General features: G+C 42.9%; 1 protein-coding gene, 2 long non-coding RNA genes and 1 pseudogene across 8 annotated transcripts; 1 reads left to right on the top strand and 3 right to left on the bottom strand.

Annotated features, from left to right (window-relative positions):
* Positions 1-9872: 9872 nt before the first annotated feature.
* LOC131424247 (uncharacterized) lies at positions 9873-23984 on the bottom strand. The gene is made up of 3 exons (XR_009226952.1): positions 23839-23984; positions 23069-23088; positions 9873-11889 (listed from the first exon to the last, which is right to left on the bottom strand). It is a non-coding gene; the product is annotated as an uncharacterized LOC131424247 (long non-coding RNA).
* Positions 23985-34334: 10350 nt separating this feature from the next.
* LOC124093908 (poly(rC)-binding protein 2-like) lies at positions 34335-37970 on the bottom strand (annotated as a pseudogene).
* Positions 37971-58158: 20188 nt separating this feature from the next.
* Positions 58159-121082, bottom strand: LOC124093900 (zinc finger protein 208-like). Of its 5 annotated transcripts, XM_058579924.1 has the most exons (6): positions 120856-121063; positions 116661-116712; positions 107475-107536; positions 88372-88424; positions 63966-64026; positions 58159-63403 (listed from the first exon to the last, which is right to left on the bottom strand). In XM_058579924.1, the coding sequence occupies exons 1-6, from the start codon at positions 120918-120920 to the stop codon at positions 59809-59811; spliced, it is 3888 nt and encodes a 1295-aa protein (XP_058435907.1). In that variant the 5' UTR covers positions 120921-121063; the 3' UTR covers positions 58159-59808. The 5 variants fall into 5 exon arrangements, 1 of the variants encoding a protein (XP_058435907.1); XR_009226948.1 differs by lacking the exons at positions 58159-63403; positions 63966-64026; positions 88372-88424 and having other exon boundaries at positions 101467-107536; positions 120932-121082; XR_009226947.1 differs by lacking the exons at positions 58159-63403; positions 63966-64026; positions 88372-88424; positions 116661-116712 and having other exon boundaries at positions 101467-107536; positions 120856-121082.
* Positions 121083-130437: 9355 nt separating this feature from the next.
* LOC124093914 (uncharacterized) lies at positions 130438-139106 on the top strand. Of its 2 annotated transcripts, none has more exons than XR_006852077.2 (3): positions 130438-130635; positions 138585-138730; positions 138936-139106. It is a non-coding gene; the product is annotated as an uncharacterized LOC124093914 (long non-coding RNA). The 2 variants fall into 2 exon arrangements; XR_009226951.1 differs by lacking the exon at positions 130438-130635 and adding an exon at positions 135806-136007.
* The last annotated feature ends 2460 nt before the right edge of the window (positions 139107-141566 follow it).

The raw sequence follows: 141566 nt of genomic DNA, 5'->3' as shown, positions 1-141566 counted from the left end.
ACCAGGCAGCTCTGTTTCTGGGGGGAACTGGCTGTTGGCTGGGGCACCTTGGTTCTCCTCCCCATGGTATCTCCTTCTCCATCAGCAACACAGTCTTTGCTCTCATGGAAAAAGAGGGTTCTACTAGGAAGACAAGAAGCACTCAAGACCTTTGGATCCAAGATGCACAATGATACACTATCATATTTGTTGTATTCTGTTGGATGCAGTAAATAAGGAATAACATGATCTTAACACTGTTGAGTTTTGTTGTGCTTGAATATTAGCTACTTCCCATTTTAGCTCTTTCTCAATTACTTTCAACTTTCTGTCTTACCTTTCTGGTCAATGGGTCTTAACCTTCTTCTGTTGTAAGATTTATTTCCAAGTATTTTTTTTTCATACAATTTTGAATAGAACTGCTTCTTGTTTTCATTTTGAGATTGTTCATTTCCAGTGTAAAAATCTTCTGTTTCTGTGTGTATTTGTCTAGTCATCTGCAACATTGCTGAGCTAATTGAGTTTGGTGTTGTGTGTGCTCATGTTAATGTGAATGCCTTAGAAATTTTCACATATGCTTCCAATATAGCTTCTCATTAGTTTCTCTTTGTTGTTCAATATCCAAACAGTTAAATGTAAAATACAAATAGCAAACTCAGACACACTTTTTTGGGGGAGGGGGTACCAGGTATTAAACTCTGGGGCACTGGACCACTGAGCCACATTCCCAGCCCTATTTTAAATGCTATTTAGAGACAGGATTTCACTGAGTTGCTTAGTGCCTTGCTTTAGCTGAGGCTGCCTTTGAACTCTTGTATTGTTTGAATTTATATGGCTCCTTTCCACCCTCCTCAGTCTCCTATGCTTTCTTTCCAGAGTGAAATATGGTGTGCCCATTAAGGAATGAATAACATGTGAAGAAATGTCACATATACTTCATTTATATGAATTTATACTAATAAGTATTTTCTTTTTACAGATTTAAAATTTGGAATTTTACTGAAGATTTCTCACTGACTTCCTTTTTTTAATACTTTTTATAGTTGTAGATGGACAGCATGCCTTTATTTTATTAGTGTATTTTTATGTGGTGCTGAGGATTGAACCCAGTGCCTCATGCATGCGAGTCAAGCGCTCTGCCATTGAGCTACAGCCCCAAAGCCCCAAGCCCTGACTTCCTTTTTAATTGTACAATTCCTCAACTACATGACTGCTATTAAAAATAACAAGGACATTATTGTGTTTTTCTTATTAATAATTTTTCTTTAACTAATAGGTCTTGGGTTTACATACTATCAATATGAGCAAAAATTTAAGGGCTTTTTTTTTTTTGGTACCAGGGATTGAACTCAGGGACACTCGACCACTGAACCATATCCTCAGCCCTTCTTGTATTTTCTTTAGAGACAGGGTTTCACTGAGTTGCTTTCCACCTCATTTTTGCTGAAGCTGGCTTTGAACTTGTTATCCTCCTGCCTCAGTCTCCTGAGCCAATGAGATTATTTGCATGTGCCATGCTGCCCAGCCTAGGTTTGTAATATGTGTAAATTAGTAAAAAGCAAATGTATTTATTAATTTGTAACATGGCTTCCCAATAGCTATTATTAAAACAGTGATATTTGGGCTGGGGTTGTAGCTCAGTGGTAGAGCACTTGCCTCACACGTAACACATTAGATTCAATGTGAGTATGACATAAAAATAAATGAACAAGCAGGCTGTGGTTGTGGTTCAGTGGTAGAGCATTGGCCTAGCATGTGTGAGGCACTGGGTTTGATTCTCAGCAATGCATATAAATAAATGAATAAAATAAAGGTTCATCAACATCTAAACAACATATTAAAAAATAAATGAATTAATATGTTGTGTCCATCGACAAGTAAAAATATATTTTAAAAACACAGTGATATTTGTGAATGTAGTTACTTAGCAGTGCTTAAAATTCAATTATTTTGTAAACTCTGGAACATCTGTGTTGTATGATGTATATGACACTCATGAAAAATACAAAGAATAAATATATTTAAAGTTCTGATCATTTGCTTTATATGTCTTACAATTTACAAGAAAAGGATATGTAGGTTAATGATAAAAATGTTTTCATACTCTCCTCAAGGTCCAGGGTTCAATTGAAATGGCTCACACCCCCCTCAAAAAAAAAATCCATATCATGCTATGATTCCCTGAAGGGTCACTCCATGCTGAATGACTACAAATTACCTTTGATTTCTCCCAGAATTTTTGTTCTCCTCATCAATGTTCTGGTATTTGCATTTGCAGCCTAAAAGGCAGACCCAGTAAAATCATTTGAATTACAGTGAGTTACAAAAATTCTACTGTACTTCTATTGTACTGTGTTATAGTCTGATTCAAATCAATACAAGTAATAGGTTATAGGTTATAGATTAGGAAATATAGATTAATGAAAGAGTATGAATAAGAAAATTATAAGATTATAACAGGATTATAAGTTATAAAATTAGTAATGTTAAGTTACCTTAGTTTGCCCTAGTTATAAGATAGAAGAAGTAACAGTAAGATAGAAGAAGTACTACATCTTTATAGTTTCTCTGTGAAACTATTTTATGAGCTATTTTAAAGATGATAAAAACGTGTATTTTTGTACTTTGTGCACCCACTTGCACTTTGTATGCCTGCAACTGTAAAGTCCCCAAGAAGTGGTTCTGCTGTGTTCTCAGCCCCTGTACTCTTGCGTGCTTGCAATTTGCAAAATTCCATATGATGTAGTTGTCTTCTGTAAATATTGGAACCACAGACAGCCTGGCATGTTTCTCTCAGAGAGCTACTTAGGCTATGTCAGAAACAACCCTGGCCAGGATAAGATAGGTCAAATAAAAATTCTTTAATTTGTTTCAAATTCTGACTTTGTGTGTTTTCTTAGTGTTTCCCCATAACATACTATACACTGGATCATGTCTCCTTTGCTTACTATACTATTTTATTTACATATCTCAAATCTAAGACCTCACAATAATTAAAAGCAAAAGCCCACATGTTCTCTACTGGATTAAGTAAAGAAATCATGGAGACTTCTTACATCATATTTCTGTGGAGATTCTTGTTGAATGGATCCAGCAAAGCCCACTTCTCCTGGGTGAAGTTCATAGCCACATTCTCAAAGGCAACTGAGTTATAAAATATCCCACAAATGTGTAGTTGAGGGCTGGTGAGATTAGCAGTACTAGGAATCTGCACTTAACATGACAGTGTTCACATGATTCTGTGCTCTCCAAATACTTATTCTGTGATTTGGTCACCAAAACTCAGAATCCGTCTGGACTCATTTCCTCAAATGCAGACATTCCTACACTAGGATTAAGTTATGCAGAAAAGCAGTAGCAGAGCAAGAATAGCCTTGTCACTGGAGAGTTCTGGGAGAAAGATATTATCCTGGGCCATCGTAATTTCCCTTTGCAGACTGAACCTCAAACACGCATCTAAAAACAAATTCCAACTACCTGCTTGCTAAGAAGGGATTCTTCTCATTAGGACTCCTGAACTCATATATCTTTAGAAATGTCTGCACACAAAGTTGGAACTTTGCTGATACATGGGAAATCTGGATTTGGATAGATTATACCTCCCTAATGGTGAAGCATGGCTCATTATTCCTAATGAATTTATATAAGCCAGATAGTATTTATTGGATTTCTTTTTTCCTTCCCAAACTCTACCATCTTGTCCCACTCTTACACCAGTGCTGAGGACATGAGCAGCTTCCCCGCTAGCCCATGCTCAAGGCAGAGTCTCTATCCAGCTGCCCAGAAGATCATATTTCAGAGAAGCTGTCACTATTTGTAGAAATCATCTCAAACTATTTGATTAGTAATAAACAAAAACATTTCAAAGGTAGCAATTGGTTTACTCCAGATAACATTTTGCCAAGTAGTAAATAAGAGTAATATTCAACAAACAGAACAACATGAAGCTGTCTATATAAACTAAAGTTAAAGCGGTGTGGGATAAGAGAAAACATAGCATGGATTTAGAAACAACTAATATCAACAAGATGACACCTTCCAAGGGACACCCCTAGAAAGTTTCATAAATCTCCAAAACACATTTTGTTAGTCTAGTCTACAGAAACGACTTTTCCAATGCTAATGGGAAAACAAATGTTAACAACTGCCAGTCTTCTGAGCAGACTGCAGTCTGGCTTTGGCTAGGCAAGCACATTACACTGAGCTGCAGCTGTACCTTTCAGTGAGCTACACACTTTTTATATTTTTACTTTGAAATCTCACTACATTGTCCAGGCTGGCCTCAGCCCCTTGAGGAACTGAGATAACAAGTGAGTGCCACCATGCCCAATGGCAAATTATCTACTGAAGAAAAAGAGTAACAAAGAGTAACAAATTCAAATACACTAAAATTAAGGAAACTAATAAATGAACTCAGCAATGATGCAGAGCATAAAACTCAATCTGCAAAACTAAGGTGCATTAATATACACTAATAATGAGTAATCTGAAAAGGAAAGAAAAAAATACTATGAATAGAAGTTGGGAAATAACTTAGCCAAGAAGATTAAAGGCTTATACACCTAGAACTATAAAATGATCCTGAAAGAAATGAAAGCATATACAAATAAACAAAAAGACAGCTAGTATTCACATTTCTAAGGACATAATATAATCAAAACTATCCAAAACTTACCTACAAAGTTAATGAAATCCTATCAAAAATACCAATGATATTTTCATGCAAAATAAAGGAAAAAAGAATCAATCTAAAATTTATATAGGCAATCTCCAATAACTCTGTGCTCTTACCTGCATAGACCTTAATTCAAAAACCAGTGAGGGATGATGGGGGATTAGGAAAGACACATTTAGAGAGAAATCTGGCATCAGGTGAAGCACTCATCTCTAATGGAGAAGAAGTGACCCACAGCAGGCACAACACATGTATTATATAGTGTCTCATAATCAGGAAGTTAAAGACTGTAGAGGCATTGTTCTTTGTGCATTAAAAAGTTACAAGACTAGAAACATTCTTGTAACTATTCTACTGTTGTAAACCTAGGGGCATCCTGTTAACACCCAGGAAGCCCTTTTCCAGAGTTTCTGATAAGTGTGCAGGTGTAGAGGTCACAGCATGGGTGAAACATTGTGGCTTTGTCATACTCAGAATTCTCCATTGCTGGGAAGTGGTGTGTGATCTCAAGGTCAAGACTGATGTGACTCTGTGTCTCTTCACAGAGCCTCTTCAGGCAGGGTGTCACTAGAGCAACTGGGCAACTTGACTTTTACACAGGAATTTCCCAGGGCAAGTGCATCACATCCAAGAGGCAATCAGAGAACCTGATCCATGTCACCTCTTTCCACATCTCCCCATTTTTTATTTTTAAGCACAAATGATTTGTTATTATTTGGAGCTGTCAGATTTCTCCACAGAAGATCCTATTGTTATAACACAAATGAAAATTAGTAGCAAACACACAATTCCAAGAATGTACCATATTGTATGTTTTAACATATTCCAAAGATTAAAACCATTGAAGTCATCAAGTATTCCTTTAACAAGCCATGTGTATTACTAAGATCATTTCGGATCCCCTGAATCTGCTGGATGTGGTGATAGAACAACATAAGGCTGGACTATCATATTTTTTTTTTCTGCCAAATGCCCATTAGATGGCTTTTAAGTTTTTCCTAATCCCCACACTCAAAAAATAAAGTGGACTCATTACATAAAGGACATCCTTGCTATGATTTTTTTAAATAAATTCTGAAAGACACATCAAGTGTCATGACTTGTTTACACCTACAATGTGCATATGCCAGCAGTTTTGACTCTTACTGCCTCCTGCCCATTGAGGAACAATCCAACATTCTACATCCAGAAAAAACTCTTATTGTACCACACAACAGTCTTATTTAAAAAATTGTATTCAACAATTTCAATTTTCCCAACAAAAGCACACTCAAAGTTAATTCCTCTCTACCTCTTGCCTACTTACGGATTCCCTCCTGCTTTCCTTTTCTGTTTTCCTCTCTTATTTTTTAGGTTAAGAATTTTCATCAAACACTGTTAATGTTTAGCTACGTGTCCCCCAAAAGCTCATATGTGAGACAATGTAAGAAAGTTGGGGTGAAACGATTGAGTTATGAGAGCCATAATCCAAGCAGAGCTTCGACCCACTTGAGTGGATGAACTCTTGGTGACTGCATGCATGTGGGTGTGGCTGGGGGAGCTGGGGGGGGGGGCAGTTCCTGCAGGATTTACATTTATTTTTGGTTAGCAGAGCTCTATTTCTGCTTTCTGGTTGCCATGTCTGGAGCTGCTTTCTTCCATCATCCATTCTGCTAGATGTTCTACTTCACCTTGGTCCCAGGGCAATGGACAGGACATCTATAAACTGAGACCTCTGAAACCTGCCTGGGACAAACAGTCCCCCCTCCGCATTGTTTTTGACAGGTCTTTTAGTCACAGCTGACAAAAAACTGACTAAAACAAGGCCCAATCAACCATGCTGGCCCCAGGCCAATGCACCCTATAGCCACCCATAAGCTTCTCATGTCTTAACCTCTTGTGTTTTGCCTTCCTTTTCATCTTTTCCAAGATGCAAGAAGTTCAGCCACTCACTTCTTGGGCTTTGTCTTCAATCTCCATCACACAAATTATATTTGCCCTTTTTTTTTTTTTCTTTTTTTGGTACTGAGGATTGAACTCAGGGGTGCCTAACAATTGAACCACATCCCCAGGCCTTTTTTTCTTTTTCTTTTTCTTTTTTTTAAGTTTTTATTTTGGGACAGGATCTTGTTGAATTGATAGCTGCGCCCCCGGTGTTGGAGTGACCTGAGAGCTGAGGCTGCCCAGCGCCGTCCTGTAGAGCAGTCCTGCTGAATGCAGCAGGCAGGGGCTCCTCTCCTGCTCCCTGCCCAGGTGACTCTGTGCGGAGCCACTGGGCTGGGTGGGAGGGCAATGCTGAAGCTCCGCCCCTTGTCTGCCCGGTGACTTCTGGGGGACCATCACCTCCCCTGTAGCCCAGGGCCCCGGCCAGCTGGGTCCAGCGTCACCACTTCCCCAAACCTCCAGGCCTAACAGGTCACTGGCTCTGGGATCCGGAGCCCTGCCAGATTCTCAGCCTCCCTGGCTGGAGACAGGCTGCCCGCACCAGCGCAGGGGGCCAGCCTGAGTGCAGAGCCTGCTCTTCCTGTGCTCTGGGGAGCAGCAGCCACTTCCACAGGGACACAGCCTGCTGAGTGACACACACACCCTGGCTCAGCCTCGCCCTTTGCTCCTAGGACCCTCCTGCCTTCTTATCAGGGGCTGTGTGTAGCCCCGGGGCTCAGGAGGCTGATCACCACTACCACCTGGGAAGAGGCCAACACCCTACTCCTGAGTTTAGTTTCTTTTTTTTAGGTTTATGCTAAAAATGTGATGTTGAAGTCAGTGCAAAAATATGTCACCAATTGTACAAATTAAAGGACAAGGTGACCACACACACACACACACACAAGTGTGTCTGAATTCATGTCAGCCAGTGGTCAATTGCCACACAAAATATTTGATAAAATAATGATATAAAACCACTATGATTTTATATGAAAATATTAACATAACAGCAAAATTTAAAGAAAACTCAAAGCCCATAGACATCACAGCTCTTATATTACACCACTAGCTGCTAAAGGTGAAAAATCACAATTCTTTTTTCTTTCTGATTTCACAGCCCCTTGCTCTGTCTCCAGCTGAGCAGTTACAACTCAGTGACTCCCAGGAACACCCTTCCCTTGGGTCCTGTCTCAATGTTGGATTCTACCTGGAGTTTCTTCAGGTAGAAATAAAACAATGTTAGAAAGGGGAAATTACATATCTCTTCCATTGACCTTTGAGAAAATTCTGAAACAAAACAGAGCACATAAACATTAAAAAAAAAGTGGCTAAACTATGAAATATGTGTCTGAGGTGAGAACAGCTAAGAAGCTAAGAAGCTCCAGCTCTGGCACACTCTCCAGGACCTGGGGCCACACCAGCTTCAGGGCTCACCTTGCACGTGGCTGAGTTTGCTACAACCTCACCACACTTAGGGGATTCTTCAGGTGACCTGACCATGAGGGCATCAGTGCACCAGGAGTAAACAGCCAGGACACAACCCTGAGGTTGCTGAGCAAGACCTGAAGTCCCTTAGAGAAGAGGGCTCCTTACCACCCTGCACCTGAGCTCTATGGAATAGCAACCCCTCCACATCCAGGGTCTGGGAAGCCATGAGAGATCCAGGTCTATGAGACACCTGCACTGGGGTTCAGCACCAGACCCCACCCAGAGACTTTGTGCTCCATTCTCAACAGGCATTACCCAGGCAACCCCAGGGCTGAGGCATGTCAGAGGCAGATTCAGGAGACAGCTGATCTGGTGGGAAAGACACCTTGACAGCAGAGCAAGATGGCTGGGAGTCAAGCACTCAAAGCCCAAAGACATCACAGCTCTTTTATTGCACCATTAGCTGCTGAAGGTGAAAAGTCACATTTCTTTTTTCTTTCTGATTTCACAGCCTCTTGCTCTGTCTCCAGCTGAGCAGTTATACTTCAGTGACTCCCAGGAATGCCTTTTCCTTGAGTCCTGTCTCATTGTTGGAATCTACCTGGAGTTTTTTCATGGTCACTACTGGAATAATATCTTCTATTGACAGAGGAGCCTTTAGAGACACAGTGGGAAGTCGTTAGCTGTCCACACTGTCCACATCTTGCCCTGCTCCTCCCCTGGCTTCTCAGAATTCACCTGGGCTCTGTGTGGTCAGAGATTCAGCAGTCAAGGCTCACATCTGCAAAACCTCACAACTCAAGGTGACACTCCCACATGCCTAGGATCATTGCAGCCCTCAGAGCCAGTCCTGTAAGCTGCAGCTGCAGCTGCAATGGACACACTGTGTTAAGGACTCCAAGGAAGGGACCCAGGCCAGGCCCAGACCTCTGCCCACCAGACAGTTCTGAGATGGTGGGAGTTTCCTCTGCATGGGAACAGCACTATTTTTGTTCACATTTTGGGACCCTGGACTGAGTTTAGTGTTCCGAAGGACTGGGATGGTTACTTTGCTTCATGGTAATAAATGGAAATTCAGCAGCACATCTGGCTCATGTCCATCACTCAGGGGAGGGCTCCTCTGGAGATGACACTTAAGAAAGAAGGGGCCTCTCCTCCTCTGGTTCCTTACAGGTATTTATCAATAGCCTGCATGTGCAGAATGCTTTCTTTTCCAAGAAGCAATTTAGCTGCAGCCCTGCCTGACCTAAGTGGAGAGGATATGTCACATTCCTTAGCAAACTACCTGTTCACTGCAGGAGAAATGCAGGCCCAAAATAATGTTGATAAGAGGAGCCCAAGTTACCCTGAAGGAGATGAATTCTGTGACCAGATCCCCACACTCCGGGAGATGAGGCTAATTCCTCCCAAACTGCTGACCTGACCTGCATCCCCTGCCTCTGCCAGTGGCCCTGAGGGGAGGAGCAGGAAGCAAGCGCCAGCCTCCAGGCTTCAAGGGAGACTTGCACAAGTGCTCACAGCAGACACAGGGCTGCCCCAGCTCCCTGTGCCTAGGGAGGGACACAGTGTCCAGGCACACTTAGGGCTGGGGCAGGCCATGCTGTGCTCATCTCCTCCTCTTAGCACAGGGAACCCCCCTCCCCTCCCAGGTCAGGTGTCCTGCTGTCTTCCTGCTGCCCCTAGAAATCCTCCCTCTGCAGCCCAAGGCCAGGGGCTGCCTGCAGGTGCCCCCATTTACATGTCAATCCCACACAGCAGGGTCCCCCCCCTCAGTGCCCCTGGGAACCTAGGATCCAGAGGAAAAGGACTTCCAGGGCAGTGTGGCCATGAGAAGGGAGCTGCAGATCTGGGCCAACAGAAGGCATTTCCCAGCCCAGTGGTCTCAGCTTGTGCTGACCCCTGCAGACCATCGGGTGCTAATTACTATAATGTATTCCCCAGGAATTGGCAATGCAAAGGGAAAATCAAACCTGAGTCCATTTATATTTACATTTACCTGAAACACCCACAGTCCTTTGTTCAGTCCTTCAGAAGAGCCCAGGATGTTCTTCCTTAGGGAGGCTGGAAAGGGATACTGGGGAGTGTCCTGTCACAGGCTGAGGTCACCCTCCCTCCTACACAGAGCCTGCCTTTCCTTTCCTCCTCCCAGGCAGGAGGCCATGTCCCACCCTGACCCTCAGCCCCTGAAGGAGGCCTCTCTCCTCTGCTGGCCACAGTGTTTCTGGCACCACACAGACACCACGGTGGGTGCCAGACATGGGAGAAAGATTGTCCACATGTGGTGACATTTATATTTGGGGTGACATGAAGTGAAGAGTCACAGCTCAGGTGGGGAGGCCTGGAGTGAGCCTCCCCAGGCCTCCTCAGGCTCCTCCTCTCTCAGGTTCCCACCAGGGCTGGGGGCAGGTGCTGCCCTGGGTTTAGCTGCAGAAGGAAGGAGCCCTGCCCAGCTCTCCAGGTGTTCAAGACCAGGTCAGGGCATTCTGATCCCTCCTGCTAAAACCACATTCAGGGAAAAAGGGAAGGGACAGGTGTGAAGCCCCAGGGGACCCCACCACTGGATGCCACATTATATGGAAGAGCAAGAACATGGGATCCTGCAGACTCAGTCCTGGTCCATGCCCCACATGGGGGGCCAGGCCACAGGGGTAAACATCCTAATGGGTGCTGAGCCCACAGCAGAGGTTAAAGTATTCCCAGGAAGATGGTTGTGTCAGAGTGTGTGGGTCTTGGAGGTGAGAACCTGCCTGCAGCACAGTTCCTCACCCAGGTCCTGTGGGCAGCAGGGTCCTCCAGCTCTCCTGGCCTATGCTGTACCCTCTGAAGTAAAGCCTGATGTGGTGGCATACAGTGAACTCATGATTTGAGTGTGAACTGTGTGTATTGAAGTATGAAAGTAATCTGAAGTATGAAGTTAATTTGAAGTTTACACACCCACTACACCCACATTGTAATCAGGAAATCAGGATGTGGGATTTGCTTGTTTTACTTCAGGAGTAGAGTCTACCAATTTTGCTGTTATAGGAAATCTGAGCCTAGAGCACGTGCTGCTCAGGAGACACCACACAGATCCATCAGTGGAAATGGCAGGCAAACCCACATGCCTGAGGACTAATGGTCTGTTCAAAGGGGCCCAAGGTTCCTCACCCACAAGGTGAGTTTTGTCCCCACATCTCAAGCCCTCCCCAGCTACAGCAAGCAGGAGGGAGGCTCCCAGGCCAGAGCCAGCAGGAAAGCCCACCTTTCTCCTCACCTAGGGCTTCCCTCAGTGAGGATGGTTCCAGATCCTTCTTGTTTACAGTTGATCCTGAGACCAAGGCAGTTACAGGAAACAATGAGACTTAGGGGAGGCTGGGCACGGTGGGCCTAGGCCTGTGTTCTCCTGTCCAGTGAAAGGCCCCAAGGCAGGTGCAGTGCCCCTAAAGAAAGTCAGGGATGTCACTCTTTCTCATGTGTCTTGATGGAAAATTACAAGCCTCTTGATCCAGGAGGAAGATGGGGGCTCAGGACACGTCCCTCCCACACAGCTGACAGGCTGGTGCTGCCATTGGCATGCCCCCTTGGCCCAGTGTCACATGATGAGAGAGGCAGTCCACCCCACCAAGGAAACCTCCATGTCATCTGTCATGTGTGATGTCAGATTTCCATACGAGTTCATTTGAAAATAAGATAAACCAGCAATTTCCCATCTTACCTAGGCATTAGATGGGCCTCTTCCTATAGCAGGGCCCCAGGAGGCCAGGAGGACACAGAGTACCTGTCAGCAAGCACATTGGTGGGGCTGCTCATGAATTCCTCAAGGAGTTGGCTCCTTGTGGACACAGGACCAGAGTGGACAGAGGAGTTTGCTTCACCAGCCTGGACGGAGCTGCTGCTGGGCCACCGTCCTGGACAGAAGAAGCCTGGAGAGGGAGGAGAGGACAGGAATAGGGCTCAGGTCCTAGCTGTGCAGCTGATGGACACTTGGGTCAGCCTGAAATGTTGAGTCCACAGATGGTGCTGGCCTGTGAGCTGTGCTTTCCTGGATGCTCATGGCTCCCATTCCTCCTGGTGGCCCATACAAAGTTCCTAGTCCAAGGTGGAATTGTTGCTGAGATTGAGAGTTCAAATTCGGATGCCAGTGTTTACTGGTGCCCCATAGAGCCTCCTGAGTCAGAGTGGGGTTTCAGGGAGGTCGTGGAGAGGGCCCTTAGCACACCTGCAGATGGGGTGGGTAGGAACTGTGTTCCTGTAGATGAGCCAGTGCAGAGCCAGAAGAAGAGCAGAGGGCCTGAGCACCTGGGTGCTGGTGCAGAGGGCCTGGGCTCAGACCAGCCTGGAGCTGTGGACCTGGGTAAGTCATGCAATCCTGTGTCCTGGGTCCTCTGCACTGTCATTTGAGCACTGAAATGTGCCTCCTTATTTGTATCATGAGGCTGAATGTAACCAGATGCAGGTGAAGCTTTAGCATAAAATGGCTGGCTCAGCAAAAACATGCATGGCCTTTCAATTTTAAATATCTGGGAGGAAAAGTCACACACTAGCTAGTGGCTGCCTCCAGGAGGGAGTTGGTGGTTAAAGGCAGGGGAGGAGGAAGGGCTCCTCTCCTCCACTGTTGGGTGAGGTGATCTGCAGCTTCTGGGAGCTTTTACATCATGGCTTATGATCCCCAAGTCGACCTGTGACATGGTCTGAGTAGAAATGCTGACACCTGCCTTATAGTTAAGGACAGTGATATTTAGAGGAAAGAAGTGACATGGTAGAGTAACAATATTAATAAGCAATGGATCTGAGACAGTTAAGTTTTTGCTTCTCTGGCGTGAGAGACCCCCAAACCTGAGACTCCTTTTGTCTTGCCATCAGCTCCCCCTACTCACTCAAACATTGTGACCAAAGATTTTTGCAGGGACAACAGCTGACACCTTAGAAGAGAGGGCTAAGCCATTAGGGCTCAGGTCCTTGACCAGCCTCTGTATCTATTTTGAGTCCCTGATCTAAATGGGATGTACTTTTTATCAAAGGAAGCTCCTCTGAGGACAGGATGAAATTTAGATGGGGGTCACTGTTCAGCAAGTTCACAGTGCCAGCAGCATCACGATGGACCTTCCTGGAGATGAGGGCAGCACTAGGGATACCTTTGTCCACTAAGCTCCAAATGAATCAGAACACAGGACATTCCAAACCAACTGTCACTGCCAAGAGTCACTTCCCTTCAACTGACAAGGCTGGGCAAGCAGTTCCTTGTGACCCCTCTATAAGTGTCACTGGGCTGGTGTTTCTGTGGCTACTGAAGTAGGTCTGAGGTCCTCACTGTGTCACTCAACCTGGATTGAGAGATGTCTGTGCAGCCTGGACCAAGTCCTGCTGTTGATGGACACGGGCTGTGGCTGCTCTGAGTGTGCCCTGTTCACTTCTTCCTCACCATGGGTGTGCCTGCACACTCTCATCCCTCCTGAGACCCCTCAGTGGCAGGAGACATAGCCCAATCTTCTCCTGGAGGAACCTCTTAGCAGCCTTAGCCTGAGACCTCACCCCAGGACAGGTTCTGGGGACCACCCTGTTCTTCCCTTCCTTTGTCTCCAAAGGTTCACTTAACTGGGAAGCACTGTCCCTTCTCTCTAATGGAAGCATCCTGGTCTCAAATAGTGGTGATCCTGTCCTTACAAATGTGTGGCGTTCCCATGATAAAAAACATTCCATGTATGTATTATATGTCAAAATTCATTTGGCTGTCATGTATGACTAAAAATAAATAAATAAATAAATAAATAAATAAATAAAACATAGTTTTTAAATTTTAGTCTGTGTTTCATGATCATGCCTGTTTGGAACTGGACTTTGGCTACATCCTTTAGAGGAGTTTAGGTTTCAGTTACCATTTCTTCATCATGTTTGGTACCCAGTGGAGCAGTGCAAATGTGTGTCCTCTATATCAAATCCCTGGAGCATCTACATGCCAGAGAAACATACTTTACATTTACAATATTTGTTGGAATATGAGTGAGGGGTTGGATATCAACATGATTATACTCTGAATATTTGTGTTATTCTCATTTTCTAGTTCATTGCATGAGACTTAGAATACATATTTTAATGAGAGTTTGCTGTCTTCTTATAAATATAAGCTTTGTATATTTCTATGAACGTGTAAGTGAGCACAGACAAGAGAGATGATGGTAGGTTACTTAATTTTCAGTTTAAAAACACTATGAATTTCCTTAATGAGAAGACAGTTATTAGATTTTCTTATTTAAATATTATAATTTATTCATTTTTTAAAAAGTTATAAATTTATCTAAATCCGTATAAAATCAGCATTCAGAATGGCAAAACAAAATAGAACAGTAAAGACATAGACATATATAATATATGGCATTATTGGAAGCCAAATATTTTGACTATTTCAGGTTCTGGTTGGGTCAGTGTACCTAGAGCAGGAAGGTGGGAAGAGGCCACCAGGCTGATGGTGCCTTGTGGTCTCGTGACAGTATGAATGGGGTGGCTCTGCTCTTTTCACAGAAGACTCAGTAGGTTCATTTTGGTTCCCAGGGTCCAGATACTGCCCAGGACAAGAGCCTCTTCTCCCAGCTCAGCACCACACCACTGAGGCTGGCCATAGCAACCACAGTGTCTGGAACTCTGTGGAGGTGTTTTGAGGCACATGTCCAACACTGAGAATGACCCTAGATCATAGGTGACATTATCACAGCCACGTGATAGGTGGAAACTGTGCCCCGGGGGGTTAAGAATCTGCACTGTCTTGGAACTTATTAGATATGGAGACATAATTTAAACCTGTATACTCTGACACCATAATTCATGTAAAAAGAAAAAAAGAGCCTAACTATCACTTACTTCTCTCGCTCTGAGTGAGTGTAAATGAAAGAGTGAGTGAATGAATAGAATTGAAATTAAAAGAAAACTCAGGTCCCACATAAGTTCTCCTTGTACTGCAATTATTTGTGTTATTCTCATTTTCTGGTTCATTACTAGATACCATTTTTCATTACTAGATACCAAACTATTAGATTTCTAAAAATAATAAGAATAAATGTATTGAGATTTTGAAGATGAAACACCAAATGCTACATTATTATTTGTTGACTCTTTAGAGTTGTTTATTTAGATGAGACCACGTCCCAAATTGGGTTCCTTCTCTTTTCTTTAAGATTATAGCTGTTCAACATCTAATTTGTTCTCGACACACAGAAACATTATGTTTAGAATTCAATATCTACTTGTGATAACCCATTCACGTGAGAACTTCAATGATTTGCTCATTTTCAAAGACAATGAAATATACCAATTCTTGGGCATATCCCCTTATGGACAGTAGGTGCTGTTTCTAGCCACTGCCCTCCTTACAGCCAGGCCTGGGTCTCTTTAGTGAGATCACCTGGCCAGCAGGTCACCTGGCTCACCTGACCTCCTCACAGCCTGCCCTGGGTCTCTCCAGCCAGATCACCTCGCTCACCTGCCTTCCTCACAGCCTGTACTGGGTCTCTGCAGCCAGGTCACTTGCCTCACCTATTCTCCTCAAACCCTGCCCTGAGTCTCTGCAGTGAGATCACCTGGCTAACCAGTCCTCCCCAAAGCCTGCCCTGGGACTCTGCAGTGAGATCCCCTGGCTCAACTGTCCTCCCCAAAGCCTTCCTGGGGTTCTGCAGTCAGATCACATGGCTCACCTATCCTCCTCAAAGCCTGCCCAAGGTCTCTGCAGTTAGATCATGTGGCTCACCTGCCTTCCTCACAGTCTGCCATGGGTCTCTGAGCCAGGTAACCTGGGCTCACCAATCCTCCTCACAGCCCACCCTGGGTCTCTGCAGTGAGATCCCCTGGCTCACCTGTCCTCCCCAAAGCCTGCCTGGGCCTCTGCAGCCAGATCACCTGAATCACCTGATCTCCTCACAGCCTGCCCTGGGTCTCTACAGTGAGATCATCTGGCTCACCTGTCACTCTCACATACTGCCCTGGGTCTCTGCAGTCAGAATCCCTTGCTCACCTATCCTCTTCACAGCCTGCACTGGGTTTCTGCAGTTAGGTCACCTGGCTCACCTGACCTCCTCACAGCCTGGTCTGGGTCTCTGCAGTGAAATCCCCTGGCTCACCTATTCTCCTCACAGCCTGCACTGGGTCTCTGTATTCAGGTCACCTGGCTCACCTGTCCTCCTCACAGGCTGCCCTGGGACTGTGCAGCCACATCACCTGGATCAACTGTCCTCCTCACAGCCTATCCTGGGTATCTGCAGTGAGATCCCCTGGCTCAACTGTACTCCTCACATTCAGCCCTGTTTCTCTGCAGTGAGATCACCTAGCTCCCTTGCCTCCTCACAGCCTGCGTTGGTCTCTGAAGTGAGATCCCCTGGCTGACCTGTCCTCCTAACAACTTGCCCTGATACTCAGCAGTCAGATCACATGGCTCATGTGTTCTCCTCACTGTCTGCCCTGGGTCTCTGCAGCCAAATCACCTGGCTCACCTGTCCTCCTCACAGCCTGCCCTGGGTCTCTGAAGCCAGATCACCTAGCTCACCTGTCCTCTTCACAGCCAGCCCTGGGTCTCTGAATTGAGAAGACCAGGCTAACTTGTCCTCCTCACAGCCTGCCCTGGGTCTCTGAAGCCAGATCACCTGGCTCACCTGTCCTCCTCAAAGCATGCCCTGGATCTCTGCAGTAAAGTCACCTGGCTCACCTGTCCTCAAGACTTCCATGGGTCTCTGCAGTGAGATCACCTGGCACACCTGTCCTCCTCTCAGACTGCCCTGGGTCTCTGCAGTCACATCACCTGGATCACCTGTCCTTCTCACAGCCTGGCCTGTGTCTCTGTAGTCAGAACCCCTTGCACACCTATCCTCCTCAGAGCCTACACTGGTCTCTGCAGTAAGGTCACCTGACTCACTTGTCCTCCTCACAGCCTGCCCTGGGTCTCTGAAGTGAGATCACCAGGCTCACCTGTCCTCCTCTCAGACTGCCCTGGGTCTCTGGAGTCAGATCACCTGGATCACCTGTCCTTCTCACAGCCTGCACTGGGTCTCTGCAGACAGGTCACCTGGCTCACCTGTGCTCCTCACAGCCAATCCTGGGTCTCTGCAGTGAGATCCCCTGGCTCAACTGTCCTCCTCACATTCAGCCCTGTTTCTCTGCAGTGAGATCACCTAGCTCACCTGTCCTCCCCACTGTCTGCCCTGGGTTTCTGAAGTGAGATCCCCTGGCTGACCTGTCTTCCCCACAACCTGCCCTGATACTCTGCAGTAAGATCACCTGGTTCACCTGTCCTGCTCACAGTCTGCCCTGGGTCTCTGCAGCCAGATCACCTCACTCACCTGCCATCCTCACAGTCTTCCCTGGGTCACTGTAGCCAGGTCACATGCCTCACCTATTTTCCTCACACCCTGCCCTCGGTCTCTGCAGTGAGATTCCCTGGGTCACATGTCCTCCCCAAGACCTGCCCTGGGTCTCTGCATCAAGATAACCTGGCTCACCTGCCTTCCTCACAGTCTGCCCTGGGTCTTTGCAGCCAGGTCACCTGGCTCACCGATTCTCCTCACAGCCTGCCCTTGCTCTCTGGAGTGAAATCCCCTGGCTCACCTGTCCTCCCCAAAGCCTGCCTGGGGCTCTGCAGCCAGATCACCTGGCTCACCTGTCATCCTCATAGCCTGCCCTAGGTCTCTGCAGTCAGAACCCCTTGCTCACCTATCTTCCTCACAGCCTGCACTGGGTCTCCTCAGTGAGGTCACCTGGCTCATCTGTCCTCCTCACAGCCTGGCCTGGGTCTCTGTATCCTCACAGCCTGCGTTGGTCTCTGAAGTGAGATCCCCTGGCTGACCTTTCCTCCTCACAACCTGCCCTGGTACTCAGCAGTCAGATCACCTGGCTCATCTGTCCTCCTCACAGCCTGCTCTGGGTCTCTGCAGTCAGATAACCTGGATCAGTTATCATACTCACAGCCCGCCAGGGGTCTCTGCAGTGAGTACCCCTTGCTCAGCTGTCCTCCTCACAGCCCGCCCTGGATCTCTGCAGTGAGATCACCTGGCTCACCTGTCCTCCTCACAGTCTGCCCTGGGTCTCTGAAGTGAGATAACCTGGCTCTCCTGTCCTCCTCACAGCCTGCCCTGGGTTTCTGCAGCCAGATCACCTGGCTCACCAGTCCTTCTCACAGCCTGCACTGGGTCTCTGCAGTGAGATCACCTAGGTCACCTGTCCTCCTCACATTCTGCCCAGGGTCTCTTCATTGAGATCAACTAGCCCACCTGTGCTCTTCACAGCCTGCCCTGGGTCTCTGCAATCAGATCACCTGAGTCACCTGTCTTCCAGACAGTTTGCCCTGGGACTCTGCAATGAGATCACCTGTCTCACCTGTCCTCCTCACAGTCTGCCCTGGGTCTCTGCAGTGAGATCACCTGGCTCACCTGTCCTGCTCAGAGTCTGCCCTGGGTTTCTGCAGCCAGATCACCTGGCTCACCTACCTTCCTCACAGTCTTCCTTTGGTCACTGCAGCCAGGTCACCTGCCTCACCTATTCTCCTCAAAGCCTGTCCTGGGTCTCTGCAGTGAGATCCCCTGGCTCACCTGTCCACCCTAAAGCCTGCCTGGAGCTCTGCTGTCAGATCACCTGGCTCATCTGTCTTCCTCACAGCCTGCTCTGGGTCTCTGCAGTCAGATAACCTGGCTCAGTTATCATACTCACAGCCCGCCAGCAGTCTCTGCAGTGAGTACCCCTTGCTCAGCTGTCCTCCTCACAGCCCGCCCTGGGTCTCTGCAGTGAGATAACCTGGCTGACCTGTCATCCTCACAACCTGTCCTGGTACTCTGCAGTGAGATCACCTGGCTCACCAGTCCTTCTCTCAGCCTGCACTGGGTCTCTGCAGTGAGATCACCCAGCTCACCTGTCCTCCTCACATTCTGTCCAGGGTCCCTTCATTGAGATCAACTAGCTCACCTGTGCTCTTCACAGCCTGTCCTGGGTCTCTGCAATCAGATCACCTGAGTCACCTGTCTTCCTGACAGTTTGCCCTGGGACTCTGCAATGAGATCACCTGGCTCACCTGTCTACCTCACAGTCCGCCCTGGGTCTCTGCAGTGAGATAACCTGGCTGACCTCTCATCCTCACAACCTGCCCTGGTACTCTGCAGTCAGATCACCTGGCTCATCTGTTCTCCTCACATTCTGTCCTGTGTCTATTCAGTGAGATTACTGGGCTGACTTCTCCTACTCACATCCGGCCCATGGTCTCTGCAGTGAGTTCACCTGGCTCACCTGTCCTCCTCCCAGCCTGCTCTGGGTCTCTGCAGCCAGATCACTTGGCTCACCTGTGCTCGTAATAGCCTGCCCTGGGTCTCTGCAGTAAGATCTCCTGGATCACCTGTCCTCCTCACAGCCTGCCCTGGGTCACTGCAGGGAGATCATCTGGCTCACCTGTCATTCTCACAACCTGCCCTGGGTCTCTGCAGTCAGAACCCTTTGCTCATCTATCCTCCTCACAGCCTGCACTGGGTCTCTACAGTCAGGTCACCTGGCTCACCTGACCTCCTCATAGCCTGCCCTGGGTTTCTGCTTTCAGATCACCTGGCTCACCTGTCCTTCTCACAGCCTGTCCTGGGTCTCTCCAGCAAATTCACCTGGCGCACCTGTCCTCCTTACAGCCTGCCATGGATCTCTGCAGCCAGGTCACCTGGCTCATCTGTCCTCCTCAAAGTCAGCTCTGAGTCTCTGCAGTGAGATCAGCAGGCTCAGTTGTCCTCCTCACAGCCCACCCTGGTTCTCTGCAGTGAGATCTCCTGGCTCACCTGTCCTCCTCACAGCCTGCCCTGTGTCTCTGCAGCCAGATCACCTGTCTCACCTGTCCTCCTCTCAGCTTGCCCTGGGTCTCTGCAGTGAGATCACCTGGCTCACATTTCCTCCTCACAGCCTGCCCTGGGACTCTGCAGCCAAGTCACCTGGCTCACCTGTCCTCCTCACAGCATGCCCTGGGTCTTGGCATTCATATCCCCTGGCTCACCTGTCCTCCTCTCTGCCTGCCCTGGGTCTCTGCTGTGAGATCACCTGGCTCACCTGTCCTACTCACAGCCCACCGGGGTTTCTGCAGTTAGTACCCCTTGCTCACCTGTCCTCCTCACAGCCCGACCTGGGTCTCTGCATTGAGATCACCTGGCTCACCTGTCCTCCACAGAGCCCACCCTGGGTCTCTGTTGTGAGATAACCTGGCTCATCTGTCCTCTTCACAGCCTGCTCTGGTCTCTGCAGTCAGGTCACATGGCTCACTTGTCCTCCTCAAGCCTTGTCTGGGTTTGTGCAGTGATATCACTATGCTCACCTTTCCTCCTCATATCCTGCCCTGGGTCTCTGAAGTGAGATCAACTAGCTCACCTGTGCTCTTCACAGCCTACCCTGGGTCTCTGCAATCAGATCACCTGAGTCACCTGTGCTCCTGACAGCCTGCCCTGGGACTCTACAATCAGATCACATGACTCATCTGTTCTCCTCACAATCTACCCTGGGTCTCTACAGTGAGATCACCTGGCTCACCTGTCCTCCTCACAGCCTGCCCTGGGTCTGTGCAGGAAGATCACCTTGCTCACCTGTCCTCCTCACAGCCTGCCCTGGATCTGTGCAGTGAGATCACCTGTCTCACCTATCCTACAGCCAGCCCTGGGTCTCTGCAGCCAGATCACCTGGCTCACCTGTCCTCTTCACAGACAGCCCTGGGTCTCTGCAATGAGATGACCTAAGCTCACTTGTCCTCCTCACAGCCTGCCCTGAGTATCTGCAGTCAGATCACCTGGATCACCTGTCCTTCTCACAGACTGCCCTGGGTCTCTGAAGTCAGAAACCCTTGCTCACCTATCCTCCACACAGCCTGCACTGGGTCTCTACAGTGAGATCACCTGGCTCACCTGTCCTCCCCAAAGCCTGCCTGGGGTTCTGTAGCCAGATCACCTGGCTCACCTGTCCTCCTCACAGCCTCCCCTGTGTCTCTGCAGTGAGATCTTCTGGCTTACCTGTCATTCTCACAGCCTGCCCTGGGTCTCTGCAGTCAGAACTCCTGGCTCACCTGTCCTCCTCACAGTCTGCCCTGGGTCTCTGCAGTGAGATCACCTAGCTCACCTGTCCTCCTCACAGCCTGCCCTGGGTCTCTGCAGTGAGATCACCTAGCTCACTTGACCTCCTCACAGCCTGCATAGGTCTCTGAAGTGAGATCCCCTGGCTCACCTGTCCACCCTAAAGCCTGCTTGGAGCTCTGCTGTCAGATCACCTGGCTCATCTGTCTTCCTCACAGCCTGCTCTGGGTCTCGGCAGTCAGATAACCTGGCTCAGTTATCATACTCACAGCCCACCAGGGGTCTTTGCAGTGAGTACCCCTTGCTCAGCTGTCCTCCTCACAGCCTGCCCTGGGTCTCTGAAGTGAGATCCCCTGGCTGACCTGTCCTCCTCACAGTCTGTCCTGGGTCTCTGCAGTGAGATCACCTGGCTCACCTGTCCTCCTCACAGTCTGCCATGGGTCTCTGCAGCAGGATCCCTTGGCCACTTCTGGTCTGCACTGGAAGAATCATGGGCTCTTCCATACCATGCTTCAGTTCATGTGCTATTCCCCTTTCTTGGTCTACACCTAACAAATTTCACCGTCCTACACATGCTTATATGTATTTTGTTGAAATATGGAAGAAAGATATTGTGGTTGTCTTAAGTACTATTTTAGGTCATTTAGTGTGTCTGCACATTTTGGCTTTCTTCCCATAATAAAAAAAAACATCAAGTGTGGAATATTCAAATATTCCACAATTTATGAGTCAAATGGAGCTGTCACCGTTCTCATCTTCTGTTTTCTCTGTACAAAGCAACAAAACACACAAAAACAATGCTATGTTAGAAAGGGTCCTTGGCTCCTATTCTCAGATAATCTACCTCAGCCAGTGGCATGAAGTGCAGGTAAATAGGAGATCAGTGAACATAAAGGAATGATCATGAACCCTGAAGTTCTGTTAAGTTCAGATGTTGTAAGACAGTTTAGCCCTGGACCAAGAAATTTAAAAGAGCTCAAGTCTCCTTGGTATTCTCCTTGGTGTTCTGAAAAATAAAGAGCAAATAAAAGCAAACACAGCACACGCTGCAGAGAAGGCCACTCTTCCTACAGCTGAGGGCTGTGCACCAGGCACCCTGAGCAGGGTGCTCACTGGGACTCACAGGAAGAGGAGAGGCATCCCACCTTCCACAGTTGCAGAGCTGCATGCAGTGGAAGTCCAGTGTCCATACAGCTCAGGGCCTGGAGGACACTCAGACTTAGCTAGAAAGGGCCAGCATTATGGGGGAGCAGAGTACACTTGGAAATGACCACAAAAGGGCATCTCCTGGGAAAGAGGACAAGTAGCAAGTGCAAAGTCCTGGAGGGCACTGGCTCACTAGACAAACATCCCCTGGAAGAACAAGGTTGAGAGACATCAAAAACCAAGCAAAACAAAGGCGAGTGCAAAGAAAAAAAAAAGTCCCTGAATACAGAGAAACTGTCAAAGTTATGCATGTCTTAGTGTCTTAGTACAAGAATTCAACATGTTCTGCCAAGAAATGAGAGATCATTGGAGAAGTGAAATGCTGCCTGGGTATGTGGGTTGACAACTTGTCACGTAACGCAACACCAGTTATGGTTAAATATCATAAAATAGAAATGAAGAGTTAGAAGAGAAATGTGAAAATTAATCAAATTATAGAGTTAGTTTATAAACAGAAGAAATGGTAGAACAAAAACTCATATACAGAATTGTCATTCACTCATGAAAATAAAACAAAAAACATATTAAAATTAATAAGAATTTTGAAAATAAAAACACATTTGCAAACCTGATAAAAGTCAGAACAAATGTGTCTCACTGTAACTAATTTAAAAAGGAAAAAGTTGTACAGTGTATAATTGATTATACTAAATATACAATGTATGCACAGCTCAGGCCCCCAAGGACAAATATGAATTTTAACTGATTAGTAATTATATATAGACTAGTTTAGAATATTAATAGTTTATTCTATGGAAATCAATCAAGAACATAATTTTTAGTAGATCAAATATATTTTTCTATGACATTTGTCACCAAAATGAAAACAAACACCACTCACCTCTTCATTTTTCAACAATTCTATAAAATAAAAACAAAAACAAAAACAAAAAATGATAAATAATATGCAAAAATACATGCATATCTTATAAAATCTGTTTGGAGAAATTATCAAGTAAGCTTTTCTGCCTAATATCTTCCAAGCTGTCTCAGTAAAATACTAGCCACTCATTATAGATAGGGACAAGGGCCCACCCAGGAGTTAGGTGCTGGGGTTGATCCCAGTGTCCCTAAAGCCCACGTGTAGAACTTTTGTTGCCAGCCTGGAACTATGTGGCGCATGGTGGTGGTACCTTAAGAGGTGGGACCAGAGAGGTCCTCAGGCCCCCCGGGGTGTGCCCCAATGTGGAGTGTGTGACAGGTCCATCCCCTCCTCCATCACATGCTGGCCACCAGGTAGGCAGTCTCATTTCCCATGCACTCTTACCATGACGTGCTGCTTTGCCACAGGCCAACACAAAGGCAGATTATTATTATTTCCTTTGCAAGAACACCACTAAGACTATTGCCAGCAGTGTGAGCACACATCTGCTACCTTTAGATGGTTGCTGGATTCTTTCAAAAAGTCTAATTCTGGATCACCACCAACAGGCCCAGCTGCCCAATGGTGAGTGTATTTAAGCAGGGAAACCACACCAATTTCCAGCCCTGTAAGTGCAAAGTTACATAGTATACCACGCAGGTATACCAGTGCAAAAAAGGAGTTGTTAGATGACATACTGGAACACACCCATCTACCCAAGGTAAGAGGAAAGAGAGACCAGAACTTACCTGGTCTGTGGATGGTCCTGCCAGAGGAATGGCTCTGAATTGGATGGCGCTGGTGGTTTTCTACTGCCACCGTGTGGTTAGATTTGAAAAGTGCATGGAGTAATCCCCCTGTGTGTAACAAAGCCAGACAGGAAAGTAAGTCATCCTGGGCAGCTTGTCCAGGCCCTCAGCAATTTGGGATTATTATTATTATTATTATTATTATTACTACTACTATTATTATTATTATTATTTAGAGAACTATAATTATACATATCAGTTGGTTTCATTTTGACAAAATCACACATGCAAGTAATTTTGTTTCAGTCCCCATTTCCTCCCTCTCCACCTCACCTCCCTCCTCTGCTCTACCGATTTCCTTTGGCTCTTTTACTTACTTGTTTTTTACTGGTACTTTCTGCATATGCATAAAGATGAAATTCCACATGATGCGTTTACATATTCATGTAACATGGTTTTATTAAATGCATTCTGTATCCTCCCCTTTCCAATCTCCTCCTACTCCAATCACTTTCCCTACATTTTATATTTGATCCTCTACCATCTTAATTTCTTTATTTTGCTCTAACTTCCACATATGAAAGAAATGATTGGAAGACCAGCAATGAAAGCCAGAGCCCAACCCCAGGCCTACAACTGTAAGAAATCAAAAGAAGACAGAAGCAAAGTACAGAGGCAGAATGATCAAATGGCCAAGCTGCCAGCTTTATTTATATCAACATGTTATATTAGGTCCCTGGCATCAGTAGTACATTATTGTGCACTGCGTCATTAGGCAGGTTACAGATTTAGCAACATTATGCAGCTTCTTCCTTAGTCACACACTATAGTTGCTAGGAGCTCTGTGAAGCTCTCAAGAAAGTTGATTGTTTAAAATTACTGTTATGTAGAGAGGTTCAGGCACAACGGAGCTTGGTAAAACATTGTGGTTGTCTAACAAGGGAGTTTCTTTTCTTTTCTTTCCTGTTATTTGTTTGTTTGTTTTACAAGGGAGTTTCTTTATTTCCAAGAGCTGTGGGCCTGAGATCAAGGTCAAGGCTGATAAAACTCTGATACAGAGCCTCCTCATGCAGGGCATTGCTACAGTAGCCAGGCATTTCATATCTTTGCGCAGAAGTCTTCAGAGCAGACAGGTATTCTGGGCCTTTGTACAGAAACTTCCTAGCCACTAAGCATGCCAAAGTCATGAAGCTATCAGAGACCCCATAACCCTTACATAGAACTGACCCTACCACCCAGAAACCTAGGTCCAGGTCAGGCCCAGAATATGCCCGCCAACCTGCTGACCTATGACAGAGCCTGGGTCCAGGCGTAGGACTGCCCCAGCCACCAATGGGGAGCCCAGGACCAGGCCAATTATAGTACCATCCCTGCTGACATGTGTGAGAACCCAGACCCAGGTCCACCTCTACACAGAGCAGAGGACCATGCTGGGTCTCTCCATTTACCAACACATTGCTCCCCCAGCTTGCCTCCATCTTGGAACACTGCAGCAATTGCTATAGCCTTCCCCATGTAGTACCCTCCACCTTTGGACAAGAAACAGGACCTGTACCAGCTGCCTACTGCAGCACAGCAGGCCAAGTGCTGCATCTCAGAACAGACATCCCAAAGCTATTGTAAGGCCAGCCCTTTTAGCTGCATTTCTGTAAGTGGTTGAATCCATCTTGGGACACCCCTACTGCTATACTGAGTTACCTCTGCTACTGCCACACATTTACTTGTGGTAGTATCCATCTTGGGACACAAGCCTAACACCAAGGTGAGGTAGAGATAATCTTCAGGGACACTACAAGATTATAGGGTGCAATATGAAATACATCAGATCTGCATGTAGGAAAGGAAGACATATTTACAACAGAAAAACAAAGAAAGAAAGTGCCCCAAACAAACCAAAATACTACAATAATAGAATCAATTAACAGCAAAATTGATGAAATGTCAGAGAAGGAGTTCAGAATGTACATAATTAAAATGATCTGTGAATTAAAGAATGATATAAGAGAGCAACTACAGGCAAAAAAAAATGATCACTGAATCAAAGAGATAAGAGAGAAAATATAGGTAGCAAAGGATTACTTCAAGAAGGAGACAGAGATTTTGAAAACAAAACAAAACAAAATAACATCAGAAATCCTTGAAATGAAGGAAAAAATAAACCAAATAAAAAACTCAATAGAAAGTATCACCAACAGACTAGATCACTTGGAAGACAGAACATCAGATAATGAACACAAAATATACAATCTTGAAAATAAAGTTAACCACACAGAGAAGATGGTAGGAAATCCAAGAATTATGGGATAGCATCAAAAGACCAAATCTAAGATTTTTTGAGATAGAGGAAAGCCCAAAGATTAAAACCAAAGAAATGTACAATCACGTTCAATTAAGTAATATCAGAAAATTTTCCACATATGAAGAAAGAATTGGAAAATCAAATACAAGAGGCTTACCGAACACCAAGTATACAAAATTAAACAGATTTACACCAAGGCAAATAATAATGAGAATATCTAGCATTAAGATTTAGGATAGAATCTTAAAGGCCACAGAGAGAAGAATCAGATTATATATAAGGGGAGAGAAATTTGAATCTCGGCAGATTTTTCAAACCAGACCCTCAAAGCCAGGAGATCCTGGAACTATATATAGCAAGCTCTGCAAGAAAATGAATGCCAACAAATAATCTTACATCCAGCAAAATTTAAGCTTCAGATTTGAGAATGAAATTAAAACCTTTCATAATAAACAAAAGTTAAAAGAATTTGTAGTGGAAAGCCCAAACTATAGAGCATTCTTGGCAAAATATCTTAGGAGGAGGAGATAAAAAAAAAAAAAAAAAAAAAAAAAAAAACAATAAACATCAGCAAAAGGAGAAACTACACTAAAGGAAAGGCCAATCAAAGGAGAAACCAAGTCAAGGTAAAAACCAAAAATAAACCAAAATATCCAGGAATACAATTTATATTTCAAATAATAACCCTGAATTCGAATGGCCTAAACTCATCAATTAAAAGACATAGACTGACAGATTATATTTTTTTAAAAAAAGGCCCAATAATATGCCGCCTTCAAGAAACTCATCTCATAGGAAAAGACATCCACAAACTGAAGGTGAAAAGTTAGGAAAAAACATATCACTCACATGGACCATGTAAACAGTAGGTCCTCGTATCAGATAAAGTGGACCCCACACCAAAGCTAGTGAAAAGGGATAAAGAAGGATATTTCATGTTGCTTAAGGAATTTATACACCAATAAGACATAACATTCACAAATATGCCACAAACAATTGGATATCTATGTATATCAAATAAAGCCTTCTCAACTAAAATTAAATAGACCACAACACAATAGTACTGGGTGACTTTAACAAACCTCTCTCACCACTGGACAGATCTTCCAAACTAAAACCAAATAAAGACACTATAGAACTCAACAAAATAATCAATCATTTGGACTTAACAGACATATATAGAATACTCCATCCATCAATGAGCAAATACACTTTCTTTTCAGCAGCACATGGATCCTTCTTCAAACAGACTATATGTTATGCCACAAAGCAAGTCTTAGCAAATACAAAAACTAGAGATACGATCCTGCATTCTATCTGAACAAAATGAAGTAAAATTAGAAATCAATGATAAAATGAAAAATAGAAGCTACTCTAATACCTGGAGATTAAATAATATATTATTGAATGACACATGGATAATGGAAGACATCAGGGAGAAGATAAAAAAAAAATCTAACAGGTAAGTGAGGACTCCAATACAAAATATATAAATGTCTGGGATGCTATGAAGGGAATATGAAGAGGAAAGTTCATAGCATTAAGTTCATTCATTATAAGAATAAAAAGTCAACAAATAAACCACCTGATATTACAACCCAAAGCCCTAGAAAAAGAACAAATACCAATGTAGAAGACAGGAAATAATTAAAATCAGGGTGGAAATCAATAAAATTGAAACAAAAGAAACAATTCAAATAATTGACAAAACTCGTTTTATGAAAAAAAAACAAATAAAATTTATACATCATTAGTCACCCTAATGAAGAAGAGAGAGAAATCTCAAATTACTAAAATTCATCATGAAAAAAGTGTCATGACAGACACTATTGAAATACAGAAGACAACTAGAAACTATTTTGATAGACACCCTGCTGAGTGAAATAAGGCAGGCACTGAAAGACATACTGTCTGGTCTTATTCACAGGGTGAATTCAAAGTTGATTTCACAGAAAGTACAAGAGTAGTCACCAAAGGGAGAAAGAGAGGGGAGAGAGGACAGGGTGGGCCTGAGGGAGGAGGCTGGGAATCAAGTACCAGAATACACTCAGGAGTGGCCAGCAGTACTGCCCTCCAGCACAGGAGGTGACAGGGTGCACAGCATGTCCCTGTGTATTTAATAATGAAGCTGAGAGCAGTCTACAGACACCAAGAAATGATAAATGTTAACAGATGGAAGAGCTAATGCCCTGATCTGATCATGACACACTGGAACAGGTGTGCAACTAGCTCACTGCTCCTCATCAACATGTGCAACTTAAATGTGAATCAACACTAAAAATGAAAATGTTGTCCTTTGTAGGTCACAATCAGAGTGAAGTGGCCCCCAAGGAACTGTAGAAAACACCTGCTCATTGAGCATCTGGAAAGGTGAAAACACATGGAAAGAATGAAAAAAAAAGCAGTTGACAAAGTTCAAGCCATCAGCACAACACAAACATGCACATACCTGGAAAGAATGAAAATCCCTAATGGGCCATAGGTCTACAATACATGAGCCTAACATGATAATTGAGGCTGAAGGAAAAAAGGCTGTCCCTATGACAACAAAACCAAGTCAAGGATGCCTGTTGTCACCACTTCCAGACAACACAGCAAGAGGAGTGCTACCAGGGAAAACAGGAAGAAAATCCCTGTGTTCCAGACTTCAGCCAAGTCATATTGCCCCAGACAGTGGGACAAAATCAAGGACTTCACCAAGCAGATAGAGGTGGGTGCAGGCGACTCAGACTCAGAGTCACCCTCAGAGACAGCATCCACAGGCCCCAAGATGGGGGGAGACAGCGAAGGCTCTGCACCCATCACCACCTCTCCCCATCATCCACAGCGACCACCTCACACAGTGTGCATTTGACCTATTTCTGGCTTCCTGCTCCCTAGAGTCTCTACTGCAAAAGAACAGGGACATTTAATAGTGTTTCTTCACTGCTGCTCCTACCAGAAAGCCTGCTCATAGGGGGAGATCAGAACCTGAGAAGTTGTGGGGCTCCAGTACACCCACACATACACAGAGGCCTCACACAAACCTCCTCACAGGGCCATAACTGCTACACTTTCAAAGGCTGAAGTGATCAACCACATCTCATGTGTCATAGCGGTGGCTCCTGGACCTTAAGCCATTTTTCAAAGTTGAGACAACCAAAATTGGTTCACAATGTGGGACCACATGAAATGCTGTACTATTAAATTTATAGCAACAGGACAAATGATTTTCAGAACCTGGAAGCAAGCAATAGGAAGATGTGTTCCCAAGGGCAACGGTGAAAAAGTAATACACAAAATTCAATAAAAGATCAATTAATAATCAAAAATCAATTTCAATATATATGAAATGAAATACTGAAATGCAATTAAGAGAAAAGTTCACTTATAATTGAACACCAGAAACAAATAGAGAAGAATAAAAAAGAACAAAAATATATAATATATATGCTTAATACATACTATATATATATATATATATACATATATACATGAAAGCAGCTTGAGTGTTATTGCTTGGATGTGAGGTGTCCTTTAAAGCTCAAGTGTGAGACAATGCAAGAAGGTTTGGAGGATAAATTGTGTTATACCTTAACCTAATTGGTGAATTAGTCCCTGATGGGATTAACTGGATGGTAGCTGGGGTGTGGCTGGAGAAAGGGGTTCATTGGGGACGTGGCTATGGGGGGATATATTATATCTGGTGAGTGGAAACCTCTCTCTCTGCTTCCTGATCACCATGTGAGCTGCTTTGCTCTGCCACACTCTCCCCCCATGAGATTCTGCCTCACCTTGAGCTCCGAGAAATGGAGCCAGCCTCCTGTGCACCAAGACCTCTGAAACCATGGTCCTCAAATAAACTTTTCCTCCTCTACAATTGTTCTGGTTGGGTCATTTAGTCACAGTGGCAAAAAAGCTGGCTGAAACACTGAGTGCCTGATGTGGAGCCCTGGTCACAGACTCCAGAAGAAACAGGGAAGGACTCACCTGTGAATTACTGCATTTGCACATCATGGTGGACCTAGTGTGATCTGAGGTCTGAAAACAGCCTCTCACAGCTTTGCCTAATCAGAAAACACCTGGTGTAGAATATTTGTGGGAATGGCTTAAACATGTTATAAGGAAAAAAAAAAATCCTACATCAGGCTGCAGGTTTATACAAAAAATCACAATGTGAAGTATGAGAGAAAAAGGTATAATAAAAACTAACCTCAGAAATTAGAGTATTCAGGCCATGCATGGGGGCACATGGCTCCAATCTCAGTGATTTGGGAGGCTGATATAGGAGAATCACAATTTCAAAGCCAGTTTTAGAACTTAGCTAGGCTCTAAGCAACTTAGCAAAAACCTGTCTCTGAAACAATAAAAAAGAGCTGGGGATATGGCTTAGTGGTTAAGCAAAACCAGGTTCAATCCCTGGTATCAAAAAAGAAAAAGAAGAGAAATGGAGAATTCAGGTGGGCACAGTAGTGAATGGCTCAAGTCCCAGGAAGTTAGGAGGCTGAGGTGGGAGGATCATACTTCTACCCTAGGATATATGGTGAGAACCTGCCTCAAAATAAAAAAAAAATAATAATAATAAATAAAAAGACCTAGGGATGTAGCTCAATGGTGGAGAGCCCCTGGGTTCAATCCCTACTATGGGGGGGGGGGCAAAAAAGGGGACTTCACTAGCACCCTGGTGTACCAAGGAACTGAGGAAACCCACACAGGCCAAGAGAAATCCTTCAAAGAGGACCAAGACCCACATGCTCAGCACTCACTGCCCTAAAGGCTTAGATCTGCAGGGAACTGAGGCTGAAAGAGTTAAACAGCACGACCATGTGTTAAAGCAGCAGCCCCAGCTCCACTATCCACAGGCCCTGGAGGAGCTGAGCTCTTGCTGTTTCTTCTGTTTTCTTTCTAGCTATTTTCTCATGGAACTCCATCAAAACTCAGGCTGAATACAATCTAAGAGACCCTCTGAGTACATTGAGCAACTAAGCTACTGACTCCAAATATACTTTGGAAAGCAACTACATATAAACATGGTGAAATCTGGTGATGGAGGATACAGGAGCAATTGTCTAACAGTGAGTGACAGATGGAGCACTCATGATGACAGTCTGGCTCAATAGCACACCCACCACAGGTATGTCATGTATATGTCTAGGGCATTTCAACCAAGAGCAGTAGAGCACATAACCTTTTTAACATCATAGGAAATTCATCAAGAGCAGCCACATTCAGCCACAGCAGGCTTTAGTGTGGAAGGCTAGCAAATTCCAATGTGGGCACCAGGAATATCGGAATTACCACAGACGTCATTAACAGAAACACAGCTGGGCGACCTCCAGATAACTGCAGGTCAAATCCCAAAGTTCTAAACAGCACATGGGTCAAGGTGTCTCAGGATCAGTCTGAATATTTCAAAGAAAAAGAATTGAAACTGCATCTTAGGGAACTTTGTGGAACAGAGCACAGGCAGGGCTTAGGGGGAATTAGAGGTGCTGAAGGCTTACATTACAAAAGAAGAACTAAAATCAACCTTCATCCTTCCACTTCAGGAACTAAAGAATGAATAGCAATAAGAACCTACATCTGATGCTAGCATATAATTAAAAGCATCAATGAAACTGTGAGGAGGAAATCAATAGAGAATCAACTCAAAAGCAGGTTCATCATGGATAACCTTGTAATGGCACAACACAACTAAGTTAAGAAAAAAGACAAAAATTTACTCAGTAGAAATGAAACACACCATTATCAATCCTACAGACAGCAAAAGAACCATAAAGGAATATTATTAAGAACCATGTGGCCACAATTTGTGAACTCAGATGAACCGGACCAACTCTTGGAGACAAACAATCTACCACAACTGACACACACAAGGAGGAACACACAACATGGACAGGCTAAGGAAGTGATAATGACCATCATCAGAGGAAAGGCCTGGCCCAGTGGTGTCAAGGTAAATTCTGCACCAAACTAAAGAGGAAATGAAAACTACCCTTAATCCCCTCTAAAAGGCAGTAGGTAACACTTCCAATTCATTCCTTGAGGTGTGGCCTATATGATATGCTGTGATGGAAACAGTTTCTGGCAGCCATAGCCAGGGAAACTGCCTGGACCACAGATGGCTGAATTTGGCACCCTGGGTACAAAGGAAATAAGAAACCATGAGAAAAGGAGAAATGAATTGCATGCACTTTGATCAAATTGTGGAGAAGCAGCTCTATTGTTTCTCTAGCTTTTTTTCTTAAATTCTGTGAAATTACATGAGTATTGCTTTGCTGAGAAAATTCAGAAAACTACATCTACAAGTGGAAAGAGTAGACAGATATCTAAGTGTGGCCAAAATGTCCAGGAATCCAGCAGCTTATAGAGAACATCATCAAATAGAATTATAGACTGAAGGGCCATGTAAACCCCACAATTTACAAGGTACAAGGTGAACTCCCAGTGGGATGATATTAGGAGGGGGTATCTGGGGGGTAACTGGAATTAGATGAGATCATGAAAGATGCTCATGAATTTCATAAAAACCTGTCATGTTCAGACAACAGAGATGTTATTTAATAACAACTTACATGATATTGAATCAATTTGTAAAAAAATCATATTTCAGGCAATTGCCATATTTTCCCAATACAATTTATTGTTAATCTTTCAAATTCATAAAGCAGGAATAAAAACAGATTTACCAAGTGTCAGGAGTTCTTCACTGTACGAAGGAACTAATATTCTTATGAATCCTTGTAGTTCAAATTTACCTACCATAACTTTTTTGGATATGTAATCACTTTATTCAACAACAGCAGTTTTTTTTTAACCTCTTTTCTCTAGAAGCATTCTTGAGACTAGAACCTATAATTCCATTTGAGATTCAATTGTAAAAAAGAGTGAGGTCTCAGAAATTTTGTACATAGGCTCAGAGAAAGCAGAAAGGTAAATAAAAATTTGTATCAAATAGAAAAAAAAAACTAGGTATTATCTTGAAATTTTTTTACCTCTTCAGAATATTTTGCTTGGCTCAGTTCTGAATACATACATTTCACATTTTAGGAAAACCTGGGTCTCTAGTAAGTGAGCACATAATTTCAAAGTGAGAAACACAAAAAAGATTAGTGCTGAGGGAACACAGATTTTTCTGCTGAAAGGGCAGAGAACATCCCAGCCAGCTGGACATCTTTCCAATTGGTCTTGCTCAATAAAATATTCCATGATCACCCTCTCAGGAGACCTGGACCATGACTCCAGTCTTTTCAGGATTGAAGAGTACTTCACTGAACTGGGTGCTTCTTATGCTCTGGGAGATTTTTTTTTTTCTCTTGCACAACTGTGACGGAATGCCAGGGGAAGGTATCAGATCTAACCTGACCCCTCAACACCAGCATCTAGAGGCTGCCTATCCACCTGGCTCCAAGAAATGGGGAAAGGGCTTGGGGAGATAATGTTTCAAGAAGGGAGTTGTCTAGATGAGGCCTATTTAAAAATATTCCTCAGGCCCAGGCCTTCCAGCGGCTCTCTTGAGATTTTATGCCCCTCACATCAGGCTGTCCTCTAAGAAGAGCTGCCCCAGGGCCTAAAATCGTTTGCACTCTGCAGGAAACAGGGCAGCTCTAGACACACTTTGGCAGCCCAGGAAAGGACAGGGAAATGGCAGAGGACACAGGACCCTGGGAAGAGAGAAACAGAATTTAAAACCAAAGTTATTACATTATCTGTGCCTGGGGAAGACAAACAAAGAAAGGCACAAAGTATTTTACCGGTGGCATTCCAGGTGGCTGTTCTCTGGTTTTATCACATAGCAAATTCACAAACAGAAAACAAATCTTTGATGCTGTGCCCACTTGAATGCATTGTGAGGAGCAAAAAAAATGATAATACTGTGCACTGGATGGGGAGGTGAAGTCTGGAAATGTGAGGACAGACAAAAATTTTAAGGATCCACTGACTGCCCAGACATGGGCTAGTTTGGGAAAAGCAAGGTGACTCCTGGGTAGAAAAAGGTACACAGACCCCTCAGACTAGCATCTATCACACAGGGGCCCCACACCAGGGACAGGATCCCTTGAGACCCGCAGCCTTCACTTCACACTGAGAGCCTAGGGCTAGGGCCCAGCTATGCAGAGAGGGTTTTGCCAAAATGGCTGCTGACTAAAATAGCTGCCAACCAGCTAGAACACTGGGAAACCCAACCTGGAACAGCCCACACCATGGCCTGAAGGCATCAAGGGCTGAGCTGTAGCAGCATCTGACTCAGATCTGGCTTGGCTGACTCTGGAGCTGACAGTGGGAGGCCAGAGTCCAGCCACAGCTGGTTCACCACTTGTAACAAGCATACTTCCCACCTGACCAGACCTGCCCCACACACTCACCATGTTCCACCTTCTGGGGAGACCTGACATCCTTCTTGTGAACCTCATAGCACCTGTAGGACACAGGGAGACAAATGTGAGCCAGAGCCACTTGGGCCTCACACAGCAGAGAAGACACAGTCCTGGATATGGATTCTGAGCTCCACAGGGTGAGAGATACCGGCCTCTGAGACTGTGGAAGGCCACCCCCTCCCACCAGCTGCCTGCTGACTGGCCAGGGCTCCACAAGACCCCTCTCTCATCCCAACCCAAATATGCACACTCTGGGGCCCTGCCTGACAGGAGATGTATCATGCTCCTGGATACATAGGCCAGGAAGACAAGGTATTGGCAAAAGCCCTTTTCAGGCAGGACTTCCTCCCAGCAAGGGGACCTGCCCCACCAGGGGGACATTTCCACTTATGCAGAGCTGAGCCTGGCTTTCCACAGCAGGCCCTGTTGGCTAGGAAGCTCTTCTGGGCACAGAGTCCCAGGCATATGTGAGGAATTACAGCCTTGGTTCCAAGGCAGCCTACCCTGACTTCAGAGAAGGTGTTGTTGCCTGGTCAGGCCTGACTAGTAAGGAGGGAGCCAGGCATAAATCACTTGGGAAGAGGCCAGGACTTCATGGGAAAGGCCTCCTTACTCTGCCAACTCATTTTCAAACAAACAAAAAAATAAAGAAAAATAAAAAATACAATCAGGAGATATGAATATTAAGTGCATAAAAAACTAATTACATGGCAATAAAAAAAACTCAAAGAAATAAAAAGCAAACATTTGAACCAGCTCAGGTAAGGAGCCTGCTTCACCAGGAATTCAGAATGAAAACCTACTTGTGTAGAGGTAAACACATTCCCAAGTTGGCAGCAAGACTCTTACTGCTGAAATGTGACCCCAGGAGGGCTCATTCCCTGGGTCCAGAGGGGTACACCTAAGGATTTATCTCTCAGAATCCACCATTCCATGACCTATGTGTTTACTTAATAAGAAGATTAAGATTAAAAAAAAAAACTTCTAAAAGAAGAAAGGGATACACTCAAATATATTAAAAATGAGACTCCTTCATGAAACTGCAATAGGGTTCAATAAGACTGCTCTACCTCAGGATAAATGTCTGCAGTTTTTACAAAGGAAAATGAATTCACATACAGGGAATATTAAAAGGAAAAACAAATGACCTCACAAATGAATTAAACATGAGAAAATTACTGAAAACTTTCCCAAGAACATTGAAATACACAGAAAATAATTCATGCAAATGATATTTAGTAAAAAGAAATATATGGTGACATGGAAATAAACCAGGATAGACAGGTGTAAGACATAAACACACATATATGGACAACCAGAGCTGATCCAGACATTGCACTGGAATTTTCTAGTAATTTAAATTTATCCATAGTCTATAACCTGACAATGTTTTTCCAATGTGTACAACATTTATGAAATGTGCTCACTTGAGGGCCAAATTTAAAAAAAAAAATAATGAAATTACCAAGAACAAAAAGTTAAACTGGAAACAAGTGAGGTTTCTGAAACAGGAACATGGAAGGGATCTGGAAAACCCACAGCCTCAGACAGCACTAGGAGTCTAGCCAACTGAGGCAGAGAATCCCTACAATACAAGTTACAGCACCACAGTGGTAGAGCACTAATGGTAACATTCAGTATTGAAAACTCAACTAAGACAAAACCAAGTAAAATTCTGCTTCCTTGTTGATGGTAAACTATAAGGAATGACAGAAAGAATTGGCACTGAACTTATCTCCAGGCAGAGGTAGGGAAGGGCAATGAGAGAAGGCAGCCAGCCCAGGGCCATTCACCTCTATTTAGATGGGGACATATGGGTGTTTAAATTCATACTAAACTGAGCATTTAAAAAATTTATTTAAGTGGGACACAATGGCTCATGCCTGTAATCCCAGAGGCTCAGGAGGTTGAGGTAAGAGTATCAAGGCTTCAAAGCCAGCCTGAGAAACTTAGAGATGCCCTAATTAACTCAAGGAGATCTTGTCTCTAAATAAAATATAAAAAATGGCTGAGGATGTATCTCAGTGGTTAAGAGCCCTTGGGTTCAGACCCCAGATTGGTCAAAGGGGAGGGAGAGGAGGGGAGAGGCTGTGGGGATTGGAAAGAAAGTGGAACAAGATGGGTAGCATTACCTTAGATAGATAATTGCACAAATGTTTTGACTCTACTTCATGTACAACCAGGGAAATGAAAATGTGTGCTCCATTTGTGTACAATAAATTGAAATGCATTCTGCTGTCATGTATAACTAATTAGAACAAATAAAATTAAACAACCATGAGTGGATGATAAAGTGTGTAGAATCTTAACGTTTACAAACTATGTAAAACCTGGAATCATTGACTGTTCAGAAACTACACAGATGGATCATGGGTGGTGGTGAGCAGATGAAAGAGAAAAGAGATAAATCTGCATTGTTCCAGTAGCTCCCCATTCCACCTCTCTCTGAGGAAAGGCTGAGCTTGATGAGATTCTGAGCCAGGCTAGTGCCGGCAGCAGATTCAGTGATGGTGAGCTGCTATCAGTAGATCTTCCACTGGGCTCACAATATTCACCTGTGCTCCAGACATCTGATGGATCTCATTTGTTTTGGCACCTTGACACCTGATTTTGCAGCCATTTAAGTTGTTTGGGACACTGAGTTTATGAGTAGCCTGACCAGGTGCATGCAAACCTGCTGGATGGCCTTTCACATCTGAAGAGCTGGATTCAATGCTGCTGAATCAGGTGGAACATGGGTCATAAGACAATGAAACTGTTGCATTGCCAACTTGTGCAGCTTGGTCAAGGATAGTTAGGGAATGGCAGACTGTCCTTGAGTGGCACAGGTCTCTAGAGGGGTCCCTTTATGTCAAGGTTGAGGCACATGTATGAGGTGCTGTGGGAAAAGCTTGCATTCTCACTGCCTGTGCTGTACCTGTCCTGGCCCCTGCAAAGAAGACTGCAGAAGGTGGCATCTTGGGCAGTATGGGATGAAAAAACGTTTGGGGACTTCAATATGACTATGCACATCTGTTTGACACATTCAGTGATGGATTGCAGAATGCCTGCTATAACAAAGGCCTACTCAGCTGCATTGGGTAGCATGTCCTTGCCACCTAGGCCTGAGCCCTTGTGCTCTCTTGAATCTCCATCCCATAACCACCTTTTCCAATGAGGGAGACACACACTGACTAGTAGGGACCACCAGGCTCAGAGTGACTGAGGTCTTTTAGCAGCTGTGCTGTTGTTCAGAGAGTTGCTGATGTCCTCTTCCAGTTTGTCAATAACAAATTTTAAAGGCAGCATTAGTGGGCCCAGCCAGTGTGACCATTCTCTCAGGACAGTTCCCTCTGCAACATTCATATGTGCAGCACTCTCCTCCCACATCTTCTTAACTGACTCTCCTTTCAGAAAGATACTGCCATCTTCCTTTCCACACATAAGTAGCTGAATGCTGTGACACTGAATCCTCCTTTAATCCCACTGGTGTCCATGTTGAGCAGAGTTCTAGAGAATTGAACTTTGAGTGCTCAAGACTGTGATATTAGTGGGGGGGTGAAAGGCAAAACCTGCAGGTGTGGTGCCACTGACTGGGAAAAAAAGAGATTGGGCAGGAAGAGGAAGGGGGAAAGCTGGGAATGAAGAATAAAGGAGCACAGAAGAGAAAGGGGGTGGAAGAGGAAGAGGGGGTGGGGAAGGAAGGAACTGGATTAAGAAAAGGATGAATAGGAAGGCAGGTAGAAGAAAGAGAGTGGAGGAGGAGGGGATGGATCAGGAGAAACCAGCGGAGAAAGCAGGTAGAGGAAAGAGAAGGGGGGAGGAGGAAGGGGGAGAGGAAGAGGATGTGGAGGAGAAGGAAGAGGAGGGAAAGAGCGTTGGAGGAGAAGGGGTGGAGGGGGAGCGAGGAGAAGGAAGACAGGAGTGAAGGAGGGGAGCAGAAAGGGGTGGAAGAGTAAAAAATGGTGCAGGTGGAAGAGTGAGTATGGTGGAATTAGAGGCATAAATGAGGAAGAGGGGTTAGAGGAGGCTGGCGTGGAGGCAGAGGAGGAAAATGTAGGAGGAAGGTGAAGGAATGAAAGTGGAGGAGGAAAAGAAAAAGGGTGAAGGGGGAGAAAGAGGAGAAGAAAGGTCTTGTAAGAAGTAGAGGAGGGGAGGGGAGGTGGTGGGGGAGGAGTAAGAATGAGAAGTAGAGGAGGAAGAGTGTGGAGGAGGAGGTGGAGAGGGGGAGAAGGAAGTGGGAAGGAGGAGGAAGGAAACAGAGGTAGAGAAAGGGTGGAGAACGAGAAAGACTGTGAACAAGGGATGAGGAGTATAGCAGGAAGGAGAGAGGATGGAGGAAGAAGAGGGAAGGTGGAGTAGAAAAAACTGGAAGGAGGAAGGGATTGGATGAGGGGAGGAGCAGGGGTGCAGATGGAGGAATTAATATGGGGGAGTTAGAGGGGTGAAGGAAGAGGGGGAGGGGTTGGAGGAGGAGGAGTTATAGGAAGAGGGGGTAGAGGCAGAGGAGGAGATAGAGAAGGAGGGGTAGGACAAGGGGAAAAAAACTGGGGCAGCAGAGGTGCTCCTGACTGCTACCTTTGCTGGTCTGGGATAAATATATATTTTTTAAACTGCACCAGGATAGAGATAATTTACATGCAAAGAAATATCCTAGGTAATCTGGGCACAGTAGCACACGCCTGTAATCCCAGTAGCTCAGAAAGCCAAGGCAGAAGTCGAAGCCAGCCTAAGCAAAAAGTGAGGCACTAAGCAATTCAGCAAGACCCTGTCTCAAAATAAAATACAAAAATAGTGATGGGGATGTGGCTCCATGGTCAAGTGTCTCTAAATTCAATCCCTGGTACCAAAAGAAGAAACAAAATATATATATTTGTAATAAACACACACTAGCTAGGACTAATCAATGCCAAGCATCATTATTTATCCTCCCTTTTGATAGGCCCAAATCATGGAAAATATTTGATGGACTGTTTTTTTTTTTCTTTTGTTGTAGTTGTTTTGTTTTGTTTTTACACTCTGGATAATAAATCAATACTTTCTTTACATTCTTATAAAAGACCTTATAAACAGAGGATACTGCCACACACATGTGCCACCAATTTTCACCAGGGAACAAAATTACAGTCATTTTTCTATCCAATTGCATTAAAGAATCTTGTTGAAATTGTTCAAATAAACATGCTGATTAGGATCATAGTGTCATTGTAAGTGGAGTTTTAAAAGTAGTGTTCTAGTTCATAGCCCACTCATCACTCAGGAAGCAGTTTAGCACAGAGGATGTCACTTTGACAGACACAAAGCGAATTGTGGATGCATGCTTATAGGATTTTAGATATCACATTAAAGGATTGAAGTCACTATTTTAGTGTAGGAAAGTGAAAGTGAGTGGCACTGGACAAAGGTCACAACAAATAGTTTCAAATCTGAGAACATAGAAGGATGAATACATTGAGGTGAGGTTTGAAGTGTCATAGGGCAAGTCGTGGTGAGCCAACTCTTGTTTTCAAAAGCAGACTGATGGCTCAGATACAAAAAAAATGTGTCACCAGGAAAACAGTTAACTGAGTTTTCTCAATCAAATTGTGAAAATAGTTTTTCTTTTTTCAGTTAACTTCATCAGCACAAATTTATTAGGAGAAATGATAATTTTGAGGCACATATTCTCAAGACTGTGTATTGGCTATTGTCCATCCTAAGTTGAAGCATGGACCATTTCTGACAATAAACAGATTGACTCAGACCCACACCAAGGCTGGCTGTGTCACTACTGCTTCTCAGCCTTCCCTTCCTCATCAATTGACCCCACCAGTGTGAAGTGGTACAGCCCTATTAGTAACAGCACAGGAGACTGAAGGAGGAAAACAAAGACTTCCACAATTAAAGAAGGTATTGGGAGTTGCCCCAGCTCCAAAGACTAACTTCCCCATCCCCCAAGAAGAGCCACCCATGGTGAGCCCTGCTGACTCACATGATCCTTACCCCCAATCAGAAAGCACCCTGTGCCAACTGTCAAACTGTTAAACCATTAAACTCTCATAACTGTCAAACCACCCCTGGCTCTATAAATATGCAGAGCTGTTCCTCAATAAACGGGCATTTTCTCCGATAACAAGCCTGAGCCTTGTTTGACTTTCATTGGTGCCAAAACCCGGGAGGGGGAATGCCTCGATGCTCAAGGGCCCCCTCTCTCAAGGCTTGCCATCCTTGTCCACTCTTTTGAGCGCTGCTACTACTCACACAACACTGGCTCTTCAGTAGGTGAGTTCCCCTATCAGGTATCCAACTTCAGACGGGCTACACAGGGGCTTTGACCATGATCATCTATCTGGCAAACCTCTGACACCCAATCTGGAGGAGAGAACACACCCCACTATGACCTTCAGGGTCATGGTGGACTCTATAAAGCCCGGTTCATGAGCAGGAGATCCTGAGGGGTGGAAGAACAGGCACTCCCTTCTCTCTTTCTTTCTTTCTCTCTTAACCACCCTTGTCCCTCTCCTGACCTATGGGAGCCTCTTCTCTCCCTGTAGACTCGCCCTTATTAAATTCTGCACACAAGATTGGCCTTACTATCAATTATACAATCAAAGTCAATGGCCCCCAGGAGGATCCCTAGATCCTGTAATTCTCAGAGATCTGAGAGAGCTCGAAAAAGTGGAAGGAGATCCCCTATGTTGAGGCTTTTCCTCTTCTTCATTCTCACCCCGACCTATCCGTAGATGAACCCCCTCCCTACCGACCTCCCCCTTCAAATTCATCCTGCCCCTCAGGTGCTCCTCCTGACTCGGCTGATACCTTTAGTCCCCCCAAATCTAGGTCCCACTGTCTAGTCCCACAAACCATGGCCCCCTTAAGAGAGGTTGCTGGACCTGAGGGCATTATCCGGGTACATGTCCCATTCTCTATGAATGACCTCACACAACTCGAGTGAAGGTTGGGCTCATTCACAACAGATCCAACCACTTATACTTACATAAGAGAGTTTCAATGGGTCCTCCAGGCTGATAGCCTCACTCACCATTACATATATATATATATATATATATATATATATATATATATATATATATATATATATATATATATTACATAATATATTGGCTAATACTCTCCTTCTTGAGGAATGTACCAGAGTCTGGGAACTTGCCAGAGCCCATGCAGATGAAACTCACTGAATTAATCCCAATCACTCTCCGGGGCCACTTGCTGCCCCAGATCAAACTCCCAACTGGGATTATACACAAGCTGGCATACAGAGTAGGGACTGATTCTCCGCATGAATTATTGCTGGGCTCAAAAAAGCAGCACATAAGGTCATCAATTTCCAAAAATTACAAGAGATTATTCAAAAGTGAGAGGAGACCCCATCAGAATTTCTGGATCGGCTTACGAAAGCCCTTCAGCAGTATACTAACCTAGATCCCGAAACCCCAGATGGCCGTCATATCCTTATGACATATTTCCTCTCACAGAGCTACTCCGACATCCGGGCCAAACTAAAAAAGCTTGAACAAGGCCCTGCCACCCCCCCAGACTGAGATCTTAGCAGTAGCCTTTAAGGTTTTTCACAACTGGGATGAGGAAATTGAGCGCCGCAAGCACAAGGCCGAACACAATAAATTTCAGATGCTTGCCCAGGCCCTGAAGGGTGCTTCCTAGGGTGGCCACCTATCACCGCAGGTCAAAACCCCCTGCTTCAAGTGTGGCAAGGAGAGACATTGCGCACCACGCACTCCGCATACCCCATGCTCTAAATATCAACAAGAAGGTCTTTGGGGCTCTGACTGTCCTAGATCCCATAGGAGGCCTATGGCCAAGGAACCCTCCAAACTTCTGGGCATGGCAATCAATTGATGGAGTCTTGGGTCCTTGTCCCAAGCCATAACAAGACAGGAACCCAGGGTGCGGATTCAGGTGAGTGGGCACAAGGTTGACTTTCTCCTTGACATCGGGGCTACCTTCTCAGTCCTGACAGAATTCTAGGGGCAAACAGTGCTGTCCACCTCTCCTATTGTCAGGGTAGAGGAAAGACCATCTATCCAAAAAAGACTCCCCTATTACTCTGTTCCATAGACAACTTCCCATTCTCTCAGACGTTCCTAGTTATGTCCCAATGTCCAGTTCCTTTGCTCGGCGGAGATATTCTCTCTAAATTCAATACAACAATCAACATCCAGGCTTCTGGCATCAGTAAGACCCCAGAATCGGCCTGTTCATCTTTTCTGGCCCTTTTGGCAGAAGACTGGCCATTCTGCTCCACTTGTGAGACTGATATGAAACACCATACTAAAAAGGACCCCTTACCTATGAACCTGGTCCACCCAATTGTATGGGATACCCACACCCCCTCCACCATTTCCTGCCCACCAGTTAACATTCATCTCAAAGATCCCAACACCTTCCCCAATCAGGGTCAATACACCCTGTCCACAAAGGCTCTTCTGGGCCTACAACCTATTATTCAGGACCTTCTTACCAAGGGTTACCTCCGTCTTCTTCATTCCCCTTAAAATATTCCCATACTAGCAGTAAAAAAGTCCAATGGGTCCTATCGCTTAGTTCAGGACCTACGACTCATCAACACCTCCATTAGGCCCATACATCCTTTGGTTCCCAACCCATACACCCTGCTGTCTCAGATCCCCCACACTGCCACCCACTTCTCAGTCATAGATTTAAAGGATGCTTTCTTCTCCATTCCCCTTGCCCCCGAATCACAAGATCTGTTGCCTTTACCTGGACAGATCTCACCACCAGACATTCTCGACAACTAACCTGAACTGTCCTTCCTCAAGGATTTCGAGATAGTCCACACCTCTTTAGACAAACCTTGGCCTCCGACCTCCAATCTTTTCACCCCCAGTGCCGCGAATCCACCCTCTTGCAATATATTGATTATCGTCTGGCAAATCTCTTTGCCCACCTGCGGGGAGAAAAGCACCCCACCACAGCCTTTAAGGCTATGGTGGCCCTCAGGGACAACAGCCCTAGTCCTCTCACCTTTAAGACTCTGCAGATAGAGAGACGCTTACCCTCCCCATTAGCTCCCGTTCCTCTCTCTTGCCCTGCCTCTCTCTCTCCCCTCTTTCTGGCCCTAGAAATATCTGGCCTCCCCAGGAGGGGTCCCGAAAAGCCTTGGCCATGGCTCCAGCTCCATCCAGGATGAGAGCTTCAACTGTCAGGATTCGGTGACAACCAATCTCTGCAGTTCGAACCTGCCACTTAGGCACTCCTGACTTTTGGCTCCAGTGAGGACGCCCCTTTTGCCAATAAATCAGTTTCCTCCTTCTCTCTTACCATGTTTGCATTCTCTTCCTTCCTCCTTACATGGATAATATATCCTCTTTCCTGGTCAACTCTGCCCTACAATACTCTTGGATCAAATACAGCACCCAGGCCTGGTCCACTTACATACTTTCCTTCTTGGGTTTGGCTAGTTACTTCAGGGCCTGGATTCCTAATTTCTCCCTCCTCACCAGGCTGCTATCTGGCCTAGGGCCCCCAAGATGAACCCCTACCCTCAGCAGCAGGGAAGCCCTTTATAATCCTTAAAAAGGCCTTCCTCCAGGCACCCACCCTGCATCTCCCGACCTCTCCCGACCCTTCACACTCTACGTACATGAGAAACAGGGACAAAGTCTGGGTGTTCTGGATCAGGAATATTTGCACCAGTGACCTACCTATCCAAACAGCTTGACCCCACCTTAAGGGGCTGGCCCCCATGCCTCAGAGCCCTAGCAGTAGCCCATGACCTCCAGAAAGAAGCACACAAGCTTACCTTTGGCTCCCCACTAATCATCTCATCCCTCACCATCTAAAGGATTTCCTCACTTACAAGGGGCTACAGTCACTTCCTCCTTCCAGGGTCCTATCCCTCCTTGTCTCATTTCTTGAAAATCCCTCCATCTCATTTCAGTCCTGCTCTTCATTAAACCTTGCCTCCCTCCTCCCATCTTCTCCCTCACAAGATCTTGTCCACAAATGCCTGGAGGTATTAGAGATGATTTTACCCTTCCCTACCACCATTTCTGAGGGACCCCTGACCTCTTTGGACCTCGTCTGGTTCTCGGATGGTAGCTCCTTTATACACGGAGGGGTTAGAGTGGTGGGGTATGCTGTCATTTCCCTCTCATCCATCATAGAGGCAAAACTTCTCCCACCCAATACCACAACCAACAAGCTGAACTCATAGCTGCCACAAGGGCATGCGAGCTATCGGAGGGAAAAACCCTCTCCCTATATACAGATTACTAATACGTCTTCCATATCCTGATCTCCCACACAGCCATTTGGAAAGAAAGGGGCCTATTGAACACCAGAGGGACGGCAGTCATTAATTCCACACTTATTTCAGGCCTACTACGAGCCTCCAGGCTGCCTTCCAAACTGGGAATAATCCATTGCAAGGCCCACCAAACTGACTCCTCCCTTAATACTATGGGGAATTCCAAGGCCGATCAAGCAGCTCCATCAGCCGCCCTACAGAGCTTTACCTCCTCTCTGCTACTCTTCATTACAGTTACCACCAGGGATCGGCCCAAAGATCCCCAACAACTCTTCCAGTTTCTTCACTCTATTCCATTCTAGTCCACAGAGTCTCACTACTTTCCTTCACTCCTTTTTCACCCTTTCCCCATGCGATAAGACCCTCCTACAACAGATCACTTCCGCTTGTCAGATCTGCCAGAGAACCAATACCAATATTCCATTAAAACCTAAACTTTTCCCTTCTCATCAGGCCCACAGTCATACCCCGGCTGCAGATTGGCAGATTGATTTCACCAACATTTTACCCAAGTGAAAAACATATTGGTAGATACTTTTGTGGGGGATGGGTTGAAGCCTTTCCCACTTCTAACAAGCGGGCCTCTATGATAGCTGATCTTTTGCTTACTCACATAATCCCCCTTTGGGATGCCCACTTCTATTCTATCAGACAATGGCCCAGAATTCACCTCGCAGATAATTCAGGGACTGGCTCACGCGCTATCACTCCCTTCAAATTTCCATTGCCCTTACCACCCCCAGGCTTCCGGAAAGGTTGAAAGGACCCTCACCAAGCTCACCATGGAATTAAGCCTAGTCTGGGTAAAGGTGCTCCCATTGGCTTTATTGCACATTAGGACCTTGCCAAAGAAGCCTTCTAATCTCTCACCTTTCGAAGTCATGTATCCCCTAGTTCCTCCCGGATTGCCTACAGAACCCCTACCCATCTCTGAAAACTATGCCCTGCCCCTCCTCTTCCATCTATGCTCTGAACTCTGGCGCTATCAAGACTGGCTCCTTCCTGGCCCCAGTCTCTCTCAAAACCCTACCTCCTTAACACCTGATCAACTTATTTACTGTTGCCCATGGGAGGAAAAGCCCCCTCTAAAACCAAAATGGGAGGGTCCTGCTCAGGTGATTATGTGCACTCCCTTGGCGGCTAAATTCAAATTACCTAATAACCAACTTACCCCATGGATTCATATTTCCAGGCTTAAGCCCAGCGCTCCTACACCTTCATCAGAAGAGCCAACGATTATCACCTGCCATTAAGTACTCTTGTCAATGCTCCCCCTCATTTCTGGCCCCTCTTGGGTCCTCTCTTCACCCTACATCTGGAGATTCAAGGCAAGTGACTGTAAGGGCCTCCTCCAGCCAGACCCCCCCATCAGTATTTAAAGTTGAGGTGTTTCACATAAAACCTGGAGAGATCTGACTGCTCTCAAAGGGAAATCTGGTAACAATGGGTCACCGTCCTCCTTTGGCCGCCTTCGTTCAGAGCGTGGGAGAAGCTGCCCTCTTTATTACAAAGCCTGTGCTTTCTTGGTGTGACTAGGGAAAGCTGGGAACAGTGATAAGTGAGAGAAGCAAGCTGGTTTGGAAAGTTGGGATATTTCAGAAAGGTAATGAGAGAAGCAAGCTGGTTTCAGAGACCCAGGTAGGAGAGAGTTTGAAGAGCAGCCTTAATAGAGAAGGGAGGGAGCTAGATTGGACTAGGAATGAAGAGTGGAATTGAGGGTGTTAGGTGCAGGACAGGCTGGTCTGCAGGGCATGCGAAGCAAAGTTAGCTGCAGAATGACCAGGCTTCTCAAACCCTCTGTCTGGTTCTTTATCACCTGTTTACGCCCAAGCCTCCACTCAAGGCTGAACATTTAACCCCCCTTATGCCAACAAGGCAGCTTGCAGAGCCAGATACCCCTTTAGATTTGGGCTATAAAAACTCCCTGTGCCTGTTCCTTCCCTTTATCATAAAGTTCATTCAGACTCAGGTGGGTAAAATTTCTAATCAAGCATTTAACCAGCTTCTCCTCAGGAATTACCAACTCCTGGCTACTGATGATACCTCCAGTCAAGACCTATGCTGAATGAACTGACATCATCATGGATCTGTGGTGGCAAGGAACCTTCCTTGATCTAATTCCTGAAGTTATACTGGTCTTCCCTGCCCTCCTGTGGGGGTTCCTTACTTCCCTCCTCTCTGATCCTCCCACACCACCCCAAATCAGCAGGAAACAGCCAGAATGAGTCGATGCCCACTCTCATTTAATAACAAAGAGGGGGAAATGTTGGAAGTCGCCCAGGCTCCAAAGACTAACCCCCCCCCCCCAGAGGAGCCGTCCAATGGTGAGCCCTGCTGACTCACATGATCCTTACCCATCAATCAGGAAGCACCCCGTGCCAACTGTCAATCTGTAAAACTGTCATAACTGTCAAACCACCCCTAGCTCTATAAATATGCAGAGCTGTTCCTCAATAAATGAGCATTTTCTCCGACAAGCCTTGTTCGTTCTTTCAGAAGGTATCTCAGGAAGGCATGTGCACATCCTAATCCTCAGTGGTCCAGGGAAAGGAGTGGTCATTTCCACCCTCCATCAATGCTCCTGTCTCACCAGATGAGGCCTAGAAGGAAATGCCACCTGCATTCTTCTTCCAAGGCAGGGCCTGTCTCAAGGCTGCATCTTCTCACGGAAAGTTCTGTCAAACTGAAACACAATCTCACACAATCATGTAAGACAAGCAAGTCATTTGAGCCACTATGGAGGATGAAAACATGGAAAACAGGTGCTTCTGTTGCCCAGAATCAGTGTCCTGAGATGGTCTCCACAAGGTCTCTCCCTCTTTTTCACAGGAGCAGCCTCCTGAACTCAGCCTTATAGGAAGAAGATGTGGCATGACTGTCATTGCTTCCCCACCTACCATCCAGGTGGCAACCCACGCTTCCATGTAGACACAAGGCCTTCTTTCAGTTCCAAAGTCAGCTTATGTTTAAGTGAACCCTGGAATCTTCCATCTTGGTACGATGGAAAAGGAGGCTTCCCTACCCAGGGGAGGCCATGAGGGCAGATAATACAATATCCTGTGGAGATTACCAGCTTTTGTGTCTACTAGGCTGTGTTCTCATTTCTACATTAGAAAGCCAAAATTAAAACCAGACTACCTTAATTCCAAACCCTAATTAACCACCAAGGACTCCCTATAAACTTAAACAGTGTACCTATACAGTTAAGTATTGTTCTTTCTGTAAAACTCCTTGTTTGAGCACTGAATCACTAGCAGGTTGGTTCTGTCTGATTTGTGAATTTCTATTAGCTCAAATAACCAGGCATGGGAAACCTGGGAAGTCCCTAAATTCACTGATTTCTCATTACATATTGATGTGCCCCAAGGGTGTCTCTCAGATCTCAGTTACAAATCGTTTTGTGAATTCTGAATTTACATGAATATTTCAAAATTCAGATTATGCTCAGAAGTTGGTTTGATCTCAATGTCAGAATGGACCTGAGAGAAACTGGACTTTGCACAGCAGCAGATCTCAGGTATGTAACATCTAGGAATACAGGAAACTTATACACACATATGCACACAAATAAATATATATTCATATATATGTATACATGCACACACATCTATATGAATGCATGAATGCAAGAATTCTAAGACTTCTCCACTGTGAACCTGTGCATTTCAAGAGAAAAAATTTGTCCTACTAAAGATCAAATATAATTATAGTGACAAGATTGGAGATGTTTTAACCTAAAAAAGGTTCTAAATCTGAAGAATACAATGGAGAAAATAATGCCTCCAAATCAATGAGGTGCATTTTGGGGGGGCTAATAAAACACTAAACAAATAAAATATCATCTCTTTAAAAAAATTCTGGCCAAGTTGAGAAGACTACTCCTACACACACACACACACACACACACACACACACACACACACACCTTCTTGGGGATTTAGAGGGCCCCTTCATACATTTTTGGAGGCTACAAACTAAAGAATTCTGTTTTGAGAAACTGTCTGTATTGTAAATCACCAGAGCATTGGAAGATAAACCCTCCATTTTAATGCTAGTCTTCTGAAGGATCCACTTCTCAACTGGACTGCTCCCCTAATAAAAAAAGAGATCCTGAACCTTAGGACAATACACAAAACTCTGAGTTAAGAGTATGTCTCTGGTTGGAGTTTCTAAAAAGCTCCAAATTCCCCTTTCCAAATTAATAAAATAGCTAATAATTTGCTACTTTTCCTATTCCACCAGAGCCCCCCTTCTCAAACCCCTGGTGACTGTGTTCTCTACTAACACTGTTGACCTCTTTCTTATTCTATTTCTGCTACACTACAAACTTCTTTTTAGGAACAACACAGTATAAAAGGAATCACTATCTGTCTAGAAGGCAATCTTATAAGTACCCATGTTGAGTCCAGGCATACAAAGTACTCAGTGAATACCATGGTACTCACCATGATTTTATAAATGGAGTTGAAACTGAGGGAAAACAGAATAAATCTTTATTCTTACCAATATTATTATTGCCTGTTCCAGAAGTCATCAGGCTGAGTGTATAATCTCATTGACTTTGCTATACATAATACCTCTGACCTACAAGTCACAATGGCAGTAGTTGACTAAGTTGTTTTCATGAACTTATGTTATGGGAGTCGTAGGTCAAATGCCTCATTCTGGGGATAACAACTAATCATATCTGGCCACTCACCACCAAAACCAAACAGAAAATGTAACTGTGCTGGGCAGGAAAGACAACTAATAAACATGGTCACAATGGGAAATCAAAAGGAAACCAGCATCTCAGCTCTGTCCTCCAGTTGCTGACATGAGCTTCAGGTGTGGAGGAAGGACAGGGGCATGGCTGAGAGGTCCCCATGGTTAAGGAGTCACAGATCACCTCTCAGTCCTGCTTCTGTAAGGAGACTGCCTCTAGATTTTTTTTTTTTTTTTTTTTTTTAATGCTTAGGGGCAATTTTCCCTTGGTGCTCAGGATGCTTGTGTACCAGATCTGTGATCCTGGAAGAGGCAATTCAGTCCCCATGAGAGGACAGCTCCTGCTTAGGAAAGCAGTCCCACTGTGGGTGATCTGCCTGCCTCACATCATTCTTGGAAGCTGTATGACAAATCTCTAGATGCCTCTCCAGGGGTCTGAAATGGAATACCCCAATTTTGCCCATCTTGAGAGGAAAGAGAGATTAGGTAAATCTGGGGCTGATAAAAACTTATATAGATAGTTTTTAGGTGAATACTCTTTAAATGATTAGCATGCAAAGGAACAGAGAAAGCCGTGAGCAAGTATTTAACCCAACACTTATAGTAACAAAGGACAAAGAAGCAAAATGAAGGCAGACATGCCAAGCTTTATTCTGCCTGGTTACCACAGAACATCTTCAGGCAGAAGTAAAGGGTCATGGCTTTAGAAAAGCACTCCCTGTTAGCTTGTCCATCTCAAACTAAAAGTAAAAATCAATGAATTCTTCACTTGAGATTGTATATGTGTCTAGTGGTGAACTTTTGACATCAGAGATTCAAAAGCTCCCCCCACCTCATGCTAATGATGCCATTTGTTAAACACACTCCTATAAAAGGACAGGATAACAAAACACAAATGATCATAACTTCCCCATCCTTCAGAGGCAGAGTTAAGGCTACTCCTATCTCCTCACATCTGAACTCTGCTTGAATTGAGTTCTCTCTCATTTACATTAGTCACCTTCCAGGGATTGGTCTACTGTGTGGCAGGCAAAATGGGCCTCATTGCTTAACACAGTTCAACAAAAGAAAAGAAAATATAGCTGGGCGTGGAGCCCCATGCTTGAAATCCTGGAGGCTCATGAGGCTGAGGCAGGAGGATCATGGGTTCAAAACCAGCCTCAGCCTAAGCAAGGTGCTAAGCAACTCAGTGAGAACCTGTCTCTAAATAAAATAAAAAAACAGGACAGGAGATTTGGCTCAGTGGCCAAGTTCCCCTGAGTTTAATTCTCAAAGGCGGGAGGGGGGGAAGCTTGGAAAACTAATGACCTATACAAATGTGATTTCAAAAAGTACTAGTTTCAGCATATTTTAACATACTTTGGTTTAAAAAATGATGTCTATAAGGGAAATTTCCATTTATACAGTATGTATCTATGGGAGGGAAAGTGGACTGAATCACTAAAAAAATGGAAAAGGCATCTATTTGGATGTACATAAAAATATATTTTAAAAATTATGTCTGCTTAAGGAAATTTTCCTTGACATCCTGTCCTTGTTTTTCTATATATTATATATATTTAGTTGTAGATGGACACAGAATGTTTATCTTAGTTATTTTTTTCTATGTGGTGCTGAGAATGGAATTCAGGGCCTCATATGCTAGGCAAGTTCTACCATGGAGCCACAACCTTATCTCCCTCATTTTGTCTTAGTAAGTCTGTACCTATATTCATCTTTATTTGCTTGGAGAAACAATGGTATTGACACAATGCTTAACCCGAAGCACAACCTCTGAGCTTTTAGAAATCAATTTCCTACCTAGCCTTGCTAGAATCTGATAGCTGTCATTCCTGTAGTGTAAACCTGGGGGAGTTGACTCAGAAGGGAAAGAGGAGGAAGAGGAAGAAGAGGAGAAGGAGGAAGAGGAAGAAGAGGAGGAGGAGGAGAAAGAAGAGTGGATAACATTAAATTGCTTTTGTGCAAATTGTTCACAGAAAATGTTACTCTCTTGTTTATTGTTGTCTTACCATACATAACATCTGCTGTGAGCTCACGCACACAGTTAAGTTTTGCTGTGCTTAGCAAAACAAGGAGTTCTGTGAGAAAGTATGAACTCTTTGAACTGTGTCCTTGTTGCTGTCTTAAGAAGACAGGAGAAAAGAATGTTCTGCCAAGTGTAAAATTTATATATATATCTGGAAATAACTAACCACAAGTTAATTGATAAGAAATATGGAGCACTGTGACCTTAAACAAAGTTTTCCTGAGAATGTTTATCCATGCTTATAAGGATTAAGCTGAGGAAAGGATGTTTTTTCTTTCCCCTTGTTTTAATTAACAATGCTTTATAAAAGAAGGAGAGAAAAAAGTAAAGACTTGTGTGTGCGTGTCTTTCTTAAGCATCTCTGCTGTACCAGGAATTACAGATTGTCAGCGGGTCTGACAATCTGCCCTATGCATGATCCAGTGAGAAGATTTTTCTTGACATATTTTTTTAAATGTTAAGAATAATGCTATTAACTCAAGAGTTTCATTTAAATACAAATTATGACATTGTCCTCACATTAATCATGTTTTGTTACAAATACATTTTTTTTCACTCACATCTTCTAACTTACTGGAACCAAAATTTAAACTTTGAAAGATTCAAATTTTACATTAATAATTCTCTTATTATTTCACTACATTTAACAAAAAATTCCAGGTTTTATTTGGGTAAAACCACATTTTAAATCTACCATTTTAATCAGCTTTTTTGCTGCCATGACTGAAAGACCAGATGGCAATTTTACAGCAGGTAGTTTAATTGGTGCTCATGGTTTCAAAGGTGTCAGACCATAGACAGCTAACTCCACTGCTCTGGGCCCAAGGTGAGGCTGAACACCAAGGCAGAAGGGCCTAGAGGAGGAAAGCAGCTCTGGATATAGCAATCAGGAAAGAGAAAGAGAATCACCAAGGACAAAACATTAAACAGAATCACATTTCCAACTATTTATCTCCTCCAGCCACACCCTACATTCTTCATTGCCACCAAGCTAAACTATTAAAGTGGATTAATGAGCTGATCAGGTTAAAATGCTCATCTTCCACCATTTCAACTCTAAACTTTCTTCCGATGTCTCACACATGAACTTTTGTGGAACAACACAAGTCAAAACCACATCTATTAAAGAGGAAGTATATTTTGGTCAGTTTTTGCATAATTTCAATGAAAATACACAATGAAACAATGTAGAGAAGGAAAAGTTGATTTGGGGCTCTTGATTTCAGTCTACACATGGTTGACTGTGTCTTTCTGGGCTCAAGGTGAGAAAGTAGGATTTGGTGAAAGAGCCAACCTGATGGAATCTGCTTGGGTCATGGTGGGTCAAAAAGCAGGGGAGCTGTTTGCATGTCCTGGGGACATGCTCCCAGTGACTCATTCCTCACCTACCTTTTACAACCCAGTCAATCCATCCAAACTAGAATAGACCGATGAGATCATCACTCATAATCTAATCATTCCACATCTGGATATTCCTGCATTAAAAGAAAATTTAGGGGCATGCCACAGATCCAAACCATAATAATTCCCCTTTGGGAATCTATTTATTTCATATACCAAAGCTTTCCAGCCAAAATTAACCTTCTTCCTATGCAAAGAAAAAAGAAAGCATGCTAATGTGAATCTAGTCAACCGCATAACAGTTTTATCATTATTCCTGGAGACAGTAAGTTATGACAAATTTCATATGACAAGTATAATGGTCAACTTATTGCAGCTGAACCTGTTTCCTAGTGCAACAAATCTGTGTGGACATCCACTCCTTGTCATTGTGGTACAATATTATTTATAAACTACATTTATAGGAACAATATGATGGACTCAAAATTCCAGATAATGTAAATACTATCACTAGATGCAGAAAATTCTTGGGAGCACTATGACATATTGACTTCTAGCTACCTCACAGTTACTATTACTCTGTTGACTGTCATATGGGATTTCCCAATATTTTGAATCTTATGAAAATAATACATAGAGAGAATAAGAGTTACAAAAATTTGGACATTAAAGATGAACCTTTCTTAGACCCAGCCCCTGAACATGACTTCATGGCCATAGACTCAAATTGGCCAGGAGACAAAATTAGAATGAATAGATAATTATTTTAAATACTCCAAACATCAAATAAAATAATTCATCAAGTATAGGTGAGTGTACTTACATGAAAACCATTGTCAGTCTCATTAGAGTATAATACATGAGGGATTTGGGGGTTGGTTTGGATGCCTAACCACTCATTCACTACATTTTCTTCACAATATACTCTTGATCATTGGCACTTTAGATACATTAGACCTATTTCATGTTGCAGGGAAATGCTGTCAGATGCAGAGGATGGAAATGACTAAAGCTGAGAACAAGCTCACAATGGCTAGTACCACTAACATCATGCAGGGATTGCTTCCTTTATGGTTTTAAAACTATTTCCTTTTCCTGAAGACTACATTCCTCTCTCTCAGACTCTCTATCTAATGCTATGATGGAGACTTTCAACTCTGCATGCACACTGTGGTACTTAGCCCAAAGGGTCCACTGTGAAGCTGTACTTCTCTAAAGCTGCATATGTATTGGAGATCCTGCACAGTGTAAGGCCTTCATTGAGCAGACCCTCATGACTGAGAAGGGAAGAATACTGCATGTCAAGAACCATAATTATTTTGTACTATATGAGTGCCTTTAAAATATGTTTTCACATTTTATATCTGATCTGACATCCTTGTGCTATTAAAAATGTATCATTAAACTTAGCCAACCTCTTCTCTACAGCAATCTTAAAGCTAAAAACTCTACAAGATAATTTCTGAATCTATATAGCACTTCTCCTTGCTTGCCTACATAAAGACCCCAAGGAAGAATTTAATAAACCTACTGATGCATAATTTTTGTTCCATAGGTATAAAAGCTCCCCAAAACTCTTCCATGGTGGGAAAAAACAAACAAACAAACAAAAAAAAAACAAAACAAAAAACTCATGAAGGTTAACATGAAACTGTGCCAAGGCCATGGTAATTCCCATATGCCTCAGCAGAATAAAGTAAGTTCTCACTTTACATCGCCACTTCCTGAGGGGGGGGGGCGGAAATTACATACACATATCAATATCATATCATGTGCCCTACATATGGAGGACTGGCTTGGAGTACCTGCTTAGATGCTAATAGCACATTCATGAGTTGCTAGAGCCAAGTAGAGGAAGTAGATAGACAACAAAACCCAGCATAGGTCAGGAGAGACAGGTAGGGAGTAACTCTCCTGGAACTGGCTGGTGTTTGCAAATATGGGGATGAAGGTACCCCAGAGGGAATGTGCAACCTTCATTCTCTACCTGCCTTCCCATTCACTCCTTGAATCCCAGATAGCACTGGGCATGAGAGGAAAAACTCCTCCTTACGGGTGTCTACAACAGGAGAAAAGAATGGGGATGAAGAGAACTTCAGACACTGAGACTGCAGATTAGATATGGACCTTTTCTTTTTTCCCGTATGTTCATTAGTGCATCAGAATTAATATATACAGGTGGGGTATGTTATTAGGTTATCATACATGCACAAAATACAACAATATAACTTTTGTCATGATTATTTCCCAGCATTTATTCTTTTTCCTTATCCTTCCCTCCTCCCTGTGCCTGATTCTTTTTCTCTACTAATCTCCCCGTGATTGTTGTGATATCTGCCAGTACATATCTCTTTTCTTTCCCAACTCCCACATGAGAGAAAACATGAGCCTTGACTTTCTGAGTTTGACCATTTTCAACTTAACATATATTTCCATCTTCCATACACTGTCCAGCAAATGACAATTTCATTCTTCTTTGTGACTGAATAAGATTCTACTGTGCATTTATCCACTGGTACACATTGAGGCCACTTGCATATTTGTAATCACATTGCTATAAGCCTGGGTATGAATGCATCACTATAATATCCTAACAACTTATTTTACAATAAATATCAAAGAGCAGTATGGCTGGGTCATAGGGTTTTCCATTCATAGTGTTTTGAGGAATTTCCTAATGACATCACAGTGAGTGTACTAATGTACAATCCCACGAATAGTTGAAAGTATCAGTTTTCTTCCACAATTTCTCCAGTATGTTTTGTATTCAGATGACTGTCATTCTAAGCAGAGTGAGATAAAACGTCAATTTTAATTTCCCTAATTCTTAAAGATGGTAAACTTTTTTCATAAATATATACATATAGAGCATATAAAATATACAATTCTTTCTTCTTTTAAAAGTAATTAATTTGTTCATTTATTCACTGGGGTTTTTTATTATAAAATTTTAGAGATCTTTATGCATACTATTACTCCTCTCTCAAAGAGGAACTTACCTAAGACTTTCTCCCCTCCTATGGGTTTTCCATATTTTATTTGCCTTGCAGAAGACTTAGAATTTGATAAAATCACATTTATTAACTCTTCATATTATTTCTTCAAGTTCTTGATCTTCACGGATTCTACTGAAAAAAAAAATTGTTGCTTGCAGCTACATTGGAGTGTTAACTATTTTCTCCTAGGCATTGCAGTTTATTCTCTAATTCATAGCCCATTGATCCATATTGAATTGACTTTTATGCAAGGTGAGAGAGATCTAGTCTCAATCTTTTACAAGATAGCCTTTGTAAAAAATGTTGCTGGAAAACAGGTTATCTCTTCTCCAATGTTTTGTCATACTTGTCAAGGACTAAATCTGTGTGGGATTTTGTCTTTGAATTCTAGTCTGCTCCACTGATTTGTCTCATTTCTCCGGTTGAACATATTTCGATTTTAAGAACATTTTATCCTGAAATTTCTGAGTCTTATTTTACAAATTTTTCTTACCTTGTTAGTGCTTTCAAATTAATGATTCATTTTACTATTAATAAATTACTGAAATGTGGATTCAATGAATCATCTGATCATAAAGCATATTTAGTCAAAATTAATTTGTAATTATTCACCCACTAATGTAATTTCTGATTAAAAATTTGCCTCTGAATATACCAGAATGAAGTTAGTATATGATGCAGATTCCATGGAACAAGGAGGTGGCATTCAGGATTTAGATGTGGGTCCTTCCTTCTGGGACACTCTTCCCCATTACCCTGGGCTCAGTGGCCACAAAAGGAAACTGAAACACCAGGTCAAATGTATTAATAATATTTATATCATCACTCCACCTACCATCCAGATTTGAGAATGTCAATAACTTTGCTCCAATACCCATCCCAATATCGTTCTCACTTATCCCTAGGAAATTGGATTCATTGAAAATAAGAACAGAGACATCTGATGCTGACATATAAGACCAAACCTTTAAAGACTCCAGTTCATTGTTCTGACCCCTGAGCCAGGGAAGGGTATGATCTGTTAGCTCTCTCCCCATCTCCTTCCACTTTCCATGGCTGTCCTCTCTTACCTTTTGCCTTCCATCTCTTCACCTTCTCCTTGACACAGAAAGTCTGGCCAGTGGTGCACGGGACTGCTCTTTATTCTTCTATGTCCACACTTCATATTTATTCTTGACACTTACAAACAACAAAGAGGGGTGGGGAAGAACCATCCTGTACCTTGATACCAAGGGATCAGCATAATTGTTGAGATACTGGCATAGCAAGTAGCATTCAAGGGTGTTGTTAAGCCAAGTCATTTGTTATAATTAAGTTTTTAAAACCGCGCTCTACACATAACTACTCTTCTCTCTACAAAAATTGCTTCTGAAAATTTTAGGGTATTCATGCAAACTTTCAGATTGAACAGGTAATATATTCCCCTTATCCCCAGTAGTGCTCATGTTTTGTGTGGTTAGGTGAAAGAGTTTTGCTGCCCAATAACCTACAATGGAAGTCACCATCTCAATCTTCAGGAAATGTGATTCATTGCTATTAAGCTTTGTACAAAATGCAAAGTGATTTTTGTCTAAGGCCATCAATCCTTCTCATAAGACCTTTGGAATGCTGTTAAACAGTTTGCTAAAAAAAAAAAAAAAAAAAAAAAAAAAAGCCCACACACTGACTAGGGATTTTGCCCTCAGAAGAGCCTCTCCCATGCTTTATCAGAAGCTAGCACCATTGCTTCATCTTCCTTTCAAAATCAGTACCTGGAACATTAGGCACAAATGATGTGAACCCTATCACAAGTGCACACTACACTATCAAGTGAAGTAGAAGCACTGAAAATAGAAAGGCCACAACTACAGTCTGCACAATAAAAACTTGTTAGGCAACTAGTGATGTACTTAATTCATTCATATCTCTCTCCCTCTCTCTCTCTTCCTTCCCAGCTGTCATGAGGTAAGAAGTCCTTCTCTACTACGCCATCACATATTATGTTCTGTTTCACCTCAGGCCTAAAGCAAGGTGTTCAGTCGATGATAGACTGAAATTTATATGACCATGAGCCAAAATAAATCTTCCCTCTATTAGGTTGAATTTTCTCTGGTATTTTTGTGAGTGAAATGGAAATCTGAAACATAAATAAAACTGGAATGTGTGAAGGCTCTATCAGATTTCTGGTTCAGAGTTTCTCAACCTGTGCAACAGTTTTATGTTCTTCAAAGGAACCATAAAATTGGACATTTTCACACCTTCCTTTGCTCCACTACCTTCTATGTATAAGAAGTAAATATCACACATTTAGAGGGTTTCTCTTCCACTATGAGTAAAATGGCATTAAAAGCAACAGGAAAAAATGATTGACCACTTCGTTAATGTTCAGAGTTTTTGTAGTGTGAATCCTCCACTTGAAGATGATGAGGAAAATTGGATCATTTGCCAGAATTTTTGAATTCAAATAGCATTGCTACATTACCATTTCTTTAACGATTATTAGAGGAACTGCACCAAAGGGGTTTACATTAATATATGTTTGTTCTGATTGTTTACATCAATATAGCTTTGTTCCAATACAAGTTATTTCATGTTTTTTGAATGCCACTGCAACAAATAAAGAATTTGCTTTTTATATACAATGTTCGTTCTTATATTTGAAAATAGCAAGATTAATTGAAGGCTTTTTCACATTGTTGACTCTCATTAGGCTTCTATCCAGTATGAATCTATTTATAATTTGAAGCTGATAATAAAGGAGGGCAGGAGTTATGGCTCAACAGTAGAGCATTCACTTAGAACATGTGAAGCCCTGGGTTCTATCTTAGCACCACATAAAAATAAGTAAATAACATAAAGACATTGTGTCCAACTACAACTAAAACAAACATATATAGAGAGAGAGAGAGAAAAAAAGAATAAGGAAACATTTTTTACATTGCTTCCATTTACATGTTTTCTCTGCAGTATGAGTGTGTCTACACCCTTGAAAGAGAGTGACAATCCTGATAGTTTTTCCAGACTGTTTTCATACAGTCTCTCTCTGGTATGAGTTTTCAAACTGAATTAGAATGAGCAAAAGTTGTACCACATTGTTTACATGAGGTAAAAGTACTTATTGGAGGTCTCTCTCCAATAAGTTCATTCATGTACATGAAGATATACACAACTAATAAATGCTTTACCACATCATTACATTCACAGAGCTCTTCTCCAATATATTTTTGTGTGTCTAAAGCCCACTGTAATAAGTGAAGGTTTTCCCACATTGTTTACATTCACAAGGTTTTACCCCAGCATGAGTTTTGTCATGTATTCGAAGATAATTCAAACCACTGAAGGCTTTACAACACCATTTATTCTCATGGGGCCCTTCTCCATTGAGATTGTTCATGTATTTGAAGGGAAAGGGGGAAAAAAAACATGAAGATTTTTCCTTTTATTTTTAAAAATTCTTTAGATGTTGATGAACCTTCATTTTATTCATTTATTTATAGGTGGTGAGGAGACTCAAACCCAGTGCCTCACATGCCAGGCAAATGCTCTACCACTGAACCACGACCCCACCATGATGGTTTAACACATTATTTACATTCATAGATTCTCTCCATTGTGAGTCTGCTCAGGAACATGAAGATAAACAGAACATCTAAAGCTTTTACCACAATGTTTACATACCCATGTAAACATTCTTTCCAGTATGAGTTTTTTCATGGGAGTGAAGTTCAACGGGTGAAGCAAAGTCTTTCATGCAGTGTTTACATTCATAAGACTTCTTTCCTATGAGTTGGTTCATGTGAGCAAAGTTAACTGGATGAACAAAAGGCTTTCCCACAGTGTTCACACGGATCATGATTTTCTCCAGTATGATTTTGTTTAAGTATTTGAAGGGTAGTTAAAGTAGTGAAGGCTTTTGAACATTGTTTACATTTATACGGATTCTCTCTACCATGAATTCCTTCATGTGTACAAAACTCAATGTACTTAGTGAAGGCTTTGTTTCACTGCTTAGAGTCATAGGGCTTCCCTCCCATATGAATTTGTTCATGTGCCTGAAGAATAGAGGACTGAGTGAAGGCTTTCCCACAGTGCTTACATTCATAGGGCTTCTCTCTAGCATGAGTTCTTTCATGTGAGTGAAGGTTAGATAACCAAGTGAAGGCTTTGCCACACTTCTTACATTTATAGGGCTTCTCTCCAGTATGAGATCGTTTATGTATTTGAAGGCTAGACAAAGTAGTAAAGGCTTTACCACATTGTGTACACTCATACGGCTTCTCTCCAGTATGAGATCGTTTATGTATTTGAAGGTTAAACAACCTAGTGAAGGCTTTACCACATTTTGTACATCCATAGGGTTTCTCTCCAGTATGAGTTTGCTTATGTTTATAAAGGTAAGAGAAGGCAGTGAAGGCTTTTCCACATTCTTTGCACTCATAGGGCTTCTCCCCAGTATGAGTTCTTTCATGTGTGCGAAGGGTACCAGATGAGCTAAAGGCTTTGCCACATTGCTTACATTCATAGGGCTTCTCTCCAGTATGAGAGCGTTTATGTATTTGAAGGTTAAACAAACTAGTGAAGACTTTATCACATTTTGTACATCCATAGGGCTTCTCTCCAGTATGAGAGCGTTTATGTGTTTGAAGGTAAGAGAAGGCAGTGAAGGCTTTTCCACATTCTTGGCACTCATAGGGCTTCTCCCCAGTATGAGTTCTTTCATGTATGCGAAGGGTACCAGATGCACTAAAGGCTTTGCCACACTGCTTACATTCATAGGGCTTCTCCCCAGTATGAGTTCTTTCATGTCTGTGAAGGGTACTAGATAAACTAAAGGCTTTGCCACATTCCTTACATTCATAGGGTTTCTCTCCAGTATGAGTTTGTTTATGTTTTTGAAGGTAAGAAAATGCAGAGAAGGCTTTTCCACATTCTTTGCATTCAAAGGGCTTCTCCCTAGTATGAGTTCTTTCATGTCTGTGAAGTTTAGTAGATGAAATAAAGGCTTTGCCACATTGCTTACATTTATAGGGCTTATTTGCAGTGTGAATTTGTTTATGTTTTCGAAGGTAACATAAGGCAGTGAAGGCTTTTCCACATTCTTTGCATTCATAGGGCTTCTCCCCAGTATGATTTCTTTCATGAGCTTGAAGTGTACCAGTTGAACTAAAGGCTTTCCCACATTGCTTACATTCATAAGGCTTCCTTCCTGTATGAATTTGTTTATGTTTTCGAAGGGAAGAGAAGGCAGTGAAGGATTTGCCACATTCTTTGCATTCATAGGGCTTCTCTCCAGTATGAATTTGTACATGGGCGTGAAGGGTAGAGGACTGAGAGAAAGATTTCCCACATTGTTTACATCCATAGGGCTTCTCTCCAGTATGAGTTCTCTTGTGTGAGTGAAGGATGGAGGACTGGGTAAAGGCTTTACCACACTGCTTACATTCATAGGGCCTCTCTCCGGTATGAATTCGTTTATGTTGCTGAAGAGAAGAGGAAGAAGTGAAGGCTTTTGTACATTGTTTACACTCATAGGGCTTCTCTCCAGTATGAGTTCTTTCATGTATTTGAAGTTTGGAGGACGTAGTGAAGGCTTTTCCACACTGTTTACATTCTGCCATATGAGTTTGTTTATGTACTTGATGTTCAGAGGAACAAGTGAAGACTTTACTACATTGTTTACATTCATAGAGTTTCTTCCCAGTGTGGATTTGCTCATGCTTGTGAAGTTTACTAGATGAAGAAAAGGCTTTACCACACTGTTTACATCCATAGGGCCTCTCTCCAGTATGAGTTCGTTCATGTGAGTGACAGTTAAATAACCGAGCGAAGGCTTTCCCACATTGTTTACATTCATAGGGCTTCTCTCCAGTATGAGTTCTTTCATGTATTCGAAGGGTACCAGATGAGCTAAAGGCTTTGCCACACTGCTTACATTCATAGGGCTTCTCTCCGGTATGAGTTCGTTTATGTGTACGAAGGGAAGAAGAACAAGTGAAGGCTTTTGTACATTGTTCACATTCATAGGGCCTCTCTCCAGTATGAGTTCTTTCATGCATTTGAAGTTTAGAGGGTGTAGTGAAGGATTTTGCACATTGTTTACATTCATAGGGCTTCTCTCCAGTGTGAGTTTTTTCATGTGAGTGAAGGCAAGATGACCGAATGAAGGCTTTGCCACACTGCTTACATTTATATGGCTTCTCTCCAGTATGAGTTCTTTTATGTACTTGAAGTTCATAGGAAAAAGTGAAGACTTTACCACATTCTTTACATTCATGGGGCTTCTCTCCAGTATGAATTCGTTCATGTGAGTGACAGTAAGATAACCGAGTGAAGGCTTTCCCACATTGTTTACATTCATAGGGCTTCTCTCCAGTATGTGTTCTTTTATGTATGCGAAGGGTACCAGGTGAGCTAAAGGCTTTGCCGCACTGCTTACATTCATAGGGCTTCTCTCCGGTATGAGTTCGTTTATGTATCCGAAGGGAAGAAGAACAAGTGAAGGCTTTTGTACATTGTTCACATTCATAGGGCCTCTCTCCAGTATGAATTCTTTCATGTAATTGAAGTTTAGAGGATGTAGTGAAGGCTTTTGCACATTGTTTACATTTATAGGGCTTCTCTCCAGTATGAGTTTTTTCATGTGAATGAAGGCAAGATGACCGAATGAAGGCTTTGCCACACTGCTTACATTTATATGGCTTCTCTCCTGTATGAGTTCTTATATGTACTTGAAGTTCATAAGAAGAAGTGAAGACTTTACCACATTCTTTACATTCATGGGGCTTCTTTCCAGTGTGAATCTGTTCATGCTTCCAAAGTGTACTGTAAGAAAGAAAGGCTTTCCCACACTGCTTACATTCATAGGGCTTCTCTCTTGTATGAATCCGTATATGTATATGAAGAGAAGAGGACGTACAGAAGGCTTTTGCACAGTGTATACATTCATAAGGCTTCTCTCCGGTATGAGTTCTTTCATGTGAATGAAAGTGAAAAGCCCGAGTGAAGGCTTTACCACACTGCTTACATTCATATGGCTTCTCTCCTGTATGAATTCGTTCATGTACTTGAAGTTCAGAGGAACATGTGCAGACTTTACCATACTGTTTACATTCACAGGGCTTCTCTCCAGTGTGAGTTTGTTTATGTATTCGAAAGTAGGAGAATTTACTGAAGGCTTTACCACATTCTTTACATTCATAGTGCTTTCCTCTTGTATGAGTTTGTTTATGTATTTGAAGAGAATATGAATGAGTGAAGGCTTTCCCACATTGTTTACATCTGTAAGTCATCTCTCCAGTAGGAGTTTGTACATGCATTTGAAGGTTATTTGAAATAGTAATGGCGCCTCCACATTGCTTACATCCAGGTGGCTGCTCTCCAGTATGAGATGGTTGATATTTTTGAAAACACCTGGAACAACTGAACTCTCTTCCAAATGTCAGACCTCCATTAGGTCCATTTACACTGTGCTCTGACACGTGGCATGGAACACTTGTGAAAGAAATGGAGGATTTTCTCTTCTCTTTATATTCATATAGCTTTCTTCCACACTCCTCATTCTCATATGGTTTGTTTGCAGAGTGAGATAAGATGGGCCTATTAAGGAAAACGTGACATGTGAAGACCTGGCCACACATATTGCTTTCACATGAACTGACTAGCAGAAATGTTCCTTTAAGACTAAGATTTGGAATCTCACTGAAGGTTTTTACACAGAGTACCTTTTCAAAGTTTTCCAGAGCCTACCATATGACTTCTGTAAAAAAAAAAAAAAATTATAAGCACAATTTATGGTTGGGTAATTAATACTTTTACATTTATTAATAGGCTTTGGACTTATATTACCAATATCAGGGAAAGTATGGGATTTCTGTCATGTCTACACTATATGCTCTTTGAAAGTCAATGTAACAATTACTTTATAAGACTGCTTCACCACAACTGCTACTAAAGCAGTGCTATCATAAATGAAGTTTTTTGAGATTGTCAATAAGTCAATAATTTTTTAAAACAGTAAACAATTACCTTACATTAAAGTTCATTTTGGTGTAAAAAGAATAATTCATCTCATGCTTGTTTTTCTTGCTTATTTGTAGAATTATAGGATGTGCTAGAATTCCCTCAAAGCACTTGGTTTCCTCATATGAGTACAAATTACCTTATGTCTCTCTCAGTATTTGTATTCTGATATTCCATGTTCTGGTCCTCCCATGTGTCTCCTGAAATGTAGTCCCAGAAAAGTCATTAGAATCATCATGATTTCAGAATGCATTATGGGATTTACAATTTGGACAACTATACTGCACCCATTTAAAAAGATTTAAAAAGAGGGAAAAAAGGATTTTATTTATGCTGCAGAGGGCAATGTCATTAGACCCAATTTATTCCCCTAAGTACACCCTTTCCCACATTCCAAATTCATGAAGGAAAAAAAAAAAAAAAAACACCTCCCAGGTGCTCTATCCTTGATTATGTAATGAAACATCATCCTTACCTATAGAAGCCAGGTTTCTAAGGACTTCCTGCATCACATCTCTATGGAGACTTTTCTGGGAAGGTTCCAGCAAAGCCCACTCCTCCTGGGTGAACTTCACAGCCACATCCTCGAAGACCACTGAATTCTAAAATACCCCACAAAAATGTAGTGCAGGCCAGGACAGAAAGTCAGCATGAGGGCTCTATTCTTAATATGTGACATGCTCTCACAATTGTGATCTCCAAATATTCAGTCTATGATATGGTTGTTAAACTTGTACTATGTCTGCACTCAATTCCCCAATCAGGCATTCCAATATAAGAACTGAACTATCAGGAAAGCATCAGCAGAGGAAAATTCCTTCTCAATTTTAGTTCAGGCATGCTACTGAGTCACCCCTAAGATCTTTTTAGGATGAATGTCTAATACATGGAATAATGAAGCCTTACTATATCATGTGCAGAAGAGACCTAAGATTAGTTCTCCTGTCAGTACCTATCCTGAGAAAGGCCTACTGACAAAGTTGTACTTTAGCTGATAGAAGGAGGTAAAGATTTGGACAGGATCTCACCAAACTAAGCATTTACACAGAGTCGCAGTGATGAATGATTGCTTTACTCTGGAAATTGTATTATTTTGTCCCACTCATACAATATAGAACCTCCACGATCAATGATCACCAATCCATTAAAAAAAAGAAAAAGAACCCTCTGAAAACAAAGTCTAAGAGCTTTCATGATAGGCAACATTTCATTGAGGTGGTCACAACATGGCAATGGGGGATTGAGCTCAACCTGTGTGATTACAACCAAGACAACCAATTAGAATATATTGGTGCTTTATTCCAGATCAAATGTAACCTACTAATTACAAGAACAATCATCAATAAACAACTTGTAATCTCTTCAAATTAATATCAAAATATAATGGGAAAAGTGCCAAATACTTTTCTGACATTTCACAAACCAAACTCCTAGTCATCAATGGAAGGTACTTGTCCAAGCCCAATAAGAATAAGAAATGTGTAACACCTGTCAATATGTTCTAGATAGCAGATTGTTGTCTTACATCATATACAGTCATGTGCCACATGATGTTTTGGTCAATGATATTTTTGGATAATAATGGGCTACATATAAATGGTTATCAATAGAAAAGGGATTATTGCAGTGTTTGTAGTGACGGTGGTGCAAACAAACCTAATGCATGATCAATTTTGGTAGCTTGTTAAGTGAAATGCTGTGTGGGGCTGGACCCTAGGAAGCACTTACATGAGACAGCCTAGTATGTAACAGCCATTCCTTCTAGGACCCTGTGAATACACTGTGGTGTATGTGCAATGGTGAGGCCGCCTAAATATAAACTACCAGAATGTTTAAGTGACACCTGAGTATAAATAAAGAACTTTAAATAATACTATTGGACACAGCTAGCATAGAGTTACCTGTAGGTATTCTGACCGTGGAAATGTACAGGGAAGCATTCTTCTGGTGAGCAAACTCCTGGGGGCTGGGGGGGGGGGCGGTTACAGGAGCTCTGTTTCCTGTGTTTGGAATGTCCAGCAATTTCTCTTTGAAGCTATTAAGATAACTATACAGGCTCACTATCTAATTTCTATGGTGATGTCCTTAGAGAAAAGGGGTTCTGTGTTTATATGAACCTGGACCTTATGTCAGTTAGTTAGCACTTGGGATTAAAGTAAGACTAAATCATAATGTAGTCATGGTAACAACAAGCTATGTAACTTGGGAGATAAATAAACATGGTGCTAGGAGGAGCAGCCACTTCTTTCTTGCCTCTGCATTATATGGGTAAGTCTCTGTTGTATTCCATGACTAAAACACCCAGTCCAGTGAACTGGGCTGCACAAAATAATCAGAGACAGAAATACCTTTTCCTTTCAGTCCTGTCATGGCTCCTCTGACCTTAGAGGTCCATGGAAAGAGAGAGAAGCAGGTGCTAAACCCTTTTAATGGGAAGAAGCCATTCAAATGAGGCAAGAAGTAGGATTACAAGGGAACAGTGCACCCTCTGGGTGCACCCTATTCCTAGGGCCACTCCCAGTGCCATACGTTATTATCTGAAAGAGGGAAAAGACCGAGTCACCAGTCATGCCACTATTACACCAGACTACAGTGATCTTTCGGATCCTCTTGGTGCATCAGGATTTAAAGGTGTGTGTGTGTGTGTGTGTGTTTGGAGTGGCTCCCCACAAGCCTTCTTTGTTCCTTTCTTTATAGTTAGCAAAGAGATGAACCATAAGAGGGACCAAGAGAAAAGAAAGCTTTCAGTGGTTTGAAATTCATATAAAAAATTGACTCATGACAGAATGCATTTTTGAGAAGTGGAAACATTCACACGCAATTTTAAAGATGAGTCAACACAAAATGGTATTAAACTGAAAAAATGCATTATTTTCCTCATTACTTGCACACATGTTAACTCATTAGACATTCTGGTGTGAAATACAAAACTAAAACAGTTTCAAAATGTTTTTTTCTAGAGAAATAGAAAAAAAAGATTTTTATATAAGAAGAGTAAGCAATAACAAAGAATGAGAAATTCAAATGCATTTAAAAGATGAAAATGTATCAAAAAGTAGCCTGAAATAGATGGGACATTAGAGGGTGTGGGTGCATAGTGATATGAATAAATGCACAACTGAAATGGAAAAGAGCCAGGACATGCAGCAGGAGCAGGAAACCACGTTAACCAAAAAAAAAAAAAAAAAAAAGGTTAAGAAATTATCAACAAAATCTGACACAACTAAAACTACAAACTACTTCAGGGAAATGATACATGTAAAGATATTTGGTATTTGCAAGCAAAAGGAATTGTAATCTACACAAAAATTAACCATGAAGTCAGTTCAATCACTTTCTAAATAACAATGACATTTTTTACATAAAAGTAAGAAGTATCATTCTAATGTTCACATGGAAACACAAGAAAATTAACAACAGAAGAAAAAAAATAAACTGCAGAGCACCACATTTCCAGCTTTCAAAACCTCCTCCAAGTATACTAACAAAGACAGAGTAGCACTGGTTTAAAGGCAGACATATAAAACAATAGGGGAAAATGGGGGACCAGGACACTGCTGACCCATGCAGAAAAAGAAGAAAAAAATGTTGCACAGCAAACAAAAAATTCAAGAAAATGAATGGCTGGGAAACTGTGTGTTCATGTCAATGCGTGAAGTCAGACCCTCCCCTCACGGCACATGCCTACATGAAATCTACATGGACCAAAGCCCTGAAGAGGTGAACCTCACCCATTCTTAGAAGACAATGCAGAGCACAATCTCACAACACTAGAGCACAATCTCACAACAATGGATTTGGGAATGGTTTGGGGGATATTGTTCCATCCATGTGATTCATGAAAGAATAGATGAACTTGATTTCACCAAATGGCTTTCAGTCCTATGGTTTGCAGCAATGAGACTGAAACTATGGACACCACACTGAGTGGAACAATCCAGGCACAGAGAGACATCTGTGTGTACAAACTCACTCAGAGAAGCTACAAGTTGAGTTCACAGAAAGTACAAGAGTAGTCACCAGAAGCAAGGAAGAGAGAGGAGAAGGGACAGGGCAGGACTGGAAGAGCAGACTGTGTATCAGGTACTAAAATACTCTCAGGAGGGGCCAGCAGGACTGCTCTCCAGAACAGTAGAGTGTCCAGAGCATGTAGTGCAAAACATGTCACTGTGCATTTCATAATAAAGCATGGGGAGTAGTCCACAGACACCCAGAAATGATAAATCTAAGGGTCAGAAGGGCTAAAGCCCTAATCTTATCATGACACACTGGAACACTGAAGAACAAAACCCTGTCTCCATGACAGAAAAACAAGTCAAGGATTCCTGCTCTCACTACTTCTAGACAACACAGCAAGAGGGGGGCTCCCAGGGAAGCCAGGAACAAAATCACAGCATTCCAAACCTCAGGGCTGACTAACACAGCACCAGATACTGAGGCAAAACCAAGGACTCCACCATATAAAGGTGGGAAAGGTAAAAACTCAGACCCACTCATGGGCTGAGACAGCTGCCACAGGCACCAAGACAGGAGGAGAGAGGGACACCTCTGCACGCTTCACCACCTTCACCACCTCTCACCCCATCAACAGTGACTGCCTGACACAGTGCCCATTTGCCTTGTATTTCTGGCTTCCTGCTCCCTACAGTCTCTACTACAAGTGGAAAAGGACATCTGACAGGGTTTCTTCACTGCTGAACCTACCAGAAAGCCTTCGACATGGGGGAGATCGATACCTGAGAAGTCCCAGGGCTCTAACACAAAGAGGCCTCACACAAACCTCCTCACAGGCCCACAGCCACTCAACTGTCACAGGCTGAAGTGATCAACCCTATCTCACGTGTCAGAGCGGTGGCTCCTGGACCCTAAGCCATTTCGCAAAGTTGGGGAAACCCAAATGAGTTCACAATGTAGGTCCACATGACATCCTGCCCTACAAAGTTCAGCGCACCAGCATTCATGATTTTCAAAACCTGGAAGCACCCAAGAGGAAGACGTGTTCCCAAGGTCAGGAGTGAAAAAATTAATAAACAAAACTCATAAATTTAATAATCAAAAAAAATCAACTTTTTACTCATAAAATTCTGAAATGGAACTTAAAAAGTTCATTTACAATGACACTCAAAAAATAAATATAGAAGAATAAACAATATAATAATAATATATAATACATACATAATAAATAGCAAATAGAAAATTATAAAACTTATTTTCTAAACTGTAATGCTTGGTGGAAGTAGCTCAACATCCAAATAAATACCATTCTATGCTCATGGACCAAAGGTTTAATGTTATTAAGGTGGTGATACTCCCAAAGAAACTACCAATTATATTTAAACCCATCAGAATCCCGGGTGATGATTCCTTTTTAGAAATTGAAAATGTCATTCAACATTACGAGGGACCCAGAATACCACAGGACTTTGAAAACGAGAACAGCAGTCTGACTAGCACTTCATGAGTACAAAGCTCACTTCAAGTCGGGTGTAATCAAGGGTGCAGTAATGGTACCTGGAACACCATGTAGAAGAGAAATGACAGCAGCCTCAGGGAGAAGAAGGTCAGCCAAATAGTAGTGGAGCTGCTCTACATGGAAACAGGGAAAATGAAGCAGAACAAACGTGACCCTGGAACAGCCTCAAATTTCACATAACTTCATGATGCACCTCAGTCCTTACTGCAAACCCTGGGACTCAGCACCATCCTGCAGGGAGCAGCCTGAGCGCCCTGTGCAACATCAACATGCTACAGTGATAAAGTCACACCACAGTTCCCGGAATCCAAGGCCAGCCCAGGATGCCATCAAGAGAAAAAAGAATAAAGAAAATGAGGTACACATACACAATGGGATTTTGCTCAGTCATAAAAAATGAAAGTATGTCATTAGCATGAAAATGCGTAGAACTGGAAGACAACATACTAAGTGAAATAAGTGAGAGCCAGAAACTCAGATGCTGAATGTTTTCTTTCCCATATGTGGAAGCTAGAGCAAAATCAGGACAAAAAGTGGGGTAGGCAGGATCCCGTGAAAATAGAAGAGAGGGAGGTGAAGAAGAGGACAGAGACTGAGATAAGGGAAGAAACAGGAAATGAGAGAACACTGGAGTGGAGTTGAACAGATCATCCTACGCACATAGATGACATATCATGAAGAATTCCACCATTATGTTGATCCACAAAGCATAAATTTGAAAAAAAAAAAATAATAGTAGGAAGTCTAGTGAATAGAGGTAAGGAAACAGAAAGAAAGTAGGAGAGAAAGGAAAATTACTGGGGACTGAAGTGGAGTAACTTACACCAACCTAATGCTTGCACATTATGTAAAAAATAAAACCCAACATTAGCCAGGCAAGGAGGTACACACCTGTAACAGTAGCAACCGAGGAGTCTGAGGCCGAGGATGCAAGTTTGAGGCCAGCCTCAGCAATGTAGTGAGGCCCTAAACAAGTTAGGGAGATGGTCTAAAAATAAAATATAAAAAGGGCCCAGGATGTGGCTCAGTGGTAAAGTTCCTCTGAGTACAATCCCTGACAGCAAAAAGATAAATAAATAAAACAAACCCTAATATCACATATAACTAATATACTAATACAAATGGGGGGGGGGACAATTTGAGAATATATGAGAACTACTGCCCTGGGTTAGACACTCAGCACAACAAAGGAAATGAGAATAACAAAACATAACCTATTAGGAGCTTTTTTTCTTAAAGTCCTAAAACAAGTCCAATGAAAACAATGATCAAATAGAAGATTTTTTTTCTTTTTCTTTCTTTTTTTCTTTCTTTTTTAAGAATTTCAGTCTTCCAACTGGCTCTCATATGAGCTAAAGGTACAATCTGATGTAATAAAGAAGTTAGTATTTTGTAGAGTAAGTTTTAAAATATTCTATATGTTAATGTATTTTTTCTTATCAGTCTTGCTTTATCTAACTATGAAGGTTTTCACATTCTGTCTTTGTCCAAAGGCCAAATTCTCCAGACTTAACTCTCAAATACATTCAAAAACTTCTTTTAATAAAATCTTAGAAGGATATAAACATGGTTTTGTTTGGAATATGTCAATAACCATCAAGGACAAAAACAGGACTATCTGAAACCTTAATTTCAGTGTTCATCGTGGTTACTGGATTTTATACCTGACATTTCCAATTAAACAGGCCTCTCTTACATCTACATATTGTATACTTGGTATTAAATTGGCATTTAAACAAATGAGTGTTCATCAATTGAAAATTAAAGAATTAAATGGATCTAAATAATTCAAATCAAACAAACAAATATATAGATGTCTCTAAAGTTATGGCTCACAAGTTTTTCTATGTAACCAAAGAATAAAGTCTTAATTCCTAAAAAGTATCTAAACTATAATATACATTACTTCTAAAATGTCTCTTCAACAGAAAAAGGATGATTAATAATGTTAATCATGTTTTTATGTTACAATTAAAATAGATATATTCAATTTAACACAAATGCAATTAATCTTCATAAGTATGGTTTCTTGAGAATGAAGAAGATGGCGGCGAATAGAGTGCATCACCCCCGTGTACCACGTCACTGCGCAGGTGAATAACGAGTTAGAACGACCAAAAGCTATCTTGTTAGGAATTTCCAGCAAAATTGGGGTGCACCGAAACCTAGAGGAAGGATTTCCATCACCGAGGACCGGTTACTGGGTCTCAACTGTGAGTGAACTGTGCACCCGGAGATCCAGGCTGATTGATCCACGGCCCACCCCGCGGCTAGAGACGGCGGGGCACCAAGAAGCGGCCAGCAACACACAGAAACGGCGCTGTGGATTCTGTGGAGTCCTGCCGGCTGTGCCCTCACTGAGCTCCCGGCTGAGTTCGGGGTTTGAGACGGGGAAGGAAGCGGTCCAGTTCTGTCCCCCAATCCGGACAGTCCACCATGGAAGCCAGCGGCCACCATCATGGAGAGCTGATGTCACCATCGCCAGTTTCCGAAAGATCGCAGCAATAGAACAGGTGTGTGTTATTCAGCCCATCTCCCATACAGCGGGGAATTCGCATAAAATCTCTCCCCGGCTTTCTGGGGGAAGGATTATCAGAGTGAGCGTGAATAGAGGCGAAAGGTAAAGGCACCTGACCTCCAACTCCCCATCCCCTCAGCGGGGAAAACAAAACCTGTCTTGCCAGCTCTGGGGGAGGGGCAAGCGGAAGGAATCAAACAATAAGGTGCCGGTTCCCAATAGCCACGCTCCACACCCAGCAAACTGCAGGCCCAGAGTATAGTTTGAACTGCCGAGAGGCATCACAGTGGGGAAGGCCTGGCTAGCAGGAGAAGCCAGGGGACTAGAGGCCAGGAATAAACCTAAGCTAACAGGTTTTTGAGAGACACCAGGGGCGGGAGGAGGGAGCGGCCTCACACAGATTGTATCCTACAGCCAGAGGGCAAAATCTCAGCCCGGAAGGCACAGCACCACCTACTGGAAGCGAAGAAAATAGAAACCTAACAGTGCCTTTTTTTTTCTTGTTTCATTTTTTAAATTCTTAATTTTTTTAATTTTAAATTTTATTTTTTTAATTGTATTTTTTCAATTGTAATTTTTATTTTACTGCATTTTATTAATTTTTTGATCATTTCTTTTCTTTTCTATTCTTTTCTCTTTCTTTCTTCTCTCCCTCTCACTTTCTTGGTTTGTGTCCTTACCTTTTCCCCATATTTCCTGTTAAGCATGAACACCCAGATTACGTATACCTTACTAAATGCAAATAGATGAATACTAGGAATAGGTCTATAGTATGCCTAAGCCCTTTACTACCCCCAAGTACTCCTGTCTATTCTCTTGTTAATATCCACCTGCATTTGAGCAACCCTCCAAAGAAGCTAACATATACTAACCTCCATACCTTCAAATCGCCCGACCTTAACATAAAATCCTAAGTCCAAACCTCAATTCTCTATACGCCATCAAAATCTGAAGGCCTTTAATGAAACTAATGAATTTGCCTTAAATCACAATTAAATCCAACATCTCTAAACATTGTCTCCTAACACAAAGGAGAGATAGTGGAACTATAAAAGCCAAAATGAATTTAAAGGAGAAAACAGAAACACAGCAGTCAAACAGAGTTGGAAAGTAACTTGAGCACCATGAAAAAACAAGGGAAAAAAGGATTACAAACAATGCAGGACAACTTAAAGACATAGGAGAACCTAGATGCATCAGAAAAATGGACAGAGAAAGAACTCAAGGCATACCTAACACAGATGGAACGGAACCTTAGAGAAGACATTAGACAGCAAGTCCAAATAATGAAAGTATATTTTGAAAACAAATTAAATAAGCAAATTCAAATGGCAAAGAATGAGCTCTACCAGGAGACAGAGATTAAAAAAAAAATCAAACAGTATCCTAGAAATGCAGGAAACCATAAACCAAATTAAAAACTCAAACAAGAATATTACAAACAGACTAGATCAAGTAGAAATCAGAACATCAGGTAATGAAAACAAAGTTTATCAACTTGAAAAGAATATAGTCAACACAGAAAGAATGCTTAAAATTCACAAGCAATCTATCCAAGAGATATGGGATGTCATAAAAAAAACAAACCTGAGAGTCATTGGGATAGAAGAAGGTATAGAGCTTCAAACCAAAGGAATGAACAATCTATTGAATGAAATAATCCTAGAAAACTTCCCAGATATGAAAGATGGAATGGATTGCGAAATCCTGGAAGCCTACAGGACCCCAAACATTCAAAACCGTAATAGACCAACTCCAAGACACATAATTATGAAGATATCCAACATACAGAACAAGGAGAGAATATTAAAAGCTACAAGAGAAAGGAGGCAGATTACATTCAGGGGTAAACCAATTAGGTTCATGGCTGATTTTTCATCACAGACGTTGAAAGCGAGAAGATCCTGGAACAACGTATTTCAAACGCTGAAAAATAATGGATTCCAACCAAGAATACGGTATCCAGCAAAATTAAGCTTCAGATTTGACAATGAAATTAAAATATTTCATGATAAACAAAAGTTAAAAGAATTCACAGCCAGAAAACCAGCACTGCAAGGCATTCTCAGCAAAACACTACAAGAGGAGGAATTGAGAAACAGCACCCAAAACTAACAGTGGGAGGTAACTCAGTAAAGGGAAGGAAAAAAAAGTAACCAAAAGGAAAAACTAGCCATATTAAAATAAATAAATAAACAAGCATGACGGGACGTACAAACCATATATCACTAGTAACCTTAAACGTTAATGGCTTAAACTCACCAATCAAGAGACACAGGCTAGTAACCTGGATTAAAAAAACAAATCCAACAATATGCTGCATTGAGGAGACTCATATGATAGGAAAAGACATACACAGGCTGAAGGTGAAAGGTTGGGAAAAATCACACCACTCACATGGTCCTCGGACGCAAACAGGAGTGGCCATACTCATATCGAATAAAATCAACTTCAAACCTAAGTTAATCAAAAGGAATAAAGAAGGACACTATATACTGTTAAAAGGAACCATCCACCAACAATACATAACAATTATCAATATGTATGCACCAAACAATGGTGCTGCAACATTCATAAAACAAACTCTCCTCAAGTTCAAGAGTCAAATAGACCACAACACAATAATTATGGGTGAATTCAACACTCCGCTCTCTCCATTGGACAGATCCTCCAGACAAAAGCTGAATAAAGAAACTATAGAACTCAATAAGACAATCAATAACCTAGACTTAACTGACATATATAGAATATATCAACCATCATCAAGTGGATACATGTTCTTCTCAGCAGCACATGGATCCTTCTCAAAGATAGACCATATATTATGCCATAGGGCAACTCTTAGTAAATATAAAGGTGTGGAGATAATACCATGCATCTTATCTGATCATAATGGAATGAAACTGGAAATCAATGATAAAAGAAGGAAGGAAAAATCCTGCATCACCTGGAAAAAGAACAATATGTTACTGAATGATCAATGGGTTACAGAAGACATAAAGGAAGAAATCAAAAAATTCTTGGAGATAAATGAAAATACAGACACAACATATCAGAATTTACGGGACACAATGAAAGCAGTTTTAAGAGGGAAATTCATTTCCTGGAGTTCATTCCTCAAAAAAAGAAAAAACCAACAAATAAATGAACTCACACTTCATCTCAAAACCCTAGAAAAGGAAGAGCAAAACAACAGCAAATGTAGTAGAAGGCAATAAATAATTAAAATCAGAGCAGAAATCAATGAAATTGAAACAAACAAACAAAAAAAATTGAAAAAAATTGATAAAACTAAAAGTTGGTTCTTTGAAAAAATAAATAAGATCAACAGACCCTTAGCCATGCTAACGAAGAGAAGAAGAGAGAGAGCTCAAATTACTAACATACGGGATTAAAAAGGCAGTATCACAATGGACACTACAGAAATACAGAAGATAATTAGAAATTATTTTGAAATCCTATATTTCAATAAAATAGAAGATAGTGAAGATATCGATAAATTTCTTAAGTCATATGATTTGCCCAGATTGAGTCAGGAAGATACACACAATTTAAACAGACCAATAACAAAGGAGGAAATAAAAGAAGCCATCAAAAGACTACCAACCAAGAAAAGCCCAGGACCGGATGGATATACAGCAGAGAGAATTAATACCAATACTTTTCAAGTTATTTCAAGAAATAGAAAAAGAAGGAGCTCTTCCAAATTCATTCTATGAGGCCAACATCATCCTGATCCCGAAATCTGACAAAGACACTTCAAAGAAAGAAAACTACAGACCAATATCTCTAATGAACTTAGATGCAAAAATCCTCAATAAAATCCTGGCGAATCGAATACAAAAGCATATCAAAAAAATTGTGCACCATGATCAAGTAGGATTCATCCCTGGGATGCAAGGCTGGTTCAGTATACGGAAATCAATAAATGTTATTCACCACATCAATAGACTTAACCATAAGAACCACATGATCATCTCGATAGATGCAGAAAAAGCATTTGACAAAGTTCAGCTTCCGTTTATGTTCAGAACACTAGAAAAACTAGGGATAACAGGAACTTACCTCAACATTATAAAAGCTATATATGCTAAGCCTCAGGCTAGCATCATCCTAAATGGAGAAAAACTGAAGGCATTCCCTCTAAAATCTGGAACAAGACAGGGATGCCCTCTCTCACCACTTCTATTCAATTTAGTCCTCGAAATACTAGCCAGAGCAATTAGACAGACAAAAGAAATTAAAGGCATAAAAATAGGAAAAGAAGAACTTAAATTATCACTATTTGCGGATGATATGATACTATATCTAACAGACCCAAAAGGGTCTACAAAGAAACTACTAGAGCTAATAAGTGAATTCAGCAAAGTGGCAGGTTATAAAATCAACACGCATAAATAAAAGGCATTCCTGTATATCAGCAACAAATCTTCTGAAATGGAAATGAGGACATCCACCCCATGCACAATATCCTCAAAAAAAAAAAAAAAAAAAAAAAACTTGGGAATCAACCTAACAAAAGAGGTGAAAAATTTATACAATGAAAACTACAGAACCCTAAAGAGAGAAATAGAAGAAAACCTTAGAAGATAGAAAAATATACCCTGTTCATGGATAGGCAGAACTAACATCATCAAAATGGCGATATTACCCAAAGTTCTCTATAGGCTTAATGCAATGCCAATCAAAATCCCAAAGGCATTTCTTGTAGAAATAGAGAAAGCAATCATGAAATTCATATGGAAAAACAAAAGACCCAGAATAGCAAAAGCAATTCTAAGCAGGAAGTGTGAATCAGGAGGTATAGCGATACCAGATTTCAAACTGTACTACAGAGCAATAGTAACAAAAACAGCATGGTACTGGTACCAAAACAGGCGGGTGGACCAATGGTACAGAATAGAGGACACAGAGACCAATCCACAAAATTACAACTTTCTTATATTTGATAAAGGGGCTAAAAGCATGCAATGGAGGAAGGATAGCATCTTCAACAAATGGTGCTGGGAAAACTGGAAATCCATATGCAACAAAATGAAACTGAATCCCTTCCTCTCGCCATGCACAAAAGTTAACTCAAAATGGATCAAAGAGCTTGATATCAAATCAGAGACTCTGTGCCTGATAGAAGAAAAAGTTGGCTCCGAGCTACATATTGTGGGGTCGGGCTCCAAAATCTTTAATAGGACACCCATAGCACAAGAGTTAATAACTAGAATCAACAAATGGGACTTACTCAAACTAAAAAGTTTTTTCTCAGCAAGAGAAACAATAAGAGAGGTAAATAGGGAGCCTACATCCTGGGAACAAATTTTTACTCCTCACACTTCAGATAGAGCCCTAATATCCAGAGTATACAAAGAACTCAAAAAATTAAACAATAAGATAACAAATTACCCAATCAACAAATGGGCCAAAGACCTGAACAGACACTTCTCAGAGGATGACATACAATCAATCAACAAATACATGAAAAAATGCTCACCATCTCCAGTAGTCAGAGAAATGCAAATAAAAACCACCCTAAGATACCATCTCACTCCAGTAAGATTAGCAGCCATTATGAAATCAAACAACAACAAGTGCTGGAGAGGATGTGGGGAAAAGGGTACTCTTGTACATTGCTGGTGGGACTGCAAATTGGTGCGGCCAATTTGGAAAGCAGTATGGAGATTCCTGGGAAAGCTGGGAATGGAACCACCATTTGACCCAGCTATTGCCCTTCTCGGACTATTCCCTGAAGACCTTAAAAGAGCGTACTACAGGGATACTGCCACATCGATGTTCATAGCAGCACAATTCACAATAGCTAGACTGTGGAACCAACCCAGATGCCCTTCAATAGATGAATGGATAAAAAAAAAAATGTGGCATTTATACACAATGGAGTATTACGCAGCACTAAAAAATGACAAAATTATGGAATTTGCAGGGAAATGGATGGCATTAGAGCAGATTATGCTAAGTGAAGCTAGCCAATACCTAAAAAACAAATGCCAAGTGTCTTCTTTGATATAATGAGAGCAACTAAGAACAGAGCAGGAAGGAAGAGCAGGAGGAAAAGATTAACATTAAACAGAGACATGAGGTGGGAGGGAAAGGGAGAGAAAAGGGAAATTGCATGGAAATGGAAGGAGACCCTCATTGTTATACAAAATTACATATAAGAGGTTGTGAGGGGGAAGGGAAAAAAAAACAAGGGAAAGAATTAAATTACAACAGATGGGGTAGAGAGAAGATGGGAGGGGAGGGGAGGGGGGATAGTAGAGAATAGGAAAGGTAGCAGAATACAACAGTTACTAATATGGCATTATGTAAAAATGTGGATGTGTAATTGATGTGATTCTGCAATCTGTATTTGGGGTAAAAATGGGAGTTCATAACCCACTTGAATCGAATGTATGAAATATGATATGTCAAGAGTTTTGTAATGTTTTGAATAACCAATAAAAAAATAAGTATGGTTTCTTAAATAAATTAATTAAAAATTACAGATGATACCAAACTGATCTCTCTTTTTTTTCCAGTTGTTCAACAAACAGAACGCTGCCTCCTTTCTTTGACTCCTTCTTTAAAATGGGTTTTAAAAAGAATTGATAAAAGTTATCAACAGTCATGGTGAATCAACATCCTGTATCTAATGTGTCATTGTCATTAATAATTTTTGTTAAAACACCTTATGCTTTTACAGCAGTATTTACTATTTTAATCAGAAACTTTATACATATCATTGTCTTTTTTCAGGCTGTAATATTTTGCCTTTTGCTGATATGTACACTAAATTAATTTCTGATGGTTATACTAAAATTTTATCATTAACAGGCATGGACACTCATGTTTTATGCCTCACTTTTAATTAATGATAAATGGACTAAACCTCAAATCATTCCACAGCAAGCCAAATTAGCTGTCATTATCTCAGCAGTAAGATTGTTATTTACTACTTTAAATATTATCACAGATTCTCAATATTTAGCTAAGCTCGTGCCTCATATTTCCATGTCTTTGTTATCCCCTTATTTGGATTCCAACTTAGTATCTCTTTTTTTAGTCCTTCCAACTCTTTTACAATGTCATACTCTCCCGTCTTCCTTGCTCATATACGCAGCCATACCAAGATTCCTGGACCTCTGACGAAGGGTAACGCACTCGCAGATGAACTGTGAAATCCCTTTGTCCTTTGTTTTCAGACACTATGGAATCCCATGGATTCTTTCATGAAAATGCTCAATCACTAATGAAAATGTTTCTATCTTTCTCAACAGGCTTGTGCTAGAGCCAACCACTGTTCTCACTGTGCACCCTTGTGGAAAATTTGTAAATCTATAAATCCTTATACACTTTGGCAAATGGATGTTATCCATTTCCCTCCTTTTCATCCTTGTACCTTTCTTCACATTTCCACTGATATCCATACTGGGCTCATTTGTGCTAGTGCCCACAGATCTGAAAAGGTATCTGCTTGCATTTCTCATTCATTGCTTTGCCTTGCCACTATGGGCAAGCCTATTCATTTAAAGACAGATAATGTCCCTGTATATACATCTCATGCTTTTGCACAATTATGTAATCAATGTAAATTTAAATCATGGAATTCTCAAAATCCTACTGAACAAGCTTTGGTTCAACAAGTGCATCATATGTTTAAAGCTTGCCTTTTAAAACAAAAACAAAAATAGGGACCTAGCCGCTCTCATATTAATAATGCATAAATGTTGTTTTAATTACAGATAATGAACAACATACAATACAAAGTTATTACTCATAATTGGCCATCTGCTTTGGATACACATTTTATTCCCAAACAGCCATTACCAAAAAATTTATGTAAAATATAGGGTCCCACCTTACCCAGGATGACAAGACCCCATGCCTCTGATCACATGGGAAAAGGGATAGACTGCTATGCTTACACCAATACATCCTGTTCATATTCCATCTCAGTGTGTGAGACCTGCCAATCATGAGCTGGCATCAAAACCTGATCATCAAGTCTGTTTGATCCTGGATGAGAAAAGTCCCACCAAACAAAAGGACAATGATGAGTCTCCTCAAAAGAGAGGAAATATTAAAAGGTACATCAAAAGAGGATCCCAAGATACTAGACTTCCAGTGACTTGGGGGTACATAAAATCATTAACAGCCTTAGCTCAATAGCTGCTGGCTCAAATGGGGTGAGAATGCACTCCAGAAAACTTAGTTACTGCTTTGATTGCTAAACTCACACAAAACTCTGTAAATGCTTTGGTCTTAATAATAATGCTGTTCTGTTGTACTCAAGCAGTGGGAAATCCAATACAATCCAGACTCCCTAACTTCTAGAACCCATTATAATATCTGAATCACTTGGCTGAAATTATTAATTCATCTGAGATTTGTATCCTCCAAGATATTGGTATGGGAAATGTACTGGGCTCCTGTATTCTTCCTGTGTACCGACCTGCACATGAAATTTTGAGTATGACAATGTTCTCCAACGGGGTATCCAAAAACCAATATACCATAAAGATCCTTAAAATTGGGGAAATCCTCAAAATGTTAAGCCTTCTAATGCTATGATGTTACTTACCCTCACTATGGCTATAAATGCAACCAACACTTATGCTGAAATTCAAGGCTCTATGCATAAACGTGTTTCTTTGGGACGACTCTCATTTAATTGTACCAAGTTGGAGCCCATTATGTATGGAAATGGTCATGTCCCTTTACCACCAGGATGGTTCTTTTCTTGTGGAACATACATTTTTAATTATATACCTGCTAGAATGTTGCACAGTACCCATAGTTGTCTTAGCAGACTAACTGTGTTCTTACCATCCCCAAACAATTTAATAGGCCACCATCTTGCAGAATGTATTCTTAAAAGGTCTATTCCCTGTGATAAAAACTGTGAAGATTCAGTAAACCTTCTCTCTAATGCAAAATATGATGCTTTGGCATTATCCTTTGTGAGTATCCCTGGACTAATTGTCAGGGCTTATAAAACCATTATGAAACTGGCCTGTACTATGGTTAAAAAAAAAAAAAAAATATATATATATATATATATATATATATATATATATATATATATTAATCATACTTCTATGGCCATTAATATGCTTAATGAGTTCTTTATATAAAGAACTCAAAAAACTTACACCAAAAAAACAAACAACCCAATCAATAAACGGGCTGAGAACTGAGTAGAACTGAGAAATACAATTGATCAACAAATATTAAAAAAAAAAAAAAGTGTTCAGCATCTCTAGAAAATAGAGAAATGCAAATCAAAACTATTCTAAGATTTCATCTCACTCCTGTCAGAATGGCAATCATCAAGAATAAAGACAACAATAAATATTGGTGAGGATGTGGTGAAAAAGGTGCACTCTTACATTGCTGGTGGAACTGCAAATTGGTGCAACCACTATGGAAAGCAGTATGCAGATTCCTCAGAAAACTGGGCATGCAACCACCATTTGACCCAACTATCCCACTCCTTGGTTTATACCCAAAGAACAAGATCTTAAAATCAGCATACTACAGTGATGGAGCCACATCAATGTTTATAGCAGCTCAATTCACAATAGCTATACTATCGAGCCAACCTAGGTGTCCCTCAGTAGATAAATGGATAAAGAAAATGTGGTATATATACTCAGTGGAATATTACTCAGCTTTAAAGAAGAGTGAAACTATGGCATTCACCAGTAAATGGATGGAGTTGAAGAATATCATGTTAAGCAAAATAAGCTAATCCCACAAAACCAAAGGATGAATGTTCTCTGCAATATACAGATATAATTTTTCAATAAGGCAGGGGGCACTAGGAAAGAATAGCATTACCTTAGATAAAGTGGAGGAAAGTGATGGGAGGGAAGTAGAGGGAATGTGGGGATAGGAAAGACAGTAGAATGAAACAGACATTATTACTGTATGTATATAAATGACTACATGACAAATATGATTCTGCAACATGTACACTCAGAAAAATGAGAATTATATCCATGTATGATATATCAAAGTGCATAAATGCATTCTATTGTCCTATATAACTAAAAAAAATTTTTAAATAACAGCAAAAAAATACTTAATGAAGAACAAAAACTATATCAAGCCTTTCTCGACAATAGGGCTGCAACTGATTAACTGTTATTGTTACATCATAAAGGATGTCAGGAGCTTAATAATATGTATTGCTTCAATTTAAGTGATAATGATAATTCTATTTCAAAGGAGTTAGATTACCTTAAAGATACCAACAATATTATGGAGGTTTAGACTTGTTGGATTGGCTCATTTTGTGGTTACCCAATTTCATCTGGATCAAACAATTACTCATAGGTGGATGTTTACTAGGATTCATAGGTGGATGTTTACTGGGATTGTTACGTTGCACTTACTGTTTTCAATACCTACCCTATTTTTTGCCCCCACCAGCATTAAGAAAAAAGAACAGATATTATTCATGCAAAAGGCCTTAAAGGGGGCGGGGGTAACTGTAGGTATTCTGACCTTGGAAATGTACAGGAAAGCATTCTTCTCTTGAGCAAACTCCCAGGGAGTAACAGCACTCTGTTTCCCATGCTTGTAATGCCCAGCAGTTTCTCCTTGAAGCCATTAAGATAACTATAATGGCACACTATCTAGTTTCTATGGTTACATCCTTGGAGAAAAGGGGCTCTGTGTTTATATTAACCTGGACCTTATCTCAGTTAGCTAGCATTGGGATTAAAGGAAGACTAAGTCATAACTAGTTATGGTAACAATGAGCTATGTAACTGTTGAGATAATAAACAGGGCTGATGGAGAGAGCAGCCACTTTTTTTCCTCTGCATTGTATGTCTACATTTCCTTTGTTCACTTCTTTACAGTTAGCAGAGAGATGAACCATGAGATGGACCAAGAGAAAAGTTTTCAGTGGTTTAATATTCATATGGAAAATTGACTAATGACATAGTAGTTATTGTGCAGAAGTGGAAACATTCACATTCAATTACAAAGATGAGTCAAGAAAAAATGTTATCTGATTGAAAACAATGCATTAGTTTCCTCATTCCATGCACAAATATTAATTCATTACAGATTCTTGTGTGAAAACAAAACTAAAACAATCTCAAAAATTTTTTTCTAGAGAAACAGAAAACATTTTTACATGAGAATAAGCAATAATTAAACATGAGAAATTCAAATGCATTAAAATTAGAGGAATTAAAAGATGAAAACAAATCAAGAAGCAGCCTGAAATACATGGGATGTGTATTAGAGGGCATGGGGGCATAGTCAGATGAATAAATGCACAACTGAAATGGAAAAGAGCCAGGACACGGAACAGAAGGTAAAAACCACATTAAAAAATGATCAAGTTTGACAATTAAAACTACAAACCACATGAGGGAAATGACACATATAAAGATATCTGGCATTTGCAAGAATAAGGGATTGTAAATCTACCCAAATATTATCCATGAAGTCACTTCAATCACTTTCAAAATACCAATGACATTTTTATATAAAAATAAAAAGTATCATTATAAGTTGACATGGAATTACAAGAAAACAAACAATGGAAGAAGAAAAATAAACTGGAAAGCACCACATTTCTAGCTTTCAAAACCTCCTCAAAGTACACTAACAAAGACCCAGTGGCACTGGTTTAAAGGCAGACACACACAGGAGTCGAGAAAAATGCGGGATCAGGACACTGATGACCCACACAGAAGGAAATGATGCTGCACAACCAGGGTCATTCAAGGAAAAAAGGACATGCAGGCAAATGAATGGCCAGGAAACTGTGTGTTCATGTCAACGCGTGAAGTCAGACCCTCCCCTCACAGCACATGCCTACATGAAATCCACATGGACCAAACCCTGAAGATGTGAACCTCATCCATTCTTAGAAGACAATGCAGAGCACAATCTCACAACACTAGAGCACAATCTCACAACAATGGATTTGGGAATGGTTTCTGGGATGTTTTTCCATCCATGTGATTCATGAAAGAATAGATGAACTTGATTTCACCAAATGGCTTTCAGTTGTGTCATTTGCAGCAATGAGAGTAAAACTTTGGACACCACACTGAGTGAAACAAGCCAGGCACAGAGAGAGACATCTGTGTGTACAAACTCACTCAGAGAAGTAGCAAGTTGAAGTCACAGAAAGTACAATAGTCACCAGAGGCAAGGAAGAGAGAGGAGAAGGGACAGGGCAGGACTGGAAGAGCAGACTGTGTATCAGGTACTAAAATACTCTCAGGAGGGGCCAGCAGGACTGCTCTCCAGAACAGTAGAGTGTCCAGAGCATGTAGTGCAAAACATGTCACTGTGCATTTCATAACAAAGCAGAGGGAGTAGTCCACAGACACCCAGAAATGATAAATGTAATGGCCAGAAGGGCTAAAGCCCTAATCTTATCATGACACACTGGAACAGGCGTGCAACTAGCTCACTGCACCTCATTCACATGTGCAATTTAAAAGCGAATCAACACGAAACTGAAAATTTTATCCTTTATCAGATACCACCAACAGAGTGAAATGGCACCCCAAAGAAATGTGGAAAACACTGGCGCATCATGATTCTGGAGAAGGTTTGATACCTAGAAAAAGCAGCTGACAAAAATCAAACCCATCTTCATGACATCAACATGCACATACCAGGAAAAGAATGAAAAACCCTAAAAAGCCACAGGGATCTATAAAACCTAAGGCTACACTGAAGAACAAAACCCTGTCTCCATGACAGAAAAACAAGTCAAGGATTCCTGCTCTCACTACTTCTAGACAACACAGCAAGAGGGGGGCTCCCAGGGAAGCCAGGAACAAAATCACAGCATTCCAAACCTCAGGGCTGACTCACACAGCACCAGATACTGAGGCAAAACCAAGGACTCCACCATATAAAGGTGGGAAAGGTAAAAACTCAGACCCACTCATGGGCTGAGACAGCTGCCACAGGCACCAAGACAGGAGGAGAGAGGGACACCTCTGCACCCTTCACCACCTCTCACCCCATCAACAGTGACTGCCTGACACAGTGCCCATTTGCCTTGTATTTCTGGCTTCCTGCTCCCTACAGTCTCTACTACAAGTGGAAAAGGACATCTGACAGGGTTTCTTCACTGCTGAACCTACCAGAAAGCCTTCGACATGGGGGAGATCGATACCTGAGAAGTCCCAGGGCTCTAACACAAAGAGGCCTCACACAAACCTCCTCACAGGCCCACAGCCACTCAACTGTCACAGGCTGAAGTGATCAACCCTATCTCACGTGTCAGAGCGGTGGCTCCTGGACCCTAAGCCATTTCGCAAAGTTGGGGAAACCCAAATGAGTTCACAATGTAGGTCCACATGACATCCTGCCCTACAAAGTTCAGCGCACCAGCATTCATGATTTTCAAAACCTGGAAGCACCCAAGAGGAAGACGTGTTCCCAAGGTCAGGAGTGAAAAAAATTAATAAACAAAACTCATAAATTTAATAATCAAAAAAAATCAACTTTTTACTCATAAAATTCTGAAATGGAACTTAAAAAGTTCATTTACAATGACACTCAAAAAATAAATATAGAAGAATAAACAATATAATAATAATATATAATACATACATAATAAATAGCAAATAGAAAATTATAAAACTTATTTTCTAAACTGTAATGCTTGGTGGAAGTAGCTCAACATCCAAATAAATACCATTCTATGCTCATGGACCAAAGGTTTAATGTTATTAAGGTGGTGATACTCCCAAAGAAACTACCAATTATATTTAAACCCATCAGAATCCCGGGTGATGATTCCTTTTTAGAAATTGAAAATGTCATTCAACATTACGAGGGACCCAGAATACCACAGGACTTTGAAAACGAGAACAGCAGTCTGACTAGCACTTCATGAGTACAAAGCTCACTTCAAGTCGGGTGTAATCAAGGGTGCAGTAATGGTACCTGGAACACCATGTAGAAGAGAAATGACAGCAGCCTCAGGGAGAAGAAGGTCAGCCAAATAGTAGTGGAGCTGCTCTACATGGAAACAGGGAAAATGAAGCAGAACAAACGTGACCCTGGAACAGCCTCAAATTTCACATAACTTCATGATGCACCTCAGTCCTTACTGCAAACCCTGGGACTCAGCACCATCCTGCAGGGAGCAGCCTGAGCGCCCTGTGCAACATCAACATGCTACAGTGATAAAGTCACACCACAGTTCCCGGAATCCAAGGCCAGCCCAGGATGCCATCAAGAGAAAAAAGAATAAAGAAAATGAGGTACACATACACAATGGGATTTTGCTCAGTCATAAAAAATGAAAGTATGTCATTAGCATGAAAATGCGTAGAACTGGAAGACAACATACTAAGTGAAATAAGTGAGAGCCAGAAACTCAGATGCTGAATGTTTTCTTTCCCATATGTGGAAGCTAGAGCAAAATCAGGACAAAAAGTGGGGTAGGCAGGATCCCGTGAAAATAGAAGAGAGGGAGGTGAAGAAGAGGACAGAGACTGAGATAAGGGAAGAAACAGGAAATGAGAGAACACTGGAGTGGAGTTGAACAGATCATCCTACGCACATAGATGACATATCATGAAGAATTCCACCATTATGTTGATCCACAAAGCATAAATTTGAAATATATATATGTATATATATATGTATATATATGTATGTATGTATGTATGTGTGTGTGTATATATATATATAATACTAGGAAGTCCAGTGAGTAGAGGTAAGGAAACAGAAAGAAAGTAGGAGAGAAAGGAAAATTACTGGGGACTGAAGTGGAGTAACTTACACCAACCTAATGCTTGCACATTATGTAAAAAATAAAACCCAACATTAGCCAGGCAAGGAGGTACACACCTGTAACAGTAGCAACCGAGGAGTCTGAGGCCGAGGATGCAAGTTTGAGGCCAGCCTCAGCAATGTAGTGAGGCCCTAAACAAGTTAGGGAGATGGTCTAAAAATAAAATATAAAATGGGCCCGGGATGTGGCTCAGTGGTAAAGTTCCTCTGAGTACAATCCCTGACAGCAAAAAGATAAATAAATAAAACAAACCCTAATATCACGTATAACTAATATACTAATACAAATGGGGGAGGGGGACAATTTGAGAATATATGAGAACTACTGCCCTGGGTTAGACACTCAGCACAACAAAGGAAATGAGAATAACAAAACATAACCTATTAGGAGCTTTTTTTCTTAAAGTCCTAAAACAAGTTCAATGAAAATATGATCAAATAGAAGATTTTTTTTTCTTTTTCTTTCTTTCTTTTTTTACCTCACCCCTGAATAAATACATTTGACATTTAAGGAATACCTAGGTCTCTGATAAGTAAGAAGACAAATTTGAAGTGACAGAAAGGGCTGGTGCTAAGGGAGCACAGTTGTGTCAGGCTCAAGGGGCAGGTAAGGTCCCTGCCAGCTGGACATCTCACACCTGGTCTTGCTCACTGAAACACTCCATGATCACCCTCCCAGGAGACCTGACCATGACTCCAGGCTACAAGTCTTATCAGGTTTGCACAGCACTGCACTGGGGTTGGTGGTCCTTATGCTCTGGGAGAGTTTTCCTCCTTCACAACTGTGAGAGAATGCAAGGGCAGGAATCACTGCTGACCTGGCCCCTCAGCACCAGCATCCACAGGCTAACTGTCTACCTGTCTCCAAGGAATGGGAACAGGGCTTGGGGGAGACAGTGTCCCTAGGAGGCAGCTGTCTAGATGAGGCCTATTCCAAGAGACTCCTCAGCATAAGGGCCTCCAGCTACTCCCCTCACAAGCTGAATGACACACTTCACAATGTCCTCTAGAAGGAGCTGACCCAGGGACTAAAATTGCCTGCTTCCTGTAGGACACAGGGCGCCTACAGGACTTGACACAGCCACAAGCGGGGCAATACAGTGGTTGAAAACATGGAACCCTGTCAGGGGTCCAAAGGAAACCTCTCCACAATTTGATAAGGTATCAATTCCTGGGGAAGGAAAAAAAAAAAGAGAGAGAGAGAGAGAGAGAGAGAGAGAGAGAGGCACAAGTTCTCTTAACAGTGAAGTTCCAGGTGACTGTTCTCTCCTTTCATCATATGGGAAATTCACAAAAAGAGATGAAAATGCTGTGAACTTGGAGGGAGAGTCAGATCTGTAAATATGAGAAAAGGACAGGAATATTAAGAATGTACCAAAAGCCCTGGTAGGGCATAGGAGGGGGAAAGGAGGGTGACTGCTTGAGAGAAGAAACACAGATCCCTCAGACCAGCATCTTCTACCCAGGAGCCCCACACCTAAGGCAGGATCCCCTGAGACCCGCTGCCTTCACTTCACACTGAGTACTTAGGGCTGGGGTCTAGCTGGGCAGAGAGGGTTCTGCCAAAGTGGCTGCAGACCAGGCAGCACACTGGGAACCCACCTGCACCAGCCCATACCATGGCCATCAAGGGCTGAGCTAAAGCAGCATCTGACTCAGGTACTCTTGGCTGACTATAGAGATGACAGTGGGAGGCCAGAGGCCAGCCACAGTTGGTTCACCACTTGTAACAAGCCTACTTCCCACCTGACCAGACCTGCCCCACACACTCACCATTTTCCGCCTTCTGGGGAGACCTGACATCCTTCTTATGGACCTCATAGCACCTGCAGGTCACAGGGAGACAAATGTGAGCCAGAGCCACTTGGGCCTCACACAGCAGAGAAGACACAGTCCTGGAGATGGATTCTGAGCTCCACAGGGTGAGAGATACCGGCCTCTGAGACTGTGGAAGGCCACCCCCTCCCACCAGCTGTCTGCTAAGTAGCCAAGGCTCCACAAGACCCCTCTCTCTCCCCAACACAAATATGCACACTCTGCGGCCCTGACTGACAGGAGATGCATCACACTCCTGATACATAGGCCAGGAAGACAAGGTACTGGCAAAAGCCCTTTTCAGGCAGGACTTCCTCCCTGCAAGGGGACCTGCCCCACCAGGGGGACATTTCCACTTATGCAGAGCTGAGCCTGGCTTTCCAAAGCAGGTCCTGTTGGCTAGGAAGCTCTTCTGGGCACAGAGTCCCAGGCATATGTGAGGAATTACAGCCTTGGTTCCAAGGCAGCCTACCATGACCTCAGAGAAGGTGTGTGCCCGGTCAGGCCTGACTGGGAAGGAGGGAGCCAGGCATAAATCACTTGGGAAAAGGCCGGGGCTTCTTGGGCAAAGCCTCTTCACACTTTTCCTCTGTCAACTCATTTTCAGACAATAATAATAATAATAATAAGAAGAAGAAGAAGAAGAAGACGACGACGACGACGACGATGACAATCAGGAAGTACATGTATTAAGTGCATAAAAAACGAATTACATGACAATTACAAAAAAACTCAGTGAAAGAACAAGCAAACATTTGAACCAGCTCAGGTTAGAGCCTGCCTCACTCACAGTTTAGAATAAATACCCACTTGCACAGGGGTAATCACATTCCCATATTGGGAGCCAATATGGGAATATTGACTGCTGAAATGTGGCCCCAGAAAGGCTCATTCCCTGTGTCCAGGAGGGGACACCTAAGAATTTATCTCTCAAAATCCACCATGCTTCCTGTTCTATAGACATACTTAATAAGTTAAATTCAAAGGAAAAAAAGAATGATACATCTATAAAAAGGGGGCTCTTCCATCAAACTGCAATAGGGGGCAAGAAGGCTACCCTACCTCAGGGCAGATGTCTGCAGTCTTTACAAAGAGAAATGAATTCATTTGAAGGGAAAATTAAAAGATAAAAATATAACCTAAAAATAAATTCCATGAGAAAATGACTGAAAACCATTTCAAAGACCATGGAAATACACAGAAAAATGCTCATACTAATGGTATTCAGTGAAAAGCAATATATAGCCACATGGAAGTAAAAAAGGATAGACAGGTAGGAGGGTAAATGGATGAATGGTGAGACAGCTGCTCCTCACACTGCAGCAGTTTACCCATAATCAATAACCTGAGAATTTCCCTATGTGTACAAAATTATAAAGGGTACACACTTGGGGACCAAATTTAAAAATAGAATGACATTGTCAAAAATGTAAAAATGAAACTGGAAACAAGTGAAGTTCCTGAAGCAGGAACGGGGAAGGAAACTGGGAGACCCAAAGACTCAGACAGCACAGGAGTCTAACCAACTGAGGCAGAGAAACCACACATTGCACACTATAGAACTCCACTGATAGAGCACTAATGGTAACATTAAAGTATTGAAAACTCAATAAGACAGAACTAAGAAAAATTCTGCTTCCTCACAGCTGGTTAAACTGGAAGGAATGACAGAATTGGCACTGCACTCACCTCCAGGCAGAGGGTGGAGAGAGCAGGGAGAGAGGGCAGCCTGCCCAGGGCCAACCCATCCCTATTTGGACAGGAATATATGGGTGTATAGATTTTTACTAAACTGAGCATTAAAATAATATTTCAACATCAAATTTCTGCACCCAAATAAATATTAATCCATAATATAAAAATCTTCCATTCAGTGAAGGAATAAAATTCTTGACCAGGTGACATGGCTATGACTTTTATCCCACTGGATTAGGATGCTGAGACTGAAGGACCATGAGTTCAAAGCCAGGCTCAGCAACAGGGAGGCATAAGCAACTCAGTGAGACCCTGTCTATACATTTAAATAACAACAATAATACAAAAAAAGGGCCAGGGATATCTCAGTGGTTGAGTGTCCCTGAGTTCAATCCCCAGTACCTAAGAGGGGGGAAAAATAAAAAAGAACTTCCTACATTCTTGGAACAAAGTGGAATTTTATGGCACCAAGATTTGATAAAGAAAACAACAGGAACCAGCTCAGGGAAGCACCCTCTCACCCACAGTACACCAGGAATCTCCACTTTGTGACTAACTCTTCCCTAAGCTTGGGGACCATCCTCACAGTAGATGCAGCTCAGGTGGATTTTCCTAGGAAATGAGGAAAACATGAGCAGCTGGGACATTTGGTTCTGGAAGGTCACTGTGTTCTCTTTTCCCTAGAGTGGAATGTTCCCTCCTGCAGGACCTCAGTTCTCACTGATACCCAAGCACCCACCAGCAGGCACATGGAGGTTCTGGCCTGTGAGACCTTTTCCAAGAAACCACTTCTGACACCTACAACGTGAGTTTGATGAACATCAATCCATTCTCCAAAACTACTGGTCACTCAAAAGTTCAATTCTGACACCACCAGTCAGCACAAACCCTAGTTCAGGGTCTGCTCCATAACACTGGCCCATTGTAGATGCCAGCTGCAGGGCAGGAGGGCCAGTCCTGCTGAGAGCAAAGAACTACAAACTGGGGACTCCTATCACCCCCTATTCAACTTCAATGATTTGATTTTAACAAAGCACATCATTTATGTTCAATTTAAAAGACTCAACTTAGGATTGGCCAAAATGGAAAAGATATGTAAGAAAAAGAAAGTGCCAAAGGGACTCCTGTGAAAAATCTATGATTGAATAAATCCCCCTCCTCTGCATTCTGCTAGAGCAGTTCCTGCACAGACACCCCCTTCCCATTATGACTCAAACGATGCTCCCTTTTTAGCCCATGGCAGAAACACACTGATCCTGAAAATCCCTCCCCTCTTCTTTTTTCTCATAAGCGATTAGGAATTTCGTTTTCAGGGATCAGAAAAATACTTTTTAAGCAAAACTGACTCAAGTTTCTCTCCTTAATCCAGGACCCTGAACTCTGACCCACTGGCAGCTAGAGCCAGTATACACACTTCTTCCTGACCCCTCCTGAGATCAGGCTGACTTGTGGTGAAACATTCTCTGCCCTGGGATCTGATCCTTCCCTGTCCTTGCTGCCCTCCCCTCCAAAATACAAGGGCGGATGTTTTGGTGAATCTTTGTAATGAATGAATCAACTTTTCTACCATAGGTACTGGGAAAATGTACTCACTTTCTGCAACCATACTGAAACAAGATCTTTCCTATTTCTTTTCCAGGTAGCATTTCCAAAGCCAAGTCCTGGAATTCTATTTTAAACCACTCTTCCACCCCCAAAACCCCAGTAAAAAACACATCTGAAAAGAGAAAAAGATATATAAGAAATTTTAACTAGAGAGGTGCAGTGGTGGAGGCCCGTAATCCCAGTGACTCTGGAGGATGACAGAGAAGGAACACCAGTTAAAATCCAACCTCAGCAAGTTAGCAAAGCCCTTGTGAGGTTGAATTTTGTAAAAAAGAAACCAACTTCTGGGCTAGGGATATAACTCATTTGGTAGAGTGCCTGCCTCGAATGCACAAAGACATGGGTTCAATCCCCAGCACCACCAAAAAAAAAAACAAAAAAAAACAAAAGGAAAGAAAGAAACCAAGTTCTCTACCACACTTTCATCTGGGAATGCATTCATATCTACTGCAGGCACACTGCAACATAGGATTTCCCTTTTTTCTATTCCCACATAACATTCCAAAAGCAAAGCCCTGGAATTCTATTTTAAATTGGTAGAACACGCCCCCCACATAAATGAATAAATAAATAAATAAAAGAAGGCATCTGAGAAACTCAGTAAACTCACTCTGGTGAAGAGAAACAGTCCTAAGAATGTTTAACTAAAATAATATAGGACCAAGTGTTTGCTTGTTTTCTGTTTCTAACCTTCTTTCTTCCCCTTGAGTTATCTCTCTCTCTTACCCTTTAGGAATATTTCCTAATCAACCCTACTAATAAATTACATTTTACAATTAATAGAAAAACTGACACTAAAATACCTGAGCCAGTCTTTCCAAGGCAAAAACCCGGGGAGCTGCAGCATCACTGGACACTGACCAGCTTCAGGTCAGGCTTCTGTCACCAGGCACATCCTCCCACCTCCCTCCTGCTGCTGAAGAGCTTTGTAGGGCTTTGCTCCACCTTGCTGGGGTCAGTTTTCCCTGCTCTTTAGGATAACTGTTCTTCCTTCACAGTTCTGAGCCCATCCAAAGGGTAGGAACCATATATGTCATGTTCCCTCAACACCAGCATCTCACTGCCTAACCTGGGTGTCTCCAGCTGCTCCCCTGAGAGGCTGCACTCCACATCTCAGGCTGTCCTCTAGGAGGAGCTGATGCAGAGCTTAAAATTGCCTGCACCTTTCAGAACACAGGACACCTGTGTGCTGCAGGCACACTGAAACATAGGATTGCAGCAGCCCCAGGAAAAGACAAGACACAGGACCCTGTGTGGTATCCAAAGGACACCTCTGCTCAAAGACTCTGCACAGGTGTTTGTACCTGGGCAAGATGAAGAGATGCATAAGTGCTTTATAAACACAAAAACTCAAGTTCCAGGTAATTCCTCTTTGCTTTCCACTCGTGGGAAATCTTGGCCCACATTAAAAAGAAAAGAAAAGAAAAGAAAATCTTTAAAAGTGCTATTCATTAAAAGGTGAAACTACCACAATTAAAACACTATCTGGTCAGGTTTAGTGGCACATGCCTGCAATCCCAGTGCCTGGGGAGATGGAGGCAGGAGGATCCCGAATTCAAAGCCAGCCTCAGCAACCACAAGACACTAAGCAACTCAATGTGATCCTGTATATAAATAAAATACAAAATAGAGCTGGGGATGGGGCTCAGTGGCCAAGTGCCCAAGAGTTCAATCCCGGGAACCAAAAGAAAAAAGAAAAGGAAAAAGATAGCACTGTCTACTTGAACAGTAGGCTGTGGAGCAAATCCATGATAAAGTGCGCCCTGGAGAGTGCTGCCATCTGGGAATGCGGGCAGGGAACTGGAATTGTAGGGGTCTGCTGCCAACTCTAGCAGGAGCAAAGTTCCCAATGGAAAATGGATTTCATACCCAGCTTCTTGCACATTTAGGAGTATGTGTTGAAGGGTGCACAGGTTAATTCTGTGGAGAAAACAGGGACAGACCGGGACCCCCAAAGGCCAACTTCTCACTGACAGAACACACCTGAGTCCAGATTCCCTGTTACCGTCCCCTGCTCACCTCACACTCTGGGAGCGTCAGGCTGCGTGCTGCCTAGATATGACCCAGGGAGGTCACCAACAGGGAAAAGAAGAGGGCAGGGACCAGCCCTGAGAGAGAGAGAGACCCAGGACGATTAGCCAGAGAGGACTGGGTCACCCTCTGCAGCTGAACTCGGGGACCTGCCACCCAACCCACTCCGCGGGACCACGGGGACAAGGTCCACCCGCCACCAGGGTGACCTCGGGGACCTGCCACCAAGCACTTCCCACCCCGTGGGACTAGGGATAGGGCCCAGGGTCATCCACCAGTGGCACTCTGGTCGCCAAAGCAAGTGCTCACCGGATCCCGCCAGTCCTGGCCACACTCACCGTTTGGGGACTCCAGGGTGACCTGCCGTCCTTTCTAGGGACGTCTGGTTTCCGAACTCCTCCGGGCCCCAGGTTACGCAGAGTCCCCGGGGATCCGGAGAAGAGGACAAAGGAGCAATGGAGGAAGGAGCTCGGCAAGGGAGAGGGAAAGCCTCGAGATTGCGAGAGCCCGCCCTTCACCTTCCTCTGCGCACCTGATTGGACAGTTCCTCTCCTGCTCCGCCTCCAGGTACTGTAGCAGCCTTGAGTGACAGCTATTCTAACCCAATCGTTGGCTGATACAGTCCAGATGACAGGCTCTTGGCCCAGCCCTTTTCAGGCAGGGCTTCCTTGGCGAGCTGGGACCTGAGCCTGGCGGGAAACGTTTATATTCATCCTGGTGTAGAAGGCAACAGGGGAAGAGGACTAAAGAATGTCAGCGATATGTACAAATAACTGTGCTGTTCACGATTGGGAGTAACTTGAGAATTTTATTACAATTTAAAATTGCATGACCTTCCTCACCTGTGTTCTTTTAGATGGCTCAGCCCCAGCTATGGAAAGGAAGGCCCTGTTTAATTGAAATGAAATGTGTTATGTATTTTTAAACTTTCTGAAAGCCACATAAAAACAAAAAAGAAACATGTAAAGTAGCTCAGGCATAACTCAGTGGTAGAGTGTTTTTGTAGCAAAGGCAAAGCCCTGTGTTCCATCCCCAGCAAAAAAATAAATAAATAAATAAAGATTCAAAACGCGAGAGAGTCACAGGTGAAATGGTTGATTTCTTTAATGCAATATATGTAAAATATAATTATTTTTCTATGCAACCAATGCAATGAGGTATTACTGTAAGTACATGGCCCACAAATGACTGAGGCAGGAGACAGCAACTCTTTAATGTCAGCAACTTTCCTTTATTCTGCAGGGAAGTCAATCCATCAGGCATAGGAGGGCTCATTTTCTGGGTATGGAAATGCCTCCCCAAGGTTACAGGAGTTTGGGTTTCATAGTTTACAATGAGGATGAATTAATCATTGGAGATTGTAGACATGCAGTTTGGCTGCTCAGGGACCTAGTAGTGCAAGCTAAAATTTTAACTCAGGAATGCAGTTGTAAAAAGTTTAAAACTTATTGTCATTGGGAAAAGCTCACAACCAGGTGTTCCCTGCTTATCTCTGGGACCCATTGTTACTAGAGCATGACTATTTGCTTTTCTCCTTCCGGGACTCATCTGCAATGGGAAAGGATAAAAAGTCCAGACCCCAGTATTTTAGTATTTGCTTCCTTCCTTCAGGGCCAATTATGGTTGAGCAGGGGTAATGTCTGCTTTTGGTGGAAATGCTGGGGAAGAACCCAAGAAGGGATGAATTTTTGGTTTTTTCCCTCAGTGTCCATTGTAAATGTTTACTAATTTCCTCTCCCTCCTCCCAAGCCACACTCTTTTCATTTTTCTTGGTGAGCTCTCATAGGAATGTTAATTTCCATAACCCTCAATTACTATTAATTAACTACTTGTCTTTATGGTACTATTTCTTTAAAATATACTGTATTCTCTCAGTAGCTCAATGCAAACCAGCCACATTCCATGTGCTCAGGAGTCCAACCTAATCTTTGTGGCTGCCACATAGGTGCATCTGTGAGGTTTGTGACCCCCTGATGTCTGTCAGCAGAAAAGGACCTATAACATCCACCTACTTTTATGCGATAATGAGGGAACATCCCTTCCCTGCCAGTAGCTTGGCTCTAATCTGCAGGCTGTGGTTGTGTGTTTCCTCTTCACAGGAGGAGTGCCCTGTGACTACCAATCACATGTACAGATGTTCATATGCATAACCTGTGTAACTCAACACCATCTAATAGGAAACCCAACCTTAAACAAGGGGAAGATAACTCAGTTCCTGTTGGCTTCCTGTTGTTGGCCAGTAACTCCCAGTGAATGTGTTGTTGAACCCTGGCCTCCCATCTGCACTGAGTCTATGTGTCACGTGGCTCTGACTGCAGAACAAATCACTCCATAAGGTACCAGCTCAAGAGTGACTGGTCAGCAATCTGGGCACAGTGGGGCCCACCCGGCCTGTGTTCTACGTGTTGACCAGGAAACTCTGCTTCTGGGGAGAACTGGCTGTTGGCTGGGGCACCTTGGTTCTCCTCCCCATGGTATCTCCTCCTCCATCAGCAACACAGTCTTTGCGCTCATGGAGAAAGAGGGTTCTACTAGGAAGACAAGAAGCACTCAAGACCTTTGGATCCAAGATGCACAATGATATACTGTCATATTTGTTTTATTCTGTTGGATGCAGTAAATAAGGAATAACATGATCTTAACACTATTGAGTTTTGTTGTGCTTGAATATTAGCTACTTCCCATTTATTTAGCTCTTTCTTGATTACTTTCAACTTTCTGTCTTACCTTTCTGGTCAATGGGTCTTAACCTTCTTCTGTTGTAAGATTTATTTCCAAGTATTTTTGTTTCATACAATTTTGAATAGAACTGCTTCTTGTTTTCATTTTGAGATTGTTCATTTCCAGTGTAAAAATCTTCTGTTTCTGTGTGTATTCCTCTTGTCATCTGCAACATTGCTGAGCTAATTGAGTTTGTGTTGTGTGTGCTCAAGTTTATGTGAATGCCTTAGAAATTTTCACATATGCTTCCAATATAGCTTCCTGTTAGTTTCTCTTTGTTGTTCAATATCCAAACAGTTAAATGTGAAATACAAATAGCAAACTCAGACACACTTTTTGCGGGGAGGGGGTACCAGGTATTAAACTCAGGGGCACTGGACCACTGAGCCATATCCCCAGCCCTATTTTATATGCTATTTAGAGACAGGGTTTCACTGGGTTGCTTAGCACCTCACTTTTGCTGAGGTTAAGATCCTCCTGCCTCAGGCCCCTGAGCCACTGGGATTATAGACATGTGCCAGGCTGCCCAGCCTAGGTTTTGTATCATGTATACATTAATAAAAAGTGAATGAATTTATTACTTTGTAACATGGCTTCCCAATAGCTATTATCAAAACAATGATATTTGGGCTGGGGCTGTAGCTCTGTGGTAGAGCACTTGCCTCACATGTGAGACATTAGATTCAATACTGAGCACTACATAAAAATAAATGAATAAGCAGGCTGGGGTTGTGTCTCAGTTGTAGAACACAGTCCTAGCATGTGTGAGGTACTGGGTTTGATTCTCAGCAATGCATATAAATAAATGAATAAAATAAAGGTCCTCCAGGCTGAGGTTGTGGCTCAGAGGTAGAATGCTCCCTACCATGTGTGAAGCAATGGGTTTGATCCTCAGCATCATGTAAAAATAAAATATTCTGCCCACCAATAGCTAAAAATAAATATTTTTTAAATAAAGGTCCACCAGCATATAAACAAAATATTAAAAATATAAATGAATAAATATATTGTGTCTACCTACAAATAAAAATATATTTTAAAAACAGTGATATTTGTGAATGTAGTTACATAGCAATGCTTGCAATTCAATTATAATGTAAACTCTGGAACATCTGAGTTGTATTGATGTATATAACAATAGTGAAAAAATAAAAAGAATAAATATATTTAAAGTTCTGATTATTTGTTCTATGTTTCTAATAATTTACATGAAAAGGGTATGTAGGTTAATGATAGAATGCTTGACTACTGTGCTCAAGGTCCACCACGGTTCAATTGAAATGGCTCACACCCCCCAAAAATTCCATATCATGCTATGATTCCCTGAAGGGTCACTCCATGCTGAATGACTACAAATTACCTTTGATTTCTCCCAGAATTTTTGTTCTCCTCATCAATGTTCTGGTATTTGTATTTGCAGCCTAAAAGGCAGATCCAGTAAAATCATTTGAAATGCAATGAGCTACAAAAATTTTAGTGTACTTCTGCTGTATTGTGTTATGCTCTGAGTTAAATCAATACAAGTAATAGGTTATAGATTATAGATTATGAAATATACATTAATGAAATAGCATGGATAATAGGATTATATGAGAAATGTTATAAAATTAGGGATGTTAAGTTACCTTGGTTTGCCCTAGTTATAAGATAGAAGAAGTAACAGTAAGATAAAAGAAGTACTCCGACTTTATGGTTCCTGTGTGAAACTATTATATGAGATATTTCTAAGATGATAAAAATGTGTATTTCTGCACTTTGTGCACCCCCCTGCACTTTTTGTGCCTGCAACTATAAAGTCCCCTGGATGTGGTTGTCTGGACTTGCTCTGCTAACTGCATTTTCAGCCCCTGTACTCTACTTGCTTGCAATTTGCAAAATTCATAGGATGTGATTTTCTTTCTCAAACACTGCAGCCACAGAGAGCCTAGCATGCTTCTTTCAGAGAGCTACTAGGGCTCTGTCAGAAGTGTGCCTAGGGCACTGGGGTTGTGGCTCAGTGGTAGAGCACTTGCCTAGCACAGGTGAGACCCTGGGTTTGATTCTCAGCACCACATAAATAAACAAATAAAGGTATGGTGTCCACCTACAAATAAAAATATTTTTTAAAAAGTGTGCCTGGCCAGGATCAGATAGGTAAAATAAAAATTCTTTAATTAGCTTCAAATTCAGACTTTGTGTGTTTTCTGAGTGGTCTCCCACAGAATCATGACTCCTTTGTTTACTATACTATTACCTTTACATATTTCAAATTGAAGACATCAAAATAATTAAAAGCAAAGGCCCACATGTTCTCTATTGGACTGAGTAAAGAAATATCATGGAGACTTCTTACATCACATTTCTGTGGACATTCTTGTTCAATGGATCCAGCAAAACCCACTTCTCCTGGGTGAAAGAAGTTCATAGCCACATCCCCAAAGGCAACTGAGTTAAATATATCCCACAAATGTGTCGTTGAGGGCTGTGAGGTTGGCAGCTACTAAGAATCTATACTTGGGGGCTGGGGATGTGGCTCAAGCGGTAGCGCGCTCACCTGGCATGCGAGCGGCCCGGGTTCGATCCTCAACACCACATACAAAACAAAGATGTTGTGTCCGCCGAAAACTAAAAAATAAATATTCTTAACATGATGGTGTTCACATGACACTGTGCTCTCCAAATACTTATTCTGTGATTTGGTCACCAAAACTCAGAACTCATCACACTCATTTCCTCAAATGCAGGTGTTCCTACACTAGAATTAAATTACACAAAAAAGCAGTACTAGAGCAAGAATACCCTTGTCACTGGAGAGTCCTGGGAGAAAGATATTACCCTGGGCCACCAAAATTTCCCTTTGCAGATTGTGCCTCAAATGCATCTAAAAACAAATTCCAACCATCTGCTTGCTAAGAAGAAAGGACTTCTTCCTATTAGCACTTGTGAACTCATATATCCTCAGAAAAGCCTGCACACAAACTTGAACCTTGCTGTCATATGGGAAATCAGGATTTGGATAGATTATACCACTCTAATGGTGAAGCGTGGCTCATTATTCCTAATGAATTTATACAAGCCAGACAGTATTTATTGGATTTCTTTTTTCCTTCTCAAACTCTACCATCTTGTCCCACTCTTACACCAGTTCTGAGGACATGAGCAGCTTCCCCGCTAGCCCATGCTCCAGGCAGAGTCTCTAACCAGCTGCCCAGAAGATCATATTTCAGATCATATTTCTACAAACAGTGATTTGTAGAAATCATCTCAAACTATTTGATTAGTAATAAACAAAAACATTTTGAAGGTAACAAGTGGCTTACTCCAGATAACATTTTGCCAAGTAGTAAATAAGAGTAATGATCAACAAACAGAACAACATGAAGCTGTCTATTAACTAAAGTTAAAACAGTGTGGGATAAGAGAAAATATAGCATGGATTTAGAAACAACTAATGTCAACAAGATGACACCTTCCAAGGGACACCCCTAGAAAGTTTCCTAAATCTCCAAATCACATTCTGTTAGTGCAGCTTTACCTTTCAGTGAGCTACACACTTTTTATATTTTTATTTTTAAATCTCACTACATTGTCCAGGCTGGCCTCAGCCCCTTGAGGAACTGAGATAACAAGTGAGTGCCACCATACCCAATGGCAAATTATCTACTGAAGAAAAAAGAGTAACAAAGAGCAACAAATTCAAATACACTAAAATTAAGGAAACTAATAAATGAACTCAGCAATGATGCAGAGCATAAAACTCAATCTGCAAAACTAAGGTACATTAACATACACTAATAATGAGTAATCTGAAAAGGAAAGAAAAAAAATACTATGAATAGAAGTTGGGAAATAACTTAGCCAAGAAGATTAAAGGCTTATACACTGAGAACTATAAAATGATCCTGAAAGAAATGAAAATATATACAAATAAAGGGAAAGACAGCTAGTATTCACATTTCCAAGGTCATAATATAATCAAAACTATCCAAAACTTACCTACAAAGTCAATGAAATCCTATCAAAAATCCCAATGGTATTTCTATGCAAAATAAAGGAAAAAAGAATCAACCTAAAATTGATATAGGCAATCTCCAATAACTCTGTGCTCTGACCTGCATAGACCTTAATTCAAAAACCAGTGAGGGGGGATTAGGAAAGACACACATTTAGAGAGAAATCTGGCATCAGGTGAAGCACTCATCTCTAATGGAGAAGAAGTGACCCACAGCAGGCACAACACATGTATTATATAGTGTCTCATAATCAGGAAGTTAAAGACTGTAGAGGCATTGTTCTTTGTGCATTAAAAAGTTACAAGACTAGAAACATTCTTGTAGCTATTCTACTGTTGTAAACTTAGGGGCATCATGTTAACACCCAGGAAGCCCATGGCCAGAGTTTCTGCTAAGTGGGCAGGCGTAGAAGTCACAGCATGGGTGAAACATTGTGGCTTTGTCATATTCAGAATTCTCTATTCCTGGGAGGTGGTGTGTGATCTCAAGGTCAAGACTGATGTGACTCTGTGTCTCTTCACAGAGCCTCTTCAGGCAGGGTGTCACCAGAGCAACTGGGCAAATCTTGATCTGGACTTTTACACAGGAATTTCCCAGGGCAAGTGCACCACAACCACAATGCAATCAGAGAACGTTACCTCTCTCCACAACTCCTCCTTTTTCATTTTTTGACCACAAATGTTTTGTTATTATTTGGAGCTGTCAGATTTCTTATCTGAAGATGTGGCATCTTATCGTTATAACACAAATGAGAACTAGTAGCAAACACAAAATTCTAGAATTTACCATATTGTATGTTTTAAAATATTCCAAGGATTAAAACCATTGAAGTCATCAAGAATTTCTTTAACAAGCCATGTGGCATCCCCTGAATATCCTGGATGTAGTGAAGGAATTCCATAAGGTCTGGACTATCATAATTTTTCTGCCAAATGCCCATTAGATGACTTTTAACTTTTTCCTAATCCCCCACATTCAAAAAATAAAGTGAACCCATTACATAAAAGAGAACTTTGCTTCAAAATTTTTAATGAATTCTGAAGGACACATCAAGTGTCATAACATTTTTACACCTACAATGTGCATACGTCAGCAGTTTTGACTCTTACTGCTTCCTGCCCATTGAGGAACAATCCGACATTCTACTTCAAGAGAAAGAGTCTTATTTCACCACACAACAGTCTTCTGTATTCATCAATTTCAATTTTCCTTACAAAAATCTGCTCACACTTAATTCCTCTCCACCTCTTTCCTACTTATGGCTTCCTTCCTGCTTTCCTTTTCCACTTCCCTCTCTTATTTTTTAGGCTAAGAATTGTCATCAAGAGGCTGGGGCTGGGGCTCAGTGATAGTGCACTTGCCTAGCATGTGTGTAACCCAAGCAGAGCATCGACCCACTTGAGTGGATGAACTCTTGGTGACTGCAAGCATGTGAGGTGTGGCTGGGGGAGCTGGCTCACTGGGGGCTTTCCTGCAGGATTTACGTTTATTTTTGGTAAGCAGAGCTCTATTTCTGCTTTCTGTTGCCATGTCTGGAGCTGCTTTCTTCGGTCATCCATTCTGTTAGATGTCCTACTTCACCTTGGTCCCAGGGCAATGGACAGGAATGTCTATGAACTGAGACCTCTGAAACTGTGCCTGGGACAAACAATCCCCCCTCAGCATTGTTCTTGACAGGTCTTTTAGTCACAGCTGACAAAAAACTGACTAAAACAAGGCCCAATCAACCAGGCTGACCCCAGGCCAATGCCCCCTATAGCCACCCATAAGCTTCTCATGTCCTTAACCTCTTGTGTTTTGCCTTCCTTTTCATCTTTTCCAAGATGCAAGAAGTTCGGCCACTGACTTTATGGGATTGGTCTTCATTCTCCATCACACATTTTATAGTTGCTTATTTTATTTGCTTGGTTTTTTTTTTTGTGTGTGTGTGTGTGTGTGTATATGTATGTGAGTGTGTGTATGTGTGTGTGTGTAAGTGTGTGTGTGTGTTTTCCTTTGGTACTGGGGATTGAACCCAGGGGTGTCTAATAACTGAACCACATCCCCAGTCCTTTTTTTTTTTTTAACTTTTTGAGAAAGGGTCTTGCTGAATTGCTTAGGGTCTAACTAATTTGCTGACGCTGGCTTTCTACTCGCTATCCTCCTGCCTCGGGGTCACTATCTGCTGACATGTAGGTGTGTGTCACTACACTCAGCTACAGTTGCTCTTTTATTGTTGTTTTGCTGTTGTGCAGTACTGGGGATTGAACACAGGTTCCTCTCCCATGTAAAGCAAGGGATCCATTGTGGAGTTACATACTCATCACCTCTATGTTTTCTCTTAAGAACTACAAGGGACAACTGCATTGGTCCAAGATATCTAAATAGCCATCTACACCCTTCACACAGGAACTAGGACACTTGTTGAGACAGAGGCACAGGCAGTAGTGACTGTGGCAGTACAACTGCTGGGTCTTGGGGAGCCAAGCCATCAGGTGCTGGGTTCCTAGATCTGATCACTGCACATGACACTTTTCCCTTCCCTACCCACAGGGATTTATGACGTTTTGGATTTCCACTGATGCAAACTTGCAGGTTTCCCCAGTACTGACTCCATCTGATCACTGCTAGTGCTCATGTGTGGCTAAGGTGAAGAGTTCAGAAGCCCAGTAACCCACACTGGAAGACACCACTTCAGCCTTCGGGTAATGAGACTTATTTCTGTGTGGGTTAATACCCACTTGCAGTAAGTCATTTTTCTAAGGCCAGAAAACCTTCTTCCATGAGACTTTAGCATGCTGACAAGCATTAGTGCTAAGGAAAACTCACACACTGGTGAGGGGTTTTCCGAAGCATGAATGGTTGAGATACTCCTCCCAGGTTTCACGAGGAGCTAATGCCTCATGCATTACCTATCAGCACTTGGACCATCAAGCATCATGGATGTGCCCCTCAACAGAAGGGTGCACAGGGCTGTAAGGTAATTAGCACACGAGAGACAAGCAAGGCCCCTACTCTTGCCTGCTCCATGAAAACAACTTTGAGAAACTAGGTGATGTACTTAATTGTTCTCAAGGTGAGTATCCCCTTCTTTCTCGAATTTCACAAAAGACCATCCCTGAGTCTCTCCCAGGAGTATCCCAAGCAATTAGTGATGGTTCCCAAATTAAATGCAGGGTCCACAGAGCTTTAGCCTGTTTCTTGTTAATCAGGACTAAAGCACTTGTTGGGTAGCTATTCTTTCACTGCCTTGAGGGAGGAAGGCATTCAGTGGGTAAAGCCAGTGAACCATTATGTGTAGGGGATGTGAGTACTCATGTGAGGGGAGAAATGGCAACACCAGGTACAAATCAGTAACTGTGGGCAGACCAAGGTCAAACCCATCAAAAAGTGCAGGTGCTACTCAGGTGGTTTCATTGTGCCGTGGAACCAGTCACCAAGAGCAATTAGTAAAAGCTGAGCAGCTGTTTTTATTCATGTTCACTCCATTCTGTTTATGCTGTAAAGGTTTCTAACAGCCTCCCATTCACACCACTACCTACAAATGAATTAGCACCCAGGGTGACTTCGACAAACATGTAACACCCCCACTGGACACATAAGAAAAATGGAAACACAGAGTTAAGCAGAGGAGGGCACAGGAAGCCATCCAGGCCCACAGAGGGATTGCACTTGATTGCTGATGTAATAAGGGGCAAGGGGCAAAGCTTTGTAGTATCATCAAAGTGAGGTGCTCTTGGTTCCCTCAAAATTATGTGGTTTGGGATAGGGCTGGTAGGAGGAAACTGAAATACCTGATACTATGGATCAATAAGAATTTAATACTATACTATGATGCCATAAAATCCTAGATAATGCACATGGTGCTTAATTACATTATCTTATAAAATAGTATATATAATACACACTATTTACTTACAAAACTGTACTGATCCTATATAGCATACACACAGATATATGCACATACATATATTCTATGTACTAGATACTTCTATGCTACATATTAGTGTACAAATTTTTTTTTGCCTATAGATACAAAAATTCTCAACAAAACGATAGAAAACTATAAATAGAAAGACCTACAATGCAAGATGAGAGATTTAACCCAGAAAATCGATGTGTTTTCACACCTTAAAGTCGAGCTAACACGCACATCTTTTGGATGCATCATCCTGCACCTCTGAATGTCACAGGGAGATGAAGGCATTCCCACTTTCCATGCACTCCTCGTCTTTCTCTCACTAATGAATTCTGTGTGTCTGAATGGACCTAGAACAACTGAAGGCCTGGAGGCATTTCTTCATTCATTTACCACATTTCATTACCACACGTGAATCCTTCCTTCTTTTCAAAGAAAACTGGAAAATTGAAAGCATTACCAGATTTCTTAGTCATCAGGCATTTCTCTAATGTGAGTCCTGATTTGTCTTTGAAGGAAACTGAAAAGATGGGATACTCTTCACATTCTGTACTCCTAGGCACTGCCCTGCATGAGTTCTTTCATGTAACTCAAGTGCTGTAGCATGGATGGACCTGGAATGTCCCCCAAAGCCACATGTGCTGGAGGCTGGGTCCCCAGCTGGTGGTGCTGTGGGAGGAGGACACTAGGAGGGGATGTCTACTTGCAGCAGGTGGACTACTCAGACATGACTTTGAAGGCTATATGTGGTTGGTGGCCCATTACTCCCTCTCTCTTTCCCCTTCTGGGTGCCATGAGCTCTGCTCTGCGCTTCCACCATGATGGTCCATTTCCCAGAGCAATGGGGCCACTCAATTATGGACAGAAACCTATGATCAAGTGAGCCAAAATAAATCTTTCCTTCCTTAAGTTGATTTTTCTCATGTATTTTGTCACAGGGGTAGAAAGTGAACAAATGAGGAGAATTGGAACATTGGACACCTGCACCAGATATCATAACAAAAACCTGGGAAAACTGGACACTTCCCATATTCCTCACATTCTCAGGGCTTCTTTCCATAATAAGAAATCCGTGCAGAGGAAGGAAAAGGAACCAACACACATTCAGTTTTGTTTACCAGAGTTAATGAAATGGCTTTGAAGGCGACTGAGAACACTCAATGACTTACCAACTATTGTTTACACTCAAAGAGGTTTTCTCTCATGTGAGCCCTTTCATGACTCTGAAGGTGATTGGAAGTATCAGATCATTTGCCACATTTTTTTTTCTACATTCAATGGCTTTTTTCAAGCACAATGTCTTTCATATTTAAAAGGAAGCTCCAGTAATGGGAGGCATTTCCCATTGTTTTCATCCACAGTGCTTCTCTCCAGTATGAGTTGTTTGATGTTTTCTGAGCATGACTTTAAGTGAAGGCTGTGCCACTCTGTTCACAATCATATGAGTTGTTTCTGCTTTTGAAGGTGAGAGGGCCAACTCCAGGCTTTTCCACGTTCTTTGCATTCATAGGCCTTCTTTCCGTCTGAGTTTGTTCATGTGCATGAAGGTGACCACACTGTTTACATTCATAGGGCTTCTCAGTTATTCGATGTACTGTCAGGTAAGAACTGTAAATGATTTATCCCACTGTTTACCTTCGTAAGGTTTCTCTCCAATATGAGTACTTTTATGTGAGTGAAGATGAACAGAAACAGGGAAGGCTTCCCACAATCTTGACAATCTTGCTTCTCTCTGGTATGAATTGATCCAACTGTTGGAAGGGAACTGGATGTACCACACTGGTTGCATTGCAGTTGGGGATAATCAGAAATAGTGAGGGCTTTCCCAACACTGTTAACATTCATAGGGATTTTCTCCAGTAGGTGTTTTCAAATGGAACTGAAGTAAGCAAAGGCTTTTCCACATAGCTTACATTCCTAGGACTCTAATCCAGTGTGAGATGGTTCATGTTTTGAAAACTCTGGGAACAACTGAACCCTTTCCTACATACACATTCATAAGGTCCATTTCTAGTGTGCTTCATCACTTCCTTTGAATACTTGGGAGAGAAATGAGGGTTTTCTGTACTGCTGAGGTTCATATGTCTTCCCACCACACTTCTCATGTTCATCTGGTTTATAAGCAGACTGAAATATGATGTGCCTATTAAGAAATAATAGAGCCTGGTGCGGTGGCCCAAGCCTGTAATCCCAGCAGCTCAGGAGGCTGAGACATGATTATCTCAAGTTCAAATCCAGTCTCAACAAAAAGTGAGGCACTAAGCAACTCCCCAAGACCCTGTCTCTAAATAAAATACAAAATAGGGCTGAGGATGTAGCTTAGTGTGAGTGCCCGAGTAAAATTTCTAGCACCCCCACCTCCAAAAAAAAGAATGGAAAATATGAAGACATTTCCAAATACACTGCACTCACACTGATTTACTCAAGCAGATATGTCTTTTTTTAGGTTAAGATTTCGGATCTCACTAAAGGGTTTTCCACAATGAATATCTGTTTTAATTTTGGTAGAGTCTGTCATATGACTTCTGGAAAAATTAAAAGCACATATTTATTTTTGTTTTTCTAATTGTTTTTTTTTCTTTAATAGATCTTAGACTCTCATTATTATAATACCAAAGAAAGCACAGATTTTGTCACGTCCAAATCATTTCAGAGTAAATGAATTGATTATGTTGAAAAATTGCTTGCATAGCTATTAAAAAAACAGTGATGCATGCCTGTAATTCCAAAGGCTCTGGAGGCTAAAGCAAGAGGATCACAAGGTCAAAGCCAGCCTCAGCAAAAGCAAGGGGCCAAGCAATTCAATAAGACCTTGTCTCTAAATCAAATAAAAAGAAGTAGGGCTGGGGATGTGGCTCAGTGGTCAAGTGCCCCTGAGTTCAATCCCTGTTACCCCCTCAAAACAAAACCAGTGGTATCAAGAATGTGGTATCAGTACTGTCAGAAAATCAATTATTCTTTATACACTAAATATATATCTTCATTAAGCTTATATTTCTGGTGAAAAATTGCTAAGAATTCTATACTGTGCCTATTTCTTTTGTTTCCTTGCATGTAAACTTATAGGATGTGCTAGAATTCCCTCAAGGGACCCTGCTTCCTCTTTTGAGTAAAATTACCTTAGATTCCTCCATGGAGTTTTTGCTCTGATCTTCAATGTTCTGATCGTACTGTTTACTTCCTGAAAGGAAACCATAAAATCAATAGGAATTATGTATCATCAAAAATATCTAAATATTCTAAAATATCACACAAATGTGTGTTGGAGACCAGAAGAGATTGAAAACATGAGGGATCTCTTCTCTACACACAAGATATTCACATGATTTTGAGGTCTCCAATATTTACTCCATGATTTGTCCAGAAAAACTCAAACTGTCAGAACTTACTTCCGCAAACATATGCATTCCAATATTAGAAAGGAACTACTTAGAAAAGCAATAGAAAAACACCCTTCTCATGGAGTCTTTGTAGGGTGCATGTCTAATACATGGACTAATGAAGCCCTACTACCTCATGTGAAGAAGAGAACTAATATTAGTCCTCCTGACAGTGCACACCCTTAGAACGGCCTACTGACAAAGTTGAAAGTTTGCAGATAGGGAGACCTAAGGATTTGGGAGGGATCCTACCAAACTGAGCATTAACACTGAGTTATAGTATAGTTATAGTTATAGCAGGGAAACAACATGCTATATACTAGATGTCTGCTTTCCTTCAGAAAGCCTATTATTTAGTTCTTTTCTTAGGATAAGACCTTAAAGGATCAGGTCCCTGTCCCTCAACTCCTGCCACCCCCTCAAAAAATAAATAAATAAATAAATAAATAAATAAAAATAATCCCTTTGGACAGGCACAGACTCTCTGATAGACAATATTTCATCCAGGTGGTCACAATGTGTTAACTGGGGATTGAGCTCATCCTGTCGGACTACACCAAGAGAACCACTGGTTGTTTGAAACAGATTTACTGAAGGCCTAATGATCAACACACAGAACAAGTTGATACTTTCTTTAAGTTGATGTCAAAACAGAATGGGATAAGTAGAAAGCTACCATGAATAAAAAAAAAAAAAAATCAATATCCCTAAGATGTCATTCTTCCATGTGATATCCATATATAATTTGATATAATCTCAATAACACTTAGGAGTAGTCAATGGATGCTACTTTTCCAAGCATAATAAGAATAATTAATGTGTAAATGCAGCAGACTGTTGGCTTATATAGTCTACAGTCATGTGCCTCATAATAACGTTTTGCTCAAAGGTGTTTTGGGTTAATAATAGGTCATTATTATTATATTATTAATATATACTAAAGTTGTCTGTAGTAAAGGGACTCCTTGTGTGTGCACAGTGCTGCTGGTATAAACAAACCTAATGTACTGTTAACTACAGTATTTCATAAAGCAAAATGCTGTGGAGATTTTTATCCCAGGAAACATTGAGACCATAAAGCCTAGGTGTGCAAGAGGCTGTGCCATCCAGGATTTGGGGAATACAGAAAGATGTTTGTGCAACGGTGAGGCAGCCTAAAAATGCTCCTCCAGAATGTATCCCTGTATTTATGTGACATATGAATGTACATAAAGGACTTTCTATTATGATACTCAGAATTATTGTTTCATTCTTACTCTATCTGCTGATTCTGTGCTATCAGACAGAGTAAGAATGAAGCAAGACAGAAAAAAATTTTCAGGGGGCTGACAATTATAGGAAGAGCTTAATAATGACATAAAAGGTATTTGAGAGGGAAAAATAAATCACAAACAATGTGAAATGGGACCAAAACTAACTGGTATCTAATTGCAAACATGCACTGTTTTCCTCTCTAATCCATAGACTATTGTTCATTAGAGATTCTGATGTGAAAAACAAAACTAAACACTTTCAGATGTGTATAAGAAATGTCTTACAGAATCCAAAACTCTTTTTCACAAAGAGTAAACATTGAAAGAGTAAATATTGAAAAAAATGAGAAATTCAAATACATTAAATAAAGGGAATTAAAAGATAAAAATGGAGGAGAAACCTGCAATACGTGCAACACCACAGAGCAAGATCACAGAGTGAGAGGAATAAATGCACAACTGAAATGGAACACCAGGACGTGGAGCAGAAGGTGAAAGCCACGTGTGGAGAGAGGACCACCTCAGTGAAGAGGAAGGCCCAGGAGAATGGCAAGCACATGGCATTGACACCCACTGCAGGCCCAGGACCCCTGGGTCAGGACGGAGGACTGGGGAGAGCAGGAGGCTGCCCCTGCAGCAGTATTGTCTCTTGTGAAATTTACCACGACCTGCAGCCCATGGGTTTTCCTGACTATTCCTACAAATTTATAATGTTTTTTCCCCAGAGACACTGACAGTATATCACAGTGAAGATTCTCTCCCTCTCTCCCTCCTTCACTAGCTCCCTATGACCTTGTACACATGCATGCTTACATCTTGCCCCACCTCAAGCTCACTGGTTAAGGCATGGGGACAAGAAAGAGGACATTTTCTACTATTCCCAGAGAACCCATCCTTCCTGAGCCCTACATTCTGAAGAAGCTCTTTCCAAAGGCTCATTCACCTGAGACGTTCTCAGCCAACACGTCTGGGGAAGGAGAACCCCCAGCCCATCTTCCCCTACTCTTCCTGCATAGATCAGGAGGAGGAAGGGCTGAGAAGTGCTCATGAAGAATGGCCCTGGGAGGTCTGAGTGTCCTGAAGACCAGGGCAAGGCCCAGTCAAGAGAATGCCCCCGAAAAGACACTGCACCACCAGCAGAATACCTCCATCACAACAGCATGGCTGAAGGAACCGTAGGTCACACCTCAGTTAACAAGTCCCCAGGTACAACAGATGGAGTGACACAGAGGAAGTGGACAGAAGTCGAGAAACACACCATATACAGAAGAAAGAGAAAATATGAACAGTTCTAGACATGGACAGAGTGAATTAGCCTCAGTGAATGAAAACCCAGGAGCAGCCGTTCACTGCTGAAATCTCCCCCAAATTCACCACAATTAATACATATCTTCTTCAAATTCTTTCTGAAAACTGAAAAGGGGAAAGCACTTCCACAATCACTCCTTGAGGCCAAAATTGTGCTGATTATGTATAAAAAATTGCACATAACTGTCTTTCATGAATACCTATGCAAAAATCTTCAAATAAATACCAATAAACCGTCTGAGGAGATTCATTTAAGGAATACACATACAGACCAAGGAACTGTATTCTTGAACTGCAAGATGGTCTCACACTTGAAAATCAATTGGTGTGACACAGGATTTGCAACATGACTGAAACACAGAGCCATCTCACTTGGTGCAGAAAAAAAACATTTGAAAAAGACAACACACTTGTACAATAAACAGCACAACAAATGAGGTCTAGAAGGGGATACTTCAACTTAATTAAGTAATACCTGGAAAGCAGAGAGGACCATCATGACCTATGGTGAAAAAAAAAAATGCTTTCCCCTAGGATTAGAACATAAGATGTAAATCTCATCAATTCCCACAAGAACATGCAGAGCACAAGTCTCACAACACTAGATTTGGAAATGGTTTCTGGGATGTTGTACCATCCATGAGATTAATGAAAGCATAACAGATCAATTTGATTTCACCAAAAACACCTTTCAGTCCTGTCATTTGCAGCACTGAGGCTGGGACTATGGCACCAAGTTCAGAGAAAGAAAGCAGCACACAAGGCCCTTGTGTGTCCCCCTCACAGGGTGAGCTACAGAGTGATTTCACAGAAAGTACAAGATTGTCACCAGAGGGAGGACAGGGTGGGAAGACAGGTGGGACTCACCCACAGAGACAGCATCCACAGGCCCCAAGATGGGAGGAGTCAGAGCAGCCTCTGCACCCATCACCTCTCTCCATCATCCACAGCAACCAGCTCACACAATGTGCATTTGACTTATTTCTGGCTTCCCGCTCCCTAGAGTCTCTACTGCAAAAGAACAGGGACATTTGAGGTTGCTCCTTCACTGCTGCTCCTACCAGAAAGCCTGCTCACAGCGGGAGATCAGAACCTAGAGAATTTGTGGGGCTCCAGCACACCCACACATACACAGAGGCCTCACACAAACCTCCTCACAGGGCCATGACCGCTCAACTTTCAAAGGCTGAAGTGATCATCTGCATGTCATATGTCACAGTGGTGGTTCCTGGACCCCAAGCCATTTCCCAAAGTTGATGTATCCCAAATGAGTCCACATGTAGGTCCTCGTGCACGCCGCACTGCAAAACTTACAGCAACAGGACAAGTGGTGCTTAAAACCTGGAAGCACCCAATAAATAGGAAGATGTGTGCTCAAGGCCAGCAGTGAAAAAGTAAGACACAAAACTCAATAAAAATCAATTAAAAGGGGCTGGGGTGTGTAGCTCAGTTGGTAGAAAAAGAAAAGAAAAAAATTCCTCAATAAAAATGAATTCATAATAAAAAATCAACTTCTATATATGAAATAAAATACTGAAATGAAATTAAGACAAAATTTCATTTATAAAAGAATCCCAAAAACAAATATGGAACAATAATAAAAGCAATAATATATAGTACATAATATATATGCTTAATGCATGCATGATAATATAGAAGACAGCAGTCTGAGTATTACAGCTTGGATGTGAGGTGTCCCCCAAAAGTTCATGTGTGAGACAATGCAAGAAGGTTTGAAGGAAAAATGATTGTGTTATATACTTTAACCTAATTGGTGAATTAGTCCCTGATGGGATTAACTGGGTGGTGACTGGAGGCAGCTGGGGTGTAGCTGGAGGAAGAGGTTCACTGGGTGTGGCTATGGGGGATATATTGTATCTGGTGAGTGGAAACCTCTATCTCTGCTTCCTGATCACCACACAATCTTCCCCCATGATGTTCTGCCTCACCTTGAGCCCCAAGACCCAATGCTGAGCACTGGCTGCCCTCCAGGCTCAGTTCTGCAGAGAACTGAGGCTGGAGGGGTACGAACAGCATGACCATGTGTTAAAGCAGCAGCCCCAGCACAAATGTCCACAGGCCCTGGAGGAGCTGAGCTCTTGATGTTTCTTCTGTTTTCTTTCCAGCTATTTCCTCACGGAATTCTGTCAAAACTCAGGCTCAAAAAAAGCTGAGAGAGACCCTCTGAGTACACTGAGCAACTAAACTACTGTCTCCAAAAATACTCTGGAAAGTCACTACACATAATAGCAAACAAGAGCAAACTCTGAATAGAGGGAAAAACTAATTTCAGAGGAACCATTATAATATTCATATACCCACTTTTTGAAAGCAACAAAATAAAAAAACACACAATAGGAAAATACATCTCATCAGTGGAAAAAATGCTTGAATTAAACCACTATTGAGGGCTGGGGATATAGATCAGTTGGTGAAGTGCTTGCCTTGCATGCACAAGGCCCAGGGTTCAGTCCCCAGCACCAAAAAAAAAAAAAAAAAAAACATTACTGACACTAGACTCACTAAAAAGACTTAAAACCCACTACCTTGATCATTTAGATGCATGACCTACAACAGTTCAAAACACCTGATAAACAAGTGAGAGACTCACAAGGAAACATGGCGATAGCAATCATATAACAGTGAGTGACAGATGGAGCACACAGGAGAGCACTCAAGATGACAGTCTGACTCAACATCACACCCACTACAGTGTTTTCATGGACACATCTAGGGCACTTCAACCAAGAGCAGCAGAGCACACATCCTTCTCAACATCACAGGACAGTCGCTAAGACCAGACACTCTAAGCCCCAACAGGCGTTAGTGCAGAAGGCTACCAAATCCCAACATGGCACCAGGAACACTGGAATTACCATGGCATCAGTAACAGAAACACAGCTGGGGGACCACCAGATATCTGCAGGTCAAATCCCAAAGTTCTAAACAGCACATGGGTCAAGGGTGTCTCAGGATCAGTCTGAATATTTCAATGGAAAAGAACTGAAACTGCATCTTAGGAAACTTTGTGGAACAGAGCACAGGCAGGGCTTAGGGGGGATTAAAGATGCTGAAGGCTTACATTAGAAAAGAAGAACTAAAATCAACTATTCAAACTTCCACTTTAGGAACTAAAGAACAAAGAACAAGGTGAACATACATCTGATGCTAGCATATAAGACACCAAAGAAACTGCAATCTTGAAATCAATAGAATAAAAATCAAAAGCGGGTTCATCATGAATATCCTTGTAATGACACACAACAGCAAAGTAAAGAAAAAGACAAAAACTAACTCAGTAGAAAAGAAACTCAGTAGACTATTATTAATCCTACAGAGAGCAAAAGAACCATAAAGGAATATTATTAAGAACTGTGTGGCCACAATTTGTGAACTCCAATATACTGGACTGATGGAGTGCTTTAAGTCTCAAGACATGTGGAAGGTTAACATCCTCCGAACTCTTGGCACACCAGAGCAAGCAAGAACAGCACACTATTCTCAGGACACACTCTGCTGACGTGATCAGACTTGCCACAAGTTCCTCTTAAGACTGAGTCTTGCTTTATGCGTACTCTGTGGTTAAAATTATTTTGGGGAACATTCATGTTAACTTGTTCCCCTTAAGTTGTGATTAATCATTGGACTTAGATCTAAGACAGAGATTAAAGAAGTAGCTTGTGAACATTGCATTATTTTAATGTTATTCTTGGTATCTTGCTTATGTTAACCTCAAACAACTTGCTTAACTCAAACACAAGGGATATATAATGTCTGGGTTGCTTAAAATAAACATCCTTAGCTTTCCACAGCTCTGGGTCCCCTGTGTACTGTTTCTGGTCTCGCTCAATTCCTGATCTTCATCACTGGACCAATTCTTGGAGAGAAACAATCTACCACAAGTCACACAGAAGGAGGAACACACAACATGGACAGGCTAATGAAGTGATAACTAACCATCATCAGAGGAAAGGCCTGGCCCAGTAATGTCATGGTGGATTCTGCACCACACTAAGGAGGAAATGAAAACTACCCTTAATTCCCTCTAAAAGGAAGCAGGTAACACTTCCAACTCATTCCTCAAGGCGTTGTAGCCTATGTGATATGCCATGATGTGAACAGTTTCTGGCAGCCAACCTGCCTGGACCACAGATGGCTGGATTCGGCAGACACAGGAAATAAGAAACAAGAGAAACGAAGAAATGAATTGCATGCATTTTGATCAAAGTGTGGAGAAGCAGCTTTTTTGTTTCTCTAGCTTCATTTCTTAAATTCTGTGAAATCCAAGACCAGGATGGCTTTGTTGAGGAAATTCAGAAAACTACTTCTACAAGTGGAAAGAGTAGATGAATATCTAAGAGTAGCCAAATGTCCAGAAGTCTCCAACACCTTGTAGAGAACACCATCAGGTAGTATTATAGTCAGAAGGTCCATGCAAACCCCAAAATTCACAAGGTGCAAGGTGAACTCCAAGTGGAATGGTATTAGGAAGGGGCATCTGGGAGGGACATGGAATTAGATGAAATCATGAAGGATGCTCATGAATTATTAGTGTTCTCATGTAAACATGTTCTGTGCACGCAGCAGAGATGTCATTTAATAACAATTTTCATGATACTGAATCAATTTGTAAACAATGATCATATTTTGATATTTCAGGCAACTGCCATGTTTGTCTCATAAAATTTATTGTTAATCTTCCAAGTTCAGAAAACAGGAAACAAAACAGACTCTCCACCATCAGGAATTCTTAACTGTACAAAGGAACCAATATTCTCATGGATCCTTGTAGTCTGAATTTACCTACTAAGGTTTTGTGAATATCTAATCACTTTCTTCAGCAAAAATGACAGATGGATTTTTTTTTTTCTAGTACTATTCCTGAGTCCAGGACCTGTAATTCCATTTGAAATCAAATTATTTAAAAATTGAGGTCTCTAGATATTTCTATACATGCTCAGAAGAAGCAGAAAGATAAGAAAGAATTTGTATCAAATAAAACATTAGGTTTTTTTTTTTTTTTAAATCTACTTCTTCTTACCTCTTTAGAATATTTTACCATGCTCAGCTCTGAATACATACATTTCACGTTTAAGGGAAACCTAGGTCTCTAATAGGTGAGCAAATTATTTCAAAGTGATAAACACAGAAAGGGCTGGTGCTGAGGGAGCACAGATGTGTCAGGCTGAAGGGGCAACGAAGGTTCCCTGAGAACTGGACATCCTCCTACCTGGTCTCGATCACAAAACACTCCATGATCACCCTCCCAAGAGACCTGGACCATGACTCCAGTCTTTTGAGATTTTTCAGGTTTGCACAGCACTGCACTGGGGTTTTCCTCCTACACAACTGTGAGAGAATGCAAGGGCAGGAATCACTCCTGACCTGGCCCCTCAGCACCACCATCCACAGGCTCACTGTCCACCTGTCTCCAAAGAATGGGGATAGGGCTTGGGAGACAAAGTCAGAAGGAGGAAGCTCTTTAGTTGGGGCCTGTTCAAGGAGATTCCTCAGCCCCAGGGGTTTCAGCTGCTCCCCTGAGAGTCGACACCCCACACCTCAGGCTGTCCTCTAGGAAGGCTGACCCAGGGCCTGAATTTGCCTGCTTCCTGCAGGACACAAGGTAGCTGTGGGCACCTTTGGGCAGCCCCAAGAAAGGACAGGAAAGTAGTTGAGGACACAGGACCCTGTGAAGAGTCAAAGGAAATTTCTACCCAAAGATTTTACATTGTCTGTGCTTGGGGAAGATAAAGGAAGACAGGAACAAAGTCTTTTAACAGTGGAGTTCCAGCTGACTGTCCTCTGCTCTCACCACATGGCAAATTCAGAAACAGAAAACAAATCTTTCATGCTGTGCCGCTGGAATGCAGTATGAGGAGCAAGGAATTGATAATGCTGTGAAGAGGAGGGGGAGATACATTCTGGAAATGTGAGGAGAGGTTAGGAATATTAAGGTTGTGCCAACAACCCTAGCAGGGGCTGGGTGGGGAAAGCAAGGTGACTCCTGGGGAGAAGGAGCACAAATCCTCAGATCAGCATCCTCCACACAGGAGCCCTACACCTGAAGCAGGATCCATGAGGCCCTCTGCTTTCACTACACACTGAGGGCCTCGGGCTGGGGTCCAGCTGGGCAGAGAGGGTTCTGCCAAAGTGGCTGCAGACCAGGCAGCATACTGAGAACCCACCTGCACCAGCCCACACCATGTCCTGAAGGCATCAAGGGCTGAGCTGTAGCAGCATCTGACTCAGGTCTGGGCTGGCTGACTCTGGGGCTGACAGTGGGAGGCCAGAGTCCAGCCACAGCTGGTTCCCACCAGTTCTAACCATCCCACTTCCCTGAGCAGTCCAGGCCCCACACACTCACCATTTCCTGCCTTCTGGGGAGTCCTGACATCCTCCCTGGAATCTCATAGCACCTGCAGGTCACAGGGAGATAAATCTAAGCCAGAGTCACTTGGGCCTCACACAGCAGAGAAGATACAGTCCTGGAGATGAATTCTGAGCTGCACAGGGTGAGAGATGAAGGCCTCTGACTGTGGAAGGCCACCTCCTCCCACCAGCTGCCTCTGACTGCCCAGGGTGCCACAAGACCCCTGCATACTCCAGCCCACATACATACCCTTTGGGACCCTAAGTGACAGGAGATGTATTAGACTCCTGGATAAATGAGGCCAGAAAGACACTGTCTTGGCAAAAGCACTTTTCAGGCAGGGTGTCCTTCCTGCAAGGGGACCTGCCCCACCAGGAGAACATTTCTACTTAGGCAGAACTGTCTTCCTGCCTTTCTGGGTACAGAGTCACAAGCCTATATGAGGAATTACAGCCTTGGTGTCCAATGCAGCCAACCCTGACCTCAGAGATGGTAAGTGCCAGGTCCGGCCTTACTGAAAAGGAGGGGACAGGCATCCATCACTTTAGAAGAGGCTGGTGCTACATGACCAAGGCCTCCAAATATTTTACCTCTCAGTCAACTCATTTTCAGTCAAAAAAATAAAAATATAATCAGGAAATACAATTATTAAATGCATGAAAAACTAATTATATGGTAATAATAGAAAGAATTCAATAAAAGGAAAAGCAAACACTTTAAGGCACCTGCTTCTCCCACAGTTCAGAATGAAAACCAACTTGTAGAAGGGTAAACACATTCCCAAGTTGGGAGCCACAGTCTGACTGCTGAAATGTGGCCCCAGGAGGGCTCATTCCCTGCTGGCCAGGAGGGGACATGTAAGCATTTACCTCTGGAACCTCCTATACCCCTTGTCCTTTAGGTTTTCTTAATAAGATAAATTCAAAAGAAAGAGAATGATATAGTCACATCTATTAAAAGGGGGTCTCTCCATCAAACTGCAAGAGGAGGCAAAAAGGCTGCCCTACCTCAGGGCAGATGTCTGCGGTCTTTACAAAGAGAAATAAATTCATGTACAGAAAATATTAAAAGAAAAAAGAAACAACCTCACAAATGAACTAAACATGAGAAAATGAGTGAAAACCATTTACAAGAACATGGAAATACACAGAAAAATGTTCATGCAAATGGTATTCAGTGAAAAACTATATCTAGTCACACAAAGTAAACACAGACAGACAGGTAAGAGGGATAAACACACATGGATGAATGGCCAGAGAGCTGTTCCACACACTGCACTGCAATTTATCCATAACCACGATTTTCCAAAGTGCACGTACTTATAAAGTGGGCCAACTTGGGGACCAAATTTAAAAATAGAATGAAATTGCAAAGAACATAAAAGTTACACTGGAAACAGGTGAGGTTCTGGAAGAAGGAACTTGGGAGGGACCTAGGAGACCCACGGCCTCAGACAGCAAAAGGAGTCTAGCCAACTGAGGCAGAGAACCCACACAATGCACGTTACAGCACCACAGTGGTAGAGCACTAATAGTTAACATTCAGTTACTGAAAACTCAAATAAGACAAAAACAAATAAAATTCTGCTTCCTCACAGCTGGTTAAAATACAAGGAATGACAGAAGGAACTGGCACTGTACCACCTCTCTGCACAGGTAGGGGGAGCAGGGAGAGAGAGAGAGGGAGCCTGCCCAGGGCCACCTTGTCCCTATTTAGACAGGGATATATGGGTTTACAGATTCTTACTAAACTAAGCATTAAAAAATTATTTCAAGACTTCTCTGTTCCTCTTTACATCAAATTACTCTATGCAAATAGTTGTTAACCGATGCCATAAAAATCTTTGATTCAATGAAGGAATGAAATTCTTTGCTGGGTACAGTGGAGCATTCCTGTTATCCATTTAAATTTAATATTTCAACAGGAAAATCTAGGTACTCCTTTTCAGACAATAAACATGTTATTTAATTGCTATATCCCAGATAATATTTGGTAACCATTCATCATATGTGACTTCTATTAGGAATTCCAAGTTCTGTCAATGTTATCAGTGTTAAACATTCACCTGCAGTTCACAGGGTACAGAACAGACCCATCCACTTCCAAAGCCCTGCAAACTACAGAGCTGATGTTTTGGTGAATTTTTGTAATGAACCAATTCATCTATCACAATGAATTGGGTTAATATACTCACTTTTTGCAACCATATTGGAAGAAATCTTCCCTGTTTCTTTTCCTAGGTAGCATTCCCAAAGCCAAGCCCTGGAATTCTATTTCAAACCACTCTCCCACCCCCACTTTCCCATAAAGAACACATCTGAAAGGAGAAAAGGGTACTGTGCAGGCCTGTAATCCCAGTGACTCCGGAGGATGATACAGAAGGAACATAACTTCAAAACCAGCCTCAGCAACTTAACAAGGCCCTCTTCAACTTAGTGAGGTTGAATCTTTGTAATAAAGAAACCGACCTCTCTACCACACTTTCTTCTGGGGCATTCATATCTGCAGCCAAACTGAAACATAAGTTTTCCCTTTTTCTATTCCCAGGTAGCATTCCCAAAGCAAAGTCCTGGAATTCTATTTTAAATTATCAACATCCACTCCTCTCCAAAAAAGAAGGCATCTGAGAAAGATGGTAAATTCACTCTTGGGAACAAAAACATTCATAAGTATTTTTAACTAAGGGAATATAAGGCCAAGTGTTTCTTTCTTTTCTGTTTCTAGCCTTCTTTTTTTCCCCCTGAATTGTATCTCTATCTTACCCTTTAGGGATACTTTCTAATCAGCTCTACTAATAAACTACATTTTACAGTTCATGAAAAACTGATACTAAAATAAGTGAGCCAGTCTTTCCAAGGCAACAAACCTGGGGAACTGTAGCACCACTGGACACTGACCTGTCAGACTCCAGCTTCAGGTAAGGCTTCTGTCACCAGGCACATCCTCCCACCCCCTCCTGCTGCTGAAAAGCTTTGTAGGGCTTTGCTCCACCTTGCTGGGGTCAGTTTCCCCTGCTCTTTAGGATAATTGTTCTTCCTTCAAAGCTATGAGCACATCCAGAGGGCAGGAACCATGTGTGTCATGTTCCCTCAACACCAGCATCTCACTGCCTGACCTGGGTATCTCCGACTGCTCCCCTGGGAGGCTGCTCCCCACAAATCAGGCTGTCCTCTAGGAGGAGCTGATGCAGAGCTTAAAATTGCCTGCACCCTGCAGGGCACAGGGAAGCTTAGGGCAACTTGCAGCAGCCCCAGGAAAAGACAGAACAATGACTGAGGACACAGGACCCTGTTCAATATCCAAAGAACTCCTCTGCCCAAAGGCACCGCACAGGTGTCTGGGTCTGGGCAAGATGAAGAGAGGAATAAGTACTTTTTAAACTCAACTTCCAGGTCATTCCTCTCTGCATTCCACTCCTGGGAAATGTTTGTGCATGTTAAAAAATAAATAAAATAAAATGTTTTTTTTTGTTGTTGTTGTTGTTGTTTTTTAATATCATTCATTAATAAGTGAAACTACCACAATTAAAACACTGTCTATTTGAATGTAGACTGGAACAAATGGTTGGCAAAGTGTGAACTGGAGGGTGCAGCTGGCATCTGGGAATTCGGGAGGGAACTAGAATTTCAGGTGTCTGCTGCCAGCCTTAGGAGGAGCCAGGTTCCAGAATGGAAAATGGATTTGATACCGTTTCCTGCACATTTAGCAGTATGTGTCCGTAGGACTCATAATCCTGGGGAGAAAAGAGGGACAGACGGGGACCCCTAAGGCCAAATGTCACAGTCAGAACACACCTTAGTCCAGAACCCTGATCCTCCCCTGCTCACCACGCACTCTGGGAGCATCAGGCCACATAAACTGCCCAGAGTTGAACCAGGGAGGTCGCCAATAGGGAGCAGAAAAGGGGGCAGGGACCTGCTGCCCAGCTCACCCATGGGACAGGAGCCCAGGGCGACCCGCCAGAGAGGACTCAGCCATGCTCTGCAGCTGACCTGGGGAACCTGCCTCCCAACGCACCCAGCGGGAGGGACCAAGGGCCAAAGTCAAGGGCCACCCGCCAACAGAGACTCGGTAATACACTGAGTAGCTGACCTCGGAGACCCGGCATCTACCACCCCCGCCGCGGGACAGAGGGATAGGGCCCAGGGCCACCCGCCGGTGGGGACTCGCCCCAAGCTCCGCAGCTCACATGCACTCGGGTCCCCAAGGCAGATGGTGACCGGGTCCCGCCAGTCCTGGCCACACGCTCAGCATGACTCGCTGACCTCCTGAGGATCTCCCGGTACCCGAGCTGGTGAGGACTCCGGCTATGCAGGGTCACCTGGGGATCCCGTAAGAAGACTCAGGAGCAGTGGAGGACGAGTTCAGCAAGGGAGAAAAAAAAAAGATGCGAGATTGTGAGAGCCCGCCCTTCCCCTCCGCCTACGCACCTGATTGGACAGTTCCTCCCCAGCGTCCCTGATTGTCCGCCTCCAGGCACAGACCCAGTCTTGAGTGACAGCTACCCTAGCCAATCAGTGGCTGAAACAGGCCAGAGTGACAGATCCAGGCTTTTAGGCTGGGCTTTCTTGGGACCTGACCTCGGCGGGAAACGTTTGTATTTAGCCTGGTGTAGAAGGCAACATCTAAAGAGGAGGACTTAGGAAGGTCAGCGATATCTAGAAACCGTGCTGTCCACGATTGGGAGCAACTTGAGAATTTTATTAAGGTTTCAAATTACATGACCTTCCTCACCTGTGTTCCTTTCAGTAGATGGCCCGAGCTATGGAAAGCAAGGCCCTGTTTAATTGAAAAGAAATTTGTGTCATGTATTTTTAAATTTTTCGCAAGCCGCACAAAAACGTTAAAGAAACAGGTAAAGGGGCTGGGGATGTGGCTCAACTGGTAGCATGCTTGCCTAGCATGCGTGAGGCACTAGGTTCGATTCTCAGCACCACATAAAAATAAAATGGAGATATTGTGTCCACCTAAAACTAAAAAATAAATGTTTAAAAAAACCTACAAATTCAAAAAAATTTTTTTTAAAAAAAGAAATAGGTAAAATAACTCAGGCATAGCTCAGTGGTAGAGTGTTTTTGTAGCAAATGCAAGTCCCTGTGTTCCATCCCCTTCAAAAACACAAGATGATTCAAAAAGTGAGAGAAAGTCACAGATAAAATTGGTTGTGATTTCTTTAGTGCAATATTATGTAAAATAACATTGCTTTTCTATGCAATTGATGCAATGAGGTATTACTGTAAGCACAGAGCCCACAAATGACAGAGGTTGGAGAAGGGAAGCAAATCTCTTTATTCTGCAGGGAAGTCAATCCATCAGGCCTGGGTGGGTTCATTTTCTAGGTAGAGCAAATGGTCCCCGGGTTACAGAAGGAGTTTGGGTTTTGTAGTTTACAATGAGGGTGAATATTAATTCATTAGAGACTGAGGTTGTGCACTTTGGACAGTCAGGGACCTAGTTATGCAAGTTAAAATTTTATCTCAGGAAGGCAGTTGTAAAAAGTTTAAAACTTGTTGTCACTGGGAAAAGCCCACAACTAGGTGTTCCCTGCTTACCTCTGGGACCCATTGTTACCTAGAGCCTCACTATTTGCTTTTCTCCTTCCAGAAGTCATCTGCAGTGGGAAGGGGTAAAAGTCCAGAACCCAGCATTTCAGTATTTGCCTCCTTCCTTCAGGACCCTTTTGGTTGGTGTTAGGGTAGCTGCACAAATATCAAGGCTCTGAGTTTTAGCAAAGCTTTATCGACAGAGAATATCGGCCAGGGGAAGTGTGTTTACAAAAGCAGAGTGCAGGAAGGGAGACTGGGGCCTCTAAGGAGCCTCTAGCCCTGGGCCCAGAGCCTTCCCTAGGTGTTTACACTCCAAAGGAAAAAAGTCAGATCCCAGGGAAAGTCCTTTACAATCCAAAGATAAGAGTGAAAGGTGCTAATTAGGTTCCCTGAAAGCCAGCTGGTGGGGACTGGGGAGGGGAGCCTCCCTTCCCCAACACTAATGTTCACAGTGTCTTTGGGGCATTTTGTATTCAAGCCTGAGTTAGTTACTCACCGTGAGATCACAGGAAGTAGGCCCTGCACCTTTTTCAGGCAAGATAAAAGTAACCTCAAATGTGAAAAGAAGATCCTGACATTTTTAAAAAATTCAAATTCCCTATGGAAGAGGGTTAACTCATTATTATTCAATACCATACAGTGAAATTAAATGTCATCTATGTGCTGCCCCCACTCATCTATCCACTCATTAATTTTAGGTTATTATTTTCTCAATACTTCTCTTCCCAGTCAAAAACCTAAACTGGCTGAAGCTGGAAGAAGTTGCACAGCTTGCAGGACAAGACTGAGTGGGCGGGTGCACAGCAGCACTCCAGGCGAAGCTGCTGGATTGCATCTGCCTCTGAGTGATCAGGCCAGTGAGCTTCCTCAAGTCCCCCATCCCCATCTGCCTGGGCAAAAGGAAGCCTGCCATTGAAGCCACGGCCTCGGGGTATTAAACAGGCCTTCGAAATGGACACTTGCCACAGGGCCACTGTGACAGTGAAGAAAGGGACCAGGGAGGGCACTTTGGGGCTCCCTAGAGCACTCCTATATGTGAATTTTAGCTGACCATGTTCTGTTAACATTTGTGTTTTATCTTGTTATTGGCCTGGGGCTGAGACCTGTGAGGTCCCCGATTGGGGGTCCTCTTCCATAATGCAGGAGTGAGCTGAGTTCCAGGTAAGCATGAGTGTGCCCTCTAGGCTGCCCTCTCCCCTTGCTTCAACTGACTTTGACACACCATTTCCAGAGGTCAGGAAGCTAAGAGCCCCCTAAATTTGCAATAGAGGATGCCTGGGCATGTGGGTGATGTTGGTCACAGTGGCCTAAGTTGGAAACCACTCTTGTCTAAAACCAATGGAAACCACTGACCTTGGGCCTACTGAGCTTCCAACACCTGATGTCTTTGACATTGGAGAGCAAGCCTCTGCATGACCAGACTAAAGCTGCCATTTTTCTAAACATGTGTCCTATGAAGAACTGAGATGTTTGGCTCCTTGTGACCATCAGTGGCTCCTCTTTCCCTGGCCTATAGTCACCTTTTCCCATTCCTTCAACTACCTGCTACTGTATCACACAAGGATCCATAAACCTTGTGCTTGGGAAATGGACATGAGGCTTCCTCCTACAAGTCTTGGGCTGCTTCATAAATAGACCCCAAATTCTGCCAAGTTCATCTTTGCAGTGACTGGCACCTGCACAAGGGGCACAGTGGGCCTGGCTGGGTAGCAGAGGCACTGATTCATGTGGCTTTCATTCTTCTCAGCATCTCTCTGTCTGCTTTGACCTTTAAATGAGTTGGCCATTCAATGTTGTTATGAGAAAATGGTAAGTTTAAATTATTACTGTGGATCTCACCATTTATCTGAAAAGTGGGCAGCACCATTTTAAGTGCAAATCTTTATGCTGATCCAACAAGTCACACAACTCACAGTTCACATCTGTAAATACGTACGCGGAAACTGCACAAAACTAACTTCATTTGTTTTTATTTCACTTCTCGGTATTTACATATGCTGCTGAAGCTCCCATCTGAAGGTTGCTGGCAAGTTGGGCTAAAAGCAGAGGCCACCTTTCCCATTAGCAGCATCATTCTCCCTCCACCCACATCCTCACTTTCAGGAAAGAATTGCTAAGACAGAGAAAGAGGCAAGGAAGCACCGTGGGATTCCTAGGTGCTGCTTCTTTCCCACCTTCTGTTCCAGAGCAAGTTAGGTGGGAGTGAGAGTAGATCTCATGACTCAGCCCACTCCAAGGCCAGATGCTCACCTTCTCCTGTTGGCCTTGAGTCTTGCTGAAATCCCACCCTTGTGGGTTCACCTGAATGCCCTGCTCAGGGGCAAAGTGAATGCTGTATGCAAATTGGGCAGCAAGAAAAGTCAGATGTACATGCTCCTTTGTTTCCAATTCCATCAGAATTCACTTAAAAATAAATAAATTAATTAAAAAAAAAACATGTTCAGGGACTAAAATATTAAGAGTTTTAAGAAAGCTGGGTTGGGGATGCAGCTCAGTAGTAGAGGCTGGCCTAGCACATGTGAGGCCCTGAGTTCAATCATCAGTATTGCAAAGAAAAGAAAAAAAAAAAAAAAAAAGAATTCTAAGATGGCAACAATAGCAATAAATCTAGCACAAGGCCCTACTGAGCAAGGTCAAAGGCCCACAAAGATGGTCTGATTCAAGGTTTTTGGGTGGAAGATTTGGATCTCTAGAGTCCCCAGTGCACCATCTAGGGTTTGTGGTCAGTGACTGGATGCATGTAGGAGTCACTCAATTTGAATGCTGAAGTTTGAATTATATAAACAGAGTTTGGAAAAAAAAAGCACTGTCAAGAAGCAAACTTGGAGATTCAGCTGAGATTTCCAAGCAGAATATCAAGTGTAACCTCATTCTTTAAATAGTGGCATGATTCTTCATAGGAAAACTGTGAGGAAAGACACACTAAAGGAAGAACTCCTAAACAGAAAGAAGCCGCCAGTGGTGATCTAAGAAATTACCAGCACATTCCCTGCTCGTTCACTCTCTGGCTGGGAACTGCAAGGGTTACCTTCACCCCTACTTTAGCTGCCTGCCTGCTGATCTAGGACATGGCCCAGGTTTCCCACAGGAGGAGAGGAACAGTGAGAGGGAGGGACTTGTGCCCTGTAGGGACCCAGGTGACCACTGCTCTCACAGAAATCTCCAGAGAGTAAGCAAGAGATGCTGGCTCACATGATGCATGGGGGGAAGGCCAGAATCACTATGACCTCAGGGTCTGCTGCCCAGCTGCTGCTTCTGTACAAACCCCCAAACTCCTCAGGGCTGGGGTGTGGGTGCCTGCATCTGCTGATGGGCTTTCACCTGCTGTGCTCCCCTGGACTGGATCACCTGCTGCTCACAGTTGTGTAAGGTCCCAGCAGCTTCTCCTCCTTGGCCTTCCCATGGCCAACCTCTGAACTAACCCATCAGCACCCTGTGTATAGACACTCAGTCTCAGCATGGAGCAGAGATTGCCAAGAGTGGAAATCAGTTGGCATGCACAGCCCCTCTTCTTTCAGGCCACTGGGGAAGATAAGAGAGACTTCAGCCAAGCAGCCCTGGTCTGGGGCTCCAAGGGGATGATTGCACTATGGCCTGGACTCCCTCCTCCTGTGCTCCTCTTGCATTGACAGATAGGGACAGGCCTCAGAGACAGGGACAGCCTTAGCCTGTGTCAGTCCCTCTGCCTCAAACCACCAAGCAGTTTACCCCTGGCCTCTGGCCCATCACTCTTGAGTGTCTGTCTGCAGGTCCCTCCCCAGTCTCTGCTGGCCCATCATACCTGAGTGTCTGTCTGCAAGTGCCCCCCCCAAAAAAAAACAAAAGCCTGTGCTAGCCCATCACCCCTGAGGTCTGCAGGTCCCTCCCCAGCCTGTGCTGGCTCAGCCCTCCTCCTCCTCTGCATCCCCTGGAGCATGGGCCAGACTCTCCTGCACCCAAGCAGTGGCCTCAGTCCTGGTGACTGAAGGACATTCAGGTTCCAGCAGAAGCCAGGGAGTCCTCCCAGGTACCTCTTCACCTACACAGATGCAGACAAGGCACTTCTCTGGAAGAGAAGTGCCTTGTCTGCATCTGTGTAGTTGAGCAGGTGAGCTCAGGTGTTATGTAGACCTCTGGGCTCTAGATGGAGGATGAGGCCACTGTTCCTGTAGCCCTCCAAGCTGTGCTCCTAGGACGTCATGGTGCTCCAGAGCCATGGGGGAGTGGGACCAGCTGCCCTGCACTCTCCTGGTCTGTTGCAGGCAGCTCTCAGCAGGCTCTAAGGAGGTGATTTCTGTGTCACATTAGACCTTGGTTTCCTTGGCAGAGTAGATCCAATGACGTCACAGACCTTTAGCTCAAAATGTGGACTGTTCTATCACCAGCACCTGCCTGATTCCAAACTTCACAGGCAGGAATTTCATCCTTGGAGATCAAAATCTCCTAATGGACACTTTGGAGTAAAACAAAAAGAGGTGATTCCACCTACTCCACAGTCAGCCTCGAGGAATGACTCCAAAAGTCCTCTAAATGCTTCAAGTGGTTTTAGGGGAAAAAAAATAACATGAAGAAAGAAACTGTTTCCTAGAAATAAGCCACCAGCTAGTCAAAAATAAGGCTGTGTTCTCTCCAGCATATGTCCTTGGCACCTCTACTGGGAGCCACTTGGATGTCCATGTGGGGTTAGTTCTGGAACTCAGTTCTGTTCCACTGGTCTGTGTCTGTTTTTATGGTGGTACTATGCTGTTCTGTGACATCTGGAAATCAGAGATTGTGATGACTCCCACTTTCTGATTTTTGTTCAAGATTGCTTTGGTTATTTGGAGTTGTGTGTGTGTGTGTGTGTGTGTGTGTGTATGTGTGCTAGCTTTTGAATTTCAGTATTACTTTCTTTTATCTATGTGAAGAATATCATTGCAATTGGTAATTGCATACAATATGAAATACTTGAGGAAAAACTGACAAAAGTGGAAAGTTGAATGCTCTGGAAACTAATAAAACCTCACTGAGGACAATGCAAGAAGTGTTGAGCGAATGCAGAGGGACACTGAGTGTGGTCATGTTGGCAGTCTACAAAGTCAAAGGCTCTACATTTCCAGCAGAGACCCTTCCCCAGCTCTGCCAGCTCCTCTAATGCAGCCCCAGAGCTGTGTTGCTCCCTGTGGTCTCAGAACCTTCCTGCTCCTGGTCCTTCTGCACAGGTAGCATCAATGGTGGCTGGGCTGAAGGGTGCACTGACCCTGACCAACTGCATGGTGGAGAGAGAGAGGCGTGGGCTCCTCTATAAGGCCAGTGGGGTGGTAATAAGACAGTCCTAAGGAAGCCTGGGTGCACCCTGGACCCTGAAGGCGATGTCCAATGGGCCCTGGACTGCCCCTCCTGATGTTCTCTCACTGCATGGGCGGGGACTGGTCTCTTCCACCATAGCTAACTCCCTAACATGTGCCAGAAGTCGTTTCAGATCTCACCAGCAGCTCTCAACCGGTAGGTGCCCGGAACCCACGTCTCCTGTGTCTGCAGGTTCCCTCTCTGCACCCATGAGGTTCAGCAGCTGCCCTCTCTGTGTCACCTGGGGGCATCTCCAGACTCCCCTGCACCCTGAGCAGTGGCCTCAGTGTTGGTGACTGGCATATCCCCGTTCCAGCAGCAGCTGGGCGCCCTCCCAGGTAGCCCTGGTACCACCCTCAGCCTCAAGCACCGGGTCTCCAGCGCCCCCTGCTGCTTCTCTGGATCCCAGGAGGCCCCGCTGATGCACAGGTCTTGCTCCTGGCTGGGCTGCCGCCAGAGGTGAGGCCAATGACTACTGTGCTGCCCCCCCACCCCCCACCCCCGCGGTGGCAGCAGCTATCTTCTTCACAGGCAGCTGTGACTGGTAGGGAGACAAGGAAACCCTGGCCCGCAGACCTTGCTCTGAGCTCCTTTCCACTGATACATTTCTGGGAGGCACCAGTAGGCGAATTGCCCTGCAGCAGGGCAAATCCAGGCTTGAGGGGAAGGAAACACACGGCGGTGCCCGAAAGCTGAGCCACCGCGGGGAGGAGCCGTTAGGGAACCAGCCGGGCGCATCCCACAGCGCCTGGGGCGAATCAGAGTGGCGCGGCTGCCAGGTACCAGCAAGGAGGCACCTAACAGTGCAGCCACCTACACCTGCGAAGCGACTTCGTCGTCCTGGTCTGTAAACTGCGAACCCCGTGTTCCTAGTGACCCGTTCATCGCCGACTAGGGGCCTCACCGTCCTCCCCTTGAGCCAGCCCACGTGTCCAGTGGACGCCTGCAGACTCACTGATGACATCCTCAGGCGTCCCCTGACGTCTCCCTCCACGCACCTCTGCTCTGAGCTGCATAGGGACCGGCGGACGCGCCCTGGCTGCCCCTTCCCTTCTCCAGGAAGCACGTGGGGGAGGGCGCCCACTCAGACCTGCTTGGCCGCCGCTCCTCCTCTCATCCCCATCCCTAGATTTCTGGTCACCTCACCCTCATTCAGTCTTTTAATGTGACAATACTACTAATCATATTTTGTGAAGTTGACACATTTGTACTACTGGTGTTTGCACACGGAGGCCACCGATTTCTTTCTTCTTTCTTTTCTCCCTCAAGGGGACTGAGACCCTCCCTGCACCAGGCGAGTCTTGCGTGGCCTTTGCCACCTCAGTTACCTAGGGCTTTCCTACCGCAGGACCAGATCCACGATGTGAAACCCGTGAAAGCAGCGGTGTCTTAGGGAAATATCACTTTATCTGTAACTAAGGACAGAGGCATGAGTATTCAACTATTTTTCCATCTTTTAAGTTTTCTTTTTCCCACCAATAATATTCTCTTTAAAGGAGCACAATTTTTTGAAAAGTAGCTCGTAAAAGTGTTTGTAATTTCATCTCAAAGTACTGTGATCATTGTTTTAAACTAAAGGTGGAATTCATACGAAATAATATGTATCCATTTAAGCCGTTTGGTGAGTATTGAAAAAAATATATATTTCAGATGTATTGTGTTTATAATTATTTAAGAAATACACATTTATATATATATATATATATATATATATACATATATATATATATATTTTTTTTTTTTGAGAGAGAGAGAGAGAGAATTTTAATATTTATTTTTAGTCTTCGGCGGACACACATCTTTTTTTGTATGTGGTGGTGAGGATCGAACCTGGGCCGCACGCATGCCAGGAGAGCGCGCTACCGCTTGAGCCACATCCCCAGTCATCATGTTGATATATTAATATTTTTCATGAATTCAAAATGAAGATCAAAATTTTTCTATCAACCATGATTTTATGGTAATTTTCAGTCAACATTCCATTGACCTTGGCCCCCAGGACCCTTTTACCTTGTCTGTGTCACTAGAGATTTTTCTTTCACAGAATTTCATCTGCACAAGACATGTCACCTACACTCTGTCCTGTGGGTCTTCTAATGTAAGCAGAATGATTTTGAAATTCTATCTGTTGGCTTTCTATCAGATGTTTAGGCTGTGTGATGAACAATCCTGTGATGCATTTTCATTTATGAATTACTGTGTAATTCTCTTGGACAATTCACTAAGGATACCTCACTCAAGAAAGTTTGTTAATTTTGTATGCTAACAGGATGGCAAATCTTCTTTCAAAGTGGCTGCCTTCTTCCAGGACTGTGTCAGAGTCCACCTACTTTATATGCTGCCAGTAGGTGGTAGGTCACCCCATGCACTCAGTTTTTTTTTTTTTTTTTTTTTTTGGCATAGGATAATATGACGATCTAATTTTGCATTTTTTAGAGTCATATTAAATATATCAGTGTGTTTATTGGCTATTTACATATTTTCTTTGATGATGTAATGAATTTTTTGAAGTGATAAAGTATAAAGCATTTTTCTTCTTTAATTCAATAATCCTGGGCCACTTTAATTGCCTTGCTTCTCATTTTTTTCTTAAATTTTTTAATTTTCCTTTGTGACACTGCAGAATGAGCCCAGGGGCACACATACCACTGAGCTACATCTCCAAACTATTCTTTTACTTTTTATCTTGGGACAAGGTCTAATTTAAGTTGCTGAGGCTGGCCTCAAACTTGCAATCCTCCTGCCTCAGCTTCCGTGTTGCCTGGATGGCCAACGAGCATAACCTGCCTGGTTTCTTTAATCTTATACTGGCCTGGTTTTGACCTTGTCTCCCAGGTGCGAATAGAGAAAGTAGCTGGAGTGAAACTTGGAAAGACGATATCACTCTAGGACACTAGAGGGCGGTCGGGCTCCGGGAGAGAAGATCTGCCGGGAAGCACAGCTTGGGCCCTGGGTCCCCTTAATCCATGGTCGCCTCATCAGGTGGCAGCTCACCTGCATGAGAGCCGCGCCCCCGGTGATGGAGTGACCGGAGAGCTGAGGCTGCCCAGCGCCGTCCTGTAGAGCAGCCCGGCTGAATGCAGCAGGCCGGGGATCCTCTCTTGCTCTCTGCCCAGGTGACTGTGTGGGGAATGGCTGGGCTGGGTGGGGAGGGCAACGCTGAAGCTCCGCCCCTCGCCCGTTTGGAGGGCCACTTCTCTGCCCAGTGACTTCTGGGGGACCATCACCCTCCCCTGTAGCCCAGGGCCCCGGCCAGCTGGGTCCAGCGTCACCACTTCCCCAAACCTCCAGGCCTAACAGGTCACTGGCTCTGGGATCCAGATCCCTGCCAGATTCTCAGCCTCCCTGGCTGGAGACAGGCTGCTCGAACCAGTGCAGGGGGCCAGCCTGAGCGCAGAGCCTGCTCTTCCTGTGCTCTGGGGAGCAGCAGCCACTTCCACAGGGAAACAGCCTGCTGAGTGACACACACACCCTGGCTCAGCCTCGCCCTTTGCTCCTGGACCCTCTGATAGACCCAACCTGATTTTCTCTCAAAATTGGGAGCCATCTCCCCACAAAGCCATGAAAAGACAATTTTGGCTTTACTATAAATTACTGCAAATTCGGAACCTGCTTGGAATGCCTGCCCATGCCTTGAACTCACCCATGCCTGGCTCTCTGACCAGATAGCAGCCCTCTCTGAAACTTTATTGACACCTCATAAATATTGGCCTTCCCTGGCCAGACAATGACCCTCTCTGAGGCTCTAATGGTCCTCATAAATTCTGATGTTGGGGCCAGCAAAAAATGTAAACTACCATTAGTGTGATGCTTGTCAGAGTTCTGTTATCTGTAACCCCCCTTTGTGTAACTTTCTGGGCTATAAAGCTGGACTGCTGTCTTGTTCCCATGGTTTTGGGAGGGAGAGGCAGCCCGGCCAGTCGAAATAATAAGCTTGCTTTAATTTGATTTTAATTGGAGTCAGTGGTCTTTTCTTGCATCCTAGTCTAACAAGACCAGACACAGGTACATCCGTGGGGAGGGCTGTTACAGCACTGGCATGGTGTGCTTCTCTACTGTGCACTGAAGACCTATCAGACATCACAGAGGGCACAGCTAAGAGGCTCCTCCTGTACCACTCACCCAAACATGCCTGTTTTCATTTGCTTGATTATCTAGGTTCTGTACTTACAAATAAAACTCTAGTTTCCTTTTGTTTCTTGAAATTTTATTCTCATTTGGACCAGGGACCTATCAGTCCTATTCAAATTTGCCATCTGAAGATTTTTCTTTGGTGCCTTTCTTAGTTGGGACAGAGATACTCTTTAAACCATTCCAAATTCTTCTTACAAAGCAGTTCTGGAAGCTTCTGAGCCACATCATCAGATACAGAATTTTTCAAAAACAATTTACTGTTAGTCAACTTTTTGTCACTGTGAAAAGTACCTGGGAAAACCAGCTTAAAGGAGCAAAGATCCCCTCATGGTTCTGTTGTAGGGACAAATGAGGCAAGGCACCGAAGACAGCAGGAAACAGTTTTATTTGGCTGCAGTCAGGTTCAGAGGGTACAGGCTTTGCTGTAATCAATCAATCCCCTGAACCCTGAGTTCAGGGAGTTTCAGTGTTTTATACCCAGCATGTAAGGGGAGGGGCTCAGAAGCTCACTTAAAAGCAGCTTTTTCTTTCACTGTTCTAGGCAAGTTAACTCTTCAAGGACAACACCTGAGAAGGGGAGAGCTTCTTTTCCCCTTTCTTTCCTCCCCCTGCCAGCTGTTACCATGGAGCCCATTTGTAACTTATCTTAAAAATGTAGACATCTCTGTGAAGCCCAGCTCAAGGCCAGAGGTCTTGTTTGCACATTTCTTCAAAATACTATACTGAATACGTTTGTGAAAACTAGTAAGGGGGTGTCCAGCACCTGGAGTGCTGCTATCTTCTCGGCCAGTGGCCAAGTAAACAGGGTAACACGAAAATACGAAGTTTATCTACAATGGACTCTTTTGCTGACAGTCCTAAAATTAGCCATGGTGAAGAGGGCTTTTCTGTGGAGAAAGGGGGTGCCACTTCAGTTCCAGAGCCTTCCGTGCATAGTCATTGGGCTCCGTTGTTTCTAGGACAGGGGCATCATGATGGGGAGCACATGGGAGAGGAAAGACACTTCCCTCATGGCAGCCTGGAGCAAGAGAAGGGGACCCAGGAATGAGAAACGCCCCTCGAGGGTGGGCACCACATGACATTCTTCCTCCAATAGGTCCCATGTCCTGCCCATATCCTAAAGCGTCCATCACCTCTCAGTAACTCCAAATGCTAGGAATGAAATGTTCAGCACATCAGCCACTGGGGAAGATTCAAGGGTCAAAACACAACAGTAATCTTGAGGACTTGTGTATTTAGTGAAAGTATAAAATATAAATATTATTTTTTAAGATTCATATAAAGATATGGATACATATTGATAGCAGCAGTGAAGTGGAGGCAAGTTAGTCTGGATGCCTCCAAAGATGACTTTCTTTCTGTAAAGCTGCCCAATCCCAGTTCCTGGTACATAGAAGTGATAAATAGATATGTGTAAAATAACTCTGTGCACAAAGAAATGAATAAGCCATGTTACGTCTAATGTAAATTTACATTGTGTGTTAGCCAGAAGGTACAAGGTAGAGAAGACCTCATGGGCAGAGGGCACACCTGTGTGATGGCAGAAGCCCAGGAGCAGCCCCCCTGTTAGGTCACGCCAGGAGAGCCCCCCCCCACCCCCCCAGCCGTATGCTAGGGGACCACAATAGCACAATTACTGAAAATCCAAGATTTTTAAAAAGTAGGAGTGGATGTAGCAGCAATGTAGTAATTTATGGATCTTACAGAAATCACTACCAGATTGTGAGGCATTAGGGAGAGAATTCTACAAAAATATATCCAGGAGGCTTATGACAACAGTTCTAGAGCAGAATTTTAAATATATAAAAAATAAAGAAAGGAATTGGGCACATTTTTATAACATAAGGGGAAGTGTCAGGTGAGTGATGAGCTAATGATGATGTGAAATCCTGCTGAAAATGAGGCCAGAGGGGATACATCAATGAGGGGGACAGGGAGGTGGCTAGGAGGAAGGACACTATTTATTTCACTCAACCATAAGATAGAAGGATCAGGAAATTGTTGATTGTGTCTGGGAGGAAATGAGGTCACTTAATGAGAGGTTATGTGGTGACATCAAGAAAGGCATTAATGAGCAGAGTTTCACATGGCGAATTGTGAGAAGGAATGTGGATAGGGAAATAGAGAATGCTTATCAGAAATAACTGACAACTCTGATGTCGCTGGAATGGATGGTGTTCCGTATCCCTATGTGCCTTGAATTCTCCATCAGTACCTGACAATCTGCTTGTAGGAAAAGGCAAGCCCACAGCTCACCCAGGGTTAAGGATTTGCCTTCAGTTCTGAAGAAAGAGCAAAACACCTGCTAGTTTTCACAAGGCCCTGTTTGAGGTCACAGGTGGAGATTTCTAAGCTTGGTGGAGATGAAAACGTAGACTGCACGTGGTGCTAGATAAGAAAGAAATCTAAGAGTCCAGGAATCGGGATTCTCTTAGCTGACATTTAATTGGAGCAATTTCTAGAGGGGGAGCACCAGGGTGAGTAAAGCCCAGTAAAGTCGGTGTGACCAGAATGCAAAGCGTCTAGGCCTTCTGCACTTCAGGTCTCCTGCCCACAGCTCTTGCCTGGGATTCCCTGGTGACCGCACTGGCTGCAGGGGAGAGTCCAAGGAGTGGAGCGGAGAGTACCCTGGAAGACGATGAACAGCACCCGCCTTCAAGTCTCCGTGGCTTATCTTTATTTATTTATTTTTACTAGCATTCTACTCAACTCCCAGAGCCTAATTTTTTCCAATTCTTTTCTGTTACAGTAAATGAGCATTGAGGGCTTGCAGATATGCCTGGCTGACATTCCTTCACACATATCCTCATTCTGGTTTATCTCTCCTAATCCTGCCAGAGGAATATTCCTAAAATTCCTCTCAGTACATCACTCCCTCCTTTAAAATCCCTCAATGACCTCTTATGTTTGCATCACAAGACACATTTCGAAGTGTGGTCAGCTTGGAAACCTTCATGACATTTTCCTTTTTTCTTCTCCTAAAATGCCATATCCATGATGCTTAGGTACAAATCCTTCCTGTCCACCAAATTCCTTCATCACGTAAGCCCTCCCTCTAGGGAACAAGCATCTCTTTGTAAATATAGTTAAATTCCCAATGTTTCTCACTTGGAAGGCACTTGGTACACAGGAGCCAGGGAGGGTGTGCTGGAGCATGCCTGTCTATCTCCACTCCAGTTACTCAGAGTTCCAGAACACCCTCCCGTGAGCCACAGCTCCCTGAAGGGCATTCCTCCTGTAGAGGTCAACTTGCAAACTGCCTTGGGAGGCCTCTGTCACCCCTCAGTTACTGGTTACCCACTATTTTCTATTTTGGGGTCACTAGCAGGCCTGTGTTTGTGTTTGTGTGTGTGTGTGTGTGTGTGTGTGTGTTGGTTGCTGGGGATTGAACCCAGGGCCTTGTGCATGTGATGTGAGGCAAGCATTCTATCAACTGAGCTATATCCCCAGCCCTCAGGCCTGGTCATCTGGTCATCAGCATTAGGTTCAAGGTTCCATTTAAGGGCCAATATCCTTCTAATTGTTTTATGACATTTACAATCCCTATGTTGTTATTTGGATATGGTTTAAGGTTCTGTAGAGATTCCATAAATAACATGAGCACTGAGACTTTAAACCTCTCACAACTCTCAAAAGCATTCTTCAGCATCAGTTTCAATTACTCATCTACTTAAAGAAATAAGGGGATGCTAATACTGGAACAATTTGCTTCATTGTAGTGACATTCTGACTGTGGCGAAAACCCACCCAGTTCTTTTCTATAATAAGCTATTGGTGCCTTAATCAGAGTGTGTTTGCCTTTCAAAGTGAAACAACAGAAACCAGAAATCCTAATTCCATTCATTTCAGCAAGTCTTTGTGAAATTTCCACCTTGAGCTTCAGCTTTTTATAACACATTTGCTGCTGTGATTCAAAGATTACTTTGCAAAAACCAATCCCTGCCGACATGAACCGCCACAGGCCATGGGGAGCTGATGCTGGTGTGTACTGTTATTTTTTTCAGGGGAGTTGATCTCATTTGAGTGAACCCTCTCTGTCTCTACAAGATTTTTCTGAGGCACCTGGAAATAGAGTGGGAGGAAATAGCAGGGAAACTACATTTCCTCATAAAGGTTTTCAGTGGAATTTGCCCGGGGCCACCTGTGTCCTCAGGAGTGCTGACAACATTCCTGGCAATGATTAATGGTAAGGGTAGTGTGGGTGCACACACCCCAGGTGGCCATGCTCAGCTATGAGGAAGTTGATCTGCAGGTTCTGCCAAACAGGTGCATTGACCTGGGCATCAAGAACAAACATTTCCAAGGGCAAAGTCTACACAGAAACACTTTGAACTGGAGTGGAATAAGAGCCATGGTAAGTCTGTGTGGGGAAGGTGCATGCGGCCTTTGACTCTTTACCTCCCAGGCAAATGGACTATGAGGTCATAACCTGACTCACAATCTCTGGTGTAGCTTCCATGTGGAGACTGGTTTCTTTCCAATATTCTTATCTGTAAAATGTTGCTGATAACATAGGTCTAATACATTTATTTTGAGAATAAATAACTAAATGATGACAGAGTGAGATCCTTCAGCTACCTCTCCCCATAGACCACTAAGATGAACAGTTTTCATGCACCCAACTATTAGTACAAGAGCTTAGAAAATCAGGCAAGAGACCATAATGCCTGATTTTAGTAGAGCACAATGAAAAAATGCATTGCAAGTGGTGTCAATGAGCCCCCTGCCCCAGCTCCATAACCCCAGGGCACAGAGGCTTCTCATCTGGGGGAGAACAATGGAATTCTGTCCACACCTTAGACTCAATACTCAGTACCAGGCCCATGCAGTGAAACCCAGTAAAAGGTAAGGACCAAAGAACCCCTAGTGCCAGGCCAATCATTCAGAACCAGTCACAAACAACAACAACAACAACAACAACAACAACATCAACAACGAAACTGGATATTAACACAGGTTTCCATAAAGCAAGAATGCATAAGAGTCATAGACATTTAGGCACCCCATAATACAGACCACCAAAATATATAAAACAAAGAAGACCAAAACGATGGAAGGAACAAAAGGTTCTACAATAATAGCTGCAGACTTCAGCATCTCATCTCAATAATGGACAGGATAGCTTCACAGAAGAAAAGTTGAGAAGCAGTGGACTTGGGCAGCACAGGAAATGAACGAGTTATGACACAATTTTCATTCTTTTCAAGTGTGCTTGGGATAATTCCTGGGACAGAGTGTATGTTAGACCACAAATTGAGTGTCCATTGATTTTAAAAGATATTAAATATACAAAGTATCTTCTACTAATACAACCTGATAAAGTTAGAAATCGATGATAAGTGGGGAGCAATGGTGGGTGTAGTCCCAGCATCACATGAGGCTCTGGCAAGAGGATCACGAGTTCAAAGCCAGCCTCAGCAGCTTAGTCTGACCCTAAGCAACTTAGTGAGACCCTGTCTCAAAGTAAAACATAAAAAAGGGCTGAGGATGTGGCTCAGTGGTTAAGCACCCCTGGGTTCTATTCCTGGTAAGAGGAAAATCCACAAAATTTTCAAAATTAACAGGTCTTTCTGTAGAGGGGTGGTAAAGTTTCCAACTATAATTGTGGGGGTATCGACTTTTCCTTGCACTCTGTCAGCTTTTTCTGTGTCTTGGAGAGCGGAGCCTCTGGTCACTATGCATGGCTCTTCTGGTCCCTTCCATCTTGCCTCACTTTGAGGTCTGCTATGTCTGAAACCAACATAGGTGTTGATGCTTCTGATTGGTGTCAGCATCATGAGTCTTTCTCCACCCTTTGATTTGAGCTGCATGAGATTTACATTGTTAATGGACTTCTTCCCAACATACACTTAGATCTTGCTTTCTGATCCATTCTGACAATTTTTGTGTGGATCTTTTCTTTCTTTTTCTTTCTTTCTTTTTTTTTTTTGGTGTGTGTATGTTTATTTTGTTGTTTTAGAGTTTTCTGTTGTCTGTCTTTCTTGCCACCATTTGGATAGCCTCTTTCTGGGCTGTATTTTTTTCTTTTATTTTATTAGCCATGCATTATAGTTACACTTAACATTAGGATTTATTTTGACATAAATATTCAAGCATGGAATATAATTTGCCCCAACTCAGTCCCCAGTACTTCCTTTTCCCTCCCCTCCTCCCTTTCCTATTCCCTTCCTCTACTCCCTTGGTCTTCCTTTTACTTACTTCTGTGTTTTATATGAAGGTGAATGCACTGTGGTGTATATTTTTTTAGGACAGTTTGTTGGATTTCATGGCCCTGTTCCTCCCTTTTCCCATCGGCGCCTCCACCTCAGTCCCCTTCCTCTACTTACTGATCTCTTCTATTTTCATGGGACACCCCTTTCAACCCCTTACTTTTCTCTGGCTTCCATGAATGAGGGACAACATCTGACCCTTGACTTTCCAAGTCTCCCTTATTTTACGTAGCTTGATGTCTCCAGTTCCATGTACCAGCAAATACCATGGTTTCATTCTTCTTCAGGCTGAGTAGAACTCCAGTGTGTATATAAATGACATTTCTTTATCTATTCATCTGTTGATGGTCATCTGGGCATTTTTGTCTCTTAATTGATGTAATCAGAACATTGATGTTTGAGGTGACTGTGGGCATAGTTGGCAATGTCTACAGTAGTTAGCAGTGTCTCTATTTCTTGCTCTTGCTCTTTGCTTCTATTTTCAACTTTACTGTTTTTCTTGTTTTTGTGATTGGAATTCAGTATCTTACAATTTTGTTTTTTCTTGCCTTTGGCATGGGGGACCCAAAGCCCACAAAGTGTGTCCAGAAGTTTCCCAACTAAGTCTAGCCTCCAGATCCCACCTCTGACCTGTTGATTTCTGCCTCTGACTCTGTGTGCCCTGTGCTGTCCCAAAAAAGACTTCTGCACTGGGTGAGCCTGCAGCCCTCTCCCTCCCACAGGGTCACTGCTGCAGAGGAGTCTGCCCAGGATGAACCACATCTTGAGCCTTACGCATCTGCCATTCAGATGACATTTAAAGGAGATTTTGGACTTGAAGTTGGTGCTGGGACACGTTGACCTTGGGAGACCATTGGAAAGAGATGAGGTATTTTGCATATGAGAAGGATGTCCGTTTTGGGGCCCAGGGGTGGAATACTATGGTTTGGACAGTTTCATCCCCATGAGCACACATGTTAGAATTTAATACACACTGTGTCCATTTCAAGGGTGGGGCTTTGGTGAGTGACTGGCAATGGGATAAACAGGACCTTGGGCCCTCTCCTTCTAAGCGACCTTTGCCCCCTCTTTAGATATGAGCACACAGTGTTCTTACAGTCTGGAAGACACAGACACAAGGCACCACCAGAGAGCAGAGACCAGGCCCTTACCAGATACCCAGCCTGTGGGCTCCTTGGACTTCCTGCCTCCTGAACTGTGAGAAATACACTTATATGTCTAAATAAATCATCCAGTCTGAGCCATGTTACTAGGGTGGTGTGAGTGGGTGAAGACAGAGGCTGTCCAGCGGGTCCTTTAGCCATGTCCCTGTCATACCCTGCCAGCTTGATTTTTGGGAGCAGAAAGAGGGAAGGCTCATGTTAAGCTTGACCTGTCTCTCTCAGAAGCTTCCTCTCCTCCAAAGACTCCTGTTTCCTCTAGTGGAGAAATACATTTAGAAATCCAGACCTGGTGACCAAGAGCAAGCACTGCATCCAGCTGTCTGTGCTTCCAGACCTTCCGTTCAGACGATAGGCCCGTGCACTGTCACACGCACGCACACACACACACACACACACACACACACGAGTGTGTGTTTATACTTAGGCCCACTGGTCTGTAGTTTATATTTGAATTTTGGTTCTTTCTGGGTGAGCAATATGTGATCCATGCCCTCTCCCAGCTCTAGGCAGGGGGGTGAGCCGCCCCTCGGTCAGCCCAGGGCCAGGCAGGCGAGCCCTCCACACCCCACGGTGCTTTCTGCTGCTGAGCAGGGGGGCTCAGAGGGCTGTGCATCCAGAGCACCTTGCACTTACCATGTGTTAGTCTGTGACGGCTGTTGGGACAAAATCCCAGTGCAAGGTGGGAGCACTGTGTGTGTGCATGTGTGGCCTTTACACCCTGCCTCGCTCTCCTCACAGAGCTGTGGGTTGTGGGCAGCACAGCCCCTTCCTGCTGTGTACACGGGCAGCCGCTCTTTCTCACTGTGAGAAGCCTGAGTCTCTCCTTGTTCCTATCATCTATTCACTCATAGTTTAAAGACTAGAATGCATGAAACGCATTTCAGAATGCTCGCCTCAACAGGGCAATGAGCACATCTACTAAGAGGAGCTCCTAGATCTGCTGTGAGCTCACACCATTCACGTACGATGGACATGAATCTGGTATTATTTGATCAATGCTGCATCACCAAACTTCAGAGACCACCCCCACTTTCTGCCAACTTTCTGTGGCTCAGGGTTGAGGAGTATGGCTGGGGACTGGCTGAGTCTCATAGGGTTGTTTGGAGTGGAATATCCACTTTAGAGGGTCACATCCCCATGCCCAGCAGGAGGCCTCTGCTCCTGTCCTCCTAGTCCTCTGCGCAGGACCACCTACAGGTCCTCACAAAGCCAGGACGAGGTCTGGGACAGGCCTTGGATGCTGTGTACTTCTTCTCTCCTGCAATCTCTAAGCCACAGCCTGTCATCCAGCAGGGGACATCCATGCAAGGGAATGATGCAGAAGGAAGGCAGAAGCCTGGGAGCTGCCCTGGAGGAAGGCAGCCAGGCAGCAGGAGCCGGTGAAAGAGGTGCAAAGAGTGATTTCATCCCACCAATAGGTCCTCGAGACCTCCCCCAAAGACAACTGAACATTTCCCTACTTCAGGGTGTCCACTTAGCAACCCCCCTCAACAGTAGGCGGTCACCTGATTTCTTTTTTTTTTTAAGCTTTTAAAAAATATTTTATTAGTTTTTGATGGACATTTATTTACTTATATGTGGTGCTGAGAATCAAAGTCAGTGCCTCGCACATCACCTGATTTCTTTACCACAGACCTGCTTTTCCTCCTCAAGAATTTACAGAGGTCAACAGTATGCACTCTTTAGTGTCCACTTTCTTTTGCTGAGCACATGTTGGACCCTCATTCATATTTTCGTGTCAATGGTTCTTTTTAGCTGTCCAACACCATCCACTATATAAACACACATGGTCTATGTATGCATTTTTCTCCTTGAAGTTGTGTTCTCATAAACCATACTTAGGTTGATTTCCGTTTTTCATTATTCTTTATAAAGTTCCTATAAACACTCATGTGCAAGACACTAGACACCTGTACACTCAGTCCTGTAGAGGATGTCTCTCAGAGTGACACTGCTGATCACAGTTGTAAAGAAATGGCATTTTCCCAAAGCCATTGTACCAGAGATGTGAGTTTAGTTTCCTTTACAGCCTCATGTTCTTTACCTTTAATCAGCCAGACTGTGCAGTGCTGTGTATGTGCAGTGACACATGCTTCACAGCATGGACCAGGCAGAGGGGCATCGGCTGCATTTGGGACACACAGTTCAGAGCCATGTGACAGAGGATCTGAGGGGATACCACTGACAGAACCACAGGCAGCCTGCAAATGGGGAGACCACCTACAGCAGTGCAGGGGAGACCACATACAGCACCACAGGCCACCCGCAAACAGGGAGACCACCTACAACAGCTCAGGCCACCTGCAAATGGGGAGACCACCTACAGCCCCTCAGGGGAGACCACCTACAGCCCCACAGGGGAGACAACCTACAGCCCCACAGGGGAGACCACCTACAGCCCCACAGGGGAGACCACCTATAGCACCGCAGGCCACCTGCAAAGGGTTAGTCTGTTGTTGACAGTACTCGGTTTTACTCGGTAATATTAAATGTGATGTCATGTTCAAGATACTGATTCTGGTGTGGTGATGGCAATCAAAG

This window comes from Marmota monax, unplaced genomic scaffold (assembly GCF_021218885.2).
Source record: "Marmota monax isolate L192 unplaced genomic scaffold, Marmota_monax_Labrador192_F-V1.1 WCK01_AAM20220418_F8-fsc00442, whole genome shotgun sequence".
Classification (NCBI taxonomy): domain Eukaryota; kingdom Metazoa; phylum Chordata; class Mammalia; order Rodentia; family Sciuridae; genus Marmota; species Marmota monax.
Note: the sequence above shows the minus strand (reverse complement) of the source record. Positions and strands in the feature narration are given on the sequence as shown.

What these genes read in the sequence shown, in the direction of transcription:
- LOC124093900 (XM_058579924.1), bottom strand. Translation starts at nt 120,920, where the DNA reads ATGCTGAGCGTGTGGCCAGGACTGGCGGGACCCGGTCACCATCTGCCT. An exon ending in ACTCCATGGAGGAATCTAAG is followed by an intron (nt 88,425 to 107,474) that starts GTAATTTTACTC and finishes TGTGACCTGCAG; the next exon opens with GTGCTATGAGGTCCATAAGA. An exon ending in TCCCCAGAAGGCGGAAAATG is followed by an intron (nt 64,027 to 88,371) that starts GTGAGTGTGTGG and finishes ACTACATTTCAG; the next exon opens with GAGACACATGGGAGGACCAG.